We start from the raw sequence: 144,179 nt of genomic DNA, 5'->3' as shown, positions 1-144,179 counted from the left end.
GAAGGGGAACTGGTGGCTGGCACCAAAAGACACTTCTTTGCCAGGTGGCTCAGTGCTGGAAAGAAAGTTTCATGTTCCTTCCACCATTTAAGAGGATCGGTATCACTCTCTACGTTAACTGACTGCAGATAGCTTGAAAGTTCATTTTCAATTGCCTCCCTCTGTGTCAGTGCCGTCCTGATTGTGGTTGCTGTGCTCTGCCTGAAGAAGCTTGCCAGTGACGACGACTTCTTTGCTGTTGGTGGAATTATTGCTACTTGGCCTGAAGGCATAGACACAGTGGGCACAACTGGACCAGGCTGACAGCTGCCCTGATCGGCCAGCAGCATGTTTTTTCACTGCATTGATCTTTTCACTTGGTATGTACTTGTCCCTGAACCGTGGATCCACAAGTGAGGCCATGTCCAACAGGTCACTAGCTGCTGGGTCAGCATACTTGGCATTAAGGTATTCAGCAATATGGGTTTTGATTGATTTGCACAGCTCACTCTCACCCTCTTCATGTGCCAGGAGACTTGTTTTGAAAAGGTGCAGTACAGGTCTGACATATGAGATTGTGACGTACTCCTCACCTGAGAGAGCATCTGTGAAGTCCTGAAGCGGTTTCAGAGCCTTCTGGAGTGACTCCAGGACCTCAATGTCCTGCCACGTCTGGATTTTTTTGTCAGCAGACAGGACTTTTGTCACTGCTCCCTCCTGCTCCAGAAACCTCACGATCATTTGCTGCCGTGATCCCCAGCGTGCGGCTGACTCTGTGATGAGCTGGTGAGCTGGCAGACCTAGCTGAATCTGGACTTCAGCGAGCTCTCTTCTTTTCTTCCAGCTATACGAGAAGCTGCTAACAACTTTCTTACACAGAGAAATGGCTCGGGTGATGCGGCTGTCATCCATGCCATGTCCTGTCAGAATCAGAAACAAGTTTATTATGCAAAATAAATGCAAAAATAATAAATAAATAAAATAAAATCTATTTAACAAATTAGTGCACACATCAGAAATATGTGAGAGATTAATGTCTCACTGTCTGTATTGAAAAGTACCTTAAATATTTTTCTTTTCTTTCTTTTTTATTTGACAAGACAGATCATCACCTGTGTTTAACTTGGGTGTGTGATCAGCACACCATTTTGTCGAGCTTCCAGTTCACAAGTGCGTCCTGCAGGGCTTCCACTATATGCTCCCCGGTGTGGTCTTGGGGAAAATAGCTGGTTTGGAGACACGCAGTTTTCATTTCCCAGTCTTCAATAAAATGTATCGTCAAACTCATATATGGCTCGCACGTCCTGCTTGTCCATATTTCGGTTGTCAGCACGAAAAGAGTCGCCTTTGCGAGCCGGTTGGAAAGCTTCTGTCTGACCTCAGTGTACATTTCTGGCAGAGCTTTTGTTGCAAAGTACTTGCGACTGGGTAGCTGGTATCTTGGGTCAATGGTTTTTAGCAGCGTTTTAAAAACTTCCTGTTCCACTGTTGAAACTGGAACCATATCTTTAGCGATGTGGTAAGCTACCGCATTCGTTATATCACACCATCTGGAACTTTTCTTTTCATAAGGCACGCTGCGGGTAAACGAAGCTTCCAACGAGCTTTGTTTTGGGACAGAAAACTTTTCGGGCAGCTTAGTTTTCGTGGCTGATGTTGTATCAGACGAAGCTCGGAGTTCTAAACACTCATCGTACTGCACTTTATGATGATGTTGTAGGTGGTGGAAGAGATTTGATGTGCTTCCCCTTTTTGAATTAATCGTTTTATGGCACTCTTTACAGATGGCTTGTTTTTGCTGCTCATCTGATATTTTAAATCCAAACCATCTCCAAATAACTGCACCATTGTTTTTCTTTTTACTAACCAGATCATCTTCTGCAGTGTTGACTGTGTTTTCCTTCATGTTTCAGTCGAACTTGTGATGGAGTGGGCGGGGTCCAGTTCGCGCGCAAAGCGAGAGTGGGGAAGGGTCGCATCAAAGCATATCGATATAGACGGTATTGTCTCATCCCGTATCGCGCCAAAAGAAAATATCTGTATATCGACAAAACTCGATATACCGCCCAGCCCTACCCACACCATAATCCCCCCTCCACCAAAATTTACACTTGGCACAATGCAGTCAGGCAAGTACTGTTCTCCTGGCAACTGCCAAACCCAGACTCGTCCATGGGATTGCCAGACAGAGAAGCGTGATTGGTCACTCCAGAGAACACGTCTCCACTGCTCTAGAGTCCAGTGGCGGCGTGCTTTACACCACTGCATCCGACGCTTTGCATTGCACTTGGTGATGTAAGGCTTGGATGCAGCTGCTCGGCCATGGAAACCCATTCCATGAAGCTCTCTACACACTGTTCTTGAGCTAATCTGAAGGCCACACGAAGTTTGGAGGTCTGTAGCTATTGACTCTGCAGAAAGTTGGTGACTTCTTCGCACTGTGCGCCTCAGCATGCGCTGACCCCGCTCTGTGATTTTACGTGGCCTACCACTTCGTGGCTGAGTTGCCTCACACTTGCCTCACAGACATGAGAAATATATTTATAGAAAGCTTAAAATGTCTACTTTTAAAATAACCAATTCAAGAAACCAACCCAGAAAACATTATCAATCAATTATAAAAATAACAGAAGGAAGGTCTGGGGTGCTCTGTGTGAGGGCAGACCGTATTCGGCTTCTGGTCCAGCCTGGAGCAACACCTGCATATCAACTGCCTCGAAATAATGGCGGTTTTTCTGGCTCTCAAAACCTTCCTGCCAGCCCTAGAGGGGCACCACGTCCTTGTCTGTTTATACAACATGACAGTGGTGGCCTTCATAAATCGCCAGGGCGGCCTCAGGTCATGAACTCTTTACAAGATGGCGAGACACCTCCTCCTATGGGCACAGTGCAACCTGGGCTCCCTGTATAAAGGGCTATATACTTTTATACAGGAAATGATGCAATATTTAAGTACATATGAAGAGTTTGGTTACAAAATGTGATAATTGCCATTTTTTTTTTAAAATTGAGTAATAATAAAATAATCAGTTTTTATAATAAACCTTTGAAAATCAAAATCTAGATTTAATTTTTAATGTTTTTATAACCAAAAGATGCTATGTGAAAGTTTGAAACAGAAAATAGTGGTTTTCATCTTGCCACTTTCTTGGTAAAGAAAACACCTTTTTACCCAAATGAATCAAAATGGATTTATAGTAATAATATTTCACTATCCACCTTTTTCCTGACTAGCCTACTGCGTTTCGAATTATGGGTTGCACTTCCGGTTTGGAGATAGGGTTAGGGTTAGACTGAAACGAATCGTTTCAAATCATAAGGTTGTCCTACAAATAAAGCTTATCCGTCAGTTTGACTGAATGAGCTGTCAATTTTTCTTTCATGTTTTATATTCAGACATCATGAGAATAACATAATGCTTGGTATTTTAACGTAACCTGTTATAACAAGATTATCTATGGCAAGAGCTCTTTTCAGCCGCTGCTTTCTATCCTCGTGATTATTTTCTTTTGTCTCTTTGTATTCCGCTGTAATAGTATGAAAAAGGACAACATATACGGCACATTTGTGGTCTGTTCTCCCGATATAATTTACGATATATCCCATTAATAATTCACTGGAATGCACGAAGAATCTCTCGTTTTTCTCCTCAAAGCCCCACTCTTTCCAGGTTTGTTTTCACAGGTAAATACAATTTATTATCTGTAAAAATGATGGAAATCACTTTGAAATGGTATCATGCAATGCTGAAGTTCATGAACATTTTTTATTAATTCAACGTACAGATATCACTATAGTTAGGCTATATTTAACCCGTCCATTATTGCTGTGGATGCTTAACTATCATATGTCGTAAATAGCTAGCTATAAAAACCCCATATATTGAATTTTTATTGCAACATGATAACAGCGCAATAGACTATCACCGCCAATATACGTTACATATACTATAAACTATCAATCGCCACTTAAGCTAATTTAATCATTCTCACGTTTTGGTTGTTATTGACATTTTAATCAAGCTACTTATCTGGTCAGGCAAGTAAAATTCTGTTTCACATCAAAAAATCCACTTGTCCCTTAGTCCCGGACAAGCGTATGTTGAGCCCTGGTAAGCCTATGTGCCGGGCCCAGCCCCGGACGGCCCCTGCCCAATTTAACCCCTGGATATAAGTGAAGATATTTGGCCCTCACAAGTATAGCCAAACCTGTACATGCACGGCCCGTGTTAGGTTTTCATGTTGTATGGGACTTTCCATAGACATAATGATTTTTATTTTGCACAAACTGTATATTCTATCCCCTAATACCAGGATCACACACACACGCTATCTGGCCAGCCAACAGCAAAAATAATGGAACTGTTGACTTTTCAGTCAACAATGATTTTACAGTCTGGGCTGGGATGGTTGAGGTTCATTGGTCAAGCAAGTCATGCCAATATTACACAATATCTGCCCAGATAACCACACTAAAAATGAGACAGTCTGAAGAAAAACAACTCCTCTCTCTATTATCTCTTTTCAATCTTAAAAAATATATCTAAATTACGACAGATGCAGACAAGTTAGTTCATACATGTCGCAGTTCCCACACAGTCAGAGTTCGTTAAAAGTTGCACACAGCCACAATCAGCACTCCGGATCTTGCCGGTATTACACGATGACGTCAGAATCCATGATGTTGCTCCGACTTTGCTTTTCAAACCGGAAGACAGAAATCGCTCTGAAAACTGCAAAAATAACTAATTTCAACTTGTAAATAAAATTAATGAGTACCTTTAGTGTTTACAATGATGTGTAGCCTATAGATACACTATAACTTGGGGGCGGTTCAAGATGGCGCTCTAGCAACATGTGAGTTGATGTGCTCTGCAAACTCAAATGGTGAAATTGACTTTTAGTGCCATCAGAATAAGACTATATCACTTTCTTTTTAACTTCTAATAGCAATTTATAGACAAATGTCCTTCTAGTAAAGAGTGACACAATGGTCAAGTCCGAAAAACAGAGCGCTTCGCAGGCTAATACTAATCCTGCTATCAAATCCTGCTATCAAATCCAATCATGAAATGCTGCAAGCCTCTAATAATCTGCGTGATTACGTCAAGACAGACTTGGATGCAATCTCTGACGGATTCATGTTGTGCGAGGAGGAATTTCCAGCACTTTTAGACACGCCATGCAAATCTCCAAACTACGGAGGACTGAGCGATCTGACATTGCTGACGTACTCTCACAACTTGGAGCACTTTCTCAATTAATAAACACTCGGTCTGATTCCCTGGAGAAAATAATAGGAGAAAATACACACGCAATTACTAACATGAAGGAGGTAATAAATGAAAATACCAAGCAAATCACAAGTGTCAAGGAAGCTATCGAATTCATGAGTGAGGAAGTTAACTGTCTGAAAAGCAAGCATGGAGCAGTGGAGTCCAAGGTGGGCAAAATGGAGCAGACTACCTTTGAGCAAGAGAGAAGACTAGCACATCTGGAAAGTTACTCGCGACGGTGGAATTTAAGAATTTACGGAGTCCCAGAGAAGGAGAAAGAAGATGTTCGTGCATTTATTACAACCATTACATGTTTACTAGTGGCAAATAACATTAGGAACTAAAACATTTACACATTTAAATATATTTTTAAAAATGAAAAATGTCTAAAATTCTCAAAACTCTTTTATTATTATTTTACAATAAAAATGTGTTATTAACTTCGGATCCATTACTTTCAAATCCTGTTTATATAGTGCCACTATTGGTGTAATAACAGATTGAGGAACCTGACTCAATGTTCACACAACTCAATGGATGTGAAAAAATCCGCATATACAACATGGCTGCTTCAATAGGTATATAAGGTCTAATCATATGAAAGCAATTCCAATTTATTTTAATAATTTTGCACCTTTTTATGTATTTATTATTTTTATTACTGTATTACTACTTTTTGTTGTATAGATAATACTGACTGGATGAGAAATGGTGTTTTTTTCTGTTCCTGTTCAGAAAAGCATGAGAAATAGTGAAGCATGGAGTGCTATTTGAGTATGTTTGAATGCATTTAATTAAAAAGACACAAAATCTGTTATGTGTTGCTCCTCCTAAATTAACAAATATTTCTCTTTATTTCCAATAATAACACATTGGCTGATGCATCAACATCATTCACATGCTAAACTTTTATCTCCAATACAAATTACAATATATAAAATAAATGCATGTTGTTCTTAGTGAGGCATCTTCCCCCATATTTTTGTTCTTTTATTGTTCCTGTTAAAATAAAATGTTGTTGCTCCATTTATTTTTGTTTTAATAAATCTTTAAAACTCTGTTGTGTAATTGTAGTATTTTATGTAGGCTTGCCCAACAATATGTATGTAATGGTAAGCCATGAAAAATCTTTTATAGTTTATGTTATGTTTTACTTGACTACCTATCTTTTTTCCCCCAGTGAGCCAAGTACTTAGAGTGTTATGTCATCCAGATTTTGTCATTTTGGTTCACTTATAGCATATTATGCAGATGGATATGCAGCGTTTGGTTCCCAGTGTTCCTTTCAGAAACAGGGCAGCATCATGTTACAATAATAAGGTGACAATGTAAGATTCTGCACTGTAAAAATGTCAATACATATCAGAAAATAAATACCGATAAAGCACAACACGTGGGTAACAAACCTGTTAGGTGATATATGAGTGGGATATTAAACGTGCTTATAAATGCTATTTGAAAGTCAAAGTTGTTCCAACACTACAAATTTCTTAACAGAAACCTAAAAATAACCTGTAGGAACCCTTAAGGTCATCACAAAAACTTAAATTCATTTTCACATAAATATATTAATTTCACCCAGGTCCTGTGCTACTCCACAGCGGCGGCGACCCGCTGGACTAAAATAGTCCGAAAATAAACACTTATTATAGGTGTACCATGGTGATTCAGGATACTGACTCCAGTACTCACCGATATGGTTTCGGAATCGGAACAACTCTAGGTAAAAGGAAAGAAGTGTGAGACACAGCTTTGGAGCAACTCAGTTGACTCACAACACTACATAACGGGTTCTCACTCTGCGTGTGTTTCGCGCTGGATGACGGTCGTGCTGAGCGGTGCGGGTACAGAGAAGAAGAAGAAGAAGAGAAGAGGAGGACACCATTTGCTAAGGGGGATGTTTTCATTTTCATCCTTAACACATACATTTTAAACCACAAACTACGGTGTATGTTTTGGACATTATTTAACCTTGTAAAAGACGAACAAAAATTTTAGAATAACAACATTTCTTACTCCAAGTTTTAAAAAGGGGCTAGCCTCGCCCATGGTACACGACCTGACAGTAAAATGAACATGTAAAGTTCTATAAAGCTTGAAGCTGAAGGTTATGTAAATGTATAATTGTCCACCTAGCTGTAAAATTAAATGTAAAGTTCTATTAATTAAAGCTGAAATTCATGTAATTGTATAATAGTCCACCTGACTGTAAAAGGAAAATGTATGAAACTGCAAATAATTAAGACAACTGTGAACAACTTAATAAACTGTGATTTTAATTGCAAAATATTTTTGTTATGATGCATAAATCTTTTGCAAAATTTGAAAATGTATGAAAATATACAGACAATGAGGCAACAACAACATTAAAATAATATAATTAGCGTAATATGATTGTTTTCTATTAATATCAGAGGCTATGTTTCACACATTTTGTATCGGGGGTCCCTGCCCCATGTCTCTTTATCACCCCTGATCTAAAGAATTAAATGTTTTTTTTTTTCTTTTGAAAGTATGTAGGCCTATGCTTTTATATTATGATTATATATTCAGTGGCATAAAATTGTCTTTAAAAGTACTTATCGTGACAGGCCTAGCGAGCATTGACTTAGGTCTACTGTAATTTAGATAACCTAATTACTCATCGTCTTCATACTATAGGCAAGCAACAGATTTAGCAATTTGCTGGTCTGTATATCTAGGTATCAATAATTTGTTTAATTGGTCAACGCTTCACAATTTGAAAAAATAACAGTTTATAAAACAAGCTATTGAACTAAGAGCATACAAGACATGGACAAACAAACCAAGCTGATGATTAAACAGCAGTATAACTTGCCTTTCATATAATAGTTATAAATCAAATACTTAAGGCGAACTGGTTTTTTTTTTTTTTTTCATGGTTTTATAGTAAGAGTTTAGTATGGTTAATTTTTGTACGAGAAGTATTGCTTGCGTTGGTGCTCTTTAATTCCAGTGTTTGAAATAGTTCAATGAATGTGATAACTGCCTTGAATTAATTCATCTTAAAGTATTGTGGCATTCTGCTATCAAAAGCTTAACACAATTAAGCCAATTATGGCAATAACTGGACTACGCCACCCCGGAAATTGGCCGGGGACCCACAGGTACACAAAGTACCACAAGCACACAGATACGTGGTGGCTGAGACGGGTATCAGACGACAATGTAATGTTTCACACAATTTTATTTAATAAACATCCAAGAAAATACAAGACCAGTCTCTTTAATGTGTAAAAGTTAAAAAGAGTACAGTCACTCGTAAAACTTCTATGAAATGTGCTTGTGCAAAACGCTACACATACACGGTTTAGCATTACAGACTCGCGCGCGCCTAATGTACATCTGCTGTATGCCATTTTAATCTGGTCATTTTAAAGGCCTTTACCTTGTTTACAATTGTAATCCATCCAAAAATAGATTCATTCATAATTACTATTATTATGCATTGAGACCACAGCAAAGATTCTGTCATAATTCACTCGCCTTGTGTCTTTCCAAACCTGTGTGCATTCCTGTGGAACACTAAAGACGTTCTGAAAAAATATTTTTTTTTATGATTATTTTGTTAATGCAAAATAAAATGGGATCATTCTCAGAATATTATCTTCTGCGTTTTGCAGAAATAAGAAAACCATTTGGGTTTGGAACGTGTTGAGTTTATCAGTGTGTATCGGTTTCAACACTTGTCAGTCCTCACTGGTCTATTCCAGACATCCCACCTCTCCCAAAGATCTGGGAGTCTCACTATTCCTTTATCCCTCCCTATTCTAGCTTGTACTATCCCGAAGGATGGCTGAAACTTTGTATTAATAGCACTTCTTGTGTCTATTGCCTCTTTAGATTAATCATTTGTTGTGTTCCTCAATCGTAAGTCACTTGCGTGAAAGAAAAAAAATAAAGAAAACGTACAAAAAAGAGGATAACGAGGAGTGTTACATTAAGACTCTTTATTTTCTGACAGAATAAAACAGCATTCGTTGTCTCTTTCTCAGCATAATATAAATCCAAAATCCCTTTCAATATTTCACTCTCATCAAACAGGGAAAATACAATCAAATACAATAGGATCTGTACTAGAGCAGTAACAAGTCCAAGACTGTATTTTATTACATACTTTAACTGATACTGATGATAAGCCAATTAAACAGCAGCATAAAACTTTTTCTAGTAAACTTCATCCTCGTTATATAACATTTGCCAAGTTAACATGTACAGTATGTCTTTAAACAGATATCCTTAAATGATAAATTTGAATCTGATTGCATGAAGTTTCTTCAGACTAATTGCAGTCACAGTCAAATTAAGTTTCTGGTCATAATCAGTCATTCCCCACCACCTGCCTCGTTCTTTCCAAAAGGATTCCAGTTCATGTTCAGCTGCAGAAAGCGTACTTTGAATGATGCTGTCTATGACTTTGGCAGCAAGGGGCGCACACAGCGGACCACATCGTTGAAGGAGAGCGGCACATAGCTGGGAACTTTCTCGCCAGGGAAAGAAATAAGCTGGGAACCCTGACGATTGATGCGCTCGTACAGCACCCAGACACCACCGCTCACTTTGTGGGAAGAAGCTACATCACTGAAAGCAATTTCCTGAAGATTGGTTTCATTGTGTAGGGTCACACATCTTCCTTGATAGTTGATGTGCTCGAACAGCTGGATTTCAGGGTTGTCCAGGTCATCTGTGACCATCTTGAGGGATGAAAACTTGCCCTTGTCATCAAGGGTGGCGTACTCTCCTTCCTCAAACACCCGCTGCTTTCCAGCAAAATTCTTGTCATAATACGCTACCCATGGTGCGCCAATGACTTTTATGGAGCAGATGACGTCGTTGAAGCCCTTTTCTTCTAAGTTGTGGACATCGTTCTTGAATTCAGCTTTTCTGCCCTTGAAGCCCTCTTTGCTAAAAACAGTGATCTTGCTCATTGTGAATGACGACTCAAGGAGAGAGATGCTGGAGAAGGTAAGCGTTCCTGAAGCAGCTTCCTGTGGCTCTGCTAGGAACAGTGACTTACTTGGTGTGCAGGCTGCCTTTTAAAGCACAAATACACCAAAGTGGGCGTTGACTAGGTTATGATAGTACATGGAGGTGTGGAAGCTAGGAAACATGTCAAATCTCAAACTTCTGTTCGGTATCTACGGAAACGTAGCCTAATACAAGGTTTAAAACTCTCCGTGAGCCCTATGTGGGGAAAAACAAACAAAAACAACAACAACATTGTATTGTGTTCACTTTGACTGCTGTTTAACTCTCAGATACATGTTGCCAAATCCTAAATAGTGTAAATTGACCCACTTCACTATGTTCTTTCAATTCTGTAAACCACTTCTCCCTCCCAAAGCATTCGATATTACCGCACATCCAAGAGAAATGTGCCGAACGAATCGACAAAGCCGGTAACCTATTGCTTTTAGTGAGAAACCTTTAATGTCAACTGAAAAGTGACGTAACATTAACCGATAAATGACGCAAAGGGTGTTGATATTTTTTTGTGATTTAAAAAGTGAGTTTCTTAAAATACCTTTATAACTTTGCTGCTTATATAATTTTTGCCACACATGTTTATTGGTAAGAAAAGGTATCGTCTCGGTTACGTATGTAACCCTCGTTCCCTGAAGGAGGGAACGGAGACGTACGTCAGTAGTGACCGACGAATTGGGATATCGCTAGAGAGCCCTATCAGCTTCGAGTGAACTACAACAGGCCAATGAAGTTGGCGTGCGATATTTGCATAATGCGCACCGCCCCCGCCAGGTGGTATAAATAGGGGAGCAGATGCAATCGCACTCTGTTTTTCGCTGAGGAGACAACCTAGTCTGCACTACAGCGAGGGTACAGCAACTGTGGCGACGGGACGTACGTCTCCGTTCCCTCCTTCAGGGAACGAGGGTTACATACGTAACCGAGACGTTCCCTTTCAGTCGGTCACGTTCGACGTACGTCAGTAGTGACCGACGAATTGGGATCCCAAATAAAGCGCCACAGTATGAACCCCTTCCAGTGCCCAGCGCAAGCTCTAGCCACCCGGCGCACCAGTGGGACGGGGAAGGGGGCGAGCTTACGCCGAGAGAGTCTACTGCTGTTCCGATATACCCACTAAGTAAACTAGACTACACTGGGGAAGCGAACCCGTAGGGGACGCTGCGGAGACCACTACCCACCTGTAGGGGAGGAATTTACGTGGAGAGTACACATATGGACTGGCCGTGGGCAGTACGCATATGGAGTCCCTGGGATGGCTCCACCTGGGTAGGGGGGAGACTCATCTGACAGGTGACAGCAGAGCTGGCTCTGCTAGGGAAAGACACGGGCTCGCCGTAGGGAGTTGACCGTGGACAAATACACACATGGGACCGCTCACGTGGAGGGGTCACGACATGTGGAACCCAGCCAAACGTCAACGTCGGTGACGGAGGTTTGGCCTGGCATCAGACACTCCGCAATGTCCGAGCCGAAGGGGGAGGCGGAGGAACTCGACAGGGTTCGCCAAGCGGGGAACTCGACTGGAGTAAAAAAGGATGCACGTATCCGGCCCAGGGGGCGGGAGTGGCATTGCAAGCCGACACTAGAACGGGCTCTTCGCGTCTACCGGCTGGTGGAAGCGAGTACACGGGAAGATACCGGTTCTACACGAAGGCTATAGAATCTAGCGAACGTGTTAGGTGTCGCCCAGCCCGCAGCTCTACAGATATCTGTCAGCGAGGCGCCGTGCGCCAGCGCCCAGGAAGAGGCCACTCCTCTGGTGTAGTGGGCTCTCAACCTGAGCGGGCAAGGCACGCCCTGGGACTCATACGCCAGGGCGATGGCGTCCACTATCCAGTGGGCCATCCTCTGCTTGGAGACAGCCTTTCCCTTCTGCTGGCCTCTGTAACAGACAAAGAGCTGATCTGAGGTCCTAAAGCTTCGCGTTCTGTCCACGTACAGGCGCAGAGCGCGGACGGGACAGAGCAAAGCTAGGGCTGGGTCTGCCTCCTCCGAAGGCAGCGCTTGCAGGTTCACTACCTGATCTTGAAAGGGAGTGGTAGGAACCTTGGGCACATATCCAGGCCGGGGTCTCAGGATAACGTGAGAGTCACCGGGCCCGAATTCCAGGCACAATTCGTCAACCGAAAATGCGTGCAGGTCCCCTACCCTCTTGAGCGAGGCAAATGCAACCAGGAGGACGGTCTTTAGGGACAGTACTTTTAACTCGACTGATTGCAAAGGCTCAAAGGGACGACCCCGGAGAGATGTAAGAACCAGGGTCAGATCCCAAGAGGGTACAGAGGGGGGCCGGGGAGGATTAGTCTCCTCGCCCCCCTCAAGAACCTGACGATCAGATCGTGCTTCCCTAGCGATTTACCATCAACTGCATAGTGATGTGCGGCGACAGCGGCAACATACACCTTGAGGGTGGAGGGAGACAGCCTTCGCTCCAGGCCCTCTTGCAGAAAGGAAAGCACGGTTCTGACCGAACATGATCGGGGGTCCTCTCGCTCTGGTTGAGAGGAACACCATTTGACGAAGAAGTTCCACTTCAGCGCATAGAGGTTCCTCGTAGAAGGAGCTCTAGCGGAAGTGATGGTGTCTGCGACCGCTTGCGGGAGATCACTCAGAACCTCCGCGTCCCGTCCAGGGACCACACATGGAGTTTCCACAGGTGGGGACGCGGGTGCCAGAGGGTGCCCCGTCTCTGAGTCAGGAGGTCCTTCCTCAGAGGAATGGGCCAGGGAGGTGCTGTTGCGAGGAGCGTGAGGTCCGAGAACCAGGTCCGAGTGGGCCAGTATGGAGCCACTAACAAGACCTGCTCCTCGTCCTCCCTGACTTTGCACAGGAGCTGTGCGAGAAGGCTCACTGGGGGAAACGCATATTTGCGTAGGCCCCGGGGCCAGCTGATTGCCAGGGCATCCATGCCGAGCGTGCCGCCGGTCAGGGAATAGAACTGGCAGTGGGCAGTCTCCAGGAGGCGAACAGATCTATCTGTGCCTCGCCAAAGCGCTGCCAGATCAGCTGGACCACCTGGGGATGGAGTCGCCATTCGCCCGGAAGCAGAGGCTGCCGTGAGAGCTCGTCGGCTGCACGGTTGAGCACGCCTGGGGCGTGAATGGCACGAAGCGACCTCAGATGCTTCTGACTCCATAGCAAGAGATGGCGGGCGAGTTGCGACATACGGCGGGAGCGTAGACCACCCTGATGGTTGATGTACGCAACGGCCGCAGTGCTGTCCGAGCAGACCAGTACGTGCTTGTCTGTCAACAGCTCCTGGAAGCGGCCCAGTGCAAGACGTACTGCTAGCAACTCGAGGCAATTGATATGCCAATGCAGTTGGGGCCCCGTCCACAGACCCGATGCTGCATGCCCGTTGTACGTGGCCCCCCACACCGTGGCAGAGGCATCTGTGTGGACCACAGCATGCCTGGACACTTGTTCGAGGGGAACTCCAGCCCGCAGGAACGAAGAGTCTGACCACTTGGTGAGGGTGCGACGGCAGTTCGGTGTCACGGGGACACGGAACGTACCGCGCTGCCACGCCCATCTCGGGACCCGGCCGCGGAGCCAGTGTTGAAGCGTCATCATTTGAAGCAATCCGAGCGGCATGACTGCGGCTGCGGATGCCATATGCCCCAGGAGCCTCTGAAAGAGTTTCAGTGGGGCCGCCGTCCTACGCTTGAGCGTACTCAGGCAGGTCAACACTGACTGGACGCGCTCCTCAGAGAGGCGTGCGGTCCAGGCGACCGAATCCAGTTCCCTACTGAGATAAGAGATCCTCTGCCCGGGGGAGAGTTTGCTCTTGTCCCAGTTGACCCGAAGACCCAACCGACTGAGGTGAGCTAACACCATGTCCCTGTGTTCGCACAACTGCTCCCACGAGCTGGCCAGGATGAGCCAGTCGTCAAGGTAGTTGAGATGCGAACGCCCTGTTCCTTGAGCGGAACAATGGCCGCCTCCGCAACCTTCGTAAAGACGCGGGGCGACAGGGCCAGCCCGAAGGGTAGGACTTTGTACTGATATGCCCGACCCTCGAACGCAAACCGTAGGAGTCTGTGACGAGGCAGAATCGAGACATGAAAGTACGCGTCCTTCAGGTCGATCGCTGCAAACCAATCCTGGGGACGGATGCATTTGAAAATGCACTTCTGCATAAGCATCTTGAACGGCAGCCTGAGAAGGGACCGATTCAGGACACGCAGATCCAGGATTGGCCGTAGCCCACCGCCCTTCTTGGGTACAATGAAGTAGGGGCTGGAGAACCCTGACTTCAAATCGGCTGGAGGGACCGGCTCGACTGCATCCTTCGCCAGGAGGACAGCAATCTCCGCCCAGAGAACAGGTGCATTGTCCAGGGACACACGAGTGTAATGGACACCCCTGAACACCGGGGGACGCCGGGCGAACTGAATCGCATAGCCGAGTCTGATGGTACAAATGAGCCAGCGGGACGGGCTGGAAAGCGCTAGCCAGGCTTCCAGACACCGAACCAGCGGGACCAAATGGACCACAGACGTACCGGGCGTGGGGCAGCGAGGTAGAGTGCTGGATCCGACTCGGACGGCATAGCGGCCCGTAGTGTGGTCAGACTCTGCAAGGTGGCAGTGTGAATGGGAGACGGCACATGGGAGGCGGCCTCAACCAACACACTGGAACCTGCTGGCGAAGTGAGAGGGGGCTGAGAGTGGCGAGGTGGGGCCTCGCGCACTGCCAGCCGCGCCCTCTTGGGACCTGGAGGGTCAGAAAACAGTTCTACTCCGTGGGCACCGCTGGTCTCCGGAGAGCCAGCGGCGGAACAAACCAAAATTCTCCACCCGGCCCTCCTCCGGGGAGGGAGCGATGCGGGCATCGTCTCCCGAAGAACTGTTTACCTCAGCTCCAGGTCACCAGTTTCTCCAGGACCGCTTCTCGCTAGCCAAGTGGCTTGGCTGCGAGCTGAGCGGGCTGGATTTTAGGCCAGCTTGTGAGATGAGAGCATCGAGAAAGCGTACTTAGACGATGACACACCTCTGCAAGGCTAGCCAGGGGTGTTTCCGGACCACCATGGTAGACATTGTCTGGCCAGGGGCCTGCGCTATGACTTGCATCATGCGTAGCTCAACCCCGACTCAGAACTACCCATATGCAATGAGTGCTTTGGCCTTCCACAGACTTGCCGGGGGCCAAGACCCATGCAGGGCAGAGGTGGTGTGCCCGTAGCACTGCCACCCCACCACAGAGGGTAGTGAGAGAGAAAAAACTTTTAATGCAGATGTGACCCTTTTGGTGTTCCATATTTGGCACCAAAAAAGGCTTCCAAACTGCCAAGTTTTTCATGCACGTCCGGGCTAAGACAGGGGGCGGGGCAAGGCGAGTACGCGTCACACCACGCCCCCAGGGGCCCGGGAAAGCATGGTCGTTAACTCTGAATCTGATTCAGCATGAGCACATCACAACCGTGGGACGCTCAGCCTCATCTTCATGTCCAGAGCCCAACAACCCTCTCTCCAATGTAGCAGTCGACATCTGATCCTCTGCTGGAGCCCTGACTAAGATGCTAGGTCCCCCATGAGAAGGACCAGCAATCCACCCAGAAGCTACCAGCCATGTGAGAGAGTGAGCGTGGTCGTCTAACTGAACGACACACGGCGCTGAGCGCCGACGTGGCCATGTTTTTACCAAACATAAACCACCCACGAACACAGTCACAGCATGTTTGCGATGCGCTAGAGGAGTGGGGGGCCCACGGAGATTGGCTCGGCAGGTAATGCCCCACTGTGATCCTCTGGTCACCCTGGCTTATTCACCAAAAGTAGTACTTTTCTGATTCAGAAAGAGAAACTAGATCGGGGAATAGGTGAGGGGACTCCACCTCGTTTGAGGCACTCGAGTCTCGACCACGCATCTAGAGCGCCGAACAACGCGCTGGGTTGCCATGGCAACGCGCGCTGTCAGCCGGCAGCTCGACGGCACACGGCGCGCTGAGCGCTCAAGCCCTTACGAGAAAGGCAAGACGAACAACGCGCCGACGTGGGCATGCTCTCTTTTTTTTTTACAAGAGAATATGAACCACCCACAAACACAGTCTCAGCACGCTAAGCAGACATGAGAGAAAGTGATTGTGGCCGTCAGTGAGGATAGGAAACGACCACCTCCAGAAACGCACAGACAGAATGACGTCTTGAAAAAGACACAGTGTCTGTCTGTGAAGCTCTTTTAGAAGCTCTTGTTCTTTGTGCCGAAGCACACAGGGAACAGCCGCGATGTGACTGCAGGTACACTTTTCACTCCCTGAGTCACACACACAGAGGAACCGGCCCAAATCGCAAACCAACGGGGCAAATAATGCTGTGAAAACAACAGTTGAGAGCTGTATAACAGCTCGAGAAGCTCACTCTGGGAAAGCTCGCGGCCTCGCTGTAAGGTGCCATAAAGCCAGCACTGTAGAACAAAAGCTCTTCAAAGGCTTGCAAAGTCACTCTCAGACTAACAGCAGGAACACACAGGTTGGCTCCGAAGCGAAAGACAGAGTGCGATTGCATCTGCTCCCCTATTTATACCACCTGGCGGGGGCGGTGCGCATTATGCAAATATCGCACGCCAACTTCATTGGCCTGTTGTAGTTCACTCGAAGCTGATAGGGCTCTCTAGCGATATCCCAATTCGTCGGTCACTACTGACGTACGTCGAACGTGACCGACTGAAAGGGAACTTATATATACATACATATATATATAATATATCGATTTCACATTTAATTCTTTCCATGTAGGCCTATCTGGCACCTACCCTACCCACCCCTGCCCTAAATCTAACAATGTCTCAACAAAATACATAATAGTCATGCCCCAGAATATCATGTCATGTCAACAGAATAATTCCCCAATATATAATTTCATGATGATAAAATTCTCATCTGTGTATTGACTCCAATGGTTTATAAATTAAAGCAAGAGCGCTTTTGCCATCTGTGGTTTGTCTTGGACATTTTGTCTTGTTATCTGACACCCTGAGAATGAGAAACCATTGTCCTACACCCTTTTTCTAGTTAACCAGGATTTCTCAAGAATATACATTGCCTCATCAATTCTCGTTAAAAAACATAATGGCACCCTTCTTCCGGTAACCTGCAAAGATAAAACGCATCAGTATTACATCACCCAAGATAAAATCATCAGAAGTCATTTATGGGAATGTTGGCACTGAAAAGGTTTCGAGTAGATCTATCAATTCAGTGTGACTGATGTTCAAATCAACTGCTTTTAGTGTTAAACCCATGGTATGAGACCTATAGATGCCACAATTATTTGCCCTCGAATTTCATATAATCCTTGATTCAGCTTGTTGTCAGGAATTGAGGGGCTCGAACACTTAATTCAAGCTTTTAATGGAAGTCATTGATGTTGTGATGTCATTCCGTTTTTCCACAGGATTTAATAAATAATGACTGCTGTATCGGCCAATGCAGTGAAATTCACTCGAACCTGGCATTATATGCCATCAGACAACAACTTGACATGGTTTCAGAGGTTGGGGTGACGTCTCTTGGATCATTCTACGGTCACATGCTCAAGGGATGAAGGAAGTTTCCTGCAGACACTGAGGCTTCTAACACAACTGACTACTTATTTGGCTGTACAGGATAGGAGAAACCGATCCTACACCAGCAGTTACAGGCAGCCTTAACACGGACCAGTCATGGATGGAGTGAGCATTACACCTTGTGTTTTAAAGAGTATACATCAAGGCATGAGCAGGGGAAGAGCACGGTTTGCACAGTGTGGCTTGTTGTCTTCACATCCTGCCACTATATTCCCCACTATCATCTGTTGTTTCACTACATTGGATCAGAACGGTTGTTATTTACCTCATCTGCCAATAAAACTACATTTAAGTTCGTCTTCTGCCTGAGAGTGCTCAAACGTGTTGTGTGACCCTGATTGCACCCACGAGAAATGGAACTTCTGACGGCTTTGACGAAGGGCACCAGGGTAGGAAAAACTTTAGATTGCCCCTTTCCGGGGTGCGATGCGATAGCCTGCACACGCATGGATCGACACCTCTTGCGGATCCACAACTGTGAGGCCAGCCAGCAAAAGCGGCACCTCGCGACGGCCTACAGGAAAGCCGCCCTCGAGGAGCTGCGGCAACTAAGAGAGAGCAGTCCAGACCCACCCACGGTCTCTTAAATCGACCTCACCGGGGACGAGAATGCCGAGGAAGCCAACCATTTCCAGCCAACCATTTCTCGCCACTGCTGGGCTCGTTCGAACGGTCCTTTTATGTTTTTTCTTACATGTACCCGCCCGTATCTTGGGAACCAAGCCAACTTGGAGCTCCAGGCCTCCGGACACACACCCCCGCCATCACCCACCACCCTACCCCACTTACCCTTCACCATCTCCGGCCAAGACCCCCAGACACCACCGCACCCCTACCTGTTCACCAGCCGAACCCGGGCACCGCGCTATTAAGTCCGTAATGCCAAGGATGCTATTAAGCAAGTAATGTGCTCCCTCACAGAATCAAACACTGCTGCATTTCCCACTATGAAACATGTCATCGTTTAGTTCACTAGTCCGTTGGGTCAGATTTCACACCACAAGCGAACCGCTCCAGAGTTCGTTTGCAATCGGGCCGAGACCACCTCGTTCAGGCGGTCTCGGAGCAATTGTTTTGGTGCGGGTCCGAGCGCGATCGCCGCGTTCACATATGCCCAAATGAACCAAGCCAAGGGTGAAAACACACCAGGTTCCGAAACAAACGCTCAGGTGTAAAAGCAGCCTTACTGTCCCAGCCAACCCGCTCCTCCAGTGAACCGGGCCACTGGTCACCCAAAACGCAGTTCTCCCATTGGTCACCCCAAATCGACTTTGAACCTAAGTGGCTTCTTTGTATACAGTGCACCATCAAAAAAAAAAACTCCTAACACTCATCAAACATGATTTAATGTGATATTAAAGTGATATTAAAGTGTACTTTATTTGTGTTATAAATATACTTTGTGTTATAAGTCCACTTTATTTGTGATTTAAGTACATTACAAATTAATTACGAGTGTCTTCTGAACACACAAGCAATATACAATGAATATATTATTTTACAGTAATAGTATATACTGTATGCTCAGTACCTTTGCCTTATTCCAAATACTAAAAATTACACACTTTACAGTCAATAACAATACACTTTGTTATCACTTATACTTTGTATAATATAGTCAACATTTGAAGTGGATCAAAACCTTTAATCAAAGTTGTCCTAAAACCTTCTTCTTAGGACAACTTTGCTGAACTTTTTTGATCCACTTCAAATGTTGAGTACTGTACTTTGAATTACATAATCTCACACAATGCAGTATTATAATTGTGCTACCATTTAATTAATTACTTAGGTGACATTTTCCCAAAGTTGAATGCATTTGTTTTCAAGGCCATTAAAATAAATAAAACGTAACAACATCACTAATGAAGAGACATATTTCATCAACAAATCCAATGGTTTTTATTTAAACTTAACATAGATTCAGCAAAACTTACCATGTTTTTCATTAAAGAAAAAAAAAAAAAATTGGACCAATGGTGACCCTCAATACACAAATACAAATTACACATATTCCATTTTCTGATGAGCTTCTCATTATTGTGTCTGATGGCCGCTTACACAGAGGCAGTGACCGCAGAAACTCGTGAAGAACAGCATCTGTTAACAGAATATACAAGAGATATAAAGTCAGACAGCATGTTCAACTCTTTATTCACGTTTACAATAGTATGTCTAAATCCTACATTGAACCAATACTATTGTTGAACAGTAAATGAGGATTAGCAGCAGGAAACTGTATCAGTATGGCATGTCGATATTGTTTTCGGTACATAGTCAAGCATACAACTCTTTATTGTATGCTTGTTAAATCATCAAAATCAACAACATGTATGTTAGACCCTATACCGACTAAGCTATTGAAAGAAATGCTTCCAGAGGTTATAGATCCTCTTCTTAATATCGTCAATTCATCTTTATCACTAGGACACGTACCAAAAACTTTTAAGCTGGCTATTATTAAACCTCTTATTAAAAAACCACAACTTGATCCTAGAGAATTAGTCAATTACAGGCCGATCTCAAATCTCACTTTTCTGTCAAAAATACTAGAAAAGGTAGTATCATCACAACTATGTTCCTTTTTAGAAAGAAATGGTATCTGTGAGGATTTCCAGTCAGGATTTAGACCGTACCATAGTACTGAGACTGCTCTCATTAGAGTTACTAATGATTTGCTCTTATCATCAGATCGTGGTTGTATCTCTCTATTAGTGTTACTGGATCTTAGTGCTGCATTTGACACTATTGATCACAATATTCTTTTAAATAGACTTGAAAATTATGTTGGCATTAGTGGAATTGTGTTGTCATGGTTCAAATCATACTTATCTGACCGTTATCAGTTTGTAGTAGTAAACGAAGACATGTCATATCGATCACAAGTTCAATATGGAGTACTGCAAGGCTCAGTACTAGGACCGTTGCTGTTCACTCTGTACATGCTACCCTTGGGAGATATCATTAGGAAGCATGGCGTTAGTTTTCACTGTTACGCTGATGATACTCAGCTCTATATTTCTTCGCGCCCTGACGAAACTTACCAATTCACAAAATTAACAGAATGCATAGCTGATATAAAAAATTGGATGACCAGTAATTTCCTACTACTAAATTCAGAAAAAACAGAGATTCTAATTTTTGGACCAAAAACTTCTTCACGTAATAACCTAGAATACTGTCTAACACTTGATGGCTGCTCTGTTAAAGTCTTCGTCGTCAGTTAGGAACCTGGGTGTGCTCTTTGATACCAATCTTTCATTTGAAGGCCATGTTTCTAGCATCTGTAAAACCGCATTCTTCCATCTTAAAAATATATCTAAACTACGACATACGCTCTCAATGACAAATGCAGAACAGTTAGTTCATGCGTTCATGACCTCAAGGCTAGATTACTGTAACGCTCTACTGGGTGGTTGTTCTGCTCGCCTGATAAATAAACTACAGCTCGTACAAAATGCAGCAGCTAGAGTTCTTACTAGAACCAGGAAGTATGACCATATTAGCCCAGTTCTGTCAACACTGCATTGGCTTCCTGTTAAACATCGTATAGATTTTAAAATCTTGCTAATTACTTACAAAGCACTAAATGGTTTAGCCCCCCAGTACCTGAGCGAGCTCCTAATTCATTATAGTCCTTCACGTCTATTGCGATCTCAGAATTCAGGCCAGCTGATAATACCTAGAATATCAAAATCAACCGCAGGTGGTAGATCCTTCTCCTATTTGGCACCTAAGCTCTGGAACAGTCTTCCTAGCATTGTTCGGGAAGCAGACACACTCTGTCAGTTTAAATCTAGACTAAAAACGCATCTCTTTAACCTGGCATACACATAACACATTACCATTTTATATTTTCAAATCTGTTAAAGGATTATTAGGCTGCATAAATTAGGTCAGCTGGAACCGGGAACACTTCCTATAACGCCTGATGTACCCGTTACATCAGAAGAAGAATGGCATCTACGCTAATATTAGTCTTTCTGGTTATCCCGAGGTTCACCGTAGTCAACCGGATCTGGGCCGTATCCAGGTGAGACCAAGGACCTGCGCCTTGACACGACCACAATGCAGCCCTGACGTATCAGCAGAGATTGAGTCAACTAGATCATCCACTGTGAGGGCCTCATCGACACGACAGCCACGACACAGTTCCTCAACAACCGTCCATACCGCCGTGATGAATACGATCCTCAATTGGATGGAACTGGAATAAATACTTTGAATGTTGCGATCCTGTCGGACTTATGATAGCTACCTGAATCGTAACAAAGCACTGTTGGCCAGAGGAGAAGTGGCCCCCCGACTAAGCCTGGTTTCTCCCAAGGTTTTTTTCTCCATTTAAACACCAATTTGCCACTTGTCTGCCACCTGATGTCACCTGATGGAGTTTGGGTTCCTTGCCGCTGTCGCCTCTGGCTTGCTTAGTTGGGGACACTTGACATTTGACTTGACATTTGATATTCAACAGTGCTTTGATCTGCCTGCATTGACACTATTCTTTAAGAGCTGCTGTGCAGCCAAATAATGTACCAGTTATCAATGTAAAGCTGCTTTGACACAATCTACATTGTAAAAAGCGCTACATAAAAATAAAGGTGACTTTATGAATTAATATTGTACAGAATACAGGCCGATTTGACCAATCATATGAATGTTTTGGTGCTGCATACAAACATGTGCCATAAACCACCACACACAAACTCAGAAAGGAGATATCAAGCCGAAATATCGCTCTCCGTTTGTTAAAGCAAAAAAAAAAAAAAAAGTTTGTAAAGTGGTAGACTACAACTTTTCTCCGGTTCTTTCAGGATCGCGTAGGCCATTAAATTCCTAGCCGGTTGTCGTCGCCATCTGTCAGTCTGCGATGTCACTTGATTGAACTGGTCAGTTGCGCTTTCAGTGTTTTATTAAAGAAATTATACATTGCGACATTATACTTCACCTGAAAACCCCCTGAGAGACTGAGCGAGGGGGATTCAGACGAGGACCGTGACGTCAGCAGGCACATCCCAAGTGGTTGTTGTCCTGAGACCAATATTTTTAATGATGACCCTGAGACAACAACAGCCTCATCCAATCAACGTTTATGACGTCATCACCGTGTGCCCCCTGCAGAGCCGCCAAGTTCAAAAGAAAAAAAACAAACTAACGCCTCTGCCAAGTTAAAAAAACTGTAAAAGCACACTGCTGAGCGCTCAAGTTACAAGGTAAGACTATATGCTTTTTACTTTCTCTTATTAATTTACAGCAGTTAGTTAGGTGATGATAATAGTGATAATAAAATGATGGTAATAAATTTGTTTTTAGATGAGCATTTTTCCACCATCGATGTAATATATTGGCGAGTTAAATTTGCAGCTGCTACCAGCCTAAACTGATGAGCATTGTTTATTTTCTGGCTGCAACTAAAACAATCTGGAAGAACAGTTTAGGTTTTAATTTTTTTTTGTGTGCCTAAGTTGCCTATTAAAACGGCTACGGACTGCATCTAAATGATAGCATTTTGCGAGCTCATTTCATGCCGGCCGGTTTATTAGCGCCAGCACTGGTGCCACAGCAAAGTTTCCTAAAATCTGTTTAATTGGCATGTGCCAGTTTCTGTTGCGTCCACATCAAAACGCAAAAATGCGGAACAAAACAGCGCTAGTTTGCGCTCCGCACAGACATTTCAGCTTGTAGTTAGATTATTAATTCTGTTATGATGTTGACTTGAGTCCATCATATGAATATGACGACCTCAAGTCGTTATATGAATGTTGACTTGTACATAACATCTCTGTTTTACAATTTTTAGAAATAGACCTTACAATATGCATTGCTTTCTTGAGATCATGGAATTTTAGCTCTTTACATTATTGATATTTTAGCCTCATTGTTTGTGTCCCTTTGGTTTTTAGGTGTTGCACATCAAAAATGGTGGAATTTATAAAGAAAACTGTGTACAACGAAGAGAGATTTAAAGGAAACAAAAAAGAGACTGATATAACAGTCCATGTTTTAGAAAAGGATTCGAAAGCTTATGAATTTATTCAAGAAAGGCTCACTACCATAAACACCTTCAAAGATGCTAACATCAGAAATGTGAATTCTGCAAGTTTGCAAAATCAGAAAAATGGATACTTCTTGTTTACATGCAAACGCTCTGGACTATGCACACCCCGAAGTCGAAGGGCCAAAGGATGTAAGGCATATGTTTCATTTAAAAAGAGGACAGACTGGCTCAACAAACTTGTTATAGTTGAAAGGATTTACAACATTCATTCAGGACATGACCCAACAAGTTTTTCTGAGGGTCACTCAGAGAAAATTAGTCAAGAGCTGTTTAAGCATATTCAAGATTTAATATCTCTTGGTGTTAAGCCGGATACAATTCTCTTAAAATCCCATGAATGGTCGAAGGAACAAGGACAAACTGATGTCAACAACCGAGCATATTTTGTTACCCCAAAAGACATTGAAAATATTCGGACATGTGTGATACGAAAAAATCAGCAACACAATGATGCCAATAGTACCATTGAATAGTACTTCTTGAGGGCCCTTTCAAAGACTCTGTTATTTTTTATCAGCCTTATAGTCCACAAACAGATCTTGTTGTAGTTCTACAAACACAATCCGTGAGAGACAACCTTCAAGAATATGGACGAGATTGTTTTTATGGATGCAACACATGGCGTGAACCAGTATGGCTTTCCTTTATTTACATTAGTTGTCAGGGACAGTCATGGTCATGGCATACCCGTTGCCTATATCATCTTGGGAAATGAAAAGCAGGCCACGCTTCAGTTGGCACTGGAAAAGCTGAAACCAACATTTTCTGTTGCTCCAAGGTAATACAAACAGATATAAACAAATTAAACTGAAATTATTCAATAATCTTTTGCATGTACAGTCCCTTAAAGGAATAGTTGCGCCCAAAAATGAAAATTCTGTCATCATTTACTCACCCTCAAGTTGTTCTAAACCTGTAATTTCCCAACCTAGATGTCAGCTTCAGAGCAAACTTGTATTGATTTATTAACTGCCTTCTATGATTAGCCTACAGTTGGTGTTGATCTCAGTGCATCTACAATGTACAGATTGGTTTGTAATTTTGATTAGTAACTTTTTAAAGACTCTAAATAACACAAGGTATTTTTTGCCAGCAAACATCTATGATATAATTTTTCTCTGCTTTGAAGCTTAAAATGTTTTTATTTTTATGAGGTGCTTTATGGTTGATAAAGACCAAGCTGAAATCAATGCCATCCAAACAGTATTCAGTGAGTCAGACGTTCTCCTTTGTTGGTACCATGTAACACAAGTCAGTAGTACTAAGTTGAGATTAATTGGCTTTGATTTTTGTTCCTTTTGATAGAAATGGAATATTATTCTATTATTGTAATATACTAAAATTTTCAATTAAAAGTGTTCTAGGTTTTACTGCAGTTATTCTCTAGTTATTTACCTTCAGTGGCTAATGAATGAATAGATATAAAATAGATTAATTTCGCATTGCAAAATACCCCTTGCAGAATATGCAAAAATGTTAATCATTTGAACAAAATAGGAAGGATCATATAAATTGCATGTTATTTTTTATTTAGTACTGTCCTGAAAAAAGTATTTCACATAACAGATGTTTACATAAAGTCCACAAGATAAAAAAGATGAATTTATAAAAACGACCCAGTTCAAAAGTTTAAATAGTCAAGTCAAGTCACCTTTATTTATATAGCGCTTTTTACAATGCAGATTGTGTCAAAGCAGCTTTACATTGATAACTGGTATATAATTTTGGCTGCACAGCAGCTCTTAAAGAATAGTATCAATGCAGGCAGATCAAAGCACTGCTGAATATCAAATGTCAAGTCAAATGTCAAGTGTCCCCAACTAAGCAAGCCAAAGGCGACAGCGGCAAGGAACCCAAACTCCATCAGGTGACATCAGGTGGCAAATAGGTGAAAAAAAAACCTTGGGAGAAACCAGGCTTAGTCGGGGGGCCAGTTCTCCTCTGGCGAACAGTGCTTTGTTACGATTCAGGTAGCTATCATAAGTCCGATAGGATCGCAACATTCAAAGTATTTATTCCAGTTCAATCCAGTTGAGGATCGTATTCATCACATTGGTATGGACGGTTTGTTGAGGAGCTGTGCCACTGGTTGTCATGTCGATGAGGCCTTCACAGTGGATGATCTAGTTGCTTCAATCTCTGCTGACACTTCAGGGCTGCATTGTGGTCGTGTCAAGGCGCAGGTCCTCAATCTCACCTGGATACGGCCCGGATCCCGTTGAATACAGTAAACCTCGGGATAAACAGAAAGACTGATATTAGCGTAGATGCCATATTAGTCAATCCTTATACCCTATCTTAACACTGTGTGTGGTTACCTGGATGATCTACGACTGTTTTTTTGTTTTGTGATGGTTGTTCATGAGTCTCTTGTTTGTCCAGAACAGTTAAACTGAGCTCTGTCCTTCAGAAAAATCCTCCTGGTCCTGCAGATTCTTCAGTTTTCCAGCATTTTCGGCATATTTGAACCCTTTCCCGCAGTGACCATATGATTTTGAGATCCATCTTTTCACATGGAGGACAACTGAGGGACTCAAACACAACTATTAAAAAAGGTTCAAACATTCACTGATGCTCCAGAAGGAAATACAATGCATTAAGAGTCAGGGGTGAAAACTTTTGAACAAGAAGATGATGTGCAAGTTTTTCTTATTTTGTTTAAAGATCATATTTTTTCATTTAGTACTGCCCTTTGGAAGCAACAGAAGATTCTTGCATGTTTACCAGAAGGGAAAAAAGTATAATTTACCCTGTACATCCAATTCAATAAGTTTTCACCCCTGACTCTTAATGCATCATGTTTCCTTCTGGAGCATCAGTGAATGTTTGAACCTTTTTTAATAGTTGTGTTTGAGTCCCTCAGTTGTCCTCAGTGTGAAAAGATGGATCTCAAAATCATTCAATCACTGCATATGCAAAAGATGGTGGAAAACTGAAGAATCTGCAGGACCTGGAGGATTTTTCTGAAGAACAGAGCTCAGTTTAACTGCTCAGAACAAACAAGGGACTCATGAACAACCATCACAAAACAAAAAAACAGTCATAGATCATCCAGGTAACCACACACAGTATTAAGAATCAATGGTTCACAAACTTATGAATGGGGTTATTTTAATAAATTCAGCTATTTTTTTGTCTTGTGGATTATATGTAAACATTTGTTATGTGAAATACTTTTCAGGACAGTACTAAATAAAAAATAACATGCAATTTTCATGATGCTTCTTATTTTGTTAAAAAAATAAATTTTTTGCAGATTCTGCAAGGGGTATGTAAACTTTTGAGCTCAACTGTACAACTGAGAATACAACTATAGAATTACTGTAGAGTTATATGTGTTAAATCTCAACATGGGTTCACATTAGTCTGCCAGTCATGGAAGCAGTTCCAGACATAATACCTGATGACATAAGTGTGTCTCTTAATTCTCTGGTTTCTAGTGTTGAGAGAGAAGCTCATATTCACAAATATTAACTAAACTTTTTTTGGGCTATAGCAATAATATATTTAAATTGTTCATTTGTTTTGAGTTCCCCTGTAACTGTTGACAATTGTTGCCATCAATTGATCAGAGTAATTCTAGCTAAATGTATCAGACCAGTGGAAGTTCTCACCAGTTTTAACAAATTATTTATATTTCCCCACCATTTACTACACACAGGCAGTAACTCGTTGGCTGTCAAGATCTGAATCTGGTGTATGTGGACCTGAAAATGCTGATTCAAGACCACACATCATGCAGTTAATGGCTGAGCTGAAGTCTTGTTCCACAGTGTGTTGCTTTGTTTATAGTGCAATTGAAGCTTGTAGTCTGAAAAGTGTTTTTGCAACTTTGGTAACAAACTTGCAACAACATGCAAGATATTTGGAAAACCCCTACAAGATGTCAGATTCTTAAATGTTGATGATTAGACTGGCTTCATATAAAGTTTAATAACTATCAGATCAGCATATTAGAAGGATTTCTGGAGGATCATGTGACACTGATTACTGGATCACAGAAATAAATTATATTTTAAAATATATAAAAATAGAAAACCATTTTAAGTTGTGTGTGTGTGTGTGTATATATAGTATATACATTATATGTTGGTAACACTTTTAAATAACTTTCATTAATAAAATGTTAACAAATATAATCCTTAATGGATCATTAGTTAAAAAAAAAAAAATAAATAAATATATATATATATATATATATTCAAATAGCTTGAAACATTAGATAATGCGCTTGTTAATGTTTACTAATATAAACAACTTTAATTAAACTTTAATTAAACATTACCTAACGATTAACAGATCATTATTTCATGTAAACTAAAATGGTTTACAATTGTCATTAAACTTTCAATACATATAATCATGCACTACTTGAAAATCTACAAATGATTTTAACAGATGTTAAAAAACTATCATTTTAACATGTTATAAACAATTTTTTAATTATTGTAATTATTGTACTTTTTTATTATTGTAAATTGTCATGTTTGTTTATTCTACCATGTTTCATATAGGCCTAAATGGTTTCAGTATAATCAATCAAGAACATGAGCAATTCTCAGTTCACTAACAGCACATTCATTTGTACTAATAACACAAAGCATGATTTTCTTTGTACATTTTTACAGGAACATGATTTCAAGAAAAAAGCTGAGATGTTTCATTGCTAGTTCAAGTATTTAAAAGATGTGTGCAAGTACTTTAGGAACCACTGGGAGCCAATTGGTCATCTGTGGTCTAACTTTGGAAGATGCTATAAGCATGGAGACTCTGACACAAACAATCTAATAGAACGGTATATAACATTTTTATGCATGTTCACTTCATTATTTATTTGTGGGCTAGCTGAAAGCTAGCATAGTGCTTTAAGTAATTTGTTTAAATATAGACTTCTCACCTTTTTGAGATCAAAATGGGTCACCTATGGGATCTGCATCAATCCAATGAGAAAGGGGGGTCTTACAAGGGTACTTGTGGATGGTAAATAAGGGGATAAAGAACTGGTTGTTTCAATAAGTACTGTACACATTGTTTCCTTTACTCTTTACTTTAAAAACTGTCTATAAGGGGTAATATTTATATTTGAGGTCTGAGATGTGGGAACAGTGAAGAGAGAGAGGGCAAACAGTATAATCATGCAATATTGTCTTAAATAGCCTACATAGCACTTTATAACATGAGATTTTAACCAAATGTTGTTTTTTGCAAAATTTTGCAACAATGTAATCATGAAAATTTAGTTTTGGACATGTAGGGTAATAAAAAAAATACGTTTTTTTTTTTATTATTATTTAAGTAACTACAAATGAGCATGTAAAGCAAATAACTTGTGTGGAGCATGCCCCCGCCCCACGCAATGTTCTCATCTTTTTTCCCCCTTACCTGTTTGCATCCCTGTTTAAAAGAGTGCATTGTAATAGTCTCAACCAGTTGTTGTTCCTCATTCTGATCTCTCTGCCTTTCTTTCCTTAGTTTCTTCCACCGTTTAAAATACCAGTTCCTCTGTGGCATCCGAAATCGTAGATTGGATCATCTGATTGATGTACTTTTGAACAAAACTGACAAGTACTTCAACATAATACAATATTTGCAGTCTGTTGGGAGGATCTACAACCCTCTGGAAAGCAAAATGGAAGAAATAAAGAAATCTGCTCGGAGGATGCTAGACAAAGGTTGGGCCACTACAGTCACCATAGCTTCAACGGAAACATAGATGTACAACGTTCCATCTGAGAATAATCCACATGTAGTTTACGGTGTTTGCCCTGCAGAACAGTTCTGCAGTTGTGTAGCTGGTACAAGAGGACGTACATGTAAGCATCTAATTTTATTAAGTCTTCTCACTTGTGGTGGTGGTGATGAGACTTTTCCAGACATGGACACACAACTACAAGCCCATGCCAACAACTTGATTCAAAAGAATAAGTATACCATTTATGCAAAGCCTCCAAAAACAATAGAGGTTGAAAGCTTACTTAGAAGAGCAGTATCAAAACCATGTGTTGTGAAAAATGTTTGTGACTGCTGTACTTTCTCCTATCATAAAAAATGTGCTTCTCTACTACTTGCGAAGGGACTTTTCAATGAAATGAGTGAGACATCAAAAGATGCTACTGACAATTCAGTGGAGCCTATACAAAATGAAATTATGGATGAAGATAGGCATAGTACAACTATCAGGAAACTGGAAAGTATACTGAAGACTCTACAGACATGGGAGAGAATTCCTGAGGATATTGTTCATAAAATCAATGAACTAGAAGTGCAAACAAAAGAAGAAAATGTGAACTTTAAAAGATTTGGGAGACTTTGTGATGTGGACAAGTCACGTAAAATACATCCACTGTTTGCAAACAGAAAAAGAAAAACTAACAGAGGCACTGCCTCTGAGACAAGGACAGATGTCACATCAAGTTTTCCTATTAAGTCAAGAAGAAAACACAAATCAATCTGGTTCAAAAAAAATAATACAAATAAGGTTTTGAAAAGTACTTTTTATTCAAATGCATTTTTGCCATTTTATCAAACTTTGTATTTGTTCTCCATTACATCTATGAGTTCTACAGTAAAAGTTACTAGAAAACAATTGACTATGAAAATAAAAACCTTGCATTTTGTATTCAATGCTAAAATTAAATAAAAAAATCTAATCAAATGATCAAATCAAGTAATCTTAACTTTTTGTTGTTGTTCACAATCTGAGCTGATAGCACCCACACATTAGTACACATGGGCCCCTCATGGTCGCTGAGATCATTTCATACAGTCCTCTAAAAAGGAAAAGAAAACATCGGCCGCTGTAGGCCCAAAGCGGTGGGTGGCCAAATCCAGCTCTGATTCACGACCAAGGTTTTGTACATTAATCTTCATTCGTTCAATGCTCCTCCTGCAAATAAATTAAAATGTTACTTGAGTGACTATACAGACAATGGTGGGTAATACCAGAGCTGCTACCAGTTGTCTGTTATTAATCAGAAAACTGGGATTGTAACTCTGTTTTATCATAGCCCTAGTCTTGAGGAATATATGGAATCGCAATACACTTGACATTTTCATTCTCTAGTTCAGTGGTTCCCAATCAGTGATCCTCCGGGTGGGCCGCGAGATAAATTAAAATTAATTTAAATATATTAATATAATTAATTAAATCAATTATTAATATGTTACTTTTAATAAATTTAATTAATTAAAAATACATTTAAAACAAGGCACCCCCTCTCTCGTATGTATTCTGTGATTGTTTTGGTTCAGCCCAGGCCGTTTCTCATCGTGCTGCTGTTAAAAACAGACTGAACGGTGGTTAAAAACACAAACTCCAGGAACTGACAGGAACAGACGGTGATCGTGACATAACGCCCCCCTTCCGGAAGGCGCGTCCTCGCGGCGTAAATGGCACAGATAGGGAGGGGGGGGGGGGGTGCATTGGAGACGTAGACAGGAACGGGGTCTCCAATGCAGATCCAGGAACTCAGGCAGCCACGGTGGGTCAGGTGCCACGGGTAGCCATGGCGGGTCAGGTTCCACGGGCAGCCACGGCGGGTCAGGTGGCTTGGGCAGCCACGGCGGGTCAGGTGGCTTGGGCAGCCACGGTAGATCAGGTGACTTGGGCAGCCACGGCAGGTCAGGTGGCTTGGGCGACCACGGCAGGTCAGGTGGCTTGGGCGACCACGGCAGGTCAGGTGGCTTGGGCGACCACGGCAGGTCAGGTGCCGTGGGCGGCCACGGCGGGACAGAGTCCGAAGATGACCACGGTGAGTTATAGTCCATGGGCGGCCATAGCAGTTCGGAGGCCGTTGATGGTCGCAGCCGTGCAGGGTCCCCACCCACAAGCTCCCCACCCTCAGGTATATGGCCCCCCCCAAAAAAAGTTCTTGGGGAATTCAACGGAGGCCATGGCGGGTTCGTGGGCAAGGAGCTCGGGTGGCGCCGGCAGGGCTAGGAGCACGGGTGGCACCGGCAGGGCAAGGTGCTTGGGCTCTGGAGCGGACTCAATGGCTGGGACGACCCCTATGTTCACAGACACCGAAGGGGCGGCCATCTTGCCCGTGGGCACTGGGGGGGCAGTATTGATTCGGAGAGGAGGTGGGCCTTGGCGTAAAAAAGGTTGGGAACCACTGCTCTAGTTGATTAATTGACCAATTGATACAAGGACTAGACAGCAGGCTGAAAACCATACTACCATAATATTACAATAAAATGCACATTAGGCCAATTTAGTTTAACAAAGGGTAAAGACATCTCCAAAAAGATTACATTTTCTGTCAACAGAGCAAACACTTGTAGAAACTGCTTTCCATATTCTGTAAAACACTAAAAAGCAAGGAACTTTTGTCAATGGTCTTTAATTAACAACAATATTCAAGATGTCCAGTCCATAAAATCTTAAAATGCATTTAAATGTGTAAGCAAAGCAGACCTGAGTTCTCAAATTATGGTTCAAAAAGATAAGAATGTCAGGTTGAACAGGATGTTTAATTCTTCTTTTTAGGATGAAAATATTGACATACTGCATCACATTTTAACTAATTTCTTATAAATAAATAAAATAAAGGTGTAGCCATTAAGATATTCTAAGACTTAATAAAGAGAGAGAGAAATAGAGCTTACACAGGCATACTTACAGTGTTGCTGGGATGTCCTCTTGGGGTATCCCAGAAAGTAGTTTCTCTTTTGGCACATGTTTGGCCAGTGCCATGCCAAACCCCTTGGCAATGTCTTCCGCCTCTCCCTCTGTTAAAGTGCTGAATATTGTCACCTTTGTCTTTGCCTTTCTAGGCTGCTGCAGCACATTGGGTGGAACATCTTTTTTACCAACCTATGTATGAACAAGTACAGTGTAACAGATGCAAAGCATGAGTGCAGGGCTCATGTACCAGGCTTGTGAATAGCCATGAGGGGGTGTGTATGATTTGCTGTCACTAATAATTTAAAATGATGTGCTTTGCATTTAAAAACAGCATAGACATTTATGCTTCTTATAAACTGTCAGTCCTGGAACTAGATTTACTCATCATTACATCTTATGACTGTTTTTGTGCTTTTATACTTAAATGTATGCATATAATAGAAATACAAACCCTTATCAACATTCGGAACATGTTTGTGGACATGTTTTCTCCTTTGACCCTCCTCCTTAACTCATCTTCATCTACCTGGTAGGTCTTTCCTTGCGCTGTTAGCCTTCCTAAAACTTTGTACACTTGACTTTCTTTTTCCTCCACTCCCTTGTCTTCCCTATGTCTTCCTCCATTGTGCTCATGCTTCTCTTCCTCCTTGTCCTCCTCCAATTCTTCCTCACTGCAACAGGCCATAGGTTTTCCTATGGCCTCCAACATGGATATAACTGTCTCTTCTGTTCAAAAATGTCAGAACCCATGTCAACATCACAGGTTTACAACATGAGACAGTATACCACAAATATAATCAACACTTGTTTCCAAGCAAACAATACTTGTTTCTAACATACTTTATAAACAAACTGAACTCAAGACACTCCTAGGTGTTTCCGACATTACCAAGCTTTATTGCAGCAAGCTAAACTAGATAAATGTTGAGATTAAATGAAATGTACAAATAATTAGAGAAAGTTCATAGAGCCCATTTATTTGTTCAAATTGACTTGATTTTGTCAAGGTGAATACTGTTGTTAGAAACAGCATAGTTAATCAACATGTGCTGCATTTAAGCTATTGACCTTATTCCTGACGAGCCTACTGCGTTTCAAATTATGGGTTGCACTTCCGGTTTGGGGAACTTCCATTCAAAAAGACTGAAACAAATTGTTTCAAATCATAAGGTTGCCCTACAACCTTAAAGCTTATCCGTCAGTTTGATTGAATGAGCTGTCAATTTTTCTTTAATGTTTTATTTTCAGACATCATGAGAATAACATAACGCTTGGTATTTTAACGTAACATGTTATAACAAGAATATCGATAGCAAGAGCACTTTTCAGTCGCTGCTTTCTATACTTGTGATTATTTTCTTTTGTCTCTTTGTATTCCGCTGTAATAGTATGAAAAAAGACAACATATACTGCACATTTGTGGTCTGTTCTCCTGATATAATGTACGATATATCCCATTAATAATTCACTGGAATGCACGAAGAATCTTGTTTTTCTCCTCAAAGCCTAATGTCTCTTTCCAGGTTTGTTTTCACCCGTAAATACAATCTGTAAAAATGATGGAAATCACTTTGAAATAGTATCGAGCAATGCTGAAGTTCATGAACATTTTTATTAAGGCAATGTATTACGTAATACAGATATATATCACTATAGTTATATTTAACCCGTCCGTTATTGCTGTGGAAAGAATCACGCTTTTTCATGGCCTGTTGAAAGTACATTGTTGATGCTTTTACACTTTTAAATGTCCTTTTAATGTTCGTTGGTTGAAGAGTGAGTAGAATAATGTCATCTCATTGTACCCAGATTAAAAATAAAATGTAAAATTGCGTTCATAGAGCGAGTCTTTCACTGACTGTTTACAGCTTAACGGAAGTTACTCCCATATTTTGCGCAAAGCGTCATGGGGCGTAGGAATAAGGTGGATAGTATATGAGATGCAGTATGTTACAGTAAATAACATCAAATATAGAATATATATAAAGTAACTGTAATAGTGTAAATGAGATTTAGCCGAAGTTCACTCAAGTCAGAACACATGCAAGAATTTTAACATTTACCGTGTTGTAGTGCAAAGCCTTCTGCAGATCCAGAGGGCTGGACTACCAGGTCTGGGTCAGCTGCGTTAAAATAAACAAGATATAAATTAGTGAGATAATCTAAAAAGAAACTTCTTCATGACTGGTGTAAGAAATCCAACCAGTCAATAACAAAACAGTTACCCAAGTGTGGTGCAGTGTCTGGTGCAGGCAAAGAGATTTGGGCCAATGGGATGCTGTCATCTGTACAGAAAGTAATACAATACATTTGGTGACATCATCTACAACAAATGTGCTAATGACTAGTGCATAAAGACAACACCAGTCATAAAGAAAACAGGGCCCCAGTGCAGTGCCTGTTTTAGGTGTCTACTGTTAATTGAATGAGTGTGTGAGTCTATGTGGATATGTATCTATACATGCACTCGCCGGCCAAAGGGATTGGGCAGATGAAAAATAAATCCACTAGTCAAGCACTTTATTACTAGCTTAAACAATAAATTGCCTTTTTGTGTCACATATACATATGTAGAGTCTCTCCCAACAGAATGCAGTAGACCTCTACATGACCTCTGAGATTTACTCACTAAACAGAAAATCTACACACATTTGGAGCTTGGCTGGTGTTAATTTTAAACCCTGTATACACGCATTGTACAGTATGTGGACTGATAACAGGACAAAAAATATACAGTATTACCTTGACATATGTAGCACATGGGTGTGGCTGCACACTCTACATGCAGCATTGCCCCACAGGTACATGCCACCTTTTAAAACAAAATACAGAAAAATCATATATACAATAGGGATGTGAACCATATATATATATATATATATATATATATATTATATTATATTATATTATATATAAAGTTTCTGTGGGCGTAGGGGTGCACATGCAGAATATCACTTTCAAATGTGAAAACCACACTTACTTTCTTTCTCCCTGCAACATTTTTGGCACAAATTCCACATGTTTTTGTTTGATCTGTAAATATATATATATATATATATAAAAACATTGCTGTTTTTTGGTCATTGTTGTTGTGCTTATTAAAGGGAAAGTTTCAAATTTTTAACCATTTTTAAACCCATTTCTGGTTTCATGGATTGATGAATGGAATTTTTTTTCTCTCTCTGAACAATTTATGCTATGCTAATTCATAATGTGGTGACTTTCAACCTGTACAAAAAGCTGTGTACCCATGCACATTGTTTTTTTGTTTGTTTGGGTTTTTTTTTTTTTTTTTTTTTTTTTACATTAGCCCGTTACTTTACTTTTTAGAAATAAATATTGCAAGGGTCCAAAATTCTTAACTTTTAACTATATAAATATATACCCATTATAAATAGCATTTCCATCAATAAGGCACATACCTAAAGAGTGAAACAAAAGTGAAGCTAGGCGCATTCACTGGAAGGAGGTAATGCAGCCACCAGACTTCAAAAATTCAGTGGCAAACTTCAAGGAAAACAAGTTTTTTTTTTTTTTTTTTTTTTTTTTAAATGAAAGCAAGATAGAGAGAAAGATATTTGTCAGAATCTGACAAGTATTGGCACTTTAATATAACTATGTACAAGGGAAGTTTATGTATGATACTAGGTTAAAATTCAATTGGTTAAAAACACATGCCTGCAGTGATCTACACTTGGTAACAGAACATAACTTACTGCAAATGTGTGGATGCCACATGACACTGAATCTGTTTGCAAATTGTGTTTTGTGGTTTTGAGGTCCCATTCTCCTTTCACTCCCCTTGAAGCTGCAAATGCACTGTAATGAACAAAATCACACTTGCCACTAGCATCCAACTCCAAGAGTTTATTATATATATATATATAGTTATTATCTACTCATGCGTATGTCAGTCAAAACTCTATTTCAGCTTTTGTGTCTCTGTAACAAATCTACAGCTTAATTTTCAGTGAGAAGTACTTGTGCTAGTCATGTGAGCATGACTGTGCAACAGTGGGACTGTATACTGTATATAGTGAGAGTTGTGAGGCAGTTGGTTAGAAATCGGTTTGTTGGAAAATGACTGAATGAGGCAACATAGTGTTAATGGCAGGTATTTCCATTTATATAAATTGGCCCTTAAAGGGAAGATTATGTATGATAATTAGCCCATTAGACGACTGAAATCACTATAGTAAACAAAACAATGAATACCTACCACCAGTTATGAGCAATTGTTTGGCACTGCCACTCTGTCTCTCCAAGTGAATTAAAGTAGGTGATGCACCTTCTGTCAACATTGCAATGCTAAAACAGAAATATCTGAAGTTATAATAACCATGACAATTATTGCAATACCATTCACTCTGCCTTCTGTCCAAACATGCAGCCCTGACATGCTCCAAGTTCTGTGGTCTAACACCTCATACCAGCAGCAAACTGCACCAGATTACCTGATCCTGACACCCTAGAGTTTAAAGTTAAGTGGGTCTGAAGACACATGTGGTGTTTAAGACAAGTTTTTACATAAAATAGAAGGCTTTGGAAGTGGTAAAATGGCAGATAATAACTAAGATTTTTGTATATAGGCAAGAATAAATCCCAAGGTTTTTTTCTCCATTTTTATCACCTGATGTCACCTGTTGGAGTTTGGGTTCTTTGCCGCTGTCAGCTTTGGCTTGCTTAGTTGGGGACACTTGATATTCAACAATATTATTGATCTGCCTGCATTGACACCAGTGTATGTGAACAGAGCTGAGTTGGATGATGACATCACTGTTTTCTCCAGTGCTGATATATAGATAAATTAACTAATTATTGATTTTTACAATGGAATGAATCAATACTGAATTTATTTAAGCTGGACAATGACACAATTCTCTTTAAGAGCTGCTGTGCAGCCAAAATTATATACCAGTTATCACTGTAAAGCTGCTTTGACACAATCTGCATTGTTAAAAGTGCTATATAAATAAAGGTGACTTTGAATTGAATAAACCGAAACCCATGTGTGAAAATGTTTTATCCTCAAAAAGGTTTACTCACAAAAAAGCTCCAGTGATTGCCACCCTCAAGATACACGCCAAACACCTCTGTTGCCTTTTCCAAAATGTTATTCTGTAATTCAGAGAAATAGAAGAGATAACCTAGTGCATTATGAAAATCATCTACACGATCAGAATGCTGTTTAATTAAGCTCACTGAGGCCTAGCAGCTATTCTTTATACCGAACATAATATCTAAAAAAAAATGCAGGTCAGTAGCAGAACCATTGCATCATACCTTGAGAAAATAGTGGCTCTTTGCCCTTTTAGATCCATCCAGTATTTTTGTGAGTGCCTGGGAATTGATATGCACAACACTTGGGCGATCCTGATTTAAGGTAGAAGAACAAAATATAATTTTCCATTTCAAAAGAGTTAAAGAACCAAACATGTTTCACATCAAGCCTAACAATACAGTTTACAAATTACATTCCTTTGAATATCATTAAGATTTTTTTATTTTATTTTATTTTGTTATGTATCCTCTTCAAGTTATTGCTGATAAAATTACACCTACCTTGCTAAGGACATTACATATGGAATCCATGACCTGAAAATTTCAAGGAAAAATGTGAGGTAAAAGAATTTAACTGCTCTATATTTCAGCAAGCAAAGAAATATTGTGGAAAAAAACATGCAGAACTTACAGATTTGAAGACTAAAGGCTAGAAAGAGGCCATGTTTGTGGACAGGAAATAAGTGTAAGAATTGACATAAATTAATATAAGGATGATAATTTACCTCATCAGAAACCTTGTTGTCCTTCATTAAAGTGCTCAAACTTTCCACTTGGATTTTATATGGCCCCACACTTCCTACAGTGAATGTTGGCCTCTTATTTTGGAGACACCTTAATACTTTATCATCTACAAAGATGAAAAATAAGTCATAAATGACACATTTTGAAAGCACATTGGGTTTTCATTAACAATAATAATTAATAACAATAACATAAAAAAACTGTTAAAAATGCCCATCTGATAGCATTGCAAAGGTCTGTTTATGACAATCCCCCAAAAAACGTTGTAAGATTACATTAAATAAAGTCATACCTTCCATTGTGCGCTCTTATTGCCACTTGGTGTCCTTTAAATATAGAAGCAACGGTTAGACAGTTAACATTATTAAATAGCCATCAGGAAAAGCAATATCTTAAAAACACTGCAATGTGTTTTATTAATCTGGAAATCTTGATTCTACTATGTTAAATAAACACTGAAGTATTCCAGATTATTATCATTCATGTTATGAAACTGAAAAAAAAAAAAAAATCATTAAAAAAACCATTATATGATACTGTGTTTGACCTATTAACAGAAAAATATAGCAATTTCATTATGGAAGTTGCAGGAAATAGGTGCTACCACACCCACTTCATTACAAGACAACAATGGCTGCAGACAACTGTGGGGGACATATTCTGAAGTCATCATAGCAGTCTGGGGTAATGAGACAACATCATGTGACAGCATAAATCAGTGATGACTTGAGTTCATCATATTCATAGAATAAATCAGTGATGACTTGAGGTCACTATATTCATATGATGGACTCAAGTCAACATAACAGAATTAATAATCTAATTACAAGCTGAAATGTCTGTGCGGAGCGCAAACTAGCGCTGTTTTGTTCCGCATTTTTGCGTTTTGATGTGGACACAACAGAAACTGGCAGTGGCACCGCACATGCCAATTAAACAGATTTTAGGAAACCGGCCGGCATGAAATGAGCTCGCAAAATGCTATCATTTAGATGCAGTCCGTAGCCGTTTTAATAGGTAACTTAGGCACACTAAAAAAAATAAAAACCTAAACTGTTCTTCCAGATTGTTTTAGTTGCAGCCAGAAAATAAACAATGCTCATCAGTTTAGGCTGGTAGCAGCTGCAAATTTAACTCACCAATATATTACATCGATGGTGGAAAAATGCTCATATAAAAACAAATTTATTACCATCATTTTATTATCACTATTATCATCACCTAACTAACTGCTGTAAATTAATAAGAGAAAGTAAAAAGCATATAGTCTTACCTTGTAACTTGAGTGCTCAGCAGTGCGCTTTTACAGTTTTTTTAACTTGGCAGAGGCGTTACTGTTTGTTTTTTTCTTTTGAACTTGGCGGGCTCTGCAGGGGGCACACGGTGATGACGTCATAAACGTTGATTGGATGAGGCTGTTGTTGTCTCAGGGTCATCATTAAAAATATTGGTCTCAGGACAACAACCACTTGGGATGTGCCTGCTGACGTCACGGTCCTCGTCTGAATCCCCCTCGCTCAGTCTCTCAGGGGGTTTTCAGGTGAAGTATAATGTCGCAATGTATAATTTATTTAATAAAACACTGAAAGCGCAACTGACCAGTTCAATCAAGTGACATCGCAGACTGACAGATGGCGACGACAACCGGCTAGGAATTTAATGGCCTACGCGATCCTGAAAGAACCGGAGAAAAGTTGTAGTCTACCACTTAACAAACTTTTTTTTTTTTTTTTTTTGCTTTAACAAACGGAGAGCGATATTTCGGCTTGATATCTCCTTTCTGAGTTTGTATGTGGTGGTTTATGGCACATGTTTGTATGCAGCACCAAAACATTCATATGATTGGTCAAATCGGCCTGTATTCTGTACAATATTAATTCATAAAGTCACTTTTATTTTTATATAGCGCTTTTTACAATGCAGATTGTGTCAAAGCAGCTTTACATTGATAACTGGTACATTATTTGGCTGCACATCAGCTCTTAAAAGAATAGTGTCAATGCAGGCAGATCAAAGCACTGTTGAATATCAAATGTCAAGTGTCCCCAACTAAGCAAGCCAAAGGCGACAGCGGCAAGGAACCCAAACTCCAACAGGTGACATCAGGTGGTAGACAAGTGGCAAATAGGTGTTTAAATGGAGAAAAAAACCTTGGGAGAAACCAGGCTTAGTCGGGGGGCCAGTTCTCCTCTGGCCAACAGTGCTTTGTTACGATTCAGGTAGCTATCATAAGTCAGACAGGATCGCAACATTCAAAGTATTTATTCCAGTTCCATGCAGTTGAGGATCATATTCATCACGGCGGTATGGACGGTTGTTGAGGAACTGTGTCGTGGCTGTCGTGTCGATGAGGCCCTCACAGTGGATGATCTAGTTGACTCAATCTCTGCTGATACTTCAGGGCTGCGTTGTGGTCGTGTTAAGGCGCAGGTCCTTGGTCTCACCTGGATACGGCCCGGATACGGTTGACTACAGTGAACCTCGGGATAACCAGAAAGACTAATATTAGCGTAGATGCCATTCTTCTTCTGATGTAACGAGTACATCAGGCGTTATAGGAAGTGTTCCCGGTTCCGGCTGACCTAATTTATGCAGCCTAATAATCCTTTAACAGATTTGAAAATATAAAATGGTAATGTGTTATGTGTATGCCAGGTTAAAGAAATGCGTTTTTAGTCTAGATTTAAACTGACAGAGTGTGTCTGCTTCCCAAACAATGCTAGGAAGATTGTTCCAGAGTTTAGGTGCCAAATAGGAGAAGGATCTACCGCCTGCGGTTGATTTTGATATTCTAGGTATTATCAGCTGGCCTGAATTCTGAGATCGCAATAGACGTGAAGGACTATAATGAATTAGGAGCTCGCTCAGGTACTGGGGGGCTAAACCATTTAGTGCTTTGTAAGTAACTAGCAAGATTTTAAAATCTATACGATGTTTAACAGGAAGCCAATGCAGTGTTGACAGAACTGGGCTAATATGGTCATACTTCCTAGTTCTAGTAAGAACTCTAGCTGCTGCATTTTGTACGAGCTGTAGTTTATTTATCAGGCGAGCAGAACAACCACCCAGTAGAGCGTTACAGTAATCTAGCCTTGAGGTCATGAACGCATGAACTAACTGTTCTGCATTTGTCATTGAGAGCGTATGTCGTAGTTTAGATATATTTTTAAGATGGAAGAATGCGGTTTTACAGATGCTAGAAACATGGCCTTCAAATGAAAGATTGGTATCAAAGAGCACACCCAGGTTCCTAAGAGACGACGAAGACATGACAGAGCAGCTGTCACGATCACTGTCTGTTCCTGTCAGTTCCTGGACTCCATTTCCCATAATCCTCCTTGCCAATCACATGCACACTCCACACCAATCACCAGCTGCCACATACAGCTTAGCACACTACCTGGACTATAAAGGACTCACACACACACCACCTCATTGCGAAGTCTTGATTTGCTGTTGTGATCATTACTGAGCGTTTTCTTGTGGACTGTTTCCTGGTTTCCGGTTGGATTGTTTATTCTTTGTGATTCTCTGCTGCCTGCCCTGATCTTTGCCTGTTTCCTGGACTGTGATTGTTTGCTGCCTGCCCTGATCCTTGTCTGTACCCTGATTCTGTTTGTCTGCCGCCTGACTCGACCATTGCCTGTCCTTGTTTATGTTCCTGCCTTTGCCCCTGTCTACCTGTGTAAATACTGTTCTTAATAAAGCTTGCAAATAGATCCCCGCTCTGCCGACCCATCGTTACAGCAGCCATCAAGTGTTAGACAATATTCTAGGTTATTACGTGAAGAAGTTTTTGGTCCAAAAATTAGAATCTCTGTTTTTTCTGAATTTAGTAGTAGGAAATTACTGGTCATCCAATTTTTTATATCAGCTATGCATTCTGTTAATTTTGTGAATTGGTAAGTTTCGTCAGGGCGCAAAGAAATATAGAGCTGAGTATCATCAGCGTAACAGTGAAAACTAACGCCATGCTTCCTAATGATATCTCCCAAGGGTAGCATGTACAGAGTGAACAGCAACGGTCCTAGTACTGAGCCTTGCGGTACTCCATATTGAACTTGTGATCGATATGACATCTCTTCGTTTACTACTACAAACTGATAACTGTCAGATAAGTATGATTTGAACCGTGACAATGCAATTCCACTAATGCCAACATAATTTTCAAGTCTATTTAAAAGAATATTGCGATCAATAGTGTCAAATGCAGCACTAAGATCCAGTAACACTAATAGAGAGATACAACCACGATCTGATGATAAGAGCATATCATTAGTAACTCTAATGAGAGCAGTCTCAGTACTATGGTACGGTCTAAATCCTGACTGGAAATCCTCACAGATACCATTTCTTTCTAAAAAGGAACATAGTTGTGATGATACTACCTTTTCTAGTATTTTTGACAAATGTAATTTGTAAAATTACTGTAATTGACTAATTCTCTAGGATCAAGTTGTGGTTTTTTAATAAGAGGTTTAATAATAGCCAGCTTAAAAGTTTTTGGTACGTGTCCTAGTGATAAAGATGAATTGACGATATTAAGAAGAGGATCTATAACCTCTGGAAGCATTTCTTTCAATAGCTTAGTCGGTAGAGGGTCTAACATACATGAAAGGACCGTTCGAACGAGCCCAGCAGTGGCGAGAAATGGTTGGCTGGAAATGGTTGGCTTCCTCTGCGTTCTCGTCCCCGGTGAGGTCGATTTAAGAGACCGTGGGTGGGTCTGGGCTGCTCTCTCTTAGTTGCCGCAGCTCCTCGAGGGCGGCTCTCCTGTAGGCCGTCGCGAGGTGCCGCTTTTGCTGGCTGGCCTCACAGTTGTGGATCCGCAAGAGGTGTCGATCCATGCGTGTGCAGGCTATCGCATCGCACCCCGGAAAGGGGCAATCTAAAGTTTTTCCTACCCTGGTGCCCTTCGTCAAAGCCGTCAGAAGTTCCATTTCTCGTGGGTGCAATCAGGGTCACACAACACGTTTGAGCACTCTCAGGCAGAAGACGAACTTAAATGTAGTTTTATTGGCAGATGAGGTAAATAACAACCGTTCTGATCCAATGTAGTGAAACAACAGATGATAGTGGGGAATATAGTGGCAGGATGTGAAGACAACAAGCCACACTGTGCAAACCGTGCTCTTCCCCTGCTCATGCCTTGATGTATACTCTTTAAAACACAAGGTGTAATGCTCACTCCATCCATGACTGGTCCGTGTTAAGGCTGCCTGTAACTGCTGGTGTAGGATCGGTTTCTCCTATCCTGTACAGCCAAATAAGTAGTCAGTTGTGTTAGAAGCCTCAGTGTCTGCAGGAAACTTCCTTCATCCCTTGAGCATGTGACCGTAGAATGATCCGAGACGTCACCCCAACCTCTGAAACCATGTCAAGTTGTTGTCTGATGGCATATAATGCCAGGTTCGAGTGAATTTCACTGCATTGGCCGATACAGCAGTCATTATTTATTAAATCCTGTGGAAAAACGGAATGACATCACAACATCAATGACTTCCATTAAAAGCTTGAATTAAGTGTTCGAGCCCCTCAATTCCTGACAACAAGCTGAATCAAGGATTATATGAAACTCGAGGGCAAATAATTGTGGCATCTATAGGTCTCATACCATGGGTTTAACACTAAAAGCAGTTGATTTGAACATCAGTCACACTGAATTGATAGATCTACTCGAAACCTTTTCAGTGCCATGATTCCTATAAATGACTTCTGATGATTTTATCTTGGGTGATGTAATACTGATGCGTTTTATCTTTGCAGGTTACCAGAAAAAGGGTGCCATTATGTTTTTTAACGAGAATTGATGAGGCAATGTATATTCTTGAGAAATCCTGGTTAACTAGAAAAAGGGTGTAGGACAATGGTTTCTCATTCTCAGGGTGTCAGATAACAAGACAAAATGTCCAAGACAAACCACAGATGGCAAAAGCGCTCTTGCTTTAATTTATAAACCATTGGAGTCAATACACAGATGAGAATTTTATCATCATGAAATTATATATTGGGGAATTATTCTGTTGACATGACATGATATTCTGGGGCATGACTATTATGTATTTTGTTGAGACATTGTTAGATTTAGGGCAGGGGTGGGTAGGGTAGGTGCCAGATAGGCCTACATGGAAAGAATTAAATGTGAAATCGATATATTATATATATATGTATGTATATATAAGATACCTTTTCTTACCAATAAACATGTGTGGCAAAAATTATATAAGCAGCAAAGTTATAAAGGTATTTTAAGAAACTCACTTTTTAAATCACAAAAAAATATCAACACCCTTTGCGTCATTTATCGGTTAATGTTACGTCACTTTTCAGTTGACATTAAAGGTTTCTCACTAAAAGCAATAGGTTACCGGCTTTGTCGATTCGTTCGGCACATTTCTCTTGGATGTGCGGCAATATCGAATGCTTTGGGAGGGAGAAGTGGTTTACAGAATTGAAAGAACATAGTGAAGTGGGTCAATTTACACTATTTAGGATTTGGCAACATGTATCTGAGAGTTAAACAGCAGTCAAAGTGAACACAATACAATGTTGTTGTTGTTGTTTTTGTTTGTTTTTCCCCACATAGGGCTCACAGAGAGTTTTAAACCTTGTATTAGGCTACGTTTCCGAACAGAAGTCTGAGATTTGACATGTTTCCTAGCTTCCACACCTCCACGTACTATCATAACCTAGTCAACGCCCACTTTGGTGTATTTGTGCTTTAAAAGGCAGCCTGCACACCAAGTAAGTCACTGTTCCTAGCAGAGCCACAGGAAGCTGCTTCAGGAACACTTACCTTCTCCAGCATCTCTCTCCTTGAGTCGTCATTCAAAATGAGCAAGATCACTGTTTTTAGCAAAGAGGGCTTTGAGGGCAGAAAAGCTGAATTCAAGAACGATGTCCACAACTTAGAAGAAAAGGGCTTCAACGACGTCATCTGCTCCATAAAAGTCATTGGCGCACCATGGGTAGCGTATTATGACAAGAATTTTGCTGGAAAGCAGCGGGTGTTTGAGGAAGGAGAGTACGCCACCCTTGATGACAAGGGCAAGTTTTCATCCCTCAAGATGGTCACAGATGACCTGAACAACCCTGAAATCCAGCTGTTCGAGCACGTCAACTATGAAGGAAGATGTGTGACCCTACACAATGAAACCAATCTTCACGACATTGCTTTCAGTGATGTAGCTTCTTCCCACAAAGTGAGCAGTGGTGTCTGGGTGCTGTACGAGCACATCAATTGTCAGGGTTCCCAGCTTATTTCTTTCCCTGGCGAGAAAGTTCCCAGCTATGTGCCGCTCTCCTTCAACGATGTGGTCAGCCGTGTGCGCCCCTTGCTGCCGAAGCCATAGACAGCATCATTCGAAGTACGCTTTCTGCAGCTGAACATGAACTGGAATCCTTTTGGAAAGAATGAGGCAGGTGGTGGGGAATGACTGATTATGACCAGAAACTTAATTTGACTGTGACTGCAATTAGTCTGAAGAAACTTCATGCAATCAGATTCAAATTTATCATTTAAGGATATCTGTTTAAAGACATACTGTACATGTTAACTTGGCAAATGTTATATAACGAGGATGAAGTTTACTAGAAAAAGTTTTATGCTGCTGTTTAATTGGCTTATCATCAGTATCAGTTAAAGTATGTAATAAAATACAGTCTTGGACTTGTTACTGCTCTAGTACAGATCCTATTGTATTTGATTGTATTTTCCCTGTTTGATGAGAGTGAAATATTGAAAGGGATTTTGGATTTATATTATGCTGAGAAAGAGACAACGAATGCTGTTTTATTCTGTCAGAAAATAAAGAGTCTTAATGTAACACTCCTCGTTATCCTCTTTTTTGTACGTTTTCTTTATTTTTTTTCTTTCACGCAAGTGACTTACGATTGAGGAACACAACAAATGATTAATCTAAAGAGGCAATAGACACAAGAAGTGCTATTAATACAGAGTTTCAGCCATCCTTCGGGATAGTACAAGCTAGAATAGGGAGGGATAAAGGCATAGTGAGACTCCCAGATCTTCTGGGAGAGGTGGGATGTCTGGAATAGACCAGTGAGGACTGACAAGTGTTGAAACCGATACACACTGATAAACTCAACACGTTCCAAACCCAAATGGTTTTCTTATTTCTGCAAAACGCAGAAGATAATATTCTGAGAATGATCCCATTTTATTTTGCATTAACAAAAATTCTGATTTTTTCAGAACGTCTTTAGTGTTCCACAGGAATGCACACAGGTTTGGAAAGACACAAGGCGAGTGAATTATGACAGAATCTTTGCTGTGGTCTCAATGCATAATAATAGTAATTATGAATGAATCATTTTTGGATGGATTACAATTGTAAACAAGGTAAAGGCCTTTAAAATGACCAGATTAAAATGGCATACAGCAGATGTACATTAGGCACGCGCGAGTCTGTAATGCTAAACCGTGTATGTGTAGCGTTTTGCACAAGCACATTTCATAGAAGTTTTACGAGTGACTGTACTCTTTTTAACTTTTACACATTAAAGAGACTGGTCTTGTATTTTCTTGGATGTTTATTAAATAAAATTGTGTGAAACATTACATTGTCGTCTGATACCCGTCTCAGCCACCACGTATCTGTGTGCTTGTGGTACTTTGTGTACCTGTGGGTCCCCGGCCAATTTCCGGGGTGGCGTAGTCCAGTTATTGCCATAATTGGCTTAATTGTGTTAAGCTTTTGATAGCAGAATGCCACAATACTTTAAGATGAATTAATTCAAGGCAGTTATCACATTCATTGAACTATTTCAAACACTGGAATTAAAGAGCACCAACGCAAGCAATACTTCTCGTACAAAAATTAACCATACTAAACTCTTACTATAAAACCATGAAAAAAAACAAAACCAGTTCGCCTTAAGTATTTGATTTATAACTATTATATGAAAGGTAAGTTATACTGCTGTTTAATCATCAGCTTGGTTTGTTTGTCCATGTCTTGTATGCTCTTAGTTCAATAGCTTGTTTTATAAACTGTTATTTTTTCAAATTGTGAAGCGTTGACCAATTAAACAAATTACTGATACCTAGATATACAGACCAGCAAATTGCTAAATCTTGCCTATAGTATGAAGACGATGAGTAATTAGGTTATCTAAATTACAGTAAACCTAAGCCAATGCTCGCTAGGCCTGTCACGATAAGTACTTTTAAAGACAATTTTATGCCACTGAATATATAATCATAATATAAAAGCATAGGCCTACACACTTTCAAAAGAAAAAAAACATTTAATTTTTTAGATCAGGGGTGATAAAGAGACATGGGGCAGGGACCCCCGATACAAAATGTGTGAAACATAGCCTCTGATATTAATAGAAAACAATCATATTACGCTAATTATATTATTTTAATGTTGTTGTTGCCTCATTGTCTGTATATTTTCATACATTTTCAAATTTTGCAAAAGATTTATGCATCATAACAAAAATATTTTGCAATTAAAATCACAGTTTATTAAGTTGTCTTAATTATTTGCAGTTTCATACATTTTCCTTTTACAGTCAGGTGGACTATTATACAATTACATGAATTTCAGCTTTAATTAATAGAACTTTACATTTAATTTTACAGCTAGGTGGACAATTATACATTTACATAACCTTCAGCTTCAAGCTTTATAGAACTTTACATGTTCATTTTACTGTCAGGTCGTGTACCATGGGCGAGGCTTCAGCACCCCTAAAACTTGGAGTAAGAAATGTTGTTATTCTAAAATTTTTGTTCGTCTTTTACAAGGTTAAATAATGTCCAAAACATACACCGTAGTTTGTGGTTTAAAATGTATGTGTTAAGGATGAAAATGAAAACATCCCCCTTAGCAAATGGTGTCCTCCTCTTCTCTTCTTCTTCTTCTCCTCTGTACCCGCACCGCTCAGCACGACCGTCATCCAGCGCGAAACACACGCAGAGTGAGAACCCGTTATGTTGTGAGTCAACTGAGTTGCTCCAAAGCTGTGTCTCACACTTCTTTCCTTTTACCTAGAGTTGTTCCGATTCCGAAACCATATCGGTGAGTACTGGAGTCAGTATCCTGAATCACCATGGTACACTATAATAAGTGTTTATTTTCGGACTATTTTAGTCCAGCGGGTCGCCGCCGCTGTGGAGTAGCACAGGACCTGGGTGACTCGTCCATAGTCATACACGGAGAGAAGTAGCGCCGGTTACAATGTTCTTCCGCGAGACGCCTGCAGTTCTGTTTATTAACTGCTAGAGCGAAACAAAAACAGCAGCGCGACAAATAAACTGTGTACCTGTGTGGTGCGTACGTGTGTCTCTGTTGTTAAAGTTTATCGTTAATTTGATACTCATTTTAACAATCGGGAGTCATGTAAACATGAAGCCCTGGCGTTTGGACCAGAGTGAAAACAACGACATGTCACTGTATAACACCAGTATGTGTGAAAACACTCACTGTGGCTTTTTAAATGAATTGTTATTCATTCCTAGATTTATATCTGTTATTTTTCAGTTGTGGCTGACTATCAAACTAGACAATAAAAGAAAGTTTAATGTTTTTCTTTTGCTGTATTTATTCATTCCTCACACACAGAGGATTTAACCTGAACCAGGCTTAACTCCTGAACTCCTAGCATTACTCTCTCTCTCTCTCTCTCTCTGTGTGTGTGTGTGTGTGTGTGTGTGTGTGTGTGTGTGTGTGGCCTGCCAGTGAGCAATGGACATATGACAGTTCTTTAAAAGAAAAAAGACAGATTCAGGTGAGAGACTAGGGACAGTCCATAATGACCTCTGTCTTGTTTTTTTTTTTTTTTGTTCTTCTGAAAAGTGTTAAGCAAGCTAAAGTAACAGATAATGCAAATCAGCTGTTGTTGTATCAAATTACTTATCTAGCCAATGGTCCCCTGCTTTTATTTTATATTTATTTATTTCAAACCCACAACAGAGAATACAGCTTCACTTGTGAAAGGAATTTGTCATTTAAAAAAGTTTCTAAGCCCAATAATAATAATAATAATAAAGACATATGACATATGAATAATAAAATGACACGCCTCTGTGTGCCTTTTGATCATATCCTTAGAATCATTTTTGTGACATGACAAACTGACCTCAACTCTCCTGCCTACAGTATATTTGTGTATGATTGTCAGTGCCAAGGGAAAGAGAGGGAGATGGAGAAGGAGAAAGGGAAAGGGAGAGCATGCAGGAAGAACCAGGTGAGGAAACAACAATAAATTGACATATAGTGAATAGTGGCAAGCAAAACAGTAACTACTCATACTCCTATACTAACTTATTGGCATTAAGTAGCCTATATTACATTTACTTTTTGTAACATTATTTTACACCACATTTTTTCATAATAAAGGAGGAGGAAAACAACAGGGAGAGTCCATAAGGGATGAGAGGGAATTGACTAGTGAAAGAAATGAAGAGACAGAGGGAGTGCAACATAGAGACCACCAAGCCAAAGCAGCAGAGACAGAAGAGAGCTGTTCAGACTTAGGGGATAAGGACACTGGTCCTAAACAGTTAAAGCTGTCTCAATACCCTCATACTCAGTTTGGCACACAAAAAAGAGCCTTTCATTGCTATGCACATGAGTTAAATCTTGTTTTATGTCACACATGCAAAGCTGTCTCTGAAGCCACAGAGTTCTTCAACATGCTGGAAAGTCTCCATTCTTTCTTTAGTGTCTCCCTTGTAAACCACCATAAGTTTGTGGACACTCAAAAGAAGTTAGGGTTGCAGCCAAGAGAACTTGTGCAGTTGTCAACTACACGCTGGGCATGCCAGCTTCATTCAGTGACTGCAGTGATTGATAATTTCCCTGCTATCATTGAGTGCCTCTCCACAATCAAGACACCTACAGCAGTTGGATTGAGGGCAAAACTCAGTAAATTCTCCTCAGTGTATTTGCTGGTGGTTTTCCACACTCTCCTGTCTGTAACAGCGGGTTTACACAGATACCTACAGAAGGAGACCATTGACATTGCCCAAGCAGTGACATACAAAAATGCAGTGACTGACACCATGAAGCAGAAACGCAGTGATACCACTGCTGCAGATCTGTACTCCAGAACAATAGCTATGTGTGAGGCAAACCAGATAGCAGTAGAATCATCCTCAGGACAGAGGCGGAAGACAAAGAGAACGGATGAATATGTTGTTGAGTCAACTTGTGGGGCAGGCAGTGAAACCTGTGGCTCTTCAGAGTCTGAAGATCTCAAGAGGAAACTTTTGTTTCCTTGTCTGGACCGAATGATCTGTGAACTTGAGAGGCGTTTTTCTGGTGTGAATGAGGATGTGCTCAATGGAATTCAGGCATGCAGTCCAACCTCAGGCCATTTCTCGTCTGAGCCTCATCTGACAGCACTGGCTCTGCATTACCATATTGAACTTAAGTCAGAGGAAGTGATAGTTGCAAAAAACTTTCTGAAGCGCAAGAGTGAGGCTGGTACAGTTCAGGACATGCTAGCAGTGTACAAACTCCTAGATTCGGAAATGTTCCCTTCACTGAAAGCTGTTATGCAGGTTGCCTTGACAATACCAGTTAGCAGCTGTACATGTGAGCGGTCTTTTAGTGCCTTGCGTCGGCTCCATACACGGCTCAGGAGGACCACAGGCCAAAGCAGACTCCAGCACCTAGCTGTGATGTCTATTGAGGAGGAGTTGCTTGAAAAAACTGAACACCAAAGGGTCATTGACAGGTTTGCCACCCTCAAAGTGCGGCGACATAGATTAACTCTCCCAAAGTAGAGCCAAATGGGGATTCAGAAGAAGTACTTCAAAGATTTCCCTCTCTTTCTTTTTTTATATCTTTACTTTCTAAGCATTTTCAGGACCTCTGTAAATAATCTGGATATTTTGGACTTTTTGGGTGTACCTTCTTTTTTTTTTTTTTTTTGCTCTTGATGTGAAGCTTGTTTTATTATTATTTATTGATGACTTATATTGGTTTATGAAGGTTCAGACAGGCGTGCAACCAGATATGATAGAGATGGCCATTTGTAAATAATTTACAGAAGATGAATTACATTTTGTTACATTTTGTTATTCATAATTAATTTACTTGAATCATGTGTGGGATTTACAACACTTAACAGTTTAAATGAGTTTATCAGGGAGAGTGATCTGGACTCTGGGAGGTTGGGCTGATCTTTGTGGTTTTGGGGAAGAAGGTGAGGCCTGTATGGGCCTAAGAATTTCCTTGAGGTCTAAATGATTATTTTCCTCCTCATCATTATCAAAAGACCAGTCCCCATGTTGCTGTGGAGGGTTAACACTGGTCCTCAGTGTTAATAAAGTGGGTGAAGTTTGTACTTCAATGTGTTGAACGATCTCTTAGGGTGAACAGAGACCTGTGAGGGTATTAAAGAGGCGGGACCACGGTATTGAGTCAGGGGAGAAGTTCCTGCTTGAGCATATGTGCGTGGGCTGGATGTTGCTGCTCCAGTTTCATCCACTGGATGTTGCTGGTGAGTCACATGTTCTGCTTCAAACAGTTCAGCGGTGATGAGAGCTTCTGCTCAGTAGTGTCTGCATCTACTTTGCCTCGGTGGTTCTTTTCTGCCCAGGTGGACGCTTTCTCAAAAGCTCGTATGATACACTCTTATGGAGTACAATTACTCTTACTCCATAGGCTATTATTGTTTTTAGTATTATCATTGTTTTGTATGAAATAACATTTTATCAAGTAAGATTTTTTTTTTTTTTTTTCAATTTTTTGTATTATTCAAAGTATAGTAAGCTATACATTTTTTTAAAATTAAGCATTACTAAGTGTAATCGTTAACTAATAGTTGGAGACTCAGTTTTGAGGAGGGACCCAACACCAGCTTTCCTGCGATCAGAGGCTTAAAGTCAAGTGTAGAAAAAGGTTTAGGGATGAACAGAGTAATTTAGTTTGTGTATAAATATGGACAATGCGCATTTGTTATAATTATGAACTTCCTACTACTATAGAAACAAAATGATGGACTTTCAATAATGTGTCTATTACAGATTCCCAACAAACCGTCCATACCGGCGTGATGACTACGATCTTCAACTAGATGGATCTGGATCAAATATTTTGACTGTTGCAATCTCAGTCGGACTTATGAACTCTAACGCTGCCTGAATCATAATCACGCACTGTTCGCTGTTGGCCAGAGGAGAACTGGCCCCCCGACTGAGCCTGGTTTCTCCCAAGGTTTTTTTCTCCATTCTTATCACCTGTTTTATATATATATATATATATATATATATATGATAGTAGTAATAAACTAACTAACTTTTTGTTTATTGTTTATTTATTTAAAATTGTAAAAAAAACTCCTGGCTAATGTGCTGACAATTAAATGAAAATCAATTCATTTTAATTATCAATATGCCCGCTGTGTCAGTTCTCTTTCCTTTCAAAGTTTTTCTGAATAGATCAGAAGTCTTGCAATGCATTTTTTCACTTTAAACACACTCCTTTGTTTCGGACGAAGTCCCTGATATTTTGGATCATCCGTCCCTGCAGGATTTTTCTCTCTGCGTTTTTGCACGAATGGCATTCCTTTAGAGAGGTAAGATGCCCCTTGATTATGTGAGTTTTAAAGTGCCTGAAAACTGCTTCCACTTCTTGCTTTGCCCATGGCTTCTTCACATAGTTTGGCCTGATAGGTGCTAAAAAGAAACAAATACAAATAAGATCAAAATATGTTGGTAATTTTTCCTCCACCTCAAATTAGTTGCATTGTGATATTGCTGTTTTACTTAGATTTATTCTAAATGGTCTTACAAATTCAGCTTATACCTTTGTTTGCAGTGATCACAGTATGGTTTCCATGGGTTCACCTGTAAATAAGAATTTGGAGGGGGAAAAATGGCTTATTTCATGCATTTTAAAATAATAGTTCAAGCAAACAATGACCAGCCAAACAACCTCTTACATTACCATTTATAAGCAGCATGGAAATAACTGGTCTCTTACAAACCAAGCCACCTTGTCATGCAAATTTAACATGACTAAGAACATGATGTCTGGATCTTTTGAAATAAACATTTGAAAGAGCAGCAAGCTTTTGTATTTTTATATTGAAATGTGTTTTTAAATAAAGCACATTGAATAAATATCATTTCAGACTTTAACTTTCATTACACAGCAGAAGTGTCATCCAGATGTTGCTCATCTTCACATGTCATTCTTATTGACTTCTGCAAATTCTAGATGAGGGGGACAAATACAATAAAAAAAAAAAATTAAATGGTTATAAAAACATAGGTCTGATTGTGTGGCTTATTTACTAAATTTTAAATGAAGTTTTATTTAACAAAATTCGGGAGGCGCACGTTCAGGTAATCAACCAATCAGTGCAAGAGGAAGCCGGTATATAAAGCCGTCTCTCACCTCTATCCCGCGACAAGTTTCACAGCATCCCTCCACCACCCCATCACCTCACTCTTGGCTGGTTTCTATCCCAGTTAAGGAGGGGGAGTACTCTGGGTTCGGGCCAAATTCCGAGCTCGGAGCCCTCCCCCGGACAGCACGCCAAATACGCATAAATTACTATACGAATTACTTTATATTGATTTTATGTACATGTAAACTCGTGAAAGCTTGTTACAAACACACCCATGAATTGTATTCTGGGCTGAACAATATTTGCATGTGATTTTTTAATTGAAGTGCCCATATTATGCTCATTTTCAAATTAGCGGCTAGAATACATTCAAATGATTTTAATGTCCTTATTTAATGAGTTTAATAACAGTGTTCCCAACACATTCCTGTAGCCCCATAACACTGCACATTTTGGATGTGATAAATTTTCATATTTATTATCATAAATAGATCCCTCAAGTATGTCCAGCTGAAACCTGTTAGATTCACTGAGCACATTAAGTTACATTAACTGCATCAGTCCCATAGAAGAAACTTGACTTAATACTGTTATATTAATGTCACAACTAAACAGCTAGATATGAACAAACACATTGCTTACAAAATGATTCAGTGGAAGAAGTCTGGCAAGTGCCATTTGATGGTATGTCAGGAGTAGGTGGAGGAATAGATGGTGCTGGACAAGTGGAGAGATGGTGGTATTTCCTCTTTATACCCTCCTCTGGCTCACTGTCTGTATTTCACTGTCTGTACTCGCCGAAGATTTGCCTAACAAACAAAACAAATTACATCTGACCATAGTGAATTTTGGGCATGGTTAAATGCATAATGAATATGAGCCTATTGGTATGTCTCAGTGACAGCCCCCTGTTACATGAAAAAAATCTATATTGCTATAGCAGAATTAATAAAACTTTCGTATGGAATGTGTGAACTTGGAATGTGATGAAAGTTTAACTTTTGAAAAACGCACCTCGACATCTTGCATTTTCTCATGTTTTTAGATGCACAGACATGTTAAGTTATTTTAACTTAAGTTGTTTCTACTGGCTGCAGGTCTACGCAGTCATCGCACCAGCAGTGAGAACTGTTAATACCCTTTTTGAATCGATTGTGGTGCCGTTAAGTTCATTTTAAGCTGAATAAGGCTAATGTAATGTAGCTAATGTGTTTTGTATTATATTTGTGTACCTTCACAGTTGTGTGGGATGAGGACTTCAGTTTTCCTCCTCCATTCCCCAAAAGAAAGACTTTGAGGTGTGTGAGCTCCACCTCGTCTTTGATACAGAGCTCACACTGAGCCTCGTCTCTCCAGAGAGAAACTTCAGCAGCTTTTGGTCCAGGATGGGCACATGGCTGCCTTGCACATCGGTCATCTTCACTGGTTGTATCTGCACAATGACAGCTCAGCAGTTATAGTACTAGAAGTACATTAACAACACTGTGATATTGTACTTGTCTGGATCACTACTAAAATGTTATAGATATTATATTATTTCCCCTGCATTGCTGGTTTTAAAAACAAAAAGAAAATAATGAAATAATTTTCATCTTAGATCACCCTTTCTTTGGCTAAATGATCTGTCATTCTTTTTTCTTTTCTTTTTTTTTTTTACCTTGTAAGGCTACATTTTTAAAATGGGGAAATTAGTTTGTACTGATCAGTTGTACTACTTGTAAAATCACACTGAAAAAAGTTGTGATTAAAATCATGAATCGTGATTTATCTGGAAAAAAATCTTGATATATTTTTTTACCATATTGCCCACCCCTAGGTTATCTATATATATATTTAAGTTATCTAAATATTGTGTAATCATTTCTAGTAGTTGGGAAAACTCAAATTCTAGCTGTGACATGTCTGTGAGAGGAGTCTTAAGTTACCAAATAAGATGTTTTAGCTCTCATTACAGCGGCTTTACATCCCCTCGCAGCATGTATTTTTGCTGACACTCTTGGGTACTTTACTAATTGTGAAAAGTGAGGTACAGCGCACTACCATCTTGTTTTTGTGTTGTGCTGAAGGAAGTCATGTTGGTTTGGAATGACATGACATAATTTTCATCTTGATTTTCATGCCTTTACTTACAGAGAGAAATGAACCTGATAACCAGAATAACTATAATAATTGTCGACTTCTATAGGCTATATTCTGTGATATTGAAATAACTCACTTTTTCAATTTCCCCTTTGAGACTCAAATAGTCTCCCCTGGCGAATAGGTTGTTGTCTTTTCCCCCGTGACCAATGTTTTCTCTAAGCTGTGAATAAATGCCACGCAGAGGACAGACGCATGGGTTTCCCTCATTCGTCATAGGATTCCCCTGCCATCAGGACATATAAAACTCTTAACACAGCTTAAAGGACTCGTACAGTGATATAAAAGACCAAACTCGCACCTCATTTGTGATGTAGGTTATACTATATAGACTTCAAGAAAGCAGATATTGGCATAAAGTTGTTTTGACGCTGAACGTTTGATATTCACAAATTTAGGGACCGTCTCTAAAGTTATGACATTAGTATTCACGTTTCTACCTTCAATAGCGTCTGAAGAAAATGACTTACAGTCACAAAACCAGCTGTAAAGTGTTCATCTAGGTGTCATGTCAAACAGTGATGGCCCTACTCTCTCAAACACACATTGTTACACTGTTAATTTTGTTTTTCCTGCTCATATATTATCCTGCTCATACAAATTTTACATTGTGTTGCCAAAGCATTTATATGCAATATTACATGTATTGTAATATTGTAATTTTTATTTCAAAAACATTTGGCATTAATTTACTTACATAAAAATCTAGTCAAAGTCTTTTGTTTTTCTTGAAACTTACAAGCAGGCGTTTGATGATTTTTCAGGACAGAGGGCTGTGTATGTGGCATTCCTCTACGGTTGTGTTGCTCGTCGAATTGAACTTGAGAGACTTGATGTTCCCCTTCAGGCGAGTAATTTTCAGTTTGTCGTTTAGGTGAATCGTGGTCAGGGCCTGATCACGCCACAGGGATACGTCAAGACGTTTAGATCCACTTTGGATGGCCAAGTCCAAGATGGGGACTTCCCGCAACAGTGGTCATCCTCGTAACCTGCAGCTTTAAAATAATGGTACATTAAAAGTCAATATGATAACTTACAAATGTTTAGAAATAACTTGTAAATGTTGTTGTTTTATGTGTGTTTGATAGAGTTCTGACAAGGTTAAAATTACTCACATTTTCCACCATCCCGTCAAGTGTAAGGTATCCCCCCGGGAAAAGAGGTCCTGGTCTAGCCCGGCGACTTCAAGGGATGGAGGAATGAGGGCCTCTTTTGCAAGCTTCTCTTCCTCCTCTGTCAGTGAGAGGGGAGAGGAGAGGTAGATTGCCGTGTTTTGCCCAACAAACAGATGTTCTGGCCTGTATCGGGAGGACATGGTGTGATTTTTTTACAAAGTATGTCACACCCTCTTCAAACACTGCAGTGTATGAAGAGGACTGACACATGCACAGTTCCTCCACTTGACAGAGCACTAAGTAGGTGCTTTCTTTGTGCCTGGACAAATCACACTATTGACCAGCTGGAAATTTAGGGTATTTGTTTTCATGTAGCTCATTACACATTTGACCTGATAGGACCAGGGCTTTTTACAGCTTATCTTTACAGCAGTTTTCAGTGTAGCATGACCCTTCAGAAGTCATTATTATATGCTGATTATCTGCTCCATTATCAATGTTGGAAACAGTTGTGCTGCTTAATATTTTTTGGGAACCTGTGATACTTTTTTCAGGATTCTTTAAATAAAAAGTTGATAAAGAACAGAAAAGATTTTGAAAAAAATGCTAACAATGTAAGTCTTTACTATCGCTTTTTAACCATTTAAAAGGGTGGTTCAGTGTTTTTTCTAGGCTTGGTTGTGTTTTTGGGGCGCAGTTTAACTTAATGCTTAATGCTTAGTCTTAATGCTTTGTTTTTTTTTTAAAAAAGCCGTATTTTTCAGTTATTTTACCTTTATTCTACACCTCTGTTTCCATTGTAATTTGAAAGGCTCATTTGACTTCCTGCTTCTATGAAGCCACTCCCTCCAAAATACGCAATGTGCTCAGATTGGTTAGCTGGCCCAGTGTATTGTGATTCGCTGAAGCGTCCGGAAACGCCACGCCCTTTACCATTAGTTGTTACATGTGCTTCTTTGGAAATGTAAATAATGGCGTCTATATTGCTGTATCAAATTGAACCCGAATCAGATCCAGATGAAGAGGGTCAAGCAGAACCTCTGCAATCGCGGCTTTTAAAGGACGTTTATGAATGGTATTTCATTTAGTATTTGTGTCAAAGTGTTTAGATATGCTGTCACTGCTGTTTGTTAGCTTTCAATATACAGTTTTATCCTGATTAAAGCTTTACTGTAGCCGAATACATGACTGAGTAGTAGCATTTTTGTAAAGGTATCATTTAATTTATAGTATGATCAACTGTTTGTCTATGAACATAAAGTTTGTTGGTGTTTGTTAAAGTATGCACTAGAATTTAGCTAACTGGCTAGCGAAACAAAAACGCGTTAGTCTTTGTTTACGTCCTTGATGCAACCAAAAAATAGCAACAGAACTATACGTTTAAAAGACATGTACAAACAATAAAACGTACTTACAGTTTGAAGCCAATAAACAGCAGCTTCTGCTTTTAAAGTGGGAACTGCTTCATCTTTCAGTAAAAGCCTTTGAGCAAATCCAGCATTGAACTCGTCTAGATTCTGGAAGCTGTCTTCCAGTGTAGAAAATATCACAGATTATAATGGGTTCTATTATCTTTTGACGCGTCACGTCCGGTGTACACAGCTCTTCTGCTGCTCCACATGGCCTCGCCCACTTTGTTGCGTGTTCCCGGGGGCGTGTTTTGCAGGGTTTATGATGTCACCAACCCGGGAAGAAGCTCATTGTAGTCCAAACCGGTCGTTTTTGTAGGCATTAAACTGCCATAACTTTAAAAGACAATATCTCCGTTTGCATTGAACTTTCAGCGCTGTAACTTTGCAGATACTGTTTATGCTCAAGCAGCAACATTACACACTAACTAAAGTTAAAAAAGTGAAATCGCAATGAACCACCCCTTTAAGAGTGACTGAATCTGCTTGGAAAAAGGTCAGGGCCACACCCATCTCAAATCATACATATCCAAAATGTTGAATATTTACAAACAGAAGTCCTGTTTTGTGGAGGGAAGCCCAAGGGAAAAAAGTGCACACGATCTGTAGATTGTCACAAGGCACAAAACGATACCAGAAAACGAGCTGAGAGAATTGTACTCACTTCCAGCTCAAGCTACAACATGAAAAGTCTCTCACAATTTAAAAAATCTTTTAGTGTGGGCCAGCCTCAATTAACTCACCTGATTCCTCCTTCCAGTCAGGTGAGTCTTGGTCTGGTGATGACCTTTTTGTTCATTGGCCAGGGTTTCACTCCCTGATGAGAAAAAACACATTAATATCAAAAATATTAGAGACAAGAAAATTTAATAACAAAAAACTAACTAGTCAGGCTAAGTGGCATATTACCTATGACTGCCTGTGTCAAAATAAGAGAGAACAATTAAAAGATAAGAGAACAAATTGCATTTAATAATTCATTTATGTGCTTCTAAGGTTCCTGATCATTACAAGTGTGACTGTGGCATTGACAAAACATGCTTCTGAAACAGCTGTCTAATAGTCTATAGTTTCATATAAACTAATGACAGGGGTCGCGTCTCAACACTAACAGCTGTACTGGGCTTGTGTCACTGTTGCTCTGTCTCAGCAGGAGTGGACAGGGGCACAAGCTGCACCTTAAGCTCAGAATAATGTGCTGTTTGAAACAGCAAAGCAACAATGTGGTACACTGCAGTCCCATATACACACAAACACCAATAAGAAACCAGGATGACGGTCTGAATCCCGAAGAACCATCTGTACAAAAATAGAGAATTGTTATTTATTATATATTGACTTAAGTATCAGTGTAGCTAGGTCGCTGGGGCAAGTTTGACAATGCCATTAACACCAAAAATAATGTTTATTTTGCGATTCCTGATTGTGAATAATATAACAGGTGGCACTCAATAATCCATATACCCCAGTGACCTCACTATCCTCGTCTCTCAACAAGTAGAGAAACAACAACAATGAACTTGAAACAACCCTTATGAAAATTAACCATAGTTTTACCACAAATAACAGCAAAAAACGTTATTGTAGTTAAACCATTGTAACCACAAATTAGCCATAATTCTGCTTCACTAACCATAGTTTAACCATGTATTTATAGTAAAACTGTGGTTATACAAATTGTAATTAATCTGCCAAAAAACTATTACTGATTACTACACTTTTACTATAATAAAAGCATGGTTTATTTTCGTAAGGGAACTGCATGCATTTACCAAGCCTTTCAGGATAACAAAGAGACTTGGTCATGATCACAGTTTCATCTATTCTTATTCCAGCTCTGAGCGGATTAATAAAAACTGTCCCTGAACTGGAACAGAACACCTACACCTTCCCTGACGTTACTCTCAGGCCGTGTGGCTTCTCGCTTCTGCTCTGTGATAGGCTGCTCTGATGCTGACATCACCAGTCAGCCTGTCTTTATTTGATACTGGTGGAAAAAATCACGACGTGTTAATGTGATTATGTAGATCCATATGTCCATAAAAAGACTAAGTAGATTATGTTAGCTAGCTAGTGGCATATTGTACAGCATTTCCGTTCTGCTAGCTTACATACCCTCGTAGTCCATTATGTACGAGGAAGCCTATAGCTTGAATCCCTTGTCCACTTTGGTTTCTGGAGCTTTAGACGTTAACGAGCATATCTGATGGACATCAGTTATTCTCATCTTTGGAAGCTCCTGAAGGCTTCATGTGTAAAACAGCACCATAGCAGCGTAGACTAGAGCGTACAGTCTAGAACCGGAAGCAAAGTACTGTGGTTTATGGAACGTGGAAGTAAGTTGCGCATATACCCTATTATTCCATACACAGCGGGAGAGCAGAGCATCAACAAGAGTAATTCAAACTGCCACCGTGTCTCCTGACACCCAACATGTTCTCTTTACACTGTGAAGATGTCACATCTACTAGCTCATTATTTAAAGGGAACAACCGCTTTTATTGGTGGAGTTCATCACATGAAGTTCGCTACAGCTTATAAATCAAGAACAAAGCATTTATAGCCATATTTATAAACGTGTCTATTAATGCTTTATAAATGATTAATTAAGTATTTACTAATGCTTAACTAATGATTCATAGCGTGTTACCAACAATTCTAGATCTATTAAAATTAGAGGTCGATCATTATATTGGTTTTACTGAATACTTGGAACCTAAAGGTACGGTCAAGTACTGTTGCCTACTAGGGGTGTAACGGATCTCGGTTAAAAAAATCTAACTGTACCGTTCTCCACCCATGGTTCAGCACGCACTTGTACCACGGTTCATCTCAAATCTGACGATGTGTATCTATAAAATGGTTTGTTGAAAATCACATGTAAATCAGGCAGACAGAGTTAGACTAATGTATGTTCCTTCAATTTCAAGTGATCACAGGAACCACAAGACAAACATTTCCTGGTGGAAACACTCATGTGTTTTGGACCAATGGACCACTTACTATGAAACAGACAGCACAAGTCACTAAATCTTCAACAATCTACATATCAATAGAGAAATAAATGACATCAAGATCTACATTGTGTTTTGTTAAGTGTAACGGATGGAGCGGGACAACGGAGTTGGAGATCCATGTGCAGGCTTTTATTAAAATGAGCGTAGTCGTACAGGCAGAGGTCAAAGACCAGCAAACAGATACAGAAGGGCAAGGAAAAAGTAATCCAAAACATAGGCAATAGTCAAGGCCGACAGCAAACGATCATCAAACAAAGAAACAGTCCAGGGTCAAAAACACAGGCAAGGCAAGGAACACGGAGACAAGGTTGAAAACAAGGCTAAACAATACTCAGCAATGAGTGTGTGTGTGTGTGTGTGTGTGTGTGTGTGTGTGTGTGTGTGTGTGTGGGCACAGCCTACAGGGTGTTGTTGTAATGATGGGTCAACAGCGTGAGGATCCATTTGCAGCTTTTATTCAAAACACAGCACAGTGCAAACAAGGGCAAGGCAATAGCGTGAACAGGAACAGGCAGTGATCGAGGCAGGCAGCAAGGAAACAGGGTCAACAACAGGCAGAGATCGGGGCAGGCGGCAAGCAGTACACAGTCCAGTAAACAGGCAAGGATCAGGGCAGGCGGCGGAGATTCACAAAAGAGCAAGCAGTCCAAACAGCAACAGATAAACAGTCCACAGGGAAAACACTCAGAAATGATCACCTAAGCAAATCAAGACTTCGCAGTGTGTGTGTGTGTGTGTGTGTGACTTAAATAGTGTGAGTGTGATGCAGTGCAGGTGCGTGAGCAATCAGTCTCAGGAATGAGGGCCCATGGGTAATGTAGTCCGAACGGGGAATGATCAGAACGCAGGTGACGGCTCCCTCCGGCGGCCGGGAGGAAGAGCCGCGGGAACCGTATTCGTGACAGTTGTGATGCGAAAAGTGCAGTAGCAGTAGATAGAAAGAGGTGCATTGCAACTGTATGCATCCTTCTTACTTACTGCTCACTGCCACTGTCAGCCCTAGTGATGAAAAAAATAATGTTTTTTTTTTTTTTTTCAGGGTTTCAGTGGGTTTTATAAAGGTAAATTAAAGAAAATTTTAAAGAAAGTTTATTGAACAATTTGAAGGGAATACAACTCATCAATATGTTCTCTAAATGTAAATTCATAGGGAGCAGACATAGCAACACTTAAAAGTTTACTAATACTTCAAAAACAACAACTAGATTTGTACTGATCTCCATTACTTTAATTTTACAAACAAATAGTTTTTATACAACCTGATGCAAAAGTGATTTTGTCTTAAGCTTTGTACTCTTATTCATGTAGATGTTAAATTAGAAAATAAATCAAATGAATACATTTTAAAGCTGTCTGGTCTTTTCTCTACAGTGCTGCACTCATTGTCAGTCAACGTTTTTATATATATATATATTCTTCTTCATTTAACACTGGAAACTACTAGAAAATCAGTGTGCACATAAGTGCTTTAAAAATAGTTGTTACTCAATGCCAAATATTAAGCACTTTACAGCTGACAAAATCTAGCTACTGTTAAACTCTGGACATTAACATTGCAATAAAATGCTGATAAAACAGCATAAAACAAAGAAAATCCCAACATATATAAATGGAAAGAAAGTGTGTAGTTGCTATTTATATTTTTTATTTATTTATTTTTTGCAAAAAGCTCTAAAAGCTGAAGAAACCTCTCCTCTCTCTCCTTTGTCTCCCTGTCTCTTCTTTCCTCTCTCTCTCTCATTTCTCTGTCTCTTCTTTCTTCTCTTTCCCTGGCCTCTTGTTCTCGTCTTTCCTTCTGCTCTCGTCTCTCTCGTTCTCTTCTTTCCTCCCTTTCCACCATCTCTCTCCATCGCCTTTCCTCCCTTTCAACCGCTTCTATTTCTCTTTCTGCTTCTTTCTCCTCCATCTGGCAGATCAGCTCCTCTATGTCCTTCCTTTTCCTCCCTGTTCTTACAGATGTTGACCTCACTGAGGATGGTGAGGTTACAGCAACATCTGGTCCGGATGAGGCAATAAGATTGGGTGGTGTGATGGAGGGTCTGCCCCCTATTGCCTCATCCAAGACAGCACACCATTTCCAGGATGCTGCTGTAACCTCACCATCCTCGGTGCTCACACCAGTCTGTGGACATCTAAGATCCTACAAAAAAAATGTAAAAGTGAAATACCAAGACATTCAATTATATTCATTAGATTGCTGCATTACTATTACATGGACAAACATTAGCATAATTAAATCATAAAAGAATTAATATTTTGGGGATAACTACTTTTTTTTTAAAAAAAAAATCTTACTTTGTATTTTTGTTTTAGGTTTTCCCACTTCCTTTTGACCTGAGCAGCAGAAATTTTGCCCTCTAAATTCTCATCTTTTACAAAAACTCTGCAATAAATGCACAGAAATCAAGCATAAAACATAAACTAGAACACAGTAAGCTGCCGAAAGTGTTAGTATGTACTACTTTCACTGTCAACAGCACCTGAATACAGTTTACCTCATTTGTATACTTCCTCAAATCCTTTAATGGCAGCATTTTGTTTTCCAGTGAAGAGGGCTTCATTAGCCACTCTCCACTGGATGAGGGCGCGGGTGTGTTCATCAGTCCCTGCAAATTAATGTCAAAACAGTATTTAAACATTAGTCATGATGATCGATCCATTAATGCTACACTGACAAGCTGATGCATACTTATTAGCTTGTGTTGCCAACTAAATATCAACTAAACATTAACACTGGTAAAAGAGGAAAAAATCGTTTTAATTCCGTTAAGTTTTCTAATCTCATTAAACTGCTTAACAACAACGTCTCTGTTAAATAAAACAGTGTTAACAAGCTGATGTGTCTCGATCTGTTCGTTAGCTTGATGTGCTCTCAGTAATAATGATTAAACATCTTTTTATAGCCGACTCTCAAAATCTTCTCGTCGATTTACATTGTTTAAACTTTCAATAAGTCAGCCGTTTACTTACATTATGTTAAACAAGTGCAATTTAACCACAATGAACACCGTTTTTCCCTGAGGTACTTACACTTGAAAAGTGCTGCATCGCCGCTCTCTGCCATTTTCGAATATGAAGAATCCTCTCCTGTGGCCTCATGGGATAGCACATGTATTTAGCAAATGTTAAATCGAGGTGTAAATAGGGATTAATGTTTAAGATGTCATGACATATTGGTTTTCACAACATTTTTACTGAAGTTCCACTAAACCAAGATGTTGTAAACTTCTTTTTTTAGAGGCTTGCCAAAGGATGCATCTGAAGATGCCAGTTAAGGTGTTTGAGGAATGCATCGCAGAAACACTGAAGTACGCTCCTCATCGCGATTCAAGGAGTAACTTTCCAGAATTATTGCATGTTTTCTTAACCCTAAAAGTTTTTTATTTTTTGTATCCTGTGGGATACAAACATTTCAGAGGTTTGGGATGGGAGTTCTGAATGTGTTTTTGTTTTGTTACCTAAATAGTTCAGTAACATTTTCTACATTGTCATTTTACTTTAAAGGTGTACTTTATGATAACACCTGCTTTAACTGTCTTACCTTAGTTTGCATCCCTGACTTAGGTCATACAACAGTTTATCAGCTCACAACATGTAACATGGCAACATTTTGTGAGAAAAACTGTAGTTAAATGTTGGTAACTTACATATTACTATATTTGCTGGTATGTTCTAGGGGTGCAACGGTTCAGATTACTCTCGGTTCGGTTTGTATCACGGTTTTAGGCTCGGTTTCGGTACGGTTCGGTAAGTGCTATGTTCAGGTAAAAAATGACTACTGTCAAATAAAAATAAAGAAAAATAAGAACAAATGATCAAACAGCACGAATAAATACAGTAAAGCAAAGACACAAATAAATAAAACTTTTCAGGGTTTTCGTGTATCCAGTTTTCAGGTACAGAAATTGAATAAAGTATCTTATAAAATGTAAAACAACATTGCATGTAATCTTCACTGTATAAATTAAATAAAGATCAGTCATTATTAATTATTAAGTTACTATTCAGTCATGAGCAATGAGTGATTTCCTTGTCTTTTGTTGTTTGATTAAAAACACATTCAGACAGCAGGAATGCAAGGGCTGCTGTCTCTTTAAGACATAATACACGAATCAGTACACTGATACTGAACACAAGCGTTCTTTCTCAAGTGTTTAAGTTCACTTAAGACATAACCTACTATGCTTGCTAGGATATGTATATGATACGGCACTCGCATTGAACAAAGTTTAGGGGAAGCCAGAATGTGTATCCATTGACAGAAACATACATTAGCCTAACTCTGTCTGTTTTATATTTATTTTCTACAAACCATATTATAAATGTGTATGCATCGTCAGATATGAGATGAACCGCGGTTCAAGTGCGTGCTGAACCAAATGTGCAGAACGGTACCGTTTGATTTTTTTTACCGAGAACCGTTTCACCACTAGTGTGTTCCCTGTTTAAAGTTGGCATGAAATGAATTGCAATTGACTTTATTCTATTGTTTTGTATTTCTAGTTTGTGTTTGTGTACCCATCAAGTTAATAAATATGGTCAATTTATGTCAACTTGACAATGCATTTCTAGGAATGACGTATTAATGATGAAAATGTATACAGGGCTTGACATTAATGTTTTTTCTGTACAAGAGTCTGGTGATGTCATCATATTAATCTTTTAATCATATTTATAGATATCTTGACACCACAGCTAACAGAGCATTTTTGTCTTTACTGTCACAAAACGTATATGGAGGGCACTGTATATACACACTCCCCATTCATAATCCCCATGCCTAATTCTTGAATGAATCAGCTTTGAACAGTTGGTTGAATGAATACAGGTCTGTTCAACTTGAAGTAGCGCTGCACAGACATCAGACAAAGTAATGCGAGAACGATTAGAGAGCGGACAGCTCTGTATGCTGTGGAATTGCTCTTGCTGTACTTTGATGTCATACACCAATTGTATTGCACAGCACTGCTTCAAGTCGAACCTACTGATTCACTCATTACGACAGTCACTAGCCACTCCCTACGGGCAGTTTAATTTAAAAGTATCATTGTGTTTTTTTTTATTTGTATATGTACATATGCATATTACCTGACTTTACCTCAAGTGCAATCTTTACAATGTGTTATGAACTTTACAGTGTGTAACATTTGTAAGCTACCTTTGAATCTTGTGTGATTTAATATTTATAGTTCAAATTTATAGTACTTAAATAAGCTAAATAACTTAAGGGTTAACTTGTATGGAGTAGCCACACTGGTATTATTAAATGCTTATGAAATAATAAATAACCATTAGTAACATCAGTCAATCTGTTCACTTTACAGACGGAGCATGAAGAGACTGGAGCTGCTAGTCTGGCATCCACATCTATTGTTCCTCTTCTCAAGTTATCATAAATGTAAACTTTTTTAAGTGCAGTTATATCATTATATTTTGAGGTTCACATTATGTTCTTGAAATGATTGTGTATGGTGTTAATAAAAACAAAGAATGTTGAAAAGAATGTTTCAGGGACATTATTCTAACCTTAATATAACATTTTAACAGACATTTTTACATTCTTGGAATGTTCCAAATAAACGTTCTTTGAATGTTGTATTGTTAATAAAATTTAGGTGGAAAGAACGTTGCAGGAACGTTATGCTAACCTTAATATAACGTTCCAGCAACGTTAAGCAAACTGGACATTTACACGTTTTTAGAACATTTCAAATAACGTTCCCACAACCAAAACAGAACGTTAGGAAAATGTTCTCGGAACATAACTTTGTTTGCTGGGGAGGTCAATTCTTAACTACAAAAAAATTAAACAAATAACTTACCAATAAGGAATACGCCGTAACAGTCCTCGCAGACTTGGGTAAAGCTGGTTTTATATTCACACATTCAGACTTCCGCGTTTAAGAACGTTCTAATAATGTGCAATAAAGTAAATGTTTGCAAATTCTGAACAGCGACATGATATTTACAACCAACGATTGTAATCCTACAACATTTTTCACAATCGATCAAAATGGGCAAGTATTATTTTAATGGCATACTTACTTGTGAATGTCCACTGAATGTCCAATGTAGTGTACAAAGTTATTGTAGCCTATGCGGAAGTCCAAATGTGCGAATATAAAACCAAACTTACCCAAGTTCCTCGCAGCACCAGATGAGAAAATAGTGGCCACACCATGAGCGTGTTCTTCTGTTCTCTGAGCTTGTTTTGCACATGCTCAAATGGCGCGCTCCAAAGCCAAATTAATTTGAGTTAATCAAATTAAAATAAATCTCATAGATTATGCTGTTTATACATTTTATGTTAGTCTTATTAAATATAAGTATTTATCCTAATTGGATATATGTAAATAAAGTGAACACAATATAAATGTGTCATATCTAAGACGAGCTTGAATCATTTTTTTGAGTGCACGAAACACTTCTCTTCTCATTTTTTTTCACTACGTACAGTATATGGGCCACAAGAGAAATATAAAGTAAATAAATCTCTCGTTGTCTCTGAGAGAATATGCACCGAAAGCTCGTCGGTTTTACTTTTATTTTCTGTAAAGGCTGGTGAATAATTGACTGGGGATTGAGACGTCTTCATCGGCATAACTCTCCCGCAAAGTTTGCACATTGCTTGTTTGATATACAGTACACTGATTCGCCTTCATGGTTTAAAATGGAAAAATTTCCAATATTGCGACGTGACATTTTTCTTTATCACCAATTGCCCAATGATGGACAGTGGTTCACATTTCCACATTTACAGTGATAATAAAATTAAGTACATATTAAATAGCCTACATGAGTACATAGAAAGTGAAAAGTGAAACAAGTAAATTAATGATCAAGTAAATTAATTCAAGAGGCGCCGGTTATGTACAAGCAGGTGGCTTGGAAGACGTGGGTATAATAGTAAAGTCCATTTACTAACATTTTAAATATATAAGCCTGTAGCCTATATTACATCATCATGTTCTGTCATAAACAGTATTTAGGCTACAATAAAATAACAGCACAATTTACTTGCTTCACACAACTCAGCTATTATATTATTATAATTATTGTTTTTGTTGATCCATTTCATTTATTGCCAAACTTTAATATGTGAATTATATTACTGAAATAAACACATTTAGCGTCATCAGGCTTTTATTTGTGCTTAATGGATAAAACAACAGAACTGCGCACTCAGGTTATGGCTGCTGTAAATTTTACCTGCCACAAGATGGCGCTGTTTTCGACACTCTTGATGCTTTGAAACCTTTCCCGAAACATGGATTTAAGATTTAAGAGGCTTTATTTCTCCATCCCTACTCAATAGTTTTAGGCCTTTTTGCAAATGTTTCAGTCGAATTTAGCTGTTTTAGAGAGCGTTTACTCATTTTGAGCCTGTTTTTAAACATTAACTATCTGTAACGTCATTTTTCATGTGTGGAAAAAGCGACGAAACTAAACTAGCCGATCAGATTTCTTTTGACCCATATCCCCCATGCACGCACATACACACATTTGACTTTACAACACACAAAGGCACACCTTTATTTATTCTCATTCTCTCTTCCTCTCTTAATATGTCATGAGTTTACGCAGATAGATTTTAATAATCGATTTAAAAATTATGTAAAATATAAAAATATTGGTAATTGTTGTGTGGTTAATTGTGGTTTGTCTCATCCCAGACAGGCTAGGGCCATGTGTCAAAAAGGGAGACAATATATCAATTACATGGAGGATCTGAACAAAAAATTTGGGTCCACTTTAAGTTGCAGACTAGAGCAGGTGGCGCTGTTCAATGGTGATTTTCACCATTTTATGGATGCTGAGTCCACCTTTAAGGAGGAGGCACTGTCGGGTCTGTTATCCAGTCGGGCCATGGTTCTTGGATTATAAACACGAACCTGGTCTCTTGTCTGTTATCACCCAGGTTGTCAATCATTTGACAGTTAAGCTTAGGGGACTGCTCGATCAGAATGATGGCATGGGTGGTGCTCATATCAATATGAGATGGCTTTGGAGGAGCGCTTTTTTGGTCACCCACTGTCTCATTTTGATCAGCAGTTATCTGTTAGCTTGGGGACCTGCTCTCAACAGTGCCAGTGCTGGCTTGACGACTCCATTATCCAACTAGACAAACAATGACATACAGAATATGAGGATCTGTTGCTTGTTTCCGTTGTCTGACAGTATCCATGCTGGGCCATCGGTCATTGGAGAGCAGCTGTTTTTGGTAGTTTTGGGTGATTTGTAGAATCATAACGAAAAGCTGCCACTCGCAGCTCTGAAGGGGTCAAGGGTGCCTGGGACCCTGAAAGGTTCCATGACCATCCAATGTCTTTGTGAGAAATTGTGTGAGAAGGCAGCTTTTCGGTATCCACACACTTTTTCCAGGGCCAGGGACATGGTGAAAAAAGCAGGTCATGATGTGACAAAGTGCCTAATGGTTGGAATGTTGGAACAGAAGCTACGGTTCTTTCCTGCATTTAAGATGTGGTCCATCCGAAACAATGAAAAAGTGAGCTGGTGTGGCAAGGAATTTTGGGAGATCCACGATGATACAGAAATGCCATCTAATGAGGCTAGAGCTGCCAGCCTCGTTGGTGACGTACAGGTGCTGGTCATATAATTAGAATATCGTGAAAAAGTTCATTTTTTTATTGTAAATTATTTTAAAAAATGAAACTTTCATATATTCTAGATTCCCTACATGTAAAGTAAAACATTTCAAAAGTTTTTTTTTTTTAATTTGTTGATTAGAGCGTACAGCTCATGAAAGTCCAAAATCCAGTATCTCAAAATATTAGAATATTTACATTTGAGTTTCATTAAATGACCATCCCTACAGTATAAATTCCGGGTATCTTTTGTTCTTTGAAACCACACTAATGGGGAAGACTGCTGACTTGGCAATGGTCCAGGAGACAATCATTGACACCCTCCACAAAGAGAATAAGTCACAGAAGGTCATTACTGAATGGGGTGGCTGTTTACAGAGTGTATATCAAAGCATATTAAATGCAAAGTTGACTGGAAGGAAGAAATTGGGTAGGCAAAGGTGCACAAGCAACAGGGATGACCGCAAGCTTGAGAATACTGTCAAGTAAAGCCGATTCAAACACTTGGGAGAACTTCACAATGAGTAGAATGAAGCCGGAGTCAGCGCATCAAGAGTCACCACACTCAGACATCTTCAGGAAAAGGACTACCAAGCCACTTCTGAACCAGAGACAACGTCAGAAGCATCTTACCTGGGCTAAGGAGAAAAAGAACTGGACAGTGAACAGTGGTCGAAAGTCCTCTTTTCAGATAAAAGTAAATTTTGCATTTCATGTTGAAATCATGGTCCCAGAGTCTGAAGGAAGACTGGAGAGGCACAGAATCCAAGCTGCTTGAAGTCTAGTGTGAAGTTTCTGAAGTCAATAATGATTTGGGGGGGCCGTGACGTCTGCTGGTGTTGGTCCATTGTGTTTTATCAAGTGCAAAGTCAATGCAGCCATCTTCCAGGAGATTTTGGAGCACTTTATGCTTCCATCTGCTGACAAGCTTTATGGAGATGCTGATTTCCTTTTCCAGCAGGACTTTAGCACCTGCCCACAGTGCAAAAACCACTTCTAAGTGGTTTGCTGAGCATGATATTACTGTGCTTTATTGGCCAGCCAATATGCCTGACCTGAATCTATGGGATATTTTCAAGAGAAAGATGAGAAACAGTCGATCCAACAATATACAGATGATCTGAAGGCTCAATAGTGCCTCAGCAGTGCCACAGGCTGATCACTTCCATGCCACACTTCACTGATGCAGTAATTTGTGCTAGGAGCAAGTCATTTGCTGTAATATGTCCTGCCGATCAAGTATTGAGTGCACAAAAGAACATACTTTAAAGAACTTGAACTTTTCTGTTTTGCAAATCCATTTTTTGATTGATCTTAGGAAATATTCTAATATTTTGAAATACTGGATTTTGGACTTTCATGAGCTGTACGCTCTAATCATCAAAATTAAAAAAAAAAACTTTTGAAATGTTTTACTTTACATGTAGGGAATCTAGAATATATGAAAGTTTCATTTTTAAAAATAATTTATAATAAAAAAATGAACTTTTTGATGATATTCTAATTATATGACCAGCACCTGTATATATGGAACTTGAGCGGCGCAATCTGTCTTACTCAAGACATTCAGAAAAATATTTGAAACATGGCATGCCGCGGTTGCCGCAAAACTTGGATTACAATTCTGTCTTGAAGGTGGCTACGTTTGTGACGTCCATTGCCACGCATTGCAAATGGCGACTTTGTCAACTTCCAGGAGCTCGCCAATGTTATTCAGGATCTTCCCCTGAGCCAGGTCAGACTGCAGAGTTTACAGATTTTGTCTAGGTTTCTGCTCAAGCACCTGTGAGGGTGTGGCGTCTCCATGAGACTATTCCACACAAGTTGGAGGTTAGGGTTAGTGCTCCAAGAGCATCAAAACGAAAGGCTGAAGTGCCTGAGGTGGTTGAGGAACCAGTGGAAGAGGTAGTTGAACCAGAGGTCATCAATTGTCCGTTTCCTCGCTACCTGCCAGCCAACACCTCTTTGAAGTGGAGTAGCTTGGAGCTTGGGGGGTTACTTGATGGGACTTTTGAGCTGCCAGTTAGGATGGGATGTCACAGATTGGGTGTGGCAGCAAGGAGTTTTGCAGCATTCAAGAAAAAAAGATTGCAGATGATATATGTTGGGTTTGGTGTGTGTTCTTGATACCCTACGACCCACCACCCTAACCTGTAGTTCTGTTATAAATTAATGGGAAAATGTGCATGAGCACAAAGAGATGTTTGCTTTTCTCAAAAGAATCTGTAAACATAATTGTTCCAATAAATCGACTTTCTATGACATAATATACCTTTTATAATATCACACATAATATTTATGTCATCATTACTATTTAAAGGTGCCCTAGAACCCTTTTTCACAAGATGTAATACATGTCTCTGGCGTCCCCTGAATGTGTCTGTGAAGTTTCAGCTCAAAATACCCCATAGATTTTTTATTATTCAATTTTTTAACTGCCTTTTTTGGGGCATAATTAGAAATGCGCCATTTCAGCGCATGTCCCCTTTAAATGCTCGCGCTCCCCGCCCCCAAGCTCGCGACTCTATAATACATTGCATAAACAATTAGCACAGCTAATATAACCCTCAAAATGGATCTTCACAAAGTGTTCATCATGCAGCATATCAGATCATGTAAGTATGGTATTTATTTGGATGTTTGTTTGATTCTGAATGAGTTTGATTCGGCTGTGCTGATCCAGACATTAATACTGGCTTGTCTAATGCCTTGAACATGGGCTGGCATATGCAAAATTTGGGGGCGTACATATTAATGATCCCGACAGTTATGTAACAGTCGGTGTTATGTTGAGATTCGCCTGTTCTTCAGAGGTCTTTTGCAAAAATCAAATTTACATAAGAAGGAGGAAACAATGGTGTTTGAGACTCATTGTATGTCTTTTCCATGTACTGAACTCTAATTATTTAACTATGCCGAGGTAAATTCAATTTTCAATTCTAGGGCACCATTAATACATACTTTATTATTGTGATGCAACACCAAGTATAGTAATGTAATTATAGTTAAAACAAAACAGTGGATTTTTATAGGTATATGAAAGGTGGAGTATTATCATATAGATGATAGAAATACAGGGGCGTAGTTTGTGGGGGGGATGGGGGAGATTTATTTAAATGCCCCCCCACCCCCTCGCCCACGTAAGTTAAGAGGTGTAGATAGATAGATAGATGATAGAAAGACAATAAGAAATAAATTGTCTAATAACACTACACATAAAACAGATTATTATTATTATAATTAAAAAAAAATAACTGGCAGCATACCAACGTTCAACCACCCAAATGTTCAAACCAAATCTACACCCTTGTGGTGTAGTATTGTAAGATATTTTTTATGGTATCCTGACAATCCTACTACACACAATGTCTAAGAGTAAATATCAGTCACATGATATAAAGTAGAAGCAAAATGTTTGTGAGAATTGGTGTTGTCCTGTTCAGCACATGTTTTGGAATTGTGAAAGAAAGCCTTATCCTACTGGCATCACTGTCCTATTGTGTGGCGGCAGATTTGCGTATGAAACTCACAATGCTTGGAATGTCCCGACCCAAGGGAGACAAAACAGTGATATTTTTCATTTCAGTTATGTTATCAAAAGGTCAAACCTTTTTTCAAATGCATTTCAGATAAAACATAAAATAAAAAATAAAATCCTTTAAGGGAGGTAGTTTGCAAGAGTGTCACCTTTCAGTCTTAATCGAAAACATGTCTAATTAATTGAAAAAAAAAAACAATTATTTGTATAGGGCCCAATGAATTCATACAACATTAATTAATCTTTTAATCAAATGATAATACTCCATAAACAAAAAAAGTTTTAATAATAATTAGTATTATTAGTAGTAGTGGTATTATTATTACATTAAACTGTACAATTATACATTTGAGTTATACATTTGTCACAATATCTACAAGTTAAATCAAAACTTATCTTTATGAGGGGTTGCCGTGATATTTCCATTATAAATATGATATGACCATAGTTTCTCTCAAAAATGCTTGTGAAGTGACTCTTACAGCAGCTCTGCAGTTGACGTTCATGCCTTCTTGTTGTCAAAGTGAGAATATTAAACCACAAAAAGGCCATTTTAACATGCCCCGCACCTCTTCTTGTGAATGAATGGCGCAGACGCATAGTCTTGTTTACTACACCTACTGATGAGTGAGCGTCACATGGTAAATGGAATTGTGCACCTGTGCCATTCATTCACACATAGAAACACTTTTGTTTTTCACCTCCCTCTGCCATTTTTCATTAGAGCGACAAGCATACGCGACAAATGACATCAGGGAAACATCAGTCAGGGCTATAATTGAATTTGGTCTATTACTGCATTGATGCAGAATCGTCCACATCTGCATCGTGATGCATTGTGGAAACTGTTAATTTCAACACCCCTATTGAATACATTGTGAGAATATGAAGATCACCTGATCCATACTGTGTGCGTGGTGGTGCATGCTCTCCCCTCCTACTCCAGTGTCCACCTGTCAAGACGTTATCTTCTGTCATTAGCCGGGTTTCCATTACCCTTTAAATTGCGCAAATTGAAATTGCGAATTGCGAATTTGAAATACGCTCAATGGAAACACGTCAATTTCGCAAAAATTATATCAAATTATATCAAAAAACAGTTTTTACATTCACATTACAACATTTCAACATAGAACGCAGCAGACGTTTCGGTGCGTGCCGCGTGCAGGGCTAAAGTTACCTGTTGAGTGAGATGAGTTTGTGTCGGCTAATGAGTTGATCATGCATGTGATATATCATGATTAAAATGCAAACAATGTTTTCATCTTATTTACATATTAAGTACGTGAGAAGCTGTATTCGGATTTTATTGGGCATATACTTTTTCATACTACATGACGAACAGCGATTTTGCAAGGCCGGTAAGTCATTTATTAATGGATTTCACGTAAAATGATATTTATCATTTCTGCTTACCTTAGTACGGAAGCCCTAAATGGCCATGGATTATTATTTTTTTCTATCTTGTTTTGTCGTGATCACGACTTAATTTTCTCGTGATCTCGAGATAACAAAAGTTGTTTTCTCGTCATCTCGACATAAAAGTTCTTTTTACAGTGATTGATTCTGAAACACACTGTACCCGGATTCTACTGTTGCTATAGTAACGAACAACTTTCACGCGCATCTGATCGACGGATAAATCATGCGCTCTTATATCTTGTGGATATTTCAGCAAAATGTTTACTTCACTTAATAATAAAGTTTTCAATAAATAAATACATATAGGCTAATCAATCACTGTTCAATAAATGTACGCTAAACATTTTATTTGTGTAATTAACATGTTTAATAATCAACAGAGCATTCAACATCTCGAGCGCAGCCAGAGTACCTTCAGAAAGATGCCAGATTATTCTATAATTCTAAAAATTATTCGATTAAACCCACTTTATTTTCCTCATTCGTTTGAAATAAAATTATATTACATAATGTGTTTGTTATTTTTATTCGTCATGTAGGATAGGCTGTGATATCATGAAACTGTCTTCCTCCAGCTTCCATTAAAAAGAGGTGCAATACTCCAGATTTCCAAAAAACAAAACTTGAATCCAGTTGATATAGGCTAAAACAATCTTGGGATGCTGTTTGAGAAGAGTGTTTATGTATGTGTGTTGTTTCCAACAAAGAAATGTAGAAAATACAATAGGTTACACACTATCACTGAATTAAATGACATAGGCTATAAATCATATTTCTTGTCAATATACAATGAGTGAGTGAAACGAACACTGAAACTGCGATGATTAAAATGGCATCTTAAAGATACACAATAAGGTGCAAACAGAATACTATACAGTGACATCAAAATTAGTTTTAATAAGCAGTAAGTTTAGTATCACACCGAACTATTGCGGTCGTGAAACTGTGGTGAGTCCTGCACTAGTCAGAACGATTACAGATACACTTTCAAGCAAAATAATCATATTCAAGCATTTAACAGTTAAGTTAATTACTTAACGCACACAGTACTGCAAAAAATAAAGCGATCATGAAGACTCTCTCTGTCCGAAACTCGTACAATCTGGGCCAATATGAACTAATACAGTAAAGCGGAAATTTACCGCACATCATCAGTTATATTTGGTAATATACTGACACCTGTTGGCACATTTGTGTAATTTACAGCAGAGATTAAGTCGTGATCACGAGAAAACAACTTTTGTTATCTCGAGATCACGAGAAAATTAAGTCGTGATCACGACAAAACAACTTTTGTTATCTCGAGATCACAACAAAACAAGATAAAAAAAAATAAATAGATGGCCGTTTAGGGCTTCCGTACCTTAGAGCGTTCCATGTATTTTTCAAACGACGCAAGAGCGCCTCAGTTGATGCTTAATATGTATATGTAAACATTAGGTGTTTTCTATATGCGGTGTGACGCGGTGTTCACGCTTTGTTGATCTGAGCGGTGGCTGCGTATCCGTCAGAAATCTCTCTCTCTTTGCTTAAATGCCGAGGTATTCATTAACAGGAGCGTAAGACACTTTGCAGTGTGGTGGTCAGCCATTGACGTAGCGGAACTTTGAGTTCACTACCGAGAAGTGAACGTTCTTCACGCTATCGCGGCCATGCGTTTCATTGTGTTATCTGTGAGGACCGACAGTCGGTTGCATGCTGCGAAGTGATGTTATGGGATTCACTGTCAATTGCATCGACTGACATAACCATTGCATATGAGACAAATATATAATAGTAATGCATTAGCATGCAACTCAAACAGATAGAATATTAATTCAAAATATTGAGTTTCTATTGAAATCTCATTCATATTATGACGTGTAAATCTAAATGTTTCACAGTATTGCTCAACCTCAACAACTCTTCAAGGCTAATGTTTCATGTACCTACGTGTTTCGGGCTGGGTCAGCTGATGCACATTGGAGTCATGCCCATTAATTTCCGTTCATCCGAATGAGTTTACTTTAGGAGTATACCGGGTTTGACAATGACATTATCAAATGATGCTACATCATTATACTATTATTTGCTCAGGCGGTCGTGGAGGGTTTCTTATCTCTATTAGCCTGCAACGTTTTACCATTGTTAAAGCCACACATAATGCACATTCTAATTGGTATGTTTGAGCCTTTTGGCTCAGACACACATAGTCATAGGCCACTAGAGCTAAGCCATTGGGTGTGGTAGCCCAGGCACACATAGCCATATTGTTCACTAGAGCTAAGCCTTACAGCCCAGAATTACTTAGTTGTGGCAAAAATGGGCCAGGCACACATAGATAGCATACACGCACTTCCTATGGCTCTTCGGAGCAGCAGCAGTACATATGTTTTGGCGGTAGATCTGCTGGGGGGTGAGGGTGAATCATCATCTTGCCCTCTGCATTGATGGGGGATCTCTGACATACAGTACACTGGGCTTGTATTGTCTAATATCATGTCACCTACTTTGTTGGGGGGTTATTCATGTACGCTATATTGTACAGCAGCAGCATGTCTTACTTGCTCACAGCAGCGTGTCGTGTATGTATTGGCAGTAGCAAGTCCCGTACTTGCTCTGCAGCAGCAGCAGCAGCAATAATCAACAGCAGCAGCAGTGTAGCAGATCTATTCCGCCAAGACCAAATTTATCTACATTGTCATATCCATTACCATGCAAACACTCCGAGAGTTGTCATGACAGAACTCCCTTTTATGTTCAAACCAAAGTTGAACAATGATGGAGAGACTCAAGAAGTGACATGTAGAATGCAACAAGACGTTTCTGAATGGTTAGTTGCTTATTTTATGTAGCTGATATGGGATATCTTAAAGCATTGAGCATTGATTAGTATATCTGTACTGATAATCTATAAATTGCTGGTGTGGGAACTGTTGTAAAATGCCTACAGAGTCAGAGAATATATGCTGCATGAAGATATAATAGTTTAGTTTAGTTACAGTTATAACTTATGTTGTCATCTTGTTTTTATGATATGCTATTGCATTTTTGTTACATACTGTATTGTTACGTACTGTATTGCAATAACATGGCCCTTTGTTGTGTGTTCTTGGGGGCGGGGTTTATGTAAATTCTAGGGTTAGTGATGTCACAAACCCAGGAAGAAGCTTGTTTTAGTCCCAACCAGCAGTTTGTTGTAGTCCTTAAACAGAATTCTTTAAAAGACAATATCTCCCTTTTGCATTGAACCTTGAGCGTCGTAACTTTGCAGATGTTTATTTTCAAACAGCAACATTACACACTAACTAAAGTTAAAAAAGTCAAATCATACTTAACCACCCCTTTAATTGTTTTTTAATCATATTTGAATAAAGGGTGAATATGTACAATTTCCTAAGCCAAACATCACTTTTGGTCACTACTATTTGACAGTTAATTAACTTTAACTGACCATCAAACGATGCAGCAAAAGGAAGCCGTCTTTATGAGGATTTTGGGTTTTCCTGGAGTTGTTGGAGCCATTCATGTAACTCGTGTTCGCATCATCAATCCAACTGTAAATGATGAGACACAGAAAAGGATTCCACAGCAACAGTGCTAAATTGAGAATTTTGCACAATGCAAAGCCATTTCTTTTAAAAATAAATTCATTAATGATTTTATTATAATTGCATTAAATAATTGGTCTCACGCTGCTGTTACTTCACCCTTGCAGTCTCACTATTGGCTGAGGGCGGCCATTTTGAGATGACATTATTGTAGTCCTTAGTTCACAACACTTAAGTACCACCTCAATCAGCACTTAATTAATCTTAGACTTCACTGAAAATTGTTTTTTAGCTTTTTTTTAGAAAAGTCCTACTTTTTACTAAGAACATTTTGACATTTAAGTCAAAACTTAAGACTATTCTTAAGAGCATTTCTAAGAAATTTTATACTTACAGGCACAGTTCTCTTTCAGTAAGTCACGTTCGACGAACGTCAGAAGTAAACTGAAGAATTGGGACATCGCTAGAGAACCCTATCACCTTTGAGTGTAACTAAATGAGCCAATGGACATTGGCATGCGAGCTTTGCGTTACATGCACCGTCCCAGCAGCGCGGGTATAAATGCGGAAATGAGAGCACTCACACTTTGTCTTTGCTTTGGAGCCAAGCATGCAAACTCTACGGGGTGGTTTCCCGGACAGGGTTTAAATTAAGCCAGGATAGGCCTTAATCTAGAATAGTTAATCATGGCTTAAAAAATGGCTTTCTGGAACACAGATTAAGTACAGATTGCTAAAACCTGGACTATGGAGTCTTGAATTAAAATAAACTAGATTAATTTAAAACCATCTGTGCTAATCTGAATTAGCATGAGAGAGGGTGCCTAGAAAACATGGAATGAACCAAGAAAAGCTTAAAATTGCATGGAACTGAGAAGCAAATCCAAGGAAAACAATAAAAGCAGAAAAAGACTGCAATCCAAAAAAACAAAAAACTTTACTAAACAAGAGACCGTTCTTTTAAAGCAAGCAAAATACAAAATACATCAGCTGTGAAAAAAAAGTAATGCCTGGAAATCTGTTTGTAATGAATTATTTTTAAATACATGAATTCTATATATATATATATATATATATATATATATATATATATATATATATATATATATAATAATCATATGACTATTAATGCTTTTGTTTTGTTCTTTACATAGCAACAAACTAAACATAGCTATTTACAAATGTGATAATCAGTGTTGGCAGACTAGACATGATACTGGTTTGATCCAAAGCACTATCATAGTTGTTACTTCATTACATATAAAAAAAGACAATTCTTGTTAGCAGGTCCTCAACCCAAGCACAAGCTGTACACTTTACCACAATGGTAATCTCCAAAAAACACTAACATAGTCTTGTTTGTTTGGGTTACTTGTCTGAAACATGTTATTTCAAAATGAAAACATCAAGTGAGTTCTAGTAACCATTTCAAGTCAATTTAACATGAAGCAATCACATTTGAACCAGAAACAAAGGTTTTAAATAAAGTGAACAGCATAAAAAAAAAAAAAAGTATTAAAGCACTTTACAACGGCGGCCATGAGCTTTACAGAGCTTGAGTGGAACCCTCCACCGTGACCTGAGACCTCTTGGCAGGATGATTGGTTTCTCGGGGCGGCTCGCGCTGGTCCTCAGCATCCCACCCTGGTACCTTTCTTTCCGGAGGTGCATGAAGTGGTGACTAGATCATGGAAGATGCCTTATTGCGTCCGAACCTGGTCTGGTTCCTCCTCTACTTGGATGGTGGGGCAGCTAAGGGGTACGTAGTTGAGCGCACTGTCGCGATGCAATTGTGTCCGACGGACGCCGGCTGGCGGGGTGAACCGCGTCTCCCATCCCGGGCCTGTAAATTCTCGTCTAACCTGACAGAGAAAGCTTACAGAGCCTGTGGACAGGCAGCCTCTGCCCTGCATGCCATGGCGCTGCTTCAGGTCTATCAGGCCAAGGCGCTCTTGGAAATGCCCCAGGGTAGTCTTGATAAACAGCTTCTGGGGAAGCTGCACACCGCCACCGACCTCGCTCTCCAGGCGACTAAGGTGATGGCGCATTTAGTTGGTCAAGTGAAGGCCACTCTTGAACCTGGCAGACATGAAGGAGACCGATAAATATCGGTCTCCTGGAGTCCCCCGTGTTGCAGGTCGACCTATTCGCTGATGTCTGCTTCTGCGTGGTCGAGAGCTACTGGGTGAAGCTCTCGACCATGCAGAAGCAGACAGAGGCTATTAAGCACATCCTGCCCCACAGTAACTCCGCCTGCTCATCACTGAGGGCACCCGCCTGCACTGTCCTCCGCCCCTGTTAAGTCTGCAAAGCAGCAGCCTCCACCCGGCAGACAGCAGGGTGCTGGACACGGCGCCCAGCCCGCAGCCGAGCCAGGTGGACCTGAGACGGGCGACCTGAAGGAGAGGAATACAGCCCACAACCTCACAACTGTTAACAGGCAAGAATGTACTGGTCCGTTCGGACAGCACTGCAGCTTTTGCGTAAATCAACCACCAGGGCGGTCTACGCTCCCGTCGCATGTTGCAACTTGCCCGCCATCTCCTCTTTTGGAATCAGAAGAATCTGAGGTCGCTTTTACCCCTTTTCCACCAAGGCAGTTTGAGTGCTGGTTCGGAGCCAGAGCCTAGTTTCAAATCAGTTCTTTGTCTTTCGACACCCAAAGCACCAGCTCCGAACCAGGAAAAGTGGTTCGTAAGTAGCACCAAAACATTGCTGGGCTAGAAGTAAGAACCGCTTGCGTCAGGGGCTGGGGGCGGGGTTACCGTGATCAACAAGAAACTTATGACCACCATTTTTGAAATAGCAGCTAATCGAGCTAATAGCAGCTCGATTGTAATCTCTTTGTTTATATACAAATTACGGCGAGTCGTGTTTGGATGCTGATGTAGGTTCGCAAAATGTCCGCCATTGTTGATGGAAGGCTTGTTCGAGATGCATCGGAGCAGCGCGGACCGATCAGCGGGTGATATGGGAGTGTTTGTAGAGCATACGACTCCTTGTACTTTTGGATTGTTCTCGCAGTGCTTTGACGTCCCGATCGCTCTGCTAGAAGCCATGCATCTCGAACAAGTTTGGTGTGTTTGTGTTTGAGGCTGCAGCGCTAGGCTTTGCTGTGAAATATGAGACGTATACAGTGACGTAAGACCTGGCTCTGTGCTGGCTCTCTAGCCCGTGGAAAGGCAAACCGGTTCTTAGAAGGCTCGTTAGTTGAACCAACTCCGAACTGGCACTAGCACTAGCTCTGAACTAGCACCCGGTTTGTGCTGGTGGAAAGGGGGTATTTGTGCCATTCACATCCCAGGTGTGCTCAACCATGCAGCCGACAAGCTCTCAGAGCAGCCTCCACTTCCGGGAGAATGGAGATTCCATCCCTAGGTGGTCCAGCTGATTTGGCAGTGGTTCGGACCGCTCAGATAAATCTGTTTGCCTCCCCGGACACAGCCCATTGACAGTTGTTTTACTCCCTGACCAAGGGCACTCTTGGCACGGATGCACTGGCACACAGCTGGCCCCGGGGTCTATACAAGTTTGCGTTTCCCCCAGTGAACTTGCTCGCACAGCTTCTGTGTAAGGTCAGGGAGGACGAGGAGTCAGTTGAGTTAAAAGAGCTGTCCCTTAAGAAAGTACTCCTGGTTGCATTGACCTCCATCAAGAGGGTAGGGGACCTGCACGCATTTTCGGTTGACGAATCGAATCCAATGTTGAGGTGTTCAGTTTTATTTTGATTTTAGAAAATAAACATGATTTCTCATTAATCAAATCAATTGTTTATTTTTACTGGCATTTCTCTCAGGTGTCGAGGACTAGTGCATCTTTGAGCCTACTTTTAGCATGAGTAAAATACTTCAGTAATATTAAAATCAGATGCTCCAAGATTTTTACTCAAGTTGTATTAGAATGTCACTTTTAACTTGTACAGGGTTTCTACAGGTTTCATGAAATCTTATTTAATGCTTTTTAATACCAACTTTTAAATATTTTAATGCCATATATATATATATATATATATATATATATATGTCGCTAAATGTTGATAGATGACGACATACGGCAATTAGAAAATGAATCATGTGATTGTTGTATTCGAAGTGTCAGCCCTTTACATTTGTTTGCTTCTCTGGTGCTACCCTTTTGCTCACATAATATATTTTAATACAGCCAAATTCCCAATAAAATTGTTTCATCTATATATTTTTTCTGTTTTTGTTGTCAGACAATATGAAATGGTGACTGAAACACGGCCCATTAAGCTTACATACAAGACTTGACATTAAGCCTTGTCATGTGGACACGCGTAAATCGGTCATTGACTTGTATGAGTTCACTTGCATTTTCGATTTTTTTTTTTTTTGTGGTAGTGGAAATATAAATTTGTTCTGAAGCATTATCCTTTCAGAATATTGCAGCTTTGACATATGTAAATCTGCATATTTTTGATTGATTACAACTGCATTAATTAATGTTATGGGATTGTTTTAAATGTTTTTTTGAAAATACAAATATAAAATGTTGGGGGGGAAATTATACTTTTAAAAATTAAACTAAACCACCAGTAGGTGGCGGCAAGTAACCGTCTTAATGAGTGGGTCATTGATTCATTCATTCAAACGATTCATTCCAATGGCTGATTCATTCAAGAATGAGGCAGTTGATTACGAATGGGTCATATACCCTGCGTTCCATTCGGAAGGGCTCATCCCCATGCCCTAATCCCTTTAAAGGGTTTACCCTCCGGAGTGAGAGCTTCGAAGGGATGAAGGGTGTAGGGGTCAAAAAAACTATTTTTTTTTGGAACGCACTTCTTCTTCATCTTAACGAGACAATCAAGGAGGAGTAGATTGTGCAAGCTGCGCTCTTTGTTTAACGTTAGTCTATTTATTTATTTACTTAAATTTATCGCACCATAATGTATATTGTGTCTATGTATTTTAAAGATTTGAATGGACTGCTAAAGGGAGCTGTAAAGTATTTTTGTTAAAGTACAATGTCGTTTTGACTAAACCTAATGTACCAAATATAACTCATATAAATATTACAGTATATAAAAATATTATACATAAAATCGAACTCCAAGCCTACTGTACCCATTCTGTGATGTCAAACAACTTCTCTGTGCAAAGGATCATGGAGGGCGATATATCCCGTTTGGAATGCACCGTTAATCTTTGACTCAACCGATTCATTCAAAACGCTGAATGATTCAGTGATGAAAACAAGGATGAGTGTTGTGCTTTGCTGTGATCTTTGTTTGAAACTATTTTTGCTGCTAAAATAGAACAAAAGCAGTCAATGTTCCTTCTAAAATGTAAGTGACTTAATATTAACTACTTGTTAATTGAACTGTTGTATGAAATCAGTGTCACGTTTTTAATCGTGATGGTAGCCTATTTAGGAAAACAGCATTCTTGGTCGTGTGATTTTGCTTACCAGTATATAAAACTATAAAAAAAAAAGCTTACAAAGTTATAAAAACTCCACATTTTGAATTTTTACCGCAGTATGTTTAACTGAGTTTTGTGATGGAAATTTTAAACTAATTAATAATGAACTAACATTTCTTTTCTTCTACAGGCCTAATAATGCTAACTCTGAAATAAGGAAATAGTCACTAGGACTGAGTGTTGTAACAAGTGGAAAAATTCTGCTGTGCTGGCTAGACAGCATCCTTCTAAAGATAAAAAATAGTCTTTGAAAATTTTGTTTTAACCTATTGAGTAATATGAACTATTAACCCGGTGATATTTTTTGATGATCCTGTGATTCAGTTGTTCTAATCTAAATTTACTCCGGCAGTAAGCGGGACAGAGGAACTGAGATGTTTTTCTTAAATCTGAACCAATCATATTAAGACTGATGATAATGAGTAATAGATCATGCTATACTGACTGTGTGATGTACCTGAAATCCTATAAAACCTGCTGTATTCCTTTGTTCAGAGAGAGATTCTCTGGAATTGATGAGAACTCTCCCGGCCGTGATTAAAGCATATTCTGAGGCATAGTCTGGAGTCTGTTTGGTTGTTAGGCTGTTCAGCAAACTAACTAAGCACTAGAGATCTTACTTCTATACTATAGTAATAGTGTTTAGTGGAGGTGAGGAGCACTAAAGAGCTTAGTACCAGGTGATAGTGCCCCAAAACAGGCCGAGACGTCGGCCGACTCGAACAGGTATTGAAGTACGCTTAGTAGAGTATAAATTTATAGATTGATGGTGTCTGGGACACCCGGTTTAACTTAGGTCAGGTGCGTAGGGAAAAAGCTACCACAGTTTCTTTTTGTGTGTGCTTCGCTCATGTTTCCATTTCTCCTCGAGATGGTGCGCGAGCCTCAACAGCGCAACCTTGTTATCGTCAGTACATTATACAGCCTATTATTATCCACTATCTATCGCCACTTACACTAAATGTAATAAAATCAGTCATACTCGCATTTTGGTGATTCCCAAGTTGCTGTTTTTTTGGGGGGGGGGGGGGGGGGGGGGTTTTCCAGGTATTGACGTTTTAATCAGGTCCCTGTCTGGTCAGGAAAGTAAAGTTCGAGTCCTGACATTTTAAACCAGCACTAAAATCCTGATTTATAATCGAGACGTTGTCTGACAAAATCACCATACACATAAGATAAAGACAGTTTCTGTGATTTAGGCTATATGTACACGTAAAATGATCACTCAGGTTAGAAGCAATAGTATCTATTTTATTTGTTCTCTGACAGAGCGCACATCCTCAACTGAATGCGCTGCTGAATCAGAGAGGTGCGGCAATGGCAGGAAAGCAAGATCTCGCGCTCGTGCGGTAGTACCAGGGGGTCTCGGAAGCTAGATCAGGTTAACAAGTCACTATATTCGTCACAACATGCTTTCTTCTTAGAAAAAAGTCGCAAAAGGGGCCTGAAAAGGCACCAAGTTGGCAAAACTGATGCAGCCTTCTGTCTACAGGTCCCAGCCCGCCACAGTCCGAAACAGCAATTTTGCACAGGCCGGAGGCAATTACCAAACTGGTTCCGTGTGCGTATCACACCAATGTACATTTTGCGACAGCAAATCAAAGTTATTAATTATTTAGGCTTTATTCAAAATAAACTGGTAGTATTATTTTTCTTCAAAACTATATATAAAAAATGTAATGCCTGTTGAAATGAAATTTAATGCTTTTTAATGCCATTTAAGGCCTTAATTTTCGCAAAATCCATTTAATGACTTTTAATGCTTTTTAATGCCCCACGGATACCCTGTTGTAATGGGAGTAATTTTTGCTGTCAGGTATCTGTACTTTTACTCAAGAATGGTTTTCAGATACTCTTTACACCTCTGCTCTTTCCACAGTGATGAATTCTAAAACAGTTCTCTTTCGAGTGAATCCTCATGTGGACCTTAAGGTCACCTTTAAATCTGAAACTCTTTCAACACTGATCACATGTAAATGGCTTCTCTCCAGTGTGAATATTCATGTGTTTCCTAAGGTTTCGTTCCCGTGTGAAGCCATTCCCGCACAGAGTGCAGGTGTAAGGCTTTTCTCCAGTGTGAATTCTCATGTGGACTTTAAGGTTTCCTTTATGTGTGAAACTCTGTCCACATTGCTGGCAGGTGAAAGGTTTTTCTCCAGTGTGAATTCTCATGTGGATTTCAAGGTTTCCTTTATGTGTGAAACTCTGTCCACATTGCTGGCAGGTGAAAGGTTTCTCTCCAGTGTGAATTCTCATGTGGATTTCAAGGTTTCCTTTTCCACTGAAACTCTTTCCACACTGTTTACAGGCAAATGGACTCTCTCCAGTGTGATTTCTCATGTGGACTATAAGGTTTCCTTTTACAGTGAAACTCTGTCCACACTCTTGACAGGTGTAAGGCTTTTCTCCAGTGTGAATTCTCATGTGGTCTTTAAGGATTCCTTTTTGACTGAAACTCTTTCCACATTGTTTGCAGGTATGAGGCTTTTCTCCAGTATGAATTCTCATGTGGACTTTAAGGTTTCCATTCACAGTAAAACTCTTTCCACATTGTTGGCAGGTGTAAGGCTTTTCTCCAGTGTGAATTCTCGTGTGGACTTGAAGGTTTTCTTCATGTGTGAAACTCTTTCCACACTGCTGGCAAGTGAAGGGACTCTCTCTAGTGTGAACTCTCAAGTGGACTTGAAGGTTTCTATGTTGGTCAAAACTCTTTCCACACTGTTGGCAGGTGAAATAACTTTTAGTTCCTGTCTTTTGAACTCTTTTTTGTGAGGAAGACTTTTTAGCCTGTGTCAATCTTTCTCCAATCATGAAATCATGATGTTTATCGTAATGTTCTATCTCTTCTTCCCTTTCATTAAGTTCATGACTCGCCTCTTTCAGTGCCATCAGGTCTAGGACAAAAACAGACATAAAACAATTGAGACATTTAATGCATCAAAACCAAAAACCATCTCAGGTTACGTATGTAACCATAGTTCCCTGAGAACCAGGGAACTTCAACTCTGCAATGGGGGAACGTCACGTGACCACGGTGTCTGAAAGCCAACTATCCAACAACTCCAATCCCTATTGGCCAGTGACAGCCTATGACGTAATATGGCGCGACCCGGAGTATAAAGGAGTGCCTGGAGAAACAGTCAGCATCTATCGTCTTGAGGGACTGTTCTTCAGGCAGGCAGCCTGAAGCAGGGAACTATGGATATATACGTAACCTGAGACGTTCCCTTTCGAAAGGGAACTTCAACTCTGCGTTGATTACGCAATGGGGAACGATATACCCACGCTGCCATGCTTGAGGAGAGTGCATGCCAAATAATATGGCTTGACAAATGTAGGAAACGCTTAGCAACTCACCCTCGGGTCACACCAGGCTGTCAGTGACAGCATTCCCTATGGCCAACAGCCCAAGCTGAGCCTACAGAAGGCCTTCCAAAGAGAGAAGGCCTACTAAGACCGCTAGAGGCGTCTGAGACCAACTTTTCCGCAGACAAAGTGTTTTCTTTAAGGGAATGAGGCCAGGGAACCGAAGGGAACCCTGTCCAGTCACTAGAAGGGAACGAACGTCACCTCAAAGCCACCAGGGAGGCCGACCTGGTCTGTCATAGGACAAACTTAGTCTTGGCCAACCCTGTCTGAATACAGAATCTCCATAACGCACTCTTCATAGAAGAGAGCAGGTAAGAGTGACTACAGAAAGGCAGGAGCAACTCAGACCCATGCGTAGAGATGGGCATCGTGGAGAGCAGAACTCAGCTGAGTGCTATGAACCGTCGTATTGAGGGGAGTAAAATCCGCTCATCCTAGGATCTACTCAGCGCTTAATGCACTGAGGAGGCTGTGCGCTGAACACCTGATCCTTCAGGAGAGCACAAACCAGCCTAGGGCTGAATCTTAGGAGGAGACCTGATTAAGGCCTACCACCATGATCAGCTTAGGGAGCTAAGCACTATTACGTACATAACCCAAAGGGGAAGTACAAAGCTCACCTAACAGGTAGAACCATGCAATGGGCACATACTCATGGAGGCCGAAGAAGGGCCTACAGCATGATAGTAGCTATATGTGAAACAGAAGTAGAACGTGGCCTGGAGGGGCCACCCTGAACACCTGTCTTGCTGGGGCAGACAGACAACTTCAATGGCAGAAGAGGCTGCAAAGTGTGACAATCCACCTAACATGACAATCTACCTAACACAATCCAACGAGCAGTGTACTCAGTAAAAGCACCTTTTACTCTTTAAAGCAAGAGGAGTACAGCGTACGCCAACACGTATTAAGGAAGGCCTGGATGGGCCTATAACCTTAACAGACACGTGGCATCAGCTTGTGGCAGTGTTTTAGGCACCAAGACCGATAAATAACCGAACCATAGGAGCTTAGATTTATCACCTGGACCTCTGGCCAACCAGAAGTGTATACAGATAATTCTCAGAGAGAAATATACACAAACATACACCAGTATGTTCAAAAAGACAGCCCATAGGGCCTAGCAACCTCTAAGACATATGGCGTAAGTCCAGTGGCCAAGTTTTAGGAGGCTGTGCGCTAGAAACCCTGATACAGGGGAGCACAAACCAGCCTAGGGCTGAACCTCAGGAGGAGGCCTCATGGAAGCCTACAACCCATGATCAGCTTAGGGAGCTAAGCACTATTACACAAACCACCCTAACAGGGAAGTACAAAGCTCAACCTAACAGGTAGACCATACTGTGGGCACATAATCATAGAGGCCAGAAAGGAGCCTACATCATGATAATAGCTTTATATGGAGCATGACTCCCATATGAAAGCATTTCATCATATTAGAAGGACATTCAATGGTGGCCTGTGAGGGCCACCTTGAACACCTGTCTTGCTAGGAGCAGGACATATGACTCAATGACAGTAGTTAAACTGTAAAGTGCCCACATGACAATCCACCCAGACTCAAGGAGGCTGATGTAGTTAGAACCAAACCTCAGTAAGGTTTTACCACCAAAACTCCTTTCTAAAGAGGTCAGCCACTCAGAACAGTACTTGGAAAAAGCACCTTTTTACTCTCAAAGTGAGAGGAGTACATAACTGAACTCCAACATGCTACGCAGGAGGCCCATAGGGCCTACCTTAGTAAATACAGGTGCTGGTCATATAATTAGAATATCAAAAAATTGATTTCACTAATTCCATTCAAAAAGTGAAACTTGCATATTATATTCATTCAGGAAAGGAAAATCCCAAATTCAATATCTCAGAAAATTAGAATATTGTGAAAAGGTTCAATATTGAAGACACCTGGTGCCACACTCTAATCAGCTAATTAACTCAAAACACCTGCAAAGGCCTTTAAATGGTCTCTCAGTCCAGTTCTGTAGGCTACACAATCATGGAGAAGACTGCTGACTTGACAGATGACCATTGACACCTTGCACAAGGAGGGCAAGACACAAAAGGTCATTGCAAAAGAGGCTGGCTGTTCACAGAGCTCTGTGTCCAAGCACATTAATAGAGAGGTGAAGGGAAGGAAAAGATGCGGTAGAAAAAAGTGTACAAGCAATAGGGATAACCGCACCCTGGAGAGAATTGTGAAACAAAACCCATTCAAAAATGTGGGGGAGAATCACAAAGAGTGGACTGCAGCTGGAGTCAGTGCTTCAAGAACCACTACGCACAGACGTATGCAAGACATGGGTTTCAGCTGTCGCATTCCTTGTGTCAAGCCTCTCTTGAACAACAGACTGCGTCAGAAGCGTCTCGCCTGGGCTAAAGACAAAAAGGACTGGACTGCTGCTGAGTGGTCCAAAGTTATGTTCTCTGATGAAAGTAAATTTTGCATTTCCTTTGGAAATCAGGGTCCCAGAGTCTAGAGGAAGAGAGGAGAGGCACACAATCCACGTTGCTTGAGGTCCAGTGTAAAGTTTCCACAGGCAGTGATGGTTTGGGGTGCCATGTCATCTGCTGGTGTTGGTCCACTGTGTTTTCTGAGGTCCAAGGTCAACGCAGCTGTATACCAGGAAGTTTTAGAACACTTCATGTTTCCTGCTGCTGACCAACTTTATGGAGATGCAGATTTCATTTTCCAACAGGACTTGGCACCTGCACACAGTGCCAAAGCTACCAGTACCTGGTTTAAGGACCATGGAATCCCTGTTCTTAATTGGCCAGCAAACTCGCCTGACCTTAACCCCATAGAAAATCTATGGGGTATTGTGAAGAGGAAGATGCGATATGCCAGATCCAACAATGCAGAAGAGCTGAAGGCCACTATCAGAGCAACCTGGGCTCTCATATCACCTGAGCAGTGCCACAGACTGATCAACTCCATGCCACGCCGCATTGCTGCAGTAATTCAGGCAAAAGGAGCCCCAACTAAGTATTGAGTGCTGTACATGCTCATACTTTTCATGTTCATACTTTTCAGTTGGCCAAGATTGCTAAAAATCCTTTCTTTGTATTGGTCTTAAGTAATATTCTAATTTTCTGAGATACTGAATTTGGGATTTTCCTTAGTTGTCAGTTATAATCATCAATATTAAAAGAAATAAACATTTGAAATATATCAGTCTGTGTGTAATGAATGAATAGTTTCACTTTTTGAATGGAATTATTGAAATGAAATCAACTTTTTGATGATATTCTAATTATATGACCAGCACCTGTACGTGGCATCAGCAGGTGGCGACCATAACAATACCAACCATTAGGCCATGCATTCAAAGATTTAGTTTCTAAAAGGAATGCATATTACGCCACATACTCCACGAGAGGCCTGCTTAAGGCCTACTCAACAGAGGTGGGGCGTGGCCGATGGTGGTATTGGATTCACAAGCATCCTGCCAGCATGTCAGCTAAAAAAGGAGGCCTATAGGGCCTACAATCTCAGAAACAAGTGGCATTCAGCCAGTTTGTCCATATAACACAAACTGTGCCAACATGTAAACTAAAAAGGAGGCCTTATTAGGGCCTACCCTAGTAAACACATGGCATCAGCCAGTCCAGGACCATATCAGCCAACCGGCCATGGATTCAGTGGAAAACCTTTCAGGCATGATACTGAGAGAAGGAATGCATATTACGCCACCATACTCCACGAGAGGCCTGCTTAAAGCCTACTCAACAGAGATGGGGCGTGGCCGATGGTGGTAATGGATTCACAAGCATCCTGCCAGCAAGTCAGCTAAAAAGGAGGCCCCACAGGGCCTCCAAGTTCAGCAACAAGTGGCGTTCAGCCCGTTTGTCCATAAACTGTGCCAACATGTAAACTAAAAAGAGGCCTTATTAGGGCCTACCATAGTAAACACGTGGCATCAGCCAGTCCAAGACCATATCAACCATCAGGCCATGCATTCAGTGGAAAACCTTTCACGCACTACTGAGAGAAAGAATGCATATTACGTCGCCATACTCCACGAGAGGCCTGCTTAAAGCCTACTCAACAGAGGTGGGGCGTGGCCGATGGTGGTATGGGTTCTCGGATTCCCAGGCATCCTGCCAACAAGTCAGCTAAAAAAGGAGGCCCCGTGGCCCACAATCTCAGCAACAAGTGGCATTCAGCCTCTTTGCAGAATAAACACAAACTGTGCCAACATGTGAACTAAAATGGAGGCCTGTTGGGGCCTGCCATTCCAATGACATGTGGCTTCAGCTCGTGAAATAATGTAAACCATGTGAGTAAACTATGAACAGCTACCAGCAGTTGTTAGAAATACAATTGCTAACAAGAAGGAGGCTAATTAACCATAAGAACCTACAATCAAAATTATATGCAATATAGCTGTTAACAAGATCACAAAAGGGAGCTAATAGAAACCAGCTTTTCTCAAAAAGTGGTTCTATACTACCCTGAGTATGCAATCCAACAGGTGATGCGCTCAGTAACACCAATAAACCTACTAATGGGGAATATTAGGTCACCAATGTCTCCAATAGCGGCTACATGAAAAAGCCTGCTATTATGAGAACAGGTGCTAACCTGTGGCAGCATAAGTAAGCTCACATAGAATGTAGGGCAAAAGTCTAGAACTTCAAAGCAAACACAACGCTTTGATGCATATGCTATTTTCACAGAGGAAAATAATTTTCTCCCTACAGATTCTCAAATCTGTACTGAGCCATAGAGGACGAATGCTAAACACTAGCAACGTCAACTCAAACTTGATAGAAGAAAACAAGTAGCTTAGAGTAAAAAACATTTTCCACAGCATAAAAGTTCTAGAAAGTGGGGCCTAGCACTACACAGCATGACTTATCTACGCAAAGATAAGGGCCTACCACCTGAGATAACAGTATCAGAAAGTCTAAAAACAGTCTACAACCTAGCTGTTAAACTCAACAATTGCACTTACATAGCAAGGGGATAATGGGCATACGGCCTAACAACTCCCTCGGGAGGAGGCCAGAACTAGGAACTATACAACCTGACAAGGGATAGTATACATAGGGTGATATGTAAATAACACACCTAACCTTGCTCTAGCCTGGCCGCTAAGCTACGGGCCTTCTTACAGGGCCACAAGCCTAGTGAAACCTGGACTACACCTCCAAATCTCATGGATGAGAAAGAAAGTGAAGCTCACGAGCAAACAATGTCAGGCGGCCAATTAGGGCCGACCTAAACATGCATATTAACTGAAGTGACGAGTGCTAACTCAAACTACTCTAGAAAACAGCAGATGAGAAGCTACTCTAAACAACAGGTGGCTAAGAGGTGGCCATTTTGTGGCCTGCACAATATATATTCTAGCCAGCCTATCAACTTCAGTTTGCCCAAAAACCCCCTACTTTTTCTCTGACTACATGCTCAGAAAACTATACAGGAAATAAGGTCTTATTTTAAACACATAAAATATAGACCCTCCTGCGGCTCAAAGACCCAAGACTCCTAATGCTCCTCTTTACATGAAAGGATGGAATCTAAGGTTCTTTTAAGCCTAAAAGATCCTCTTACTACCAAACAGAAATAGCAGGCCGACAGAAATAATCACTATGGGCCCGGCCATCAGTCTGACCATAAGAAGCATCTGAGCATGATATGTGTTTATATCTATATATATATATATATGCATCTATATATATATATATATATATATATATATATACACACAGGTGCTGGTCATATAATTAGAATATCATCAAAAAGTTCATTTTTTTATTATAAATTATTTTTAAAAATGAAACTTTCATATATTCTAGATTCCCTACATGTAAAGTAAAACATTTCAAAAGTTTTTTTTTAAATTTTGATGATTAGAGCGTACAGCTCATGAAAGTCCAAAATCCAGTATTTCAAAATATTAGAATATTTCCTAAAATCAATCAAAAAATGGATTTGCAAAACAGAAAAGTTAAAGTTCTTTAAAGTATGTTCTTTTGTGCACTCAATACTTGATCGGCAGGACATATTACAGCAAATGACTTGCTCCTAGCCCAAATTACTGCATCAGTGAAGTGTGGCATGGAAGTGATCAGCCTGTGGCACTGCTGAGGCACTATTGAGCCTTCAGATCATCTGTATATTGTTGGATCGACTGTTTCTCATCTTTCTCTTGAAAATATCCCATAGATTCAGGTCAGGCATATTGGCTGGCCAATAAAGCACAGTAATATCATGGTCAGCAAACCACTTGGAAGTGGTTTTTGCACTGTGGGCAGGTGCTAAAGTCCTGCTGGAAAAGGAAATCAGCATCTCCATAAAGCTTGTCAGCAGATGGAAGCATAAAGTGCTTCAAAATCTCCTGGAAGATGGCTGCATTGACTTTGCACTTGATAAAACACAATGGACCAACACCAGCAGACGTCACGGCCCCCCCAAATCATTACTGACTTCAGAAACTTCACACTAGACTTCAAGCAGTTTGGATTCTGTGCCTCTCCAGTCTTCCTTCAGACTCTGGGACCATGATTTCAACATGAAATGCAAAATTGACTTTTATCTGAAAAGAGGACTTTCGACCACTGTTCACTGTCCAGTTCTTTTTCTCCTTAGCCCAGGTAAGATGCTTCTGACATTGTCTCTGGTTCAGAAGTGGCTTGGTAGTCCTTTTCCTGAAGATGTCTGAGTGTGGTGACTCTTGATGTGCTGACTCCGGCTTCATTCTACTCATTGTGAAGCTCTCCCAAGTGTTTGAATCGGCTTTACTTGACAGTATTGTCAAGCTTGCGGTCATCCCTGTTGCTTGTGCACCTTTGCCTACCCAATTTCTTCCTTCCAGTCAACTTTGCATTTAATATGCTTTGATATTTCACTCTGTAAACAGCCACCCCATTCAGTAATGACCTTCTGTGACTTACTCTCTTTGTGGAGGGTGTCAATGATTGTCTCCTGGACCATTGCCAAGTCAGCAGTCTTCCCCATTAGTGTGGTTTCAAAAAACAAAAGATACCCGGATTTTATACTGTAGGGATGGTCATTTAATGAAACTCAAATGTAAATATTCTAATATTTTGAGATACTGGATTTTGGACTTTCATTAGCTGTACGCTCTAATCAACAAATTTACAAAAAAAAACTTTTGAAATGTTTTACTTTACATGTAGGGAATCTAGAATATATGAAAGTTTCATTTTTTTAAATAATTTACAATAAAAAAATGAACTTTTTCACGATATTCTAATTATATGACCAGCACCTGTATATATATACACACATACATACATACATACATACATATATACATACAGGAGGTGGAAGAAGAGGAGAGGGTAGATATAAATCGCCCTATGCAGTTGGGGAATCGATTACAAACGCAACGGTGTTTACAATCGATCGCCCATCTCAATCTCGCTTCTTCCTCCTCCCGTCTGTCTGGGTTCAGATACAAAACTGAACGGCCAGGGGTTTTCCATGCCCTCCCGATCTCAAACGCGGAGATCAGGAATGAATGGAACGTCTATGGGAGCTGCAACATTCATGGATAGAAAGGAACCGTTCGTCGAGCCATCCGCGTGCGGCCCCTTTCTTAACGCGCTCTCACGGCACAGCTGCAGCCCGCCGAAAAGCACGTCCCAACAATACAGCAGCTCCGCACACACAACAGCCAGAGGAGTGCTCGCCGCCGAACGCAATGACGTCAAACATGAACGTCATCGTCATCCACTCATGCTCGTCAGCCCCAGGGGAGCTGAGAGAGAATACAACTCTCTCCAACTTCCCAACAAGCTCATCTGCGAGCCCTATGATTGCAGCTGCCGTATTGCCTCAGAACAAACGGGGCCAGAATCACCAGGCACAGATGCGGACACCTCTTCCCTCGAGAAGAGTGCCGAACGAGAACGGAGCGTCCCGATAGGGAGACGCTCACAATAAACAACAGACAAACACACAGACAGTGCCCTCAAGCACTGTCTATGCGCGCTCCTCTCCAGACAGAAAATGCCCAGAAAATGTGTATATCAAGTGTCAAACCATGGGACACGGATGAACACACTCTCTTGAATGTTTGTAAGGCATATATAGAATCCCTTACCAGAGTTGATATGGTCGCGATCAAACAGGACAGGACCGAAAGACGATGAGATGCTGACTGTTTCTCCAGGCGCTCTTTTATACTCTGGGTCGCGCCATATTACGTCATAGGCTGTCACCGGCCAATAGGGATTGGAGTTGTTGGATAGTTGGCTTTCAGACACCGTGGTCACGTGACGTTCCCCCATTGCGTAATCAACGCAGAGTTGAAGTTCCCTTTCAAAAGGGAAATGTATGCTCTATACCAGGGGTGTCCAAACTTTTTTAAATGGGGGCCAGATTCGATATTGTGGACACATCTGGGGTTCCTTTTCTATATATATATATATATATATATTACGTCATGCAGAGTGATGTTAAGCTAGCTGGTGAGAGAAAATGGCACTATCAAAGAGTCTAAAGTGGAAAGTTGTCAGCGAAAATAGGGCATACAAAGAAGAATGGAAAGACAACTATGCATTCATTCTACCTAGTTTTGTGAATGCAAAGCTGGTGTGCCTTATCTGCAACAAAGTTGTCGCTGTTTTCAAAGAATATAACATCGACACCGGACGGGAGCGGCGCGACGCTACAAAAGATGATAGATCCCGTTATAATCAGTGATAATGTCTACGCTGGATGCGGTGTGGCGCGACAACCCACTCCTGACAGTAAACGGATTCCCCGTTCTGTTTCTGACGTAGTCCAAGTGCTTTGCAATGGTCAGTTTGTTCAGTGTAGACAGCTTTTAACTGTTGCGGTGCGGCGCGTCTGGTGTAAGTTAGTAGACACGGTGATAATACGCCACCATGAGACGAAGATCTATTTCAGAACCAGCCGCTATTCAAATAATCTGGCTGCGGTCGTGGGCCAGATAGACTATTTTTTTCTTTTGAGCATGAACAGAAAAAAATCTTTTCCATTGTTCTCTATTCAGAAGAAGATATTGGGTTTATTGTTGCAGAAAATAATTGTTTTGTTTCGACTTCTGTAATATTTTCTAAGATTATATTTCTGTATATTCTCTATTTCTGTAGAGCTGGACATTTTAATAATGATCAAATGACTGAGTTCAGCTGTGAGAATAAAACCAACCTGTTTGTTCCTCAGTATCTTCATGTTTCACTCTGAATGTTTCTTCAATCTTAATTTCTTCAAACTCCTCTTTATTAAACTCAATCTTCATGTCTTCAGTCTCATCTTTAATATACTCCATCTTTATATCTTCAGTCTCATCTTTAATAATCACCATCTTTATGTCTTCAGTCTCCTCTTTAATAAACGCCATCTTTAAGAAGAGAATAATTAACAGAGTTAATGGTCTTCAATGACATGGTTAGACAACAGCAACAACACTAACGCTTAAAATTAATAAACTTCATATTTAGACATTTATGATCTACATTTGGTATTTAAAGAATTATAGATTATATTTAAATTATTACTCTTTGATGAAAACATGATTAGTTTGTTAGTGTTCTCGATCATGTTCACTGTTTGAGCAGCACGTGTCGTGATTCACTGAATCATTTCTCAAAGTATTTGATTCGATTGACTCGGAGTTGAAAAGTTCAGTTTCTCCATCATTACTCACCAGAGACTGAACTCGTGTTCATGATAAACTGATTTATGATATGTAGGCTGCGTCCGAAAACTGGAAAATGCTGCCTTCTGAGGACACATTTCAAGGTAGAAAGGCATCAAGGTACGTCTGAATCCAATGTTAGCTTCACTTCCCTCATGAGATCCCTTCCTCAGATCGATTTTTGAAGGAAGCATAGATGTATCCTTAGCTGCCTTTGATATCCCATAATCCTGTGCTTTCCATTCTGTGAAAGCTGAGCTAGAAAAATAAAGATGGCGTCCGAAAGTTGCGTTTGCTGCTCAGTTTGTGTATAAATATACGATTTTGACCAACATATTTCAATTTTGATATCATTTCTATCGAGAAATCACTAGTGTAGTAATTAATTATTTGTATAGTTCTCACCAAAGCTCATGCTATTTTGCTGTAGATCATTAAACTGTTACACTGTCTCAGAAGTCTGTCCGAAATCAGTTCAGTGAGGTGCCTTCATGCACAAACGCTGCAAGTCATTCTCTTATAAGACAGTGAGGCAGCAAGACAGCTACCTAGATTCTCGGGTGCAGCCATAGAGAGAGAAATGAGACGCAGGTTTACTGTTTCTCATCAGTGGATGAGCTTTACTCATACAAATATCCTTCATTACAGTTAGATGAAGAATTACAATTACATTAAATAGTAAATAAACTCATTTCACATCGCTGGTAAAACTACTAAAACTGTTTATGTCGATATAAACAAAATTCTTAAAACAAACCTTTCTTCACAGAATCACAGCAGATGCAGGATCGCGGCGCAGTCTTATGACGTCATGTCGTCACTCCAAAATAAAAGTCCTGTTCAGACGCTGCATTGTCTACAATCACAGAAGTGCATTGAAATCTAACTATTTTACCAGGCAATCTTTGTATTAAAATTAAAACAGTGACAAATATGATACAAAAAAATGTGTTAAAAAGGTTGTTTGAGTTCATAAAGCAGAGTTCTGATTGAAACACATTTAATCTAAGTGTGTTTTACCAATATATAAAATGTGGACAAATTTTAGTTTAAACGTGTATAAAATGTGTAAAAAGTTATCTTTCAAGGATCAGTATAAGTAAAAGAAGCAATCAATATTAAATGTAATTCATTCAATACCAAAAATTATTGCTAAAAGGTTCAGTCAAATTAAATATGTAATCTTTAACATGTTTGTAATTAAATCAATAGCAATAAAGTCTTCAATGTCAAGGGTCATTTGTTGCTGTCTATGTAGTGATTCAAATTCTGTGATGCTCTTAAAAGAGACTGTCGGTTCTGTTTTGTGCTTTTATGTGGTTGTCAGGTTTGTTGTTTAGACAAAATCAAAAAGGAAGAAAAATAAATGATCACCAAATATCTATATTTCATAGGTGTGTACTACAGATGCGCGGATCACGGTATCCGCGGGGTGGTAATAAAAAATAACAGTCAATTAAATGCAGGTGGGTCACGGGCGGATGAGACATAAATCATGAATGTTTTGATTTTAAAGGGATAGTTCACCCAAAAATGAAAATGTGATGTTTATCTGCTTACCCCCAGCGCATCCAAGACGTAGGTGACTTTGTTTCTTCAGTAGAACACAAATGATGAATTTTAACTCCAACCGTTGCAGTCTGTCAGCCTTATAATGCATGTCAATGGGAACTTCGCCTATAAGAGTAAATAAAACTTGCATAGACAAATCCAAATTAAACCCTGCGGCTCGTGACGACACATTGATGTCCTAAGACACGAAACGATCGGTTTGTCCCTTTAATAAAGACACAAACTCTCATTTCACAGTAAAACTCAATGAATGTGCATCACGCCTACTTTCGTTTTCAAAAACAGCATCTCTCTTCAGGGAAAACCAATAAAGGAAAACATTTGTCGAGCGCAACTCCTAGTGGACATTATAGAACACGTAGGAAGAAAATCTACATGAGATATTGCACTAATTTGCACAGGCAATTGCGGGTTAACTTGTTAAGCAGCAATGAAGGCAAAACAAATCTGAGAGAAATTTAATAAAATGTGAATTTAAAAAAAAAAGTGAAGGAAAGAAAAGTACCGCATGGGAGCGTTTTAGTGGAGCAGTTAACTAATCAAGTGTTGGGTATATGATATGCAGCATATGAAACACAGTATTTGATAATAAACGAATAAAGCCTGGATATCCAGCCTTTGCTTGGGCTGAACGTGTTTATTGACTTTGGAAAAAGTCAATTAAAATGAATACAGAAGCAATGGCCTGTTTTCAGAAGAATAAAGAAACATAACTGAATAAAACACTAGTGTAGCCTTTGTTAAAACATACAATAAAACACATTAGCGCTCTACCAATGTCTATGAATTATGAGCTGACATGACAGAGATTTAAGAAGAGTGTGTAAGTTAGTATTGTGTTTACACTCCATAAATCCTCCTTTGTGTTGCTATTTAAAGTCAGTCTGTCTCTCTAAGTGTGAAAGTGCTTACTGTGTCAGCAGCAATGGAAAATACAATAAATAAAATTGCCAACAAAATTGATGTAAATGAAATCTAGTTAATTATTCCATATGCAAGTTTTAAGTGAGTAATTACTTGCATTACTGTGCTAACTAGCTGAAGAGGCTAGTCGGCCGATAATATATTATATATAATATTTATTTTAAGGTGAAGTAGTTACATTGTAATTAGAAAAAGCTCTGGGTAATATTAATTAATTAATAAAAACAATAAAACAATGTATGGTTAAAATCCCCCTGTAATCAATTATTTTATCCCTTAAAACTCATCTTTGATCACCAAAATGACATATTTTAAAAACAATTCAAGTGAAAAAAAGAATAAAATGAATTATAAAAACATGTATGGCTAAAAATCTCTGTTTTCTGCTGGTATCTGAGCACGTGGCATGGACTCCTGACGCTCAGCTTACTGTCCTCAGGTCGAGGCATTTGCTGGTACTGTGTGTGACAGAAGCAGAGAGACTGTATGAATGTTGTGTGTTTTATATGATGACACACACTGTCCCAAACTGGTGCAGAGGTGGGCGAAGGGAACTCTCCAGCACGGGTCCTCTTTATAAAGAGGGTCTCCATTTATCTGTTGATGCAATGAAAATAAAATCCCATATTAGACTCAGACGGTCTGTGTGGCAAGAATAACTGGAGCTGACACAGGCAGGAACGCTTCAGCTGTAACACACACAAAAGCGTGATTATCAGGTCTAAGCCCAAAAGATCCAGTACTACACACCTGTGGAAGGGAAATCAGATGCACCTTCTCACCGTGACAGATAAAGACACATTGAAAGAAATGCCAGTATGAGAAGAAGAAAATGAATTTAAAGGTGCTCTAGATTGTAAAATTGTAAAAAAAAAAAAAAAAAAAGGTGTACTCTTATTCCTAGATGTACAACATTCTTTCAGGAGAGCTGTTAATGTGTCTTTTATGGGAATATACTAGGCATGTCACTCCTTTCTGTTCATCAATCCCCAAAAAAATGCATTTTGGATGCACAGGAAAATTTTCCTGAAAGTACTGTTTTCTCTGTTATCCATGCCATCTAGGGTTTTCAAAACATCTTCAATTTCTGTCTCAGAGAGTTTAGTTTTTGTTTGAAGAGATACTTTTAATTGATTCTTTGTGTACTGCTGGCACACTCCACTAACTTATTAATCTCTTCTACGATTAACTACTGTGGAGGAAGGGATCAGGTGCTTCGCCTGCAACTTCATGTAAAACATGGACAGATTTCTCATATATAAGCTCTTCATTTGTGCAGGGTCTAGTATATCCTCCTCACCCCATCATCATCTGCCCCTTCATCTGAGTGGCTTTCAGCAACAGAGAACTGAGACTCTCTAGAAACTGAAGGAAGACCGTGAAGACATGCGAAGCTGTAGAGTGTTTGTGCTTTCTAGATAGGTGGGACGTGAAAGATGATTTCACTGAAAATGAGCGATCACAGTTTTTGAAGGGGCAATGCACCTGCTCTCTTTCTGAAATGTGAAATTTGAGGTTACCCAAAAGATCTGAAAGATCGATCAACTGTCTCTGACAGTTGGTAACTTCACATTGAAGGGTCCCTGCAGAGACTCGCACTGTGACGCAGAAGATGACTGCCGATGATGACGGTAAACATGACAAATTTAATGTGTTGTAATTTCTGAAGCGTGACTTGCAACCTGCATAGAGGTAATGTGCCTTATTTCTTTGTAGCCCTTGATGTACATAACCTTTTAGGATTTTCACAGAAACACTACAACTATTACAAGTGTAATCTGCAAACATCTTTACATGGTGCAGTGATCACCTTTTGCCCCGATCTTGACTTTGGCAGCTCACACAACTTATCTGCAGTGTTGCGACCACAAAGGATCACTACAAATAAGGAGAAGATGAGTACATTCATCTTGCGAAATATCTGAGCTTTATTTTACATTCATGCTTAAAATGATCTGGGCTTTAGCCATGTATGGAGACGAAGAGCTAAAAACAGCCACCAAATCTGGAGCAGAACAGCCACCAACAGGAATGATCTGTTTTTGTAGGGAGCAACGAACACCTAGAAGCCGGTGCTCCCAATGACGCCACAATCAGCCCGTCACCTGCAAACAATACAGACACAACACACAAAACAAGGAACGGCCAACAGGGGCGTCACGGCAGGAAGAGACAAAAACAAGCATGCAAGTGTATGGGACATGTTAAGAATAAAAAAAAAATCCAAAGTAATATATTGAAAAATGCATTGTATTAAAAGCACTGAATGCTATCCGTGTAACCAGTGAATCCCTATCAGTTTATGTGCTCCTGTTTCTGTGTGTGCTTCAGTGACTGCAACTATTTAATTTAGAAGTTATTGAGTAATGAGAATTTGTTACATGTGTATAATAACTGTAGTCCAGAGTGAAGTGACTGCGTGTGTGCAATGAAAAAGTCTTAATGTTGAAACGGAGACCTCTGGTGGGGAGTGGAAGGAAGCAGCAGTGGGCGGAAACGTGACAGAAAGTGATGTGGGAGACAGTAATTGGTCTCCACTTTTGGAGCAAGACAATGAATGGTCATCATCTTTTGAACTTCTTACTTTTTTCTTTAAATAACATTCTCTTTGTAGGTTACACTTGTGTTTATTTAAAATGTTTTTACACTCTCACCTCCAGGATGTGTTGCTTGACAGTGACGCCGCAATCACAAGTCATCTGGTAAAGCCTGAGACTCAGCAGCTTGAATGCAAATCAGCGTTTCCTGATCATAAGGTAATTCTATATATATTATGAAGTAAAAGATATCATTTACCTTGTTAAATTTTTATTAAGGGTTTACTTTGTGTTGATGATGATGTGTATTTTCAGGGCTCCTGTGAACATTTGACAGCAGCTTTAAAGGATGAAAACCTCATGAAGAAAAGGAGTCTGAATGTTCAGGTGAAAAGGTGGGAAATTTGTATATTTTTACCAAACAGCTTCAGTTTCTGCTTCAGTAATAGGGAAAGCATACTGGCAGAATATTAAAAGAAATGCACTTCTTTAGCCATTTCAATATCCTATCACATCCAAACAAGCAGCAGTTTGATATGAAAAAGCATGTTTTGAGATTACATGTCAATTCACAAAAGTATTCAAAGGGAAAATAACAGTCAGAATAATAATAATAATAAAAAAACAAAATTATTTGCTGCAACCTTTGCCACAAAAGGTGTGCTCTCTTTGAGAAATGTGATACTATCACACATATAACATAAAAATATATATGATTTATAAATAATACAATTCATCAGTTTAATAGTAAAAGCCTGCATATCTATTTCAATCCAAAAATATCATTGGAATTATTTTTGTGTCACAGGAAAAGACAAGGAATCTGCCTTGGCTGAATCAACTAACATTTCTACAGAGAGCAGTGAGGCAGAAGACCCATTCTTTGGATGTAGTTTGCCACAGGAGCCGTGTTTCTTTTTTATTGACAAAAAAGAATGGCAAGACCTGAGGAAGCGTCGGAAAGGAAGATGTTTTCAAGGATTACAGTGGACAAACGGGCAATGAGGTCAATTCACCCATACTGCAATTTTGGTTTCACACGCCACAGTGTCAAAACCCCGTAGTCCCTAAAAAACACACCTCTATTCAAATGTTTGGGTTACTGCCGGTTTGAAGACTGCCCCATTAATGTTACTGTGGAAGTCACAGATGAATTCACCCTGAAGGCAGCTGTGCAGTTCACAGGAGGAGATGTGTGCCACAGTACTACTGAGCTAAAAAGGAGTCAGTGTGTGCAGATTCACGTATATCCACTGGAGAAACTCTGGAAACCAAATTACCCAGAAGTGTCTATTTGGATTCTATAGTAAAACTCCCAGAGAAGGTGATGCAGTCTGGGTGCAGAGATGAAGCGCCAACAAAAGAGGCTCTGAAAACCATTGCATGGAGCCAAAGACAACTGAAAAGACCTCATTCAAATGAACTTCTAAGTCTCCAAATGCTAATTAATGGGGTCATGATGCACCCAAAAGGCATAATGCTGTGGTCAAAGAAAACGCTGTCAGTGTTTTACAAAAGGTGCAAGGAGGACATTGTCTATCTGGATGCAACTGGAAGTATAATTCAAAAAGGAAGCTCCACAAGTCCACCAATACTATGTGTATGAATTAGTTGTGCGTAATCCTTCCAATGGGGCATCTCCTCTTCCAGTTGCAACCTACCTAACTTGTGTCACATACTTTTTGCAGGCTTTTCAAATGGGCATGATGAAGCTCTATGGGAAAAAAGCAGTCGAAAGGCCAATTCTGATCATTTGTGATGGCTCACTTGCAGGGATGGGCAGTATTTCTGATACATGTATTTCAAATACGTATTTCAAATACAAAATAGTATTTTGTAATTTGTATTTGATATGGCTGATGAAAATGGCTTTGTATTTTGTATCAAAATACTTCAGTGTTTTGTATTTTTGTATTTTTAAAATACTGTAAAATACTTTGTAAGAAGTCTACATGATAAAATTGCAGCCTCTGATTGGTGCCTTAGTAGTTTGCCCAGACTTGTTGAGATCAGAACAGAAAATTGATCCATATGGAAGAAGGTGGTCAAGGAACGTGCAGAAACGTTTCTTGACCACGTTTCGTTTCCCCCCATATTTATGATTAATACCCTAAATATTAAGTGATTAATTAGTGCTATGAATACAGCTGCCATCAGTTGTCTTCTAATGAATGAATTGTTTGTCATTGAGTCAGTGTTGCTGAAGGAAAGTAGGTCCTTCATTACCAAACACCAAGTAACTAAATTAGGAAACTGTTGGTTACTTTAAAACTAACCTTCATCTGGGAGATCACAGGGATATGTTAATACTGGATCTGTTAAAACCACAATATGTAATTTTTCACCCTAGAGGTCGCTTATTCAAAACAGAATAAGAGTTTGGAGAGGAGAGTCATGCTGAAACAAGACCAAATCCAGGACAACAAGCTGAAAGATGTTGCCTTTCGAAAGAAGATGGTATGTGCCATAAAGCAGGCAACATTAGTAGTCATTGTTAACCGGTAATAATTTAAAATAAGTTATTCTTGTGTTTAATTACTGATTGTTATTGTTTGTAGATTCGTTATCTGTGTCATCAGAGTGGAAGCAGCTTGGGAGATGGAGTTAGGAGGATGCTGAAAAAATTGGAGATAATTTGTTATGGGGACGCTACAGTTACAAAGGGAGAAAGGGAAAACTTCCATTTCGGCAGCTTCTTATCAATGATGTTATCATTCGTAAGTTTCTTGCCACTAATGACTAATAATGTGTCTTTGTCAAGATCTCAAATTAATGATAAAAAATAATGGAGAGGCATGTTATAAAAACTTTAGTATAATTATAGTTATTAAGAATAGACCTATCTACCTATCTACAGTGCTGGTCAGAATTATTTGCCCCCTTGGTAAATATGATCAAAGGTGGCTGTAAAAAATAAATCTGCATTGTTTATCCTTTTGATAAAGGATTATTTGCCCCCTTTTATTAAATACTTTTTGCAATGTCCTTTTGCCAAGATAACAGCTCTGAGTCTTCTCCTGTAATGCCTGATGAGTTTGGAGAACACCTGACAAGAGATCAGAGACCATTCCTTCATGCAGAATCTCTCCAGATCCTTCAGATTCCAGCTCCATGTTGGTGTTTCTTCTCTTCAGTTCACTATATTTTATATAGTTCTATGGTCAGATGAAAAACAAAAAAGAGCTTTTTGGCAGCAAACACTTAAGATGGGTTTGGTGCACACAAGGATTATAAAGTAACGCATGTGTAAAATGAAATACACTGCTGTATCTTTAATGTTGTGGGCCTAATCTTCTGCCAGAGATCCTGGACATCTTTTTCCAGATATGGATTCTATCCAATCCCAACATAAAAAAAAAATCAAAACCTGACTGCCTCTGCTAGAAATCCTATAATGGACCATGGTTGGATTTTCCAACAGACAGCAATCCAAAAACAAACATCAAAATCAAAACAATAAATTAGGTCACTGAGCACAAATCCAAGCTTCTGCAATGGCCGTCCCCTGAGCTGAACACTATAGAAAACTGAAGAGAAGAAGCACCAACATAGAGCTGGGAATCTGAAGGATCTGGAGAGATTCTGTATGAATAATGTGAGCTGAAATCTGCAGGATGGTAGCTCTCCAGGAGCAGGATTGGACACCCCTGCACTAAAGGAAAGAGAAACAGCTACAATTGACTGCCTTCAATGAAATCAACTGAAGACAAAAGATCTTGGCAGAGAATTAAACAACTCTACAAACAGCATTACCAGCTTCACTTATTATTAACCAGAATGACTTTTTTTGTCATGGGCATTTTGCTGTGTTCTATTAAATAAATAATGCCCATTTAATTTACGTATGACTGACTGCTTTCGTTTCTGCTCTGACAGACACAAGACCATGACACACACGTGCACAATAGAAATCAGGAATAGGCTAGGCATACTGAGAGGACATTGCATGTTTTTCATCTTAAGCCAAACTTCAAAGTAAAATCAGTCCTGAAATGGGACAAGTGAACTATTTTTGGAACAATTATGTCACCCGCTTAACCATTTTGTTCCGGATGAAAAGCGCAAATGCGCGCGTAATCGAGTGCCAAAAGTTGCGCTTAATTATCAAAATGTTCCTTTCACTTTACGCTGCAGACAATAAGCATAATAACATCAAAGATCATAAAAACAATCAATGTATGTCGTAAGACTTACCTTACTTGATGTCACATTAAAATGTATTTTTCATATGCCGAGTAGGGCCTACATAAGGCGCTCTGACTGAGCTCGTGTCGTGTAACAAATGCGTCATGGATGGAGACGAAGCTATTATGAGCTCACGTGTAGATCGAGCATGACGTTTGCATTTATATATACACAACTTTTATAACAACTGTCCAAATTTTCCCACTTTAACATTTGAGTTACTGTTCACGCCAATAATGATGACATTAACAGGTACAAATTAAAATATATAAATAAGAGTGGATGCTTTTATTAATGCAGAAAAAAAAACATTTTAGATATATTTTATTACATATCAAATCATAGCGCAACTAAATGTGTTCATTTTGTTGTTAAGGTTGTAAGCCAACGAGAAGAACCATCAGGACCCCACAGCGTCCAGAGCGCACAGACACAACTGCCTGCGCCTTTGCCTGACACACACACCCACACACCCACACTGAAAAAAGTCTAACATTGCTGTTGTTCGTTTAATGCGTATTTTCTCGTTGAAATAGCTTAAAATTATTATTTTTTTCATTTAAAGTAAACATTTTAGTTTATATTTATGGTTGAATCCATTTTTTTTTTTTACATTGATACAATATAAATTGGCAGCGGGACATTAAACTGAATTTATTAATTTGATCAGAGCATTTTTATTAGATTAAGCATGATTTGCACATGCGCATTGTTGAGTTGGAGTTCCCGCTCTCTGATACAAAAAAAAAAAAAAAAAAAAAACGACAGTTGAACTGTCTGTGAAGAACACAACACACGATCTGTTGAGCGGCGGCCGTGACGGTACACTTCAACAGACGCCAGGCTGCGACACAGAACTACGAGCAACATTGATACAGGTAAGATAGACAAAATTTATCGTTAACGTTTTTTTCCCAAGTATACCTGACTGGCCTTTACTCTGGCCGTAATTTCAGCGCTCACGCTTGATAGCATGTAAATTATAAGATAGCACTAGAAACGTTAGCATTCTTCATTCAAACTATAACGTTAAGTTACTTTAGCCGCCCTCTGGTCATGGGTGAGTAATGCTATCACAGGTCGCTAGTTAACTGGCTAATAAATGCAAACTATTATTTCTAAATGCATTTTGTGGGGGCATTGACGTTAGCTAAAGTTACCACGTGTAAGTTAATTAACGTTACAGGTAATGTTAATGCAAATGCATTTGTTCTGCTGAGTGTTTTTAATAGTTAACAGTGGCGCGAAGAGCCTACAAAATGTTTATTTGTCGAGATTACTGTCTTTTAAGAGCTCAGCGGGCACTGTTTTAAAGCTAGCTAGTGAAGATATCAGTCAGGGTTGTCAACTCTCACGCATTTGGCGTGAGACACGCGCTTTCAGGCTCTGTTACACGGCATCACTCTGCCCAAGTAAATCTCACGCCAAATTGCCAAACCCGTTTTTGATATGAAGTATAAGCTTTTACATTTTTTAAAAAAAGTTTTAATACTAAATTCAAACAATAAATACAGGTTTGGCGCACTTAATGTTGAAAAACAGAGTTGCGACATGCTTTCATCTCGCGGCGGCGCGCGCGGTCACGTGGTTCATGGAGCTCTGTCTGAATAGTTCTAAACAAGCCAGCTCTGTCAATACATTTGAATAGACAACAGCTTCACTATACAGGTATTTACAGCATTTTTTGGTAAACAGTACAGCATAGTGTGCATTGATTATTACGTCAACCACATTTACATTATCATTTTATTATGGACAGTGATGGAGATGCAACATTGTTGACATTAATGTTAATGTTTTTCTTGTATTTAACCCTCAGGTATTCCTTACTAATTGGTCACACTCATACTCATTGGTGGTCAAATGTGACCATACTATCTATTTTTCAATTAAATAAATGTTCTATATTTTAGTTAAATAAAATTTATTGAAAAAATATTGATCTTTTGGTACTAAATACTATTTGTGCAATAATTATGGTCCATTAATGACAACTTTAAAGTATTTTTCTTCTAATATTTTTATTATTTATATTATTATAATTAATTATATTAATATAAATATATTATATTATTAATTAATTATAAATATTATAATTATTATTATTATTAAACTTATTTCTGTGTGCTCTACTTTTTAGATCAATGCAGAGTTCTTGCGAATTACAACAGTTCCCTTGGAGACAAAGTTCTTGGTGCAGTTGGACAAGCACTCCACCAAACTGTTGGAGGTCATCAGGAGCAAGGGAGGAGTTGTGAAAGAGAAGACCACCAGGACCTTGCAGGTTTTAGATGAGGTATCTATGAATAAGTTGTGTATCAGTGGGATCCATGGCTGAATAGTTGATATGTTTCTCCTATTGATCAACTTTTGTAAATCAACTCTTGCCGGGTCAGCAGCAATGATTTAGTCTTGCCTCCTCTTTGTGTCTTTGGGGAAGTAACTTCTTTAAATGTGGTTGGGGCACCTTTATACCTCAATGATAAATTTAATATATTTTAATTCAGTTATAACTGCAGCTCACAGTCTCAAACAGAGCTATAGCATTCCAGTTTTTATATCACAGCGTACGCTGGTGTTGCATCAGCTGGGCAGAGTTAATTCACTCTGCGAGTGCTCGTTATCAGTTATACATTTGTTTTATTTACTGTGTGAGATCATTTGATGTGTCACGTAACAGCATGTGAAAAAATTTGAATTGCGTGAATCTCATGAGACATCTTTTAACCAGACGAGAGATCTCATCACTTTTAATTTTGTCACACCCCTTGTCATAAACATTTGATTCGTTTGATTTGCGCCTTGTAACACAGTTCATAGATATGGGAAGAAGGAGGTGGGAACCGGCGAACATTTAAAAGACTTTAATCAATAAATAAACAAACAAAGTAAAAGCGGTAGCTCCTCACGGATGACTGCCGTGCACACACATAACAAAACGTACTAAAACGCAACGTAAAATCCAGGCCTGGTCCTCTCTCGTCCTTCACTGTCGTCACTCCTCCTTTTATTCTCCCGTCACTCCTCTGTGAGAGATCCGAGACCGGTGTGACGCGCAGCTGGCGCTGATCAATTACTCACCGGCCTCGCTTCACTCTCACAGCTCTCACTCGTCACACACCTATTCAAGTTCAGTTTAGAGTGTATAAGAGCTTGGCACATTATGATCTAACATGAAATCGGGAGATTTCTGAAACTATAACGTACTTATTGTCTTTCTTTTTTATGCAGGAAAATGAGGTTGAAGAACTGGAGCAGGCAACCATGGCGATCTTTATCACTGGGAAAGAGGATCCTCTCCATCCACCCAAAGACATTAAAATTGTCATCGATGGAACAGAGGTCCTGAACCAGTTGCCCTCGGTTGCAACTGCTTTTGCCATGGTCTTTGGGCTCATATACACACTTAACCTAAAATATCCGAAAAGGCTGCAGTTCACCTTTGAATTTGTGCAAAAGGTCCTGATGGAGCTTGATGGAAAAAAGATGACCCCAAAAGTCACTAGACTGACCACCCAGCTGTACAGCACAGAGTAGGCAGAGCTGAATTGCACAGACATGTTTGAATTTATTTTCCATTTGTGGTTGAATTTTATGGTGATTTACAGCCAAAACTTTGGATCCTTTTGTAAGAGGTTGCACTTACAAGGCTGCATTTTCACAGCAGCATTTACAAATGTGGCTGCCCAAGTTCGATGGCTACCAGCCTCAAAGGCCAAAGTAGGCCAAGTGTTATGGACAACTTATCATAACATTTCTGTGAATTGCAGTGATCCATGCTTCTTTTTTTCTGTAGCTTTCGGCAGTCTGTAAATATATACCTCAGGTTTTGTGTCAAAGCTATTTGTACAGTCAATCACAAAGCTCTTTCCCGTTTTGTGTGTTTTTCACGGCATTCACGCTGAAAACCAATGCTGCCGCTCAGTCTTTTGCCACTTAGCGGGCGTAACCGCAGTCGTAACGGTCGACGGTGACGTCACGTGCATACCCACTATACTTAAGAATGCAAGAACAAAGGACGCATGAAACCCAGCTAACAAAAAAACAGTATGATAACATCTGATGTAGCCCAGACATCGTTTTAAGATATGATTCCTCCCATTAATAAAATTAACTCACATAAAATCCAGCCATTGCACATCTTCACATGATTAAATAACCACGCTGTTCTGAACCTACAATAAAACACGCATTTGTTGATGATTTTAAAAATATTTATTAGGCAAAAAAACGTATTTCTAATTCATTATATTGATTACAACTTTTAATTAATTATAAAAATCCATTAACATAACGCCATAACATATATTTAAACAAAACAATACACTTTAATAACGTACATTTAAATTAAATAACAAACAATTACACCCTCCCTGGAGCCAAGCGAAGGAAATCTTTATTATATATTATTATATTTCTCCGCCTCTGCTTCCGTTGGAGACGGCAGGACGGGATTCCTCATGGCTGAAGCTGCATGTAAAAAACAAACAAACAAATAAACAAAAACACTTTATTTCTTAAAACGAATAAATCTGTCAAAGATAGCCACTGACACGTGTCCTGACGAGTTGTGAGGGAAAATGTGCTTAAGGTAAGTATAAAACAAATATATTTTAATACTAATTGTGTGGTGTCTGTGATCGGTTATATAATAGCCTTGAAATGACCTTATGTTGATTGAGTTGATCATGATAATCTGTTAGTTAGCTACTAACGAGTGAGTTGTGCCCGTTTCTGTGGTTGGGCAACGACACTCAACTGATCGGTTAACCCAAGGTCCGGTAAACAAGCCATTATATTTGCTAATTATTTTTGAAAATGGCACTTTGCTGTTGGTATTACCACATGTTTGATTATGTTTGACTCGTGAACATGTTAGCCAAGTACTTATTTAACTTAACGCTGTAATTTCCTGCCATTGGATCTAATGCATGTACAACATTTGAACTTACCGGTTAACAGTGACCCGATGTTTGACTTTCTGATCCCCCGCTGGTCTCCTCTCCCACACCAGTTCAGTTGGCGGGCGACATCAGTGCTGAAGACCTTGGAGCAGATTCTCCAGACGGTCTTCTTCATTGTTGGCCCGCCGCTGATGGATAATCTGTTCACCTTCAACAGGTACATTAAAATACGTTTTAGCAAAGAAATGGACCTCTTCTGTACTGTACTAAACACTGGTACCTGTCAAAAGTTTGGAATAATTAATCTTTTGTAATGTTTTTGAAAGTCTGTTCATGTTCACCGACTGCATTGATTTGATACGAAATTTAGTCCAACAGTAAACATTTTTGTATTCTATTTATATGAACTGTTTTCTATTTTGAAAATCAATTCTTGAATTTTCAGCAGCACATGATCCTTCAGAAATCATTTTAATATGCTGATTTTTCTGCTCAAGAAACATTTGTGATTATTATTAATGTTGAAAGTTGTGCTGCTTCATAGTTTTGTGGAAACTGTGATAAACTTCCTTTCAGAAGTTTAGGGTGAGTAACAATTTTAATAAGCAAAGATCAAAAATGACAAACACATTTATAACATTTCAGAAGATTTACATTTCAAATAAATGCTGTTCATTTGAACTTTGTTCATCAAAGAATCCTAAAAAAGGATCACTGTTTCCTCAAACATGAAGTGGAAAAAACTATTTTAATGTAGATAATAAGAACCATCATCAATAATTGACCACCAATAGTAATTGCTAATATCCAAGCATAAAAATGGCTTATGAGAATGTCATGTGACACTGAAGACTGGAGTAATGATGCTGAAAACAAGCTTTGATCAGAATAAATGACATTTTACAATATATTAAAATTGAAAAGTTATTTAAAATAGTAATAATATTTAAAGGAACACTCCACTTTTTTTGAAAATAGACTCATTTTCCAACTCCCCTAGAGTTAAACAGTTCAGTTTCACCGTTTTCGAATCCATTCAGCCGATCTCCGGGTCTGGTGGTACCACTTTTAGCATAGCTTAGCATAGTTCATTGAATCTGATTAGACCGTTAGCATCTTGCTCAAAAATGACCAAAGAGTTTCAGTATTTTTCCTATTTAAAACTTGACTCTTCTGTAGTTACATCGTGTACTAAGACCTGATGGAAAATGAAAAGTTGTGATTTTCTAGGCCGATATGGCTAGGAACTATACTCTCATTCCGGTGTAATGATCAAGGAGCTTTGCTGTCGTACCATGGCTGCAGCCGGCGCAAAGATATTACGCAGCGTCTCTCACAGATGTCTCCATGGTTGCAAGGGACACTCCCTGTGCAAACGGGCTCACAGGCGCTGCGTAATATCATGAAATGGATTCGAAAACGGTAAAACTCAACTGTTTAACTCTAGGGGAGTCGGAAAATGAGCCTGTTTTCAAAAAAAGTGGAGTGTTCCTTTAACTGTTAATGTTTTCAAAATCTTCATTTCAAACTTTTGGCAAGTAGCGTGTAAACATACACACTACATTTCATTAGTAGTTGTAGGTGTTTCAATTCCATTTCTTACCATGCTCTGCAGAAACCCTCTGTCTGACAGACTTTGCTCCAGCTGGTCTAGATCCGCAGTGGATGCAAGAGGAAAGATGCCATCCTCTTCATAATTTTGCACTGGGGGTAAAAATCGCCTGTTTCCCACTAGAGACTGGACCAGTGAAGTCAGGTGGTTTATCTTCAGGTCCATTTTCTCTAGAGTTTCTAGAATTGCCCTTTCTACAGCTGCAGTACAGAAGAACATTTAATTTGGCATGTAGTTTTGATTAATAAAATAATGCATTGTACAGTTTTTTTTTTTTTTTTTTTTTTTTTTTTTTTAAGTTGATAAATAACTTACATGTACATTGATTTGGTACAAGACTCAAGACTGGATTTTCCCGTCTCACGCCAGAAGTAGCTGTAAGTAAAAATTTACTGTGAGGTTTTCAATGTTTTGTGACAATGTTTTCATTGTCACGTGTGCCTCTGACTTGGTGGATGTTACCAAGAACATGTCTGGGTTACATTTCACTCTAAATAATGTGACATTTTCATGAAATGACCCCTACTCATATAATTTTTTTTTTTTTTTTTGAGTTTCACTCTTTTACCTGGTTTGGTTAAAGGGTTAGTTCACCCAAAAATGAAAATTATGTCCTCAATTACTCACCCTCATGAAGTGTTTTGGGGGTGCTGGAGCTTTTGGTGCAGGTGGAACTTTTTCTCTATTAATTTTCTTCTTTTTGTGGGGGGTATCATGAGGCTCATCATCTGATGAGTATATTTTCTTTCTGAGAGCAAAATCAGGGTATTACATTATTTTACAAAGCAGGATTAGATGGGTAATAACACTGCCCTGTTTGTCAACTGAAAGAAAACATTGACATCTTACTTGTGAATTCTTTTTCCAGGAATTTCAGATTCGGAAATGTCAGAAGTGTAGCATGCCTTTTTCCATTTTTTGGAAATATTGTCAAAAGATGTCAAAAGAAACAAAGTATCTTAACTTAGGCCATGGGATGTCATGTATTAGTGATCTCGTTTTATGTGATGTTTTAATAATGTTTATTTACAGTGTAGTTTAACTTACCTGACTCGTGCAGAATTCTGGCCTGATGTTTGGTCCACCCTTTATCTGGCTGTGGTGCCTCCATCATCCTGACACTCTTCAGCAACCGGTCCAAGTCTTTGAATGGAGGCCACCACGATTGGCCATCTGAGTACCAGGACTTTGCTACAGGTCCAGTTGTCCCTTCTCCCACAAACTCCACTATCAGGTACATGTTGTTGTTGTTGTTGTTGTTGTTGTTTTTTGTTTGTTAAGCTGCAACAACCTAGAGTCCCATAATGTTGTTCATATGCATGATTCAAATACACAAAACACATGTAACAAAACAAAAGGCACATATATTCAAAAGGAAAAAGAATAATTATTGTGTGTGTAAAAGAGGAACAGAAATAAAATAACGGTCGTAAGGAACTAAGAAAGCTTTCCCCTCAATGTTCTCCAGCTTGCAGAAATTGGTTGTTCTTGAGAGGTCATCAACTCGATGAACACCAAGTGCCGAGGATGGAAGGGGATAGACAAAAAAAAGTTCATGATTGTTGAAGGTACTGTAGGCCACATAAATTTCATCCCTCACTGAAATTATATTTTGCAGCTTTGAAACTTTACCGCCAATGTAAACAAAACTGTTAGCCTGGTCCAGTTTCAGAGTGTAAGAGCATGTTTTTATTTCTTTGTACTGTGAAGCTCCATGAAAAGATTCGGGTAGAGGGCCAGCTGTATGTAGTTTTCTGAGCAGCTGTGGGTTGTTTTTCTCTTTTTCTTTGCTGCACCTTTGCATTTCAGAGACCCTTCTTACAGTCTGACTCAGTGGACATGTAGGTTTCCGCAGGAGTCTCTTCAGCTTGTGCAGGTGGTCCTCGTACTTGAAAGCGCTGAAGTTGTTGAGGACGCCGTGGTGCTTTGCATCTTCTGCAAGATGTACAAGACAGTGAACATTGTAGGACAGGAATTTGGGGCCGTATAGCTGTCCAAAGTGTGTGACAAATAGTCGCAGAATATCATTGGCATAGTCAATGTGATCTCCAATTAGGCTGTTAATGCTCAAGATGAAAATTCCGACAAAAAACAGCAGAAAGTTTTTGTACACCTCTGTGGTGAGTAGATCTTTTAGCATAACCGGGCCTGTGTACAATAAAAAATGTCTAAATTCAGTCGCCTTCCATCGATCTATTTCCCTCAGTGCCCTTGGTTTGCGTGCAAATTCCATGGGCACATTTTTCTGGGCACCAACCAACCTTTCTGTCAGCACAGAGACTTGGAATCCTGACAGCCTGCACATGAGAGGACCTAGCCGAAGGCACAAGAGGAGAAGCCGCCTCATGACTCCAAGGCACACAAGGTGCATGTAATCAAGGGGAAATCCAGAGATCATGTCCAGTGAGGTTTCTTCCAGAGGTGAGGTGCCATGGTGGTGATCCAAATCGGTTTTATTTCGGAAACTCTCATCATTTCTAAGAGGCATGTCATTTCTGGGGAAGGTCATTCTATTCTCCATGTAAACGCCATCCTGAATGCACTTTTCGCATCCATGGTAGCCTGTGTGTCCTTTGACCTTTTTTAGAAATGCACGTGCAGGTGCGTCACAAACCATCGAGGTAATCTTTAGTGTTAACTTAACTCCCTCAAATTCAAAACCCTTACCCAATTCTTTTATTTCACAGATGAAGTCTTGGAGATACTCATCCAGTGAGCTAGGTTTACCAGCACCACAAAATAAACCTATTGTCACCGGTTCTTCCTGCACCAAGTTTTGAACAGTTCCGAGAATAGGCCAGAATTGAGTTGCTGAACTCTTATAGAGAGGCAGACCATCAATGTTCACTTGGAGCTCCAAATTGCTCATGTTTCTCAGAATGTCCATGTTCTTGTAGAGTACCCCTGAAATAGATTGAAGTAGGCCAAAATGATAGTACTGGCCACCAGCCTTGTTCTGTATTTCAGATCTGTTGGAACGCACTGTTCCTAATAGTGTCCTGGCATCTTTTGGCAGATTCAAATCATGCTCACGGAGGATACTGAGTAATGAATTTAGTGCCACATGTGTTATTTTATGTTTTGTTGCCAAGTCATCATCCAGGGAACTTGGATGCAGTTCAGACTCTGTGTCTGAGTCTGTGTTAGATTCACTACTGTATGAAGCATGTGCCATGGTGACGCATTCAGGCTCATCGATTTGGGACAGACAATCCATAAATTCGACATTGTCATCATCAGCGGTGCTGCTTGTGTCACTTTGCATGCTACCATACTCCTCCCTCCAGGATGGTGATGATACTGCTTGCATTGCCTGCAGTTGTTTGTCCACCTTCTCTTTGGCTTTTCTTCGCAATGTCCAGTACGATTGTTTTTTGCCAGCCATGGTGCTGAGACATTAACAAACAAAGTACATTGTACTAACCTGCTAAATGCAGTGGTTCTCAACTCCAGTCCTGGAAGCCCCTTGCATTGCACATTTTGGATGTGTTCATTAGTACATATGATTCAACTCGTATAATAGAAGCTCTAAACAGCACGATAGATGAGAGAGACATCCATAATGTGTAATTTTGTGGGTCCCCAAGATCAGAATTGAGAACCAATGGCTTAATGCATTAAAGTCAATGAGTACATATGAGCACATACCTTGTTTTTGACAGTGTGAACTGTGGCTACTGTCGTTGAGTGAGTGCTGTTGACTGTAGAGAACTTTCTGTAGTGGGGGAAACAATATAACATTAACTGTCAGTTTTGTCATTTTATGTATTGAACCTAAAGCTTATTAAACCTGTGTGTGGTCACTACTTTTTAGATGATGTTTATTAATACATTTAATTCAATTAGTTACTTTGTGACTAAATTTTGGTTGTCAGGTTTATCTCTACTTCTAACTAGTTGATGAATGTTGGTTGAGGGTTAAGAGAACTAAACTGAAGAATGGTTGGCCAAAATGTCATTGTAGTACTCCTTTGAATGTAAAAATATATTTTGATCTGCCAAATTTTAATGTCACGAGACAATTTTTTAGCGCAACAAGCTTTTGAAGGAAATTTTTTTTTGTTTCGTTTTGTTGTTTTGTTTTAATAAGTGCATTTAATGAAGCTTTTATAGTTATGTATACAAAATCAATTAGTCTTTAGTCTTTTTAGGGCCCAAGCACAAAATGTGCAGGGCCCAGTTGTTTTCCTGTAATTTGTCATATCACCAGAGCATATGAACAATCACATTTGGTACATTTAATATTTGAAGAGTTTTATTCATTTACTAGTTGTGGCTCATGTAAATCATGGCCACGGGACATTTTTGACCAGTTGGTAAAACATAAGTTTGAATTGAGTGCCGTTATAAAAATCTGCAGGTGTTTGTGTTGCATGAAAGTTCAATTAAAATTAAATCAAAGTTAAAGATGACAACAAAAAAAGTTTATTTTCTTTTCTTCACAGTTGAAAAAAAAAAAAAACGTTATTTTAAAAGTCATGGAGTGGGGTGTGGTTTAATTTCTGGGAAGCACGTGCCAGTCTCTCCTTCACTTCTTGATTAGAGACGACACGCATGTACGCCATGCAGCACACTCCGCAGGTTTCATTACAGGTAGGTAAAATAAGTAAATTCTGTTTCATGGCATTGTATAGTATGTTATCAATGTTTATAACAATGTTTTCATTGTTATAGTCGGGGGAACGGGGCCAGCACATCCGCTGAAGCCGGAGTTTCAGCATTAAGGTAACCATTTTAACTATGCATGACCTAACGTTAGTGCAAGGGTGACCAATCCTGCTCCTGAAGGCCCACTGTTCTGGAAAGTTTAGTTCCAACCCAAATTAAATCTGAAACCGCTAATCAATATATTTCTAGGCATAATAGAAACTTCCAGGCAGGTGTGGAGACCAGTTGAAGCTAAACTCTGCAGGACCGAGTTTGCACACCTCTGAACTTGTCTACATAATGATTATCGCATGTTCATATTGTTTTTTTCGTTAGTTTAGTGTTTATTAAACTTAATCAGTGCAAGCCTATGTCATCCAGGCCGCTGCTAAAGCTTATGTTACTTTTCTCAGCGCTGGTGGGCTAAACCAATCATAGTTATCGAAATAGTGCAACGCTTCAAATTTTCCCGCCCTGATCTGTGGTTGGACCATGTCGGTTAAATGGCGCTCATGTAAACAGGACGCTGTCAGTCAGTCACCGCTGTTTTCTCGGGGAGATTCGGAACCGCTAACGGTTTTTCGGTGAGGCGGTTATTATTGTATTTGTAATTATTATGGTATTTAGTTGTATCTATTATATTGTTATTAATTTCAACATATGCTATGATGTCAAAAGGCTAATTAATACTTACCAACAACTTGCTGACAAAATATACAACTTAAAGCCGACTTAACCAAATAAAACTTTAAATATGTAAAAAACGAACACGTGATTAATAATAAACAGGAACGCTATATATACAAATGTTAGTATTTACAGATTACTGAGGTAAATTGCGAAAGAAATGTTGAGGGGTCAATAGGTCGAGTGTACTGTAGTAAATCACAACGGTCATCTGATATGAATGAATAACGGTAATCTGATACAAATGGTTTGTGGTCACGTGATTTATGAATGGCCTCGCGACGTGTCACTGAGCTGGATGCAGGAACAACCCCAATGGCACGTAATGAGCGTTTAGTAATGTTACTGTATTTATAAAGCTTAATAAATGTTTCTTCTCCACACATCCACTGGAGAACCATACTCGTATGCTTTTTTTGTATGTGTAATTTTTGTGTTTTTTATTTTATTTTTTTTATTATACTTTGAATGTTAGGTGGGTGTTCACCCCATGCATTTTCTTGCTCGTCTGTTTTTTATTTTGTATGTTATGTAATTTAGTAATTTTTCATGAGATTTTCATATTTAATGACTGGCTTAAAGTAGATTCTTTTAAGGAGGTTCAACTTTCTGACATCAGGTAAAATATTATCTTATTATTAATTTTCCAGGCATTTCTGATTCTAAGTTTGTCAAATGTAGCACAAGGTTGTTGTTTTTTTTTGGTTTTTTTTTTTGGGTAATGTTAAAATATGCTGATAGAAATTAAGTTCCTAAATTTCATTTATGAAAGCCATTGGAGGTCATGTACTTGAGACTTTACCATCTGTTTTAATGTTTATTCTGCTTACCTGATTCAGAAATCTGGCCTGATGTTTGGCTGTGGTGCCTCCATCATCCTGACACTCTTCGGCAACCGGTCTTTGTACGGAGGCCACCATGATTGGCCATCTGAGTTCCATCATTTTGCTACAGGTCCAGTTGTCTCTTCTCCCACAAACTACATTTTCAGGTACAATATAATGTTTTTTTTTTTTTTTTTTTTAAACTGCAAAAACGATGACTGTATTTTATCCACAGATTTTCACCGTACAAGAGTAAACCAGTCAGGCGGTCCAAAAATTGTAAAGTTGGTTGCTTGGCCATTTTTAATTTTCTCTTTTTTTTTTTTTTTTTTTTTTCTTTTGAGTGATGACCTTTGTATTGGTATTGCAAAACCATTAGATTTTTATTTTATTTTAACCACGGTGGCTGTGCTTGTCTCATGGCTCACAACAAATTGTGGCTATACAGACATTTCTAGAAGCCTCAGTATCTCAGCTCGGTATGGTCCGAGCTCCATGAAACACAAACTGATCTTTAGAGCACATTACAAGGTACATGTACATATTAGGGGTGTAACGGTTCTCGTTTAACAAAAATAAACCGTACCGTTCTCCACTCACGGTTCGGCACACATTCGCACTGCGGTTAATCTCAAATCATTCTGAATGTTATCTGTAATATGGTTTGGTAAAAAAAACAATGTTTTGAGTTCTGCTAACTTTTGTTCCTCACAGTTCATTAGTGTGTTGCGGTTCAGCATGGCAGTGGAAGGAGACAAGCCACTGATAGAAATCATAAAAATATCCTGTCTGGGAACATTCTGGCTTTATAACGTTACAACAGCAATGGTGAAAAAACATGGACAAAACAGTCACTCTTTGTAAACTTTGTTCGATACGAGTGTTTGATTATTCAATTTCTGTACCTGAAAACTACTGTTAAGACCTTAAAATCTGAAAAGCACTGCTTTATTTAATTTATATTTTTGCTTTGTATTTATTTGTGCTACTGCTTGTAGTTTGATTATTTGTACTTTTCTTTATTTTTATTTGACAGTAGTCTTTTTTTTTTTTTTTTTTTTTTCCCTTTTTTCTTAACATAGCACATACCGAAGAGTACCAAAGTGGTGACTACGGTGACTCAACCATGATACAGACCAAAACATGAGTAATTTCAACCATTACACCCCTTGTACATATATAAATATTTTGCACCTTGTTTTTCCTTACACCATGTCTACACCAGACAGCAGCATTTCAAATGTGTCAGATAGCAAAAGTACTGTTAGGCTTACAATTTTTTTTTTTTTCTCCCCTTTACATCAGACATGTCCTGCGCTTTATTCTCATTTATGCATGTTTTTTTTTTATCGCTCTAACATGTCAATAACTTTAAGTAGCTTTGCGCGGCATGGATATATTTACATACCACTATAAATGATATAGCAAAATCTTCGTTGGTAGAGACTTTATATTGTAACCACAATATATTATCCTACCGCCCAAACCTAAAAAAGCTTATGTGTGTCAGTCTCAATCAGGGGCCAGTGACCACCAGAGGGTCTAAGCAAATTCAAATGGGGACCATTGGACCACTTGAGATGGATTAACTCAAATATGACCAATAATATTGTAAAGCAGATTTTGAGCTGATCTCCTTCATTCTGCTGCTAGCTCACCACAACCACTGGGGTGTACCAGCTGTGGAAAGTGCAGGCCAAATCTTGGGTGTCCACCTTCCACCACCAAACTTCTTCCCACATGTAGACAAGGTAATGAATTGTTTAGCAGACTATTGGTATACATGAATGTTTTATTCTATTAGGGCTGCAACCAGGGATTATTTTAATAATTTAATTATTTCTCAGATTCATTGGATAAAAAGCAACATTTTATTTTTTGTGTATATTTGAAAAGCAAGTTATCATTCCCAGTGTTCAAACTGAATGTGGTGTGATCATCTGTGATTCAATTGTCCGCCACATCCATGCTATCTCAGCTAAAGGTAAGGTGCGCAGTCACTGCTTTTCCTGGTGCTCGTGTTCTTGATGTTGCTGCGCAGGTATCCGCGATCCTGAATGGTGACGAGCATCGGAGCTGTAGTGCTCGGGGGTGAACGACATCAGGCTGCGGCAGACAGGTTCTGAAGAAGGACTTCAAGAGCCTGATCGCGACAGTATGCAGCACATCGTCTGCAATGAGGATCATCGTGTCCGGAAAGCTTCCGACATACTGACGTGGACATGAAAGGTTCAGTAGATTATTTGCTTTAAATGAATGGTTAATGTCTTGGTGTAATGAACAGAAGCTGCTCTTTGTAAATAAATAATTGGAATCTTTTCTGGGAGCGACCTAGGCTCTTCCGTGCTGATGGCCCTTTATGGACGAGGAGAGGCTGATTAATTGTAGACATTTTAGAATAGCATTTTTATGACAAAATCTTAGTTACTCAAGGAAGATCATTTAAAATCAAGCTAAAACATCACTCAGTAAGCCACAAAAATATTAAACAAAAATGAATAAAAACAAGTCAAGTCAAGTCAAGTCACCTTTATTTATATAGCGCTTTTTACAATGTAGATTGTGTCAAAGCAGCTTTACATTGATAACTGGTACATTGTTTGGCTGCACAGCATCTCTTAAAGAATAGTGTCAATGCAGGCAGATCAAAAGCACTGTTGAATATCAAATGTCAAGTCAAGTGTCCCCAACTAAGCAAGCCAGAGGCGACAGCGGCAAGGAACCCAAACTCCATCAGGTGACATCAGGTGGCAGACAAGTGGCAAATTGGTGTTAAAATGGAGAAAAAAACCTTGGGAGAAACCAGGCTAAGTCGGGGTGCCAGTTCTCCTCTGGCCAACAGTGCTTTGTTACAATTCAGGTTGCTATCATAAGTCCAATAGGATCGCAACATTAAAAGTATTTATTTCAGTTCCATCCAATTGAGGATCGTATTCATCACGCCGGTATGGACGGTTGTTGAGGAACTGTGTCGTGGCTGTCGTGTCGATGAGGCCTTCACAGGGGATGATCTAGTTGACTCAATCTCTGCTGATACTTCAGGGCTGCGTTGTGGTCGTGTCAAGGTGCAGGTCCTTGGTCTCACCTGGATACGGCCCGGATCCGGTTGACTACGGTGAACCTCGGGATAAACAGAAAGACTAATATTAGCGTAGATGCCATTCTTCTTCTGATGTAACGAGTACATCAGGTGTTATAGGAAGTGTTCCCGGTTCCGGCTGACCTAATTTATGCAGCCTAATAATCCTTTAACGGATTTGGAAATATAAATTGGTAATGTGTTATGTGTATGCCAGGTTAAAGAGATGCGTTTTTAGTCTAGATTTAAACTGACAGAGTGTGTCTGCTTCCCGAACAATGCTAGGAAGATTGTTCCAGAGTTTAGGTGCCAAATAGGAGAAGGATCTACCACCTGCAGTTGATTTTGATATTCTAGGTATTATCAGCTGGCCTGAATTCTGAGATCGCAATAGACGTGAAGGACTATAATGAATTAGGAGCTCGCTCAGGTACTGGGGAGCTAAACCATTTAGTGCTTTGTAAGTAATTAGCAAGATTTTAAAATCTATACGATGTTTAACAGGAAGCCAATGCAGTGTTGACAGAACTGGGCTAATATGGTCATACTTCCTGGTTCTAGTAAGAACTCTAGCTGCTGCATTTTGTACGAGCTGTAGTTTATTTATCAGGCGAGCAGAACAACCACCCAGTAGAGCGTTACAGTAATCTAGCCTTGAGGTCATGAACGCATGAACTAACTGTTCTGCATTTTTCATTGAGAGCATATGTCGTAGTTTAGATATATTTTTAAGATGGAAGAATGCGGTTTTACAGATGCTAGTAACATGGCCTTCAAATGAAAGATTGGTATCAAAAAGCACACCCAGGTTCCTAACTGACGACGAAGACTTAACAGAGCAGCCATCAAGTGTTAGACAATATTCTAGGTTATTACGTGAAGCAGTTTTTGGTCCAAAAATTAGAATCTCTGTTTTTTCTGAATTTAGTAGTAGGAAATTACTGGTCATCCAATTTTTTATGTCAGCTATGCATTCCGTTAATTTTGTGAATTGGTAAGTTTCGTCAGGGCGCGAAGAAATATAGAGCTGAGTATCATCAGCGTAACAGTGAAAACTAACGCCATGCTTCCTAATGATATCTCCCAAGGGTAGCACGTACAGAGTGAACAGTAACGGTCCTAGTACTGAGCCTTGTGGTACTCCATATTGAACTTGTGATCGATATGACATGTCTTCGTTTACTACTACAAACTGATAACGGTCAGATAAGTATGATTTGAACCATGACAATGCAATTCCACTAATGCCAACATAATTTTCGAGTCTATTTAAAAGAATATTGTGATCAATAGTGTCAAATGCTGCACTAAGATCCAGTAACACTAATAGAGAGATACAACCACGATCTGATGATAAGAGCAAATCATTAGTAACTCTAATGAGAGCAGTCTCAGTACTATGGTACGGTCTAAATCCTGACTGGAAATCCTCACAGATACCATTTCTTTCTAAAAAGGAACATAGCTGTGATGATACTGCCTTTTCTAGTATTTTTGACAGAAAAGTGAGATTTGAGATCGGCCTGTAATTGACTAATTCTCTAGGATCAAGTTGTGGTTTTTTAATAAGAGGTTTAATAATAGCCAGCTTAAAAGTTTTTGGTACGTATCCTAATGATAAAGATGAATTGACGATATTGAGAAGAGGGTCTATGACCTCTGGAAGCATTTCTTTCAATAGCTTAGTCGGTATAGGGTCTAACATACATGTTGTTGATTTTGATGATTTAACAAGTTTAGACAATTCTTCCTCTCCTAAAGCAGTAAATGAATTGAATTTTTCCTCAGGGACACTACAATGCACTATCTGACACGATACTGTAGTAGACGGTTGCATGGTTATTATTTTTTCTCTAATATTATCAATCTTGCAAGTAAAGAAGTTCATAAAGTCATTACTGCTGTGCTCTTTGGAAACATCAGAAGTTGAAGCTTTATTTCTTGTTAATTTAGCCACTGTATCAAATAAATACCTAGGTTGTGTTTATTTTCTTCTAAGAGTTTAGAAAAATAGGCAGATCTAGCAGATTTTAAGGCCTTTCTGTACTCAATCATTCTCTCTCTCCACGAAATACGAAATACTTCTAGTTTTGATTTCTTCCAGCTGCGCTCCATTTTTCTGGCTGCTAACTTTAGGGCCCGAGTGTGGTCATTGTACCATGGCATTGGATTAATTTCCTTAATCTTTTTTAAACGCAAAGGAGCAACTGAGTCTAATGTGCTGGAAAAGACAGAGGCAATAGTTTCTGTTGCAACATCGAGGTCTTCTAAGCTGTCTGGTATGCTAAGGCGATGAAAATGATCAGGAAGATTATTTATAAAGCAATCTTTAGTGGTAGAAGTCATGGTTCTACCATATTTATGGCATGGAGGCAGTTTAGCCGCCTTGACTAAATGTAGTATACACGAGACTAGATAATGATCTGAGATGTCGTCACTCTGCTGCAGAATTTCAACAGCATCAATATCGATTCCATGTGACAATATTAGATCTAAAGTATGATTACGACAATGAGTGGGTCCTGACACATGTTGTCTAACACCAATAGAGTTTAGAATATCTGCAAATGCCAATCCTAATGCGTCTTTTTTATTATCTACATGAATATTAAAATCACCAACAACAAGGACTTTATCTGCAGCTAGTACTAACTCTGATAGAAAGTCAGCAAATTCTTTGATAAAGTCTGTATTGTGTCCTGGTGGCCTGTATACAGTAGCCAGCACAAATGTCAACTTACATAATGTTACGTAAAGTACCATAGTTTCGAAGGAATTATATTTGAAAGACTTCTGACTAATACTGTAAATATTACTATAGATTACAGCAACACCTCCCCCTTTGCCTTTCTGACGGGCATTGTGTCGATAATCATAACCTTGAGGACTAGACTCATTTAAAGTAATGTAATCGTCCGGTTTTAGCCAAGTTTCTGTCAAACACAGCACATCTAGATTATTATCTTTGATAATATCATTAACAATAAGTGATTTTGAAGAAAGGGATCTAATATTTAACAACCCGAGTTTTATCATTTGTTTAGCATTATTATCTCTATTTTTTATTTGTTGAACATCAATTAAATTTTTACCATTAAATGGGTTTGGAAGTTTTTTGTTTTTACTAATTCGGGGTACAGACACAGTCTCTATTTGAAAATATCTAGGTGTAAGAGTTTCTATGTGTTGAGAGTTATCTGAATTTTCTGACTTCTGTAACGTGAGGCAGCTAGCAGACGGTCGGTTTAGCCAGTCTGTCTGCTTTCTGACCTGGGCCCCAGTTTGTCATGTTTCAGTTCTAAGACTATGTGCCATATTACTAGAGAGAAGAGCAGCACCATCCCGGGAGGGATGAATACCATCTCTTTTTAACAGGTCAGGTCTGCCCCAAAAACTTTTCCAATTATCTATGAAACCTATATTATTTTGCGGACACCACTTAGACAGCCAGCCATTGAGTGATGATAATCTGCTAACTATCTCATCACTCCGACGAACAGGAAGGGGGCCAGAGCAAATTACTTCTCCTGACATTGTACTTGCAAGTTCACACACCTCTTTAATGTTAATTTTAGTGATCTCCGACTGGCGAAGTCGAACATCATTAGTGCCGACGTGAATAATAATCTTAGAGTATTTACGATTAGCATTAGCCAGCACTTTTAAATTTGCTTTGATGTCAGGTGCTCTGGCTCCCGGCAAACATGTGACTATGGTGGCTGGTGTCTCTATTTTCACGTTCCGTGTAATAGAATCGCCAATAACTAGGGCACTTTCAACAGGATTCTCAGTGGGTGTATCACTGAGTGGGGAGAACCTGTTTGATGTTCTTATTGGAACGGAAGAGTGGTGTTTTCCGCGGCTAGGCCGCCTCACCGTTACCCAAGTGCCCTGCTGCGCGGGCTCTACAGCCGGAACCGAACAATGTACAGAGTTCACTAAGCTAGTCGCATCCAAAACAGTATCTGAAGCCCTTGCATTCTTACTATCCTCGATTAAAGTTTGGATGCGTGTCTCTAATTCTGAGATTCTCTCTGTCAGCCTGACTATTTCCCTACATTTATGACATGTAAATCCCTCGTCGCTGACAGAGAGAGCTATGGTAAACATGTGGCAAATGGAACAGGTAGCAATGCTGGGAGAGGATGACATGACTCACCGTGTTTGTAGACTGATCCGACTTACCACAGCTGTTTAAAGAACGCGTTGAAAAAGGAGCACGCGAGCGACTGTTAGCAGGTTAACAAGCTAGCGCTGCAAATGCAAATGCGTTGTAACAGCGATTTAGATTCAAATATTACAAGCTAGCGACGTCAGATTAGTGTGGTAGGCAATATTACATATAAGGTAATAAAAAAATAAGCAACAATGAATAAAAGTAAGAGATTCAAAACAAAGCTATACGGAGTTACAGACGCAAACCAATCTGAGCAGCGAGGCAGACAGGGTATGTGTTTTTGGTTTTAAAGGGATAGTTCACCCAAAAATGAAAATTCTGTCATTTACTTACAACAGCAACAACAACAAAATACTATGGGAGTCATGGGGCCTATCAACTGCTTGGTTACCGACATTCTTCAAAATAACTTCTTTTGTGTTAAGTAAAAGAAAGAAATTCATAGAGGTTTGGAACAACTTAAGGGTAAGTAAATGATGACACAATTTTCATTTTTGGGTGAACTATGTTCTTCTGCATCAGCGCTTTGCGAAAGAGCGCGCAAACAGAGATCAGGGGCACGTTCAAGCTCAAACCACTGCGTAAAGTTTTGCTACGGTTTCCAAGTTGAACGACATGTTTCCTGGAAACGATGTGCAACAAGGTTTGAGATACGTTTTCTCTTGTTTGGTGGGTGTGTCAAAAATGTCTCAACTGCCATAGGCCCTGTCCACACGAACACGGGTATTTTCAAAGCCGCAGCTTTTTCTATGCGGTTTGGCCGTTCGTCCACATGCAAACGCAGTATCCGGTAACTGAAACTTTTTTTGGAAACTCCAGCCAGGGTGAAGATTTTTAGAAACTCCGGTTATGACATTGTCGTGTAGACGGTGAAACTGGAGATTTGGCTAGTGACATCGGAGTGTGCACTGTTACGCCCTTAATTATGCAGAACTTTAAGGCTTCATATAATTTAAACGGATGAGTTATAAAAAAATTCACCCCCCTCAGAGTTGTCATGAAGGGCAAAATTAGCAGTATAGACCAAAACCACAATTTGGGACTCAATGAATTTCTGCTCTCTTTTGGAGCCTGTCCCTAGCGGCCAGTCGATGAATTGCAGTTTAAGTCACTTCCGTATTGGCTTCACAAGAAACTGGGGGAGGTTGCCGCTTGGTAAAACCATGCATCACTACACAGGGGGAAAAAAAAATGTTTACAGTTTAACGGAAGTTACACCAATAGTTCTTCCAAAGCGCTGTGGGGCGTAGGAAAAAGGTGGACAAACCTATGGAAATTATGAAAGATAGCCCACGTTTGAGCTCTCCTCAGGACGGCCACTTCTATTCACATGAGCAGATGACAGCTCTCTATTGAGACAGAATTTTGAACTATTCCTTTAAGTACAGGACCTGAATTATATATTTACATACCACTATAAAAACCAATGTTTCCCAATCACTGTGCTACGGCACACTAGTGTTCTGTGGAAAATTATCAAATTCCAAAAAAAAAAAAAAAAGTAAAAATAAATGAGAATATATAAATAATATCATCACGCTGTTGGGCCGAAACATGTATCTCTATATTTCGTCATTGTATCAGTTATGAGCTAATAAAATTTATACTATTGGTCATCCCTTAAAGTTTGGAGTCTGAGATCTCTGCTTGTTTGCAGTGCAAGGGTAAAATAAAGAACTGAGGTTTGCATAAGTACAGGATTTTCTCTACTCAAGAAAAACTGTCCATTAAAGCTAGTGTTTTTTGTATTTGAAGAGCCGAGAATTATCTTTGTCTTTGCCATCTAGTTGAAGCATACGGTTTTAAATATCCTTTGTGTAGCACTTGATCATATCATGAGGTTTTGATCATGAGATTTCAACAACAATGAAACGGAGCATCCATAAGCTACAATAAACTTTACATCCTGTATGTTGATGAAAACATAATGGGATGCACTTACTGTCTCAGATGCGGCTGTTCCCGTGACAGACAATACTTTCATTCGCTGGTCAAAAACTTTGTAACTCCATTTGAGCTTGACTTTCATAAAATGATAATATTATGACACGTTCAAGTGTTTGACCATAGCTATATAAAGCCACAATACCAACTTCGACAACAGCGTTTAATTAAATATAAGGTTTCTGCCCGACAGCGACAATATGTAAATTTGTTTTTATCACCAACAACATCATACTATGATATGGAAGCCCGTTTCCGCCACAATTGAGTAAAAAAAACATCATTCTGTAAGTCATAATAATGAGAAACTTTCTCAAAATTATGACTTAGTATCTCATTATATTGAGAAAGTTTCTCGTAATAATGACTTAGTATCTCATAATAATGAGAAACTTTCTCGTAATAATGACTTAGTTTCTCATAATAATGAGAAACTTTCTCGTAATTATGACTTAGTTTCTCATAATAATGTGAAACTTTCTCGTAATAATGACTTAGTTTCTCACAATAACGAGAAACTTTATCGTAATAATGACTTAGTTTCTCATAATAATGAGAAACTTTCTCGTAATAATGACTTAGTTTCTCATAATAATGTGAAACTTTCTCGTAATAATGACTTAGTTTCTCATAATAACGAGAAACTTTATCGTAATAATGACTTAGTTTCTCATAATAATGAGAAACTTCCTCGTAATAATGAGAAACTTTCTCATAATTATAACTTAGTTTCTCATAATAATGAGAAACTTTCTCGTAATAATGACTTAGTTTCTCATAATAATGAGAAACTTCTATGCATACGCAGAGCAGCGGAGCAGAAGGGCGTGGCACGCTAGCGACATCCGCTGGTCAAAGTCTCGTAAATGCGAGAACAGCAAACATGGCACGTTATGCAAAACAGTTGTTTTCGTTAAAGTAATCTGCAAAGTGCAGTCTATCTATAGTATCATTAAATAACATCAGTTATTATAAATTATTAGTATATCTTCAATACTTTTCCATGCGCATGAGAAGGTGGAACGCAAAGTGGTTTCCGTGGTAACGGTGAAAACTGTTGCATGAACGCGACGGCTTACAAAAATATCAGATTAACGAAGGAATATGACATGTATTCGTTAAGTTTAAGTGCAACGTCTTCATAAAATGTGTGGGTTTATGTGTTAACGTTAACACGTATTTCGCGGATGAGTCTAGGCTATTTGATGTGCAGGTTTGCCTAGACAAGGCGCTGGAAAGCTTTTCTAATATAAACCGGGTCCTAAAGCACTTGCCCAGTCATAAACCTTCATTCCAGTGATATTCCTACAGAAAACACCTTTTAAGATGTTTATGACTCATTAGAATGTATGCAAAAGACAGCTTTCCAGGTGAAGCGTTCTTTAACAGACTTGGATATGTAGGTGTCTGTTAAGGTCTTATCATTCCTCTATCTGTTTGAAATCCATGGATCACCACTCTGTGTTTCTGCTTTTTCATACACAAAAATACAAATGAATAAATGACTATATCCCGTCTCATATGGCTACTGATAATTTATCAATAATGTTATTTATTTAATGATATTATAGATTACACTTTTGCAGAACGTGCCATGGTTGCGGAGTTATCACATTTGACCAGTGGATGTCGCTAGCGTGTCACTGCTCCGCTGCTTTGTGCATGCGTAGAAGTTTCTCATTATTATGAGAAACTAAGTCATAATTACGAGAAACTTTCTCAATATAATGAGATACTAAGTCATAATTATGAGAAAGTTTCTCATTATTATGACTTACAGAATTATATTTTTTTACTCAATTGTGGCGGAAACGGGCTTCCATGCTATGACCTTATTGTGTTCCTACCTGAAAGCTCAAGTTTCACATTGAATGCGAGTACTACTTTTAATATATCATCTACTTTTATATGCCATTTGAAGCAATTAATTTTTGTGCAGTTTTGTTATATTTTTATGTAGTGATGTGCTGTGGAATTTATTTACTTATCAAAAGTGAATAAAGAAAGGTTGGGAAACACTGATATAAACAATATAGCAAAATCTTTGAGTAGACATTTTCATTGTCGCCATGATATATATTGTCATATTTTATATTTTGTCATACCGCCCAACCCTAAACTAGTGAAAAAGTGAGGGTTCCCTTTCAAGGGAACTCGCGCTGCATCAAGCGCTTTGGGAACGCCTCTGTGTGAATGCGTCGTGAAGCACATGTGAAATCTGTCCAATGGCGTGACGGAACGTCATAGGCGGGTGACGTCATGACCAGGAAACTATAAAGCACACCCAAACCAAACAGAGTTAGCTTCTGTGTCTTCAGTAAGCCCTCTCTGTGAAACTGTCTGTCTTATTTATTGTTGTTTGTCTCTCACGTTATTCAAGCACACATATCTATGACACTATTATGGCGACACAAGTGCAGCAATTCAGGCCGTGTGCGTCTCCTTGTCCTCGCTACATTCCGGCGGGAGATGCACACGAGCTTTGTGTTGTTTGCTTGGGAGTGGAGCATGCCCAGTCAGCTCTCGAGGGAGCTGGCTGTGTGCATTGCGAGCAGATGTCTATGAAGACACTCCGCTCCCGCCGTGCGCTTTTCGAGGAAAGCGGTTTGGCTCGCGTCCCGCTGCTGCAGAGGCACAGCGAAGGCTTGCGTTGTGGGGCTCGCAAATGGATCTTGCAGAGGGGTTAGAAACGGGCCCCGCCCTTTCTCTGCCTTTACCTGCAGGATCCAGCGCTTCATTTCAGGAGCTAGAAGCACGCTCTGCGGTTTCTTCTGCCCCTGGTGAAGCGCCAATGCTGCAGTGCTCTAGTTCTGAGGAACTAAACGTTGTCAGCATCGATCAGTGTGAAGAGTCGCCACCACACTCACAAGCATATGAGGAGCTCGTGGAGGTTGTTACTAGAGTGGTGGCCAGATTGAACATAAGCTGGCCGACCGAGAAACAGGAAGCCCGTCAGGCTGGTTTATTAGACGAGCGCTTTCTCCCTTCTCGCGCACAACCTCCACGCCGGGGCTTGCCTTTTTTTCCCCGACCTCCACACCGAGGTGTCCAGGCCGTGGAACAGACCCGCGTCCTTCCGGGTCTATAGTACTCAAACGTCCAACTATAGTAACATCTTAGGACTAAAAAGGCATGGTTATGGGGAGATGCCTCGGGTGGAAGAGACGCTCGCGAGCTATCTCTCCCCCGAGTCGGCAGCCTCCCTCAAAGCCCCGAAGTTACCCACTAAGCCCCTACGTACATCTTCTGCTTTAGTGGGTAAGGCGTACTCGGCAGCAGGTCAGGCGGCGACATGTTTACACACTATGGCCGTCCTTCAAGCCTATCAAGCTGACCTGCTTAAAGACCTTGATGAGGGTGGGGAAGTCAGTCGCGAGGCATTCTCTGAGCTGAGGAAAGCTACAGATCTGTCTCTCCGTGCCACCAAGGAGACCGCCAGATCTATTGGGCGGTCTATGGCAGCCCTGGTGGCCACGGAGAGACACCTTTGGCTCAACCTTGCTGACATGAAAGACCGAGATAGATCTTTCCTTCTTGATGCTCCGCTCACGCCGCCTGGCCTCTTCGGCGACCCAATCAACACAGTCGTCGAGAGGTTCCAGGAAGCTAAGAAACAGGCGGTGGCTTTCTCTAAGTTTCTTCCCCGCCGATCTCCGGTCTCTGGGACTGCTAGTCATAAGGATCAGTCCCAGCCGAGTACGGGCTCCTCTCACAGGGCACAACAAAAAGTGAGTGTTGCTTCCCGCGCCCCCCCGCAGAAAGACTGGGGGTCGGGGCAGCGCTCACAACCGAAGCCGTCCAAAGGAAAGGCGGATCTTAGGACCGTTATTATCCAGCGGAGGGCTTCGGGAAAAAAGTCCTGACGCCAGTGGTGTCAGGCTTCTGAGGGCAGTCCCCTCCGAGGCGGGTCCACCTCAGTACACGGTGACCGGCCCCCTGTTCTGCCAACCCTGTCACCTCGCGTGCTTCAGGGCGCAGCAGCTCCCAGCGAACGCATATCTCAGTGTCCACCCGGCAACGTAGTGGCGCTGGGATGTTCGCTCCCTCCAAGGAGGGACCAAAAGTGGCCAGTTTGGTTGCTCCCTGCCGGGTCGCCGCTTCAGGGCAATGGGCTGGTCACCCATCTAACACCAGAGGTCAGTCTCAAGAGACTGATTCCCTTAGTAGATTCATTGGCAGCGTGGAAACTTCTGTCAAACGTATCTCAATGGGTCCTGCGCACAGTAGAATTTGGGTACAGAATTCAGTTCGGGTTGCGACCGCCCAGGTTCAACGGGGTATTGTTCACCGAGGTGAGCCCCGAGCAGGCTCTGGTTATGGAACAGGAAGTACAGACTCTCTTGCGAAAAGAAGCCATAGAAAGGGTTCCTTCTCCCAGCAGGGAGTCGGGGTTTTACAGCCGGTACTTCATAGTTCCAAAGAAGGATGGAGGGATGCGTCCCATTCTAGATCTGTGCCTATTAAATCGCCCTGTCAAGAAGCTCAAGTTCAGAATGCTAACTCTGAAACAGATTGTGTTACAAATCAAGTTCGAGGATTGGTTTGTCACGATAGATCTGAAAGACGCATACTTTCATATATCCATCCTTCCTCAACACAGGAAGTTCCTGAGGTTTGCTTCGGGGGCGAAGCGTACCAATATCGGGTTCTTCCCTTTGGCCTAGCTTTATCTCCCCGCACCTTCACAAAATGCGTGGTGAATTACATAGATGACTGATTGATTCTAGCACAGTCAGAAGAGTTGGTGGTTCAGCATCGAGATGCTGTTCTCGCCCATATGAAGCGTCTGGGGTTACGGCTAAACGCAAAGAAGAGTGTGCTTTTTCCAGCTCAGAGAACCTCTTTTCTAGGCGTAGTTTGGGATTCAGTGTCAATGCAAGCCCATCTGTCGCCAGCTCGCATAGAGGCCATTCTCACAGCCGTAAACAAGCTGAAGCTAGGTCAGTCACTCACTGTGAAACAGTTTCAGAGACTGTTAGGTCTGATGGCAGCTGCGTCCAACGTGATACCTTTTGGCCTGCTGTACATGAGACCTTTGCAGTGGTGGCTTGTCGTCGCTTAACGCTAACAACGGATGCGTCCCTCACCGGTTAGGGGGCGATCATGAGTGGTCGCTCGGCTCAGGGTCTGTGGAGGGGTCATTATCTTTCCTGGCACATAAACCAGTTGGAGATGATGGCTGTGTTCCTGGCACTCAAACACTTCCTCCCAGATCTCAGGGGCCATCATGTGTTGGTCCGCACGGACAACACAGCGGTGGTCTCTTATATAAACCATCAGGGGGGTCTGCGGTCGCGCCCCTTATGCAAGTTGGCACACCAGATCCTTCTGTGGGCCCAAGGGAAGTTGCTGTCAGTCAGGGCAGTTTACATCCCAGGGCGTCTGAATCAGGAAGCAGACATCCTGTTGAGGCAGGGGCCGAGGCCCGGGGAGTGGAGACTCCACCCCGAGGTGGTGGAGCTCCTTTGGGAGCGCTTCGGGAAAGCGGATGTGGACTTGTTTGCGTCTCTGGAAACGACCCAATGTCCTCTATATTTCTCCCTCTCACATCCAGCCCCCCTGGGGTTGGACGCTACGCCTTTCCCCCGATTGCTCTGCTTCCGGGAGTTTTGGAGAGAGTGCGCCAGGATGGGGTCCAGTTGCTCCTAGTAGCCCCGTTTTGGCCGGGCCGAGTATGGTTCTCGGACCTTATGTCCCTCCTCGATGGCTCTCCCCTGGAGATTCCGATCAGGAGGGACCTACTCTCGCAGGCGGGGGGCTCAATCCTTCACCCCCGCCCGGAGTTGTGGAAGTTGTGGGCATGGCCTCTGAGGGGGCACAGCTCATAGATTCCGGTCTCCGTACTGAGGTAGTGGAGACTATGCTCCATTCCAGGGCTCCCTCCACGAGGAGGCTGTATTCCTTGAAATGGAATGTTTTCTCTTCTTGGTGTAGAGAACGTAACTTTGATCCTGTTAACTGCCCAGTCGGTACAGTTCTGGAGTTTTTTCAAGAAAAGTTTTCTTCTGGTTTATCTCCTTCGACGCTAAAGGTCTACGTGGCGGCCGTTGCGGCTTACCATGTTCCTTTAGAGGGTGCTTCTCTTGGCAGACACCCATGGTGGTTACTCGCTTCCTCCGTGGTACTCTGAGGCTGAGGCCTGCGGCACGTCAGAGAGTTCCCACTTGGGACTTGGCCATAGTGTTGGAGGGCCTGTCTACTGCTCCTTTCGAGCCTATCGAAGAGGTTCATGTTAAATTCCTCACTAAAGACTCTTTTCCTCCTCGCTATCTCTTTGTTAAAGAGAATTGGTGACCTACAAGCCCTTTCGGTCTCTCCCTCTTGCTTGGACTTCGCGCCAGGCATGGTCAAAGCCTTCCTCTTTCCTCGGGAAGGTTATGTCCCTAAGGTCCCCACTAATGTGGCAGGCCCTATTATGTTGCAGGCCTTTTGCCCTCCTCCATTTCTGGATCCAGACCAGGAAAAACTTCATTTGCTGTGCCCTGTTCGGGCTTTGGATGCTTACGTCCACAGAGCTGCCCTGTGGCGTAAGACGGATCAGTTGTTCGTCTGTTTCGGGGCCCCACGTAAGGGGCACCCCGCATCTAAGCAAACCTTGAGCAAGTGGGTAGTTGAGGCTATCTCACTTGCGTATGAGTCTGCCGGTCTTCCTTCTCCACTTAAGGTCCGTGCTCACTCTACGCGGAGTATGGCGGCCTCATTGGCCCTGTTGTCTGGAGTTTCCCTCCAAGAAGTTTGTGATGCGGCGGGGTGGTCCTCGCTGCACACTTTTGTTAGGTTTTATAACCTAGATGTGGCCTCTACCCCGGGGTCAAGAGTGCTGGTGTCTTAGTGTGCGCTGAACAGTTTCACACAGACAGGCACTCAGTCTTATGGCGGTGTGGGTATCTCGTTCCCAAAGCGCTTGAGGTTTTGGATGAGAGTAAATATCAGGGAAAGGGAACGTCTCCGGTTACGTATGTAACCATGGTTCCCTGAGAGGGAACGAGACGCTGTGTCCCGTTGCCATACTCCCTGCATGCCTGTATCGACTTACTTCGACTTTCAGAAGCTAACTCTGTTTGGTTTGGGTGTGCTTTATAGTTTCCTGGTCATGACGTCACCCACCTATGACGTTCCATCACGCCATTTGACAGATTTCACGTGCTTCACGACGCATTCACGCAAAGGGCTTTCCCAAAGCGCTTGACGCAGCGTCTCGTTCCCTCTCAGGGAACCATGGTTACATACGTAACCTGAGACTTTTTTTTTTTTTCGACCTGTGTCTCCACAGTATTGTGATCACTGTCCGTTTTCTTCCATGTGTGCGATTGTTTTGATTATGAGAGCATGTTTTAGATCTATCAATCATATAATATCTCCTGCTCTTATGTATATAAAAATTGATTGTATGGTAGTCAGAGCATTGTTCAGTTTTATTCGTTACTCAGCTTTCACAGCAATGCTGGTAAATGAGCAAAAAATATAAATATTGAGAATCATGTTCATCAATCTGAATTCATTGGCACAGCTGTTGTGTGGTATCTAGTACTGAGGTTGTTCACAGGACTGTGTGCATGTTGCTGCTTTGTACATTGTGTTCACTGCCCAATATTGTTTGTGAGAAATAAGTATTTTAACCCACAGTAAACTTGTACATTATTTCTTATAAAATGCTCTAACATCTTTTCCATTTCTTTTCTCCACCAAACAGCTTTGGAGATGGTTCAACCTAGATGCACAGATCTATCGCTAGCCCAGCTTCATTCCCACATCTGGCACCCAAGATTCATTAAGTGCAGTCCATAACCAGTGTCTGCACCTTGTCCATTGCAAATGTTATGGAATGTTCTATTAGAGCTCATTATAATCTTTATTTGAGACTGGTGTTATGTAGAGGCTGTTGTGTGTTATGTTGTGAATAAAGTTCACCCCCCGTGAAACAGTTTCCCTTATTTGTGAGAATATTTTACCTTGATGCTTTCAGCAGTTCCTACATTAAAGTGTCTTTTTTTTTTTCTCTTTTTTTTTTTTCTTTTTTTTTTTTTTTATTGAAAGATTGTTTTAATGTTCAATCAACTTTGGGACATAATCAACTCTGGGAAGTTAGTATCATTAATTCTGTAAGGCACTATGAATCAAATGAACATTTGTGTAGCGTGTTTCCTCCAAAGGCTTCTTCCTCATTCCTCCTCAAACATCAACAAGGGTCTTCTTTGCTATTGTCACCTTTTGGCTTGCTCATTGGAGTTTGTAAGCATCATTATTTGGAACAAAATATGAATATGAAAATTGGTAGGTGTTACACTATTTCATTGCATGAGTCAAAGAACCATCTGACACAAAGCCATGGATCACCCCTTATACAGAGCATGGTAGGCTAAGAAGGGTCTAATTTATGCTTTCTGCATAACGAAATTATGTGAACCACATCTAATAAGCAGGTAGAATTAGTTAGTTTGAAACGAGCTTTACCTCAACTTGGCTGGCAATTTTTGCATGTATTTTTTGTCTAATGAGGGATCAAGCAAACAAAGGGTTAGATGAACAAACTACAGACTGTTGTGCATGATGGGTTCCAGAAAATGTTCATATGAGCTTGTATTTTATTAGTATTTTAATTTATATATACTGATTTGTAACCAGATTATGATGAAGTCACCCTTTGCAAATCATTTAAAGCATTTTAAAAATTAAATCCATGAATGCAGTGCTTATATGAGTGCTTTTCTGATTATTCTGAGCCGAAAGCAAAAAAGCTATTTAAGTGTAAGTGAAATATGTAAAACTAAATGTATCAGTGAAACCTATCAATGCAGAATCTCCAAAATAGGCATAACTGTACTTTTGTTGTTGTTTTTACACGTTATGTAGGCTACTCGTTGGGGAAAAATGCAACACAATATGAATTCGATGCTTGTCAAATTGTATGCAGATCAATGAACCATCAATGTATGTATTTGATATAATTAGTTTTATATTTCCGTGTCAACACTGGATGCGAACGGTGCGACGTGACTAAAGAATAGACCCCGCTTTGTCACGTCCATGCAGACAACTTAATCAAGCGAGCTGCTGATCTGCCGATCCGGCGCTGCGTGGCAGCACGTAATTTCAAATGTTGAAGATTCATCGTATAGAGGTAAGGACGACGGCTCATTATCCACTAAAAACGGAAAATGGAAGACGGATTTCAAATATTGAAGATTCATCGTATAGACGTCGTATAGAGGTAAGGACGACAGCTCATTAACCACTAAAAACGGTCGATCGAATGCGATGTTTACCAGATGCTACGATCTTTCACAGACGTCTCCGCGACGTACGTGTGCTATCTGGGTCGGAACAGGGTTGACAGCCAAGGCAAGGCTGGATAGCTGATTCGGCACTTCACGCACCGCAATCTCGAGGTGTTTGAACTAAGACGGTCCTCGTTGTTTGGTATGACCATTCTTTTTTTGTTGTTTCTTGTTTCTATTTTTTCTGTTGTTAAGTTTTGGGTAGGGGGTTTTACAGTTTGTTACTTTTTGTTGAGCAATAGAATTTTGCAGAAGGTAGTTTTGGTGTTTGAAATGTTCAATTGTCGTTTGTTAAATTTGAATTAATGTAGATCATGGTTTAACACGCCACTCCCCAATAGAGGGCAGTCACTCAACGAATTTGATTACACGCACGATAACGTGCGATTAATTTGTATTGTACATAGGTAGTCACATCAGGTTTATAACATGGAATATTAACGGATGTGGAAGTGCAATTAAAAGAAAAAAGGTCCTGTCATATCTCAAACATAAACAGGTGGATGTTGCTTTTGTGCAGGAAAGTCACGTAACAGATAATGAAGCGCTCAAATTCAAACAAGACTGGGTGGGACATGTATTTTATTCATCATTTACGAGCAAACAAAATGGGGTAATGATCCTAATAAACAAAAGGCTGAATTTTGTAATGTTAACAGAAACTAAAGACGATGTGGGGAGGATTATATGTATAGAAACCCTCATTAATGGAGTTAATAATGAGAAACGAGAAAAGTGATATTATGCAATGTATATGCCCCCAATAAGTCAGAGCCGGGTTTTATTAATAAAGTAATCAAGATTCTTGGTGACAAAGAGGGGCTAATAATTTTGGCTGGGGACTTTAATCAGGTTATGGATGGGGTTTTGGATGAGAGTAAATATCAGGGACCTTCTATACCAAGGGATTAAATACTGCATTATTACAAGATGAAGAGTTTAGCACATTATTGGCTGATGATCTGACCTCCTTCTTTAAACTGAATGTGGGATGCACCGATAGGTTGGCATCTGTATGGGAGGCCTCAAAGGCATACATTAGAGGGAAACTGATTGCACAGGCAGCTAGAAAGAAAAAGGAAGGAAGAGACTTGGTTAAGAACTTGGAAGCAACAATTTGTACACTAGAGAAAGAGCTGGCTAGACACTACTCTAATGATTTATATCAGGATATTTGTAAATACAAATTTCAATTGCATGATATATATATAATAAAAAAGCTGAATATGCACTATTTAGGCTATGGACTAGGTTTTTTTCTAATATAGAATTACCTAAATTAGATGTATTGCAATCTGAGTATCTAGACCTTCCCATTACAGAAGAGGAGGTCAAAGCTGCAATAACATCTATGAAATCTGGTAAATCACCAGGGGCAGACGGGTTTCCAGCTTAATATTATAGAAAGTATGTTGACATAGTGGCCCCAATTCTAACAGAAGTTTATATAGAGGCATTTGAAGCTGAAGAATTGCCTAGTATTTTCATGGAAGCATTGATAACACTGATACCTAAAAAAGATAGGGATCTAACTGATCCGGCTAATTTTAGGCCAGTAAGTCTTATTAATGTGGACTGTAAGGTGTTGGCAAAAATTTTAGCATCACGGTTAGAAAAGGTTCTACCAAGTATAATTTATAAGGATCAAGTGGGCTTCATTAAAGGAAGGTCATCAGCCGATAATACGAGAAGACTAATTCATCTGATGTGGCTAAATTCTTCAGAAAACACCCCTATCGTGGCTATATCTTTAGATGCCGAAAAGGCTTTCGACAGGGTGGAGTGGGGCTTTTTAGCCGCAGCCCTGTCGAATTTCGGGTTTGGTCATATATTTAGGTCCTGGGTCAGTTTATTATATAAAAATCCTAGAGCAGCAGTGATGACAAATGGCATGACTTCCTCATTGTTTACAATTTCAAGAGGTACTTGTCAGGGATGCCCATTGTCCCCATTATTATTCACAATAGTTTTAGAGCCTCTGGCCATTATGATCAGGGCAGACCCAAACATTATGAGAGTAAGGGGGGTAGAGGAGGGGATAGAGCACAAGTTAATGTTATATGCGGATGATATTTTGTTGTTATCTCATGATTCTCTCAAATCTCTACCTCCATTAATGAGCATTATTCAGTTATATTCAAATGTATCAGGATACAAAATAAATTGGGAGAAATCTGAGGCTATGCCAATATCTAGAACATGTCATTCCCATACAGTGACCCAATTCGGCTTTAAATGGATCCCAAAAGGTATGAAGTACCTTGGGGTTAAACTAACGCAGAACTTGGAGGATATAATGATGTTAAATTATGAACCACTGCTGTCAAAGATTAAAAATAATGTGGACAAATGGGAGCAGCTGAAACTCTCTCTGTGGGGTAAAGTAAATATTGTCAAAATGGTTATTGCTCCACAGTTCAATTATATATCCATGATGATACCTGTAAACATTCCAGACTCTATCTTTAAAAGATATGAAATTATCAAAGACTTTTTATGGGAAGGAAAAAGACCGAGGATTAAAATGAGTAAGTTGACCTCCCCAAGGGATAAGGGGGGGCTTGGATTACCCGATGTGAGGATGTACAATCTCTCTTTTGAAATGGCCAAACTGGCTAAACATCGGGACAAGACAGATTCTGAGTTGGACTGGATCAAGATGGAACAGAAACTGGCCTCACCATTTCATCCCATTAACATTCTTTCACAATGCTTTGCAGATAAATGGGACTAAAATCCAGTGACAATACACTCAAGACATGTTTGGAGCAAAATTCATAAAGTGTGCAGGACATCACATTATAGACAGTCATATGCATCATTGTGGAAGAATCCTGACATTTGCATAGGTAAAGCAGGGGTGTTTTGGAAACAATGGCATCTTAAAGGCATAATTGTAATTGGTGATCTGTATGAGAATGGGATTTTTATGTCATACTCTGAATTGGTGAAAAAATATAATATTGGGGGCCAAGGAAATTTTTGGAAATATCTGCAGATTAGACAATGTGTCAAGAACAAATTTAATGCAAGTGATAACCCTGTTTATACCTATCTTCAGTTGCCACGTGAAGCTCAGACTGCTTCTATGTGTTACAAATCAATGCTTAATGTAACTGCAGATACCTGTAATAACCTGAAAACTATATGGCAGAAGGATTTGGGGATAGATATCCATGAAAACGACTGGCTGTACATTATTTCTAATGTGGGTAAGAATATAAAGGAAGCTAGGGGGAAATTCATTCATTACAAAGTAGTACATAGATATTATGATACACCATCTAGGCTTTACAGAATGGGTATAGCTAGAAATAATCTATGCTGGAAATGTAAGGAAGAAGAGGGTACTTATTTACATATGATTTGGGAATGTTCCTTAGTTCATCCATTCTGGTGTAAAATTCTGGGAGTAATGGAAGAGTGGATGGGATCTAATTTACCTGTGGAACCACGTCTATGCCTTCTTGGAGATAAATCAGTGGTACCCAACATAGCAAAAAATGTATTTACCCTAATTAAGATTGGTTGTATTACAGCTGCCAGGATGATTTTACGCAACTGGAAATGCCCCAAAACCCCAGACTTGAAAGATTGGATTGATGGGATGATTGAAATTGCTTCATATGAGAGCATGTCAGGGAGGCTGCATAGTGAGGGAGAAATGAAAAAAACATGGGATCATTTTTGGCAACATATAAAAATGGTTTGAATAAGTAGGACTGATTAACAACTGTTTAATTTCCATGTGCTTTTGTTATGAGTGTATATTGTATTCTATTAGCATTAGCCAGCACTTTTAAATTTGCTTTGATGTCAGGTGCTCTGGCTCCCGGCAAACATGTGACTATGGTGGCTGGTGTCTCTATTTTCACGTTCTGTATAATAGAATCGGCAATAACTAGGGCACTTTCAGCAGGATTCTCAGTGGGTGCGTCACTGAGTGGGGAGAACCTGTTTGATGTTCTTATTGGAACGGAAGAGTGGTGTTTTCCGCAGCTAGGCCATCTCATTGTTACCCAAGTGCCCTGCTGCGCGGGCTCTACAGCCGGAACCGAACAATGTACAGAGTTCACTAAATTAGTCGCATCCAAAACAGTATCTGAAGCCCTTGCATTCTTACTATCCTCGATTAAGGTTTGGATGCATGTTTCTAATTCTGAGATTTTCTCTGTCAGCCTGACTATTTCCCTACATTTATGACATGTAAAGCCCTCGTCACTGACAGAGAAAGCTATACTGAACATGTGACAAGCGGAACAACTTGCAATAGAGGGAAAGGATGACATGACTCACCGTGTTTGTAGACTGATCCAACTTACCACAGCTGTTTGATGAACACGTAGAGAAAGGAAATAGGAGCATGCAAGAGACTGATGACAAGTCTCTCGCGAGATGCAAATGCGTTGTAATAGCGATTTAGGTTCAAAGATTAAAAGCCAGCAACGTCAGATTAATGTGGTAGGCAATATTATATATAAGGTAATGATAATATAATCAACAATGAATGAAAGTAAGAGATTTAAAACAAAGCTTTAAACCACTCTGAGCAGCGAGGCAGACAGGAGCAATCGACGATCTGCATTATTTACACATATTATTATGTGAACCATTTATTCATGAGTTATAGACATTAATAACTTGTGAAAGTGCATCTTAATGTAAAGTGAACACATACGTGAATCATGTATTTATTAAAGCACACACAGAAGATCATATTTTTTTTCCTGGTGACATATGTTATTGTTGGAATATTAATAAGAAATTCATAATTATTCTTGATATCTTGATAAAGGATACTGTAACTTTAGTATTTGGGCATCCACACAGTACCTGCACGACAGAAGCCGGAGCGGTTATTTGTATAACTACAAACTAACACAGCGATTACACATATAATATAAACACTTGAAAAAACATAGTCTGCAATGTCACCTCAGTTAGCTTACCCATCAAATCAGTAACGTTAAACATAAAATTTCACTTCAGAGCATGTTGGAACAGTACTGGTAACTGCGTGACTTCTTCTCATGATAGTGGCAAGGCTTTATTGGATGCTCACTAGCGCCAACTCCTGTAATATATATTATATATTATTGTCATGTCTAGTTTTCTATAACTATAGCTTACTATAGTTTGTTCTCCTACATTTTTGAGTTCAGTTATCTTCATAATAAAAAAAATGCTGCATATAAATCCTGTTTCCTCACTGCTCTTTACAACCAAATGAGACAATAATGTATAATAAGCAATGTATTATTATTATTATTATTATAAGTAGTAAATAATTATTGAACGCATATTAATATGCTAATGTTCTGTAACGGTGCATTCGGTCATTGATTTAATGATTTACACAACTGTTAAATAAAATAATACATATTTAGGTGCCTTCATTCAGCTTGTATCAAATATGTTTGGCTTATAGGTGTGATGCTTATTATCTTTTTTGGAATACTTGATTGTTTCTCTGAATGTTTTAATTTGAGTTTACTTGCATAAGCCACTTTTCATGAGAAGTCATGCTCTGTAATTTTGTGCTGTAAAAGAAAAGTTTAAACTTTTTTTGTTTCAAGTTGTGTTTACTGATACATGCATCAAAAATAAAATATTTCATCAGAAAAAAATACTATCTTCTGTGTGTACATTAATAATTAATAAATACATGATTCACGTGTGTTCACTTTACATTAAAGTCCCTGTAACGTCAATTCTGAGAATTGTTTCTAAACACATTATAAATGTTACAAATGTATTGCTGAAACACATTACAAAGACTGTGAACGTGTGAATGTAGTACTGAATTGTGAAGTTAGAGCGTTAAACAGTTTTTCACCAATTCTGTGTTCAGGATTTTTTGGGCGGAGCTAAAACAGGGGATCGATGACGCGCTGGAGCCCGTGAGCACGGCGCCGCCCCTAACACTATATATGTAACTGTCGATGATGCACTAGAGCGCTACAGCGGCTCGCCCGTTAGTTATAAAGCCTACATTTTGCTAGCTAGTAATGCCTTCATCACGCAAATGCATATTACCTGGTTGCGATAATATACAAAACAGCTAGGTCTCCTTATTTAAATTTCCTAAAAACGATGATATAAAGAAGGGGTGGATTAATTTTGTCTCTGCAGTGATCATTTTACCCCGGATAGTTTTACAAACTTTCATCAGAGACAACTGGGATTCACTGATAATCCGCTGTTATTGGTTAATGGGGCTGAACAGACTATCTCCTGCCTCGGCCTTCATCCTCCTATCCCACCGACAACTGATGATATGGGGCTGGACAGAGTCTCTCCCGTCCTGGCCTTCATCCTCCCGTCTCGCGGCGCCAACATCTGTCAACAACATTCGGCAGTACGAGCCAACCAATGAGTGTAAGTTGCCTTGTGTGCTTATATTATTATTAGTAGGTAGTCCACACTAACTCTACTAAATTTTGCAACCCTCTAACGTGATTCTTTTGTTTATATGCATCAGTATTTGACTCATTAGACAAGCAAGTTGAGACAGCAGCTCTCACGAGTGGGTGTGGTTTCAGCGCCCCCAGTGTTTGAGAGCAGAGAATACTGCTTATTTTTTCATGATTTTGATAACTTATTTCATTTACTTTTTTTTAATCTTTTAAATTTGGCTGGGTGGTTAATAACACATTTTTCTGTGATGTGACTCAGAACACATACTTTAATATGGCTTTACAGGGACTTTAAGGTGCACTTTCACAGGTTATTAATGTTTATAACTCATGAATAAATGGTTCACATGTATTCACTTTACATTAAGGTTCACTTTCACAGGTTATTAATTTTAAAACTCATTAATAAATGGTTCACATGTGTTCACTTTACATTAGGTTCACTTTCACAGGTTATTAATGTTTATAACTCATGAATAAATGGTTCACATGTATTCACTTTACATTAAGGTTCACT

The 144,179-nt window shown here is 39.9% G+C and overlaps 2 protein-coding genes and 2 long non-coding RNA genes across 13 annotated transcripts; 2 read left to right on the top strand and 2 right to left on the bottom strand.

Annotated features, from left to right (window-relative positions):
* Window positions 1–52,593: 52,593 nt before the first annotated feature.
* LOC127508850 (gastrula zinc finger protein XlCGF8.2DB-like) lies at window positions 52,594–97,623 on the bottom strand. Of its 10 annotated transcripts, XR_007928957.1 has the most exons (11): window positions 97,282–97,623; window positions 96,886–97,134; window positions 96,387–96,579; window positions 59,056–59,129; window positions 56,904–57,086; window positions 56,528–56,783; window positions 54,882–55,081; window positions 54,292–54,458; window positions 53,448–53,512; window positions 53,103–53,143; window positions 52,594–52,972 (listed from the first exon to the last, which is right to left on the bottom strand). XR_007928957.1 is itself a non-coding variant. In XM_051887295.1 (4 exons), the coding sequence occupies exons 3-4, from the start codon at window positions 96,577–96,579 to the stop codon at window positions 85,826–85,828; spliced, it is 1,131 nt and encodes a 376-aa protein (XP_051743255.1). In that variant the 5' UTR covers window positions 96,886–97,134; window positions 97,282–97,603; the 3' UTR covers window positions 85,100–85,825. The 10 variants fall into 10 exon arrangements, 1 of the variants encoding a protein (XP_051743255.1); XR_007928955.1 differs by having other exon boundaries at window positions 53,448–54,458; XR_007928954.1 differs by having other exon boundaries at window positions 53,103–53,512.
* An 8,629-nt stretch (window positions 97,624–106,252) lies between these two features.
* Window positions 106,253–110,223, top strand: LOC127509010 (uncharacterized). Its single transcript, XR_007929093.1, has 3 exons — window positions 106,253–106,972; window positions 108,235–108,390; window positions 109,326–110,223. It is a non-coding gene; the product is annotated as an uncharacterized LOC127509010 (long non-coding RNA).
* A 6,843-nt stretch (window positions 110,224–117,066) lies between these two features.
* Window positions 117,067–136,964, top strand: LOC127508973 (uncharacterized). The gene is made up of 5 exons (XR_007929052.1): window positions 117,067–117,203; window positions 117,285–117,335; window positions 118,784–118,935; window positions 120,422–120,997; window positions 135,662–136,964. It is a non-coding gene; the product is annotated as an uncharacterized LOC127508973 (long non-coding RNA).
* LOC127508888 (uncharacterized) lies at window positions 121,283–126,553 on the bottom strand. The gene has a single exon (XM_051887360.1). It carries the CDS (start codon window positions 125,997–125,999, stop codon window positions 125,133–125,135), a length of 867 nt encoding a protein of 288 aa, XP_051743320.1. The 5' UTR covers window positions 126,000–126,553; the 3' UTR covers window positions 121,283–125,132.
* Window positions 136,965–144,179: the final 7,215 nt, after the last annotated feature.

The sequence above is a fragment of the Ctenopharyngodon idella genome, chromosome 3 (genome assembly GCF_019924925.1).
Source record: "Ctenopharyngodon idella isolate HZGC_01 chromosome 3, HZGC01, whole genome shotgun sequence".
NCBI classification, from domain to species: Eukaryota; Metazoa; Chordata; class Actinopteri; order Cypriniformes; family Xenocyprididae; genus Ctenopharyngodon; species Ctenopharyngodon idella.
The sequence above is the reverse complement of the archived record's forward strand: the minus strand, read 5'-3'. Positions and strand labels throughout refer to the sequence as shown.

Bases quoted from the DNA above. Each gene is read 5' to 3' on its own strand.
- LOC127508888 (XM_051887360.1), bottom strand. From the start codon at position 125,999: ATGTCATCCTCTCCCAGCATTGCTACCTGTTCCATTTGCCACATGTTT.
- LOC127508850 (XM_051887295.1), bottom strand. From the start codon at position 96,579: ATGGCGTTTATTAAAGAGGAGACTGAAGACATAAAGATGGTGATTATT. The intron at 86,764-96,386 runs GTTGGTTTTATT...TTTTTGTCCTAG, and splicing joins AGATACTGAGGAACAAACAG to ACCTGATGGCACTGAAAGAG.